This window comes from Halichoerus grypus, chromosome 5, assembly GCF_964656455.1.
Source record: "Halichoerus grypus chromosome 5, mHalGry1.hap1.1, whole genome shotgun sequence".
NCBI lineage: Eukaryota > Metazoa > Chordata > Mammalia > Carnivora > Phocidae > Halichoerus > Halichoerus grypus.
The window spans coordinates 110,068,169-110,182,707 of record NC_135716.1 but is presented as its reverse complement, the minus strand read 5'-3'; the positions used below and the strand labels follow the sequence as shown (position 1 = coordinate 110,182,707).

The following is a 114,539-nucleotide window of genomic DNA, read 5'->3' as shown; positions in this document are numbered from 1 at the left end:
GCACCCAGGCGAGGAGCAGAGCTCGGGCTGAAATCGCGCTTGCTTCTGCCGACTGAACCCGGGGCCCTGCTAGAGGACTGCATCCAAGAAAAAGGAGTGCCTTTTTCTTTTCACAGAGGGGCCTTCTGCTCGCCAAACGCCGAACGATGCAAGTGTGAGGTCGCCTCCACCCAGGGCCGCGCCATAGGGGCTGGCGGAGCCCAGAGGCTGCGAACCCCACCACGGGAGAAATCCGATCTGCAGGAAAAGGGAATGAAGGGAACGCACAGAGAGGCCGAGGCCGAGGGGCGTGAGTCCCAGCGGCGGCCCTGTCCCTGTTTCCGGCCGTCCTTGGGACACAGCTGCCCCCCTCTGTGTGGCAGGTTTAAAACTCATCAGCCATCATGCATTATTAGCTGGGACTAAACCTCTTTCTAATTGATCCAAACGTGGAGAATATCAACTGATTCTCCAAACACTTTGGTGGCCAGTGAGTCAAGAGGGGTATTGATATTTGTTCCTAGTTTTGAACCAACTTTCTGTTTAAAATTTATTTATCATTCCCTGTTATAAGAATTCTCTCTAAAGAGTCTCAAAGTGAAACTATAAACACATTTTCCCCTTTGTTTTTAAAAGTGGAAGCAACACCACATAGTTTATCATCAGAGAGAAATGACGACTATTTCAAAACCATTTGGCACTGAGTAGAGGAATTTCTCCACAAAAATAATCTCGAAAAGTCCCATATTTAAAAATAGCTTTGGAGGAGAAAAAATTGAAAATCATGAGAATTGAGGTAGTGCATGTTTCCCTACCTCCTCAGGATAGCATAAAATTAATATCTATTTTTATGAAGTACTAATTGCTAGATTTAAATTTATATTTTTCCTGAGAATGATTATACTAAAAAAAAGTTTCTGAATTACTAAGCAATAGCAAAATGCACAAAAAATTTCTTTACAGACTTGATGTGAGTGTAACCCCAGACCTGTGCTCTTACCTAAAATATCTACAGTTTGATTTCATGTATTACTCGATCTTGACTCTTATTTGACATGGTGTCATTAGTGAGTCTCGGGGTTTGGAGCTATTGTATGCTGCTTTGACGTGGCCGCTCACGGCAGCAAAAAAGGCATGCCCATCTTCTCCTTTGCCTTGCTAGAAACATTTACACAGTGTCATAAAAGAGGTCCAGGTCCCATCACTACTGTGGAGTAGAAATTAAGACCAAGCTAATAGAACGTAAGCATTCAGTGGTATTATGGAATCGTTGGCTCCATACACTGAGAAATAAATTATATTTTATTAATTTAATCTCTCCTCTGAGAATCTTGCACATAGCTGGCACTAATTTAACCTTTCCTGTAAGAATTTTGGACTTCAGGTTTTTATTATTGTTCGACTGGTGTACAGATACTAAATTTTAGCGTATGAAAATAGTACTATTTGAAAACATGTTCACCTGGAACATTTCCGCAGGCTTTCTTTCTTACTTAGTGAGAGGAGAGAGACACTGCTCTCATGCCTAAGCAATCTTTGCCTCCAAAATATTCCAGAGCCACTCTGAGGGACCACATAGAGAGAAAGGTCTAGAATGGAAATCTAGGGAGCTCACCGTTTAAGAACAGGCACATGAGTATTTTATCACGGCATGCCTTCTAATAGTAAAATGTGGAAACTCCCCAAATGTCCATCACAGCAGAACAGATACATGAATTGTGAGGTATTCTCTCCGTCAAAGCTCCTATAGCAGCAAGCATGAACAAACTATACCTACAAAAATATGGCTGATTCTCCTATCCACAATGCTGAGGAAAAAACAAACAAACAAACACCTGACACAAAGCATTTGTTGTCCACATTTATATGAATTTCAAGCACAGGCAAAACACATCTCTGACGTTCAAAGTCAAGATGGTGGTTACGCTTTGGGAGGGCAGGTGGCTGTAAGCAGGTGCAAGGGGTATTTCTGGGGGTGCTGGAAACTTTTTCTTTTGATCTGAGCGCCAGGTACTTGGGTGTGTTCAGCTGGTGAAAATCAGTCTGTAAACTCAGGATTTGTGTACACTTCTCTGTATGTCTGTCATACTTTAATAATCATCGTTTTTTAAAGAGCAGTTGAAGGACCAGAACTCAGTGAGGGAGCCTGAGCTAGATGAACTAGAGATGACGGGGAAAGGTCTGGAAAGAGGGGTGCCCTGGCAGCCACAGAAAGGAAGAACTGTTCCTCAGTACCAAATGGCTCGAGGAGAGCGGGTAGCATAAAGCCCACTGGCTTCGATGACTGACCCCTGTGAGAATGGCTTGAAGGAGGCAGAACCCAGAAGCAGAGAGCTCAAGAGTGAGACGGGAGCGGGCAGCTGCCGACACGTAGCCTGACTGTGCAGGCAGATGTTGGAAACAGGAGCCGGGGGAGCATCAGGTCGACCAGGTCTCCGTTTCCCTGAAGACAGGAGAGATTGTCTGGCCATGTTAGTGTGTGGGAAAGAGCCAGTTGAAAGAAAGATGCTAAAGTTAGTGGGGGATGATTGATGGGGTCCCCAGGAAGGGGCGGGGGTGGAATTAGCCTTGGGCAGGGGAAGGGGCACTCTGCATTCCATGGACACCGCAGGGAAGGAGGCCAGGGAGGTGCAGGTGCAGAACGACTCAGGAAGCCAAGGCTGGGAGACGGGGGAGCTCACCCTAGTGGCTCCGGTCTTCACTGGGGCATAGGAAGAATAAAGAGAGTGAGTGAGACAATGTGAAAGTATTCTGTGACTAAGAAATTGTCAATTTATAGAGAGGGTATATAATGGGGGAGTAACTTATAGACAATGGGTAGGGCTCTCGGGAGCCAAATTAGTCGTGGATAACCCCCCTCCCACCACAGACAACCCCCTCGCACACCTGCTATTCTATTTATCTAATTAGTTGGCAAATCACAGGTAGAATCTTGTTATTCGGTTCAGCTTAACAGTTTAAACCAACAATCAGCATCAACAGAAATGTTTTCTGGAGCTTCTTTTCCCAGTTAGAGTTAATTCTGCTCCAGGTGAGCTGGTCCCTTTCAAACGTCTGCTGTTTTCAAAGGAAGACAAGGTCCTAGTTTCTGGATGTCACCCTCTACCTCACCTAGGCTGCACCCCATAAGGCCCCCCGGTGGTTTCCCTGTATTTCTCTCTTTCCTGGACACCCGGCCCAGCTCACATCTCTGGAGTTGGTTCCCCTTTTTTCTTACTCTTTAGACTGAATGAAGTGTCTACGGACACCCCCACCCCCAAAGGCAGATGACTTTGGAGAAATGATTCATATGGAAACTAAAGATCTAGCAATGTATTTGTGTAAACTCTCTTGCCTGGTACCTTTGGAAAGGCTTTGCGGCCTTCGGGAGGTAGGGGAGGGGAGCAGTGCGCACACCCCCGTGGGAAGAACACGGCGCTAGCAGCAAAGTCAAGCCGTTAGCGAAAGTGAGGAGGCCAATTGCTATTCCAAGCACATTTTATACACTTGCTTCAAAAGCTGCTTAGAGTTTTGCTGACTTGATGTTCAGAAAACCCACCAGAGCCCAGAGATTTTACATTTTTCTGGGTATTAAGTGCAAAATACTTAGCAGATAACAGAGTTTGGGGGGATGCCGGCGAGGGTTTCCCAGCAGACCATTAGTCTGGGCTGTTCTCACAGGAGCCACAGCTGGGTTTTGAGCCGCGGGCGGTGCGCAGCGTCTGAGGACACCTGAGGAACCTCACTCCCGGGGCCGGGCCTGCCGCTCTCTGCTCTCAGGGCATCGTGAGCTCAGCTGCAAGAACCAGGCATCCCAAAGGACTCTGGCTAGAGGCAAGCGACGCAACCAAATGACAAACTTAAAGAACAGAGGAAAAGAGCCACTTGGGGGCCAAAAATAATTTTTGAACCCAGTTCGCGGACTAATTCAGAACAAGTTCTTTGTGGCGATCCATTTACAAAGCTATGTAACGGCAAGAGTCCGGGTACCTGTGAGGAAGGTGCGTGCGTCCTCACAAGGCTGAGGAGGAGCTGGCGCCCGCCCTGGGGAACTGGCCACCAGGAGGTCGGCAATGGCAATCTCTGCAGACGGGCCACACGCGTCTGCGTAACTTTCAACGACAGGTGCAGAGCCCGCCTCCTGGGCAACGTGGCAAGAGGCGAACGAGCTGCAGGCGCTCCCTTCCATTCACCGGCTAAGTGGCAACGCCAGGCAATGAGCAAAGGCAACGCAGTCCCGCAGTTGCTGTTTGACCTTGAGCCTGGCGGAAATAGAAGGAAAATGGCAATTACGCTGGCAGTATTCTGTGAGGTGGGAGAAGCCGCGTGGGAAAATACTTCACATGGATCTTGTCTGCTCAGCCCGACAAGGAAATCTTGTGGTTTGTTGTCGGATTCCTTCAGCTAAATTTGTCAGAGGGGGGCGAAAAAAACCCCTCTCTTGGGTGAGGAAATCTCTCCCTTCAGACGGTGCCCTGTCGCTCCCCTCCTCAATGACTCATAGCACCCCGGCTCTCTGCTTCCTTCTCTCTCTGCGCCTTCGGGCCGGGTAAGGGGGAGCGGTGGGAAGTGGGCACGGTGGGAACGCTGCTCCGGGGTTCTGGTGCGCACAGAGAGCCGTGGCCGCGCTGGGGACCAAGCAGCCCCCCTTAGCGACCCTCCCCGGGGCCCCGTCCCCACAGCTTCCTCAAAGTCTGCTTCTCTTTACTCCTTAACGAAATGAAATTCTTGAAAAAGCGCTAGGCCTTGATACCACTCCATGAAGAGCTGAGCGTGACTACTGTGATAGGTTGCCATGGCATGGTCTTTGCAACCAGACAGAACTGGGCTCACGTCCCGGATCTGCCCCTTAGCTGTGGACTGCTGGCCAATCACTAGACCGCTCTAGGTTTTAAAAACCCGGATGTTGCTATCAGGAGGGTGAGAGAAAATGTCCGCACTAAGCTTCTCGAGAAAAATGCATGAAGGTTTTTTTCTTAATAAATGATGCTTCTTTATTTTTCTCTCAGCCACTGTTTAAATAATTAGGTTATATCTGGAGAAAGATAGGACGTGGTCCACTGAAGTTCCTTAACAGACAAAACTGTTTTGCCTTTTTAAGAGGCCACATCAGGTCAATCTTGGTTTCTCAAGGCCTGGAGAAGCCATCTTAAGTGAAAGTCCTTTCATCAAAGACAAAGCAAACCTTGCAGTAGAATAGTTACCCCTGGCTTCCAACTTTCAGCAGCTAAATTGCAGCTACAGAATGGTAAACACTCAGGGCCTAAACTGAAGAATTGACCCCAGCAGGGCTGTTAAAACCTTTTCCAGAGCACTTAGGCTTTCTCTCGGAAACATGTTGGATCAGGACTTTGAGGATATCAAAAGCACATTTTTAAACTCGACTCATGCTCTGTGTAGAAGGTGCATCTGGGTTTGGATCCCCTCGGTAATGCAGGGTAAAAAGCCTATTTCTTAGAGAAGGAATAAAGCAGCCCTTGGGCTCGAATTTCCTTCTGTATGGAGTGCATTGGGCCCAGAGCAGGGGAGGTGGGTGCAGGGTGAGCTCTGGGAAGAATGTCCAGGGGCCTTGTTACCGTTAGTATGATGGAAGGTGAACATGTGAAGAGATCAATAGAGATCAAGCAGAGAGAACTCCTCCAAGAGAAGTCTGTTTCCAAATGCAGCAAGCCTTGCCAATGCTTCCTAAAGGCACCTGCCTTCCACCTTGACCATGTGTGCTAGATCCGGGTGACACCTGTGCTTAATAATACTTAGTCAACTTTAAACTGACTCACTTTTCGTGCTTAGCTGAGTCCTCAACAACAATCAGGGAAATCACAGGTTTTGTATATTTTTTTAGAGTACTTGAGAGCATAGAACTATTAAAATACATTTTTCACACTCCTCTGAAAATAATCCTGTGTCCCACCAGTAGGTACACTGTGCTTTGAAAGACACTTCTTTAGATGAGCAAATACATCGTGAGAGAAGCGACTATTACAGGCAGGAGGTTAATGATTATTTTTCTGTACTACTTACCAAACCTCCCAATCTCTTTCTGGTTGAAGAGATTCTTAATAAAGCCTTCCCTTTTCTTTAGTATCTATAAATGCGTTCATGTTTCATCTCACTTGAGCCTTACAACACACGGTGAGGTGGGCTGGATATATGGTAGGACTCTACTCATGGAAGAAATCAAGGCTCAGAGTTTAAGTTCCTTACTCCCAGACACACAGCTAGTCAGTACTAAGGCAGGAGGAAGAGCCTAAGCTTTCTGACTCTTCATTGGAGTGTCCACTACTCCTTAGTTATATCCACTTCTCCTTAGCAAATCATGGTGGACAGGGGCCAGGGGTGTGTGTGTGTGTGTGTGTGTGTGTGTGTGGGCGTGTTTACACTATTCTCACCATCATGCACCAATTTCAAAGACAGGAACTTAAGTCAAGGCCAGCTTGTCACAGAGACAGGACTTCTCTTCTAATTCAGTGGAAAACGGTATGGCTTCCGTTCTCTTCAAGATTTTGGTGGTTAAGGATATGTGCCTCTGAGTCAGACACACTTGGGTTTGAAACTCCATTCCACTGCCTAATAGTGTATGACCCTGGGAAAGTTTGTAAAAGTTTAATTTTGACGAGTTTCATCATCTGTAAAGTGGGAATACTACTACTGAATGCACAGGGCTGTCAGTGATAGTGGCTGTTGAGACCATCTACCTCACAGGGCCATGATTAAATGAGATAATCTGAAAAAAGAGCTTATCACTGTACTGGGTCTAAAGGGAATATTAAGTGGTGGAGTTAAGGATGGAAAGAAATGTCAGGAATGTCTACTGTTGACGCCCTGGCTACCTGACATTTTGAAATCAGTGATGGACATGATTGAACTGTAATAATGGAGGCCATCTTCATACATAGGAAGATAAACCTGTGATAAAGGGGATGTCCATTTAAACATTTACCATTTCCCCTCAAAGCTGTCAAAGTGCACTCTCCTCTCCCTTGCCTCATTTCTGTGACCCAGTGACCACTGCCATCCCTCCAAATACCTTCACGGCTGCAAAGATATTTCACATTTTTATAGGGCTTAAAAATGTGCACTGACTCAGGTATACCAACTCACCCTTCCCAGCTGCCCTGTGATGCAGATACCATTCTCATTTCACGGATGAGAAAATGCACTCAGAAAGGTTGCATGACCTGCCAAGGTCACATAGCGTGTAAATAGAAAAGTTGGGACGGAAACACAGACCTTCTCATTCTTTCCAACCACATGAGTCTCTGACAAAGCAGGAAATAAATACATGGTTGAATCTTCCTTTGACTTGCATCTCCTCTTCCTGGTACAGAATGTCATAAGCTTCTGCAAAAAGTTACCCAGTGCACTGGGGAGTGGGAAGCATCCCCTCTTTGCTTGACATCGATGCAGGAAGCTGTCCTTAGCTCCGACCTGGACTGCCATTGGCAGGTCATGGTCTTATCCCTTTTATTGAAACAGGGAATTCAGGCCACTGGAAGTGAGCATTTTCTAAAAAGGAAAACTGAGTCATTTGTTTTTCGCTGATTTCCATTCTAACCTCCTTCTGCGTTGATAGATGGCAAATAGCTCCCAGACCTTGTGGTGACTCATCCACACATTGGCAGCTTGTCCGAGGTTCCAATTCAGTTTCAGGATACTAATTTCCTATTTCCTCCCCATTTCAGAAGGCATCACGATAGACTTTATCTACCACTGTAAGCATGCAAAAGGAGGAAAAGATGGGTTGGTTTTACAAACTGCTGTGCTCTTTCAGTCGTGAAGATGAGACCTCAGACTGAGATCCTGTGGGTAAATATATCACTGCCATCTTTTTCAAAGGTCAAGTAGCCCTTTCCAAAGGGCCCTGGGTCCTAGACTTCACTACACCTTCAAGAAAGAGTAAGGGAAACCAAGATGGGAGAGCGAGGGAGAGAGGAGGTAAATGAGGAGAAAAGAGCAGTTGGGGGAAGGGTGTTACTTTAGGTCCATGTCCCAATACCTCAGCCCAGAGTAGGGAAGATCTGTGATATGGAAGCCAATGGGAAAGGTCCTTCTCCTCTCTCCTCTCCTCCCACAAAGACCTTACAGCCTGAACCACCATTTGAGTTGAGCATTTTTGCAACACTGTTTACCAACTTGCCACCCTGGACAGAGAACTGTTATGTTGTCAGATGACTTAGCAGTATTCTCTCATGATATGATGAGTTCTATTTGAAGTTGTTTTAGTGGAGTCTATATTTTATTTTCATTCAGATTAAAGGGTAGAACTTGTAAAAACGTTCCCAATAGCTTTTTTAAGACAGTTTAATTCATTGGGTTTGAAAACCTTGGCTCCGAGACTGAATTTCAACCAGGAATAAATGTCTCCAAGGGGCAGATGAGGTTCTTTGGTGTATAAATACACTTGTTAGAAAACGGGTTAGAAAAACAGTTTAATACACACCTAGCATGGGAACGCTCCCATGCTAGCCTAGGTTGTGAAGCCCTTCCATAAGTTTCCTTCAGATACTGGAAGTGAAAAACAAAAGGAAACAAAGCACAACCCACTACAGTCTTCCTGCAGGTGTCACTTCCCCTGTATCAGGATCACTGTGAAGCATGCCGATCCCCAGGCTTTGTTTGTGGTTGAGCCACTTGAACATCTCTGGGCGTGAGGTCTAGGAATCTGTAGGTTTAATGAGCTTTCCAGGCGATTCTGATGCACCTAGCATTTGTGAAGCACCATGGAGATCAGAAAGACAGGCCATTCTTCCACTGGGGGACCAGGGCTGCCTTCAGGCCCGGTTGTCTAAGTCCAGTTAATTCTCACAGGTTTAGGATTGCTACAAATGAACTGCTGATGTAGGAGCCACCAAGGGTGGAACTGATTTATACCAAGAAGATATAACACTGACTTCCATTACATCACTGGTAAATCTTTGGGAATTTTTTTTTTTTTTTTAAGATTTATTTATTTGCGGGGGGGTGGGGGGGGGTGGGGAGGGGCAGAGGGAGAGAGAATCTGAAGAAGACTCCGCACTGGGCTCATGCCCGACAGACAGCTCGAGCTCACGACCCTGAGATCACCACTTGAGCCAAAATCAAGCATCAGACACTTAACCAACTGCACCACCCAGGAGCCCCAGTCTCTGGGAATTTTAGCTTACTGGATCATATAACTCAACTCTGGGATATTATATATGAACCTCTTATTGGAATGGATTGTTATTTATCCATCTTTAAGTCAAGGAAAAGAACTCCATATATATAAAGGTTGTTTTATGACAACAGAGGCCTATTCTTTCTGCTATCTTAGCAACCAGAATCTTTTAATTAAAACTTTTTTTTTAAAGATTTTATTTTTTTTTTAAGTAATCTCTACACCCAACGCAAGGCTCGAACTCACAACCCTTACGTTGAGAATCGCACACTCCACCGACTGAGCCAGCCAGGTGCCCCACAAAAAATTTTTTAATTACAGAAGAGGTTGTTTCTGTCGGGTTAAATCAGTAATCAGGTGACACAAATGAGGCAAGTGCAGCTGTGGCTTTGTCCACATTCTAGTTCCTTCCAGTCGCTGGACTTAAGCAAGGACTGCCAATGCCCCTCAAGTGAGGCTCCCTCTCAAACCAGTTCACCAAATTACAGAACCAGTTTTTGAGGGTTGTCTATGTGCCAGGCCAGTATGCTGGGTACTATGGATAGAATTAGATATAATATTAAAAAGAGGGCCTCTCAACTCTTAGCTGGGCATCAGAATTACCGGTAAAGCTTTTTCAAAATATTGCAGAATGGGTCCACCCCACATCTGTTGAATCGGAACCTTTGGGGGCAACATCCATGTTTGAATGCACAAACCGCCCCAAGTGGGCTTAATGCAAGGCTCAAGGCCTTGGTGCTAAATCAAGGCCAAGGCTCAAGACCATGGTGCTAAAAATCCTACCTTCTGAAAATTTTTAGTCTACAATGGATGATACTGATATAAATACATCTGGCAGGGGACATGTATTAAGAACACATTATAGACAAAACACAGTAATGAAAGATGACATTAAATCCAACATAGAAACAAACGCATAGATGGAAGGATAAATGCAGAATTGGCAGCGGTTAGGGAAAGCACAGATAGGTTTCTGGGCAGAGGCTATCCCCTCTGGTTGATGGGAGGAGCACCAGACTCTGCTATTGGTTTTTTTGGAGTTTCAAATTAAAAACTTAGAGTCAAAAACTGGTTCTAGTTTAAAAGGCAATGCTTTCACTTTTTCATAATTCTGATGTATTGGAAGTTATATAAAAATCACACAAAGGAACTATCCAGAGTGTCTAAAATTTGTATTGAAATTATACGGCCTTTAATTTTTATTGTAGGGTAGAGCTACAAACAGCTGAGTTCTGCATAATATGTTGTCCAGGAAAAAGGAAAGACTAAAACAAATATGCTGTGAACATGTATGAACACATATTACATCTGTATTTAAACGAAATCCAGGCTGTCGTATAGTCGTAAGAAATCAAAGCTTTGTAGTCTCGCTAACGAGAGGTTCTCTGAAGGGCATTCTGTGGAATGCATTTCTCTTGGCGGTTGCTCCAGGGGACCCAATTCAATTCTAAGCAGATTTCTATAATCCTTAGCTCTAACTGGGTCAGCGTCATCTGATTTTAAGTATTATTACAGGAGACATATGCACAATGATTACTGAAATAGCTACAACCACCTTGTCTGGGGAGTTGCTTTTTCTTTGAAAATGCTCAAAAGACCCAAATCACATACGTGGACAAGTCTCTGGTGGGACCACCACTATGATAGGGGCAGGAACCAACTGAGGTTGCCCTCAGAAGATAAACATGCTGAAACTTCCACTGAAGTGTTTTTTTGTTTGCTTGTTTGTTTGTTTGTTTAACGGGCTGCTTAGGAAAAATGCTTAATTAGCTTACCTTATTCTCTGTATTGGTTCAGGAAGATTCTGTTGGGTAATTTGAGGACACGGACTTGACGAGAATTTTCAGAGTTGGGAGGCTAAACATTTTGTTTTTGAATCAGAAAATCTAAACAAGGGTGCCTGGGTGGCTCAGTCAGTTAGGCTTCTGCCTTCGGCTCAGGTCATGATCCCAGGGTCTTGGGATCGAGTTCCGCATCGGGCTCCCTGCTCAGTGGGGAGTCTGCTTCTCCCTCTCTCTCTGCCTCTCTCTCTGTCTCTCATGAATAAATAAATAATCTTAAAAAAAAAAAAGAAAATCTAAACAAAACAGCCAATTGTGTCCCTTACCAGAGACAATTATCAACAGGTGGGTCAGTGATCCCCCTTCAAGATAGCTGTTAGGTTGCTACTCCGTAATTTAGGGTCCTTTTCCTATACCGGATCATCTTACCGGATTCTCTTACTCTTTGTCCTTTGTCGGTGATTCTCTTTGAAGTTTTAATTTACAATCAGATTTCATCCACAAATAGTGATCATTCTATCTTGTCCTTGCTGAATTTTTTACCTCTACATTCTTTCTCTTGCTTAATTGTATCAGCCAATATTTCTAGTACAATGTTCAATGGTAGTAGTGACAGGTATTCTTATTATGTTTCTATGAGGACACCTTTGGTGTTGTTCGTCCATTAAGTATGATGCAGACATTTAGGCTGCCACCCTACCCCAACCTCAAATACAATTACATGAATAGATTCTGTTACAGGACCATCCATACATTCCTGAAATAAACTCCAGAGTTCACAAACGTTAAGAGGCAATCTATTGGCTGGGCCGAAGGAAGCCATAGTACCATTTTTCAAATAAATGAACTACAGAAGAGAGGGTCTTATTCTGTTTGCTTTTGAGGTCTCTAGATTGAAAATTCATCACAGGAAACATGCTTTATCCATCTCCGTATCCCTAAATATGCATTACCCGAATGTGCACCATAAGAAGTATCTTTAAATGCCCTCCCCTCTTTGTAATAGTCTTCAAGTCCTGAAGCCAGATTACCTAGAATTCCCCAACCCCGCAGATACAGGTTTTCACGCACCCACACAGTTCCCTAGCCACAAGGGCTGCTGGTAGTCAGTGGGCTTCTAAGCTCGACACCATTGTTCTTTTCCATCAGGCAGATCGCCCTGCCCATTTGTAATAAGTTGCCTTCCAGCTAGTGATTTCCACAATAGAAAAAGCAGTATCTCTTCTTCTTCAATGGCCTTCAGAAGCTGGCAAGTGTCAACAGGCTGAGGATTCTAAGTAGGATGAGATGCCAGGGACCCCGAAGGCAGGATTTCCCTGCTTGTCTCAGATTATACAGGTTAGGGTGCTGGGAGTGGACAGGAAGACCAGGCAAGAAGGAAGGAATGTCAGCAAGGAATGATTCTCTCATTGCCATTTACCAGTGAGAGGAGACAAAGATGTCCATTTACTAGGTAATTCCATTATATTCTCTGGCTTGCTTGTATTGACATGCTAGAAGACATGTGAAGGTATACTGAAGTACAGAAATACTCACATCTATTATTTAATGGTAAGATTAAGAGCCCTGACTTTGTAATCTCACAGTTCTATGCGTGAGTCCTGGCTCTGTCAATTACTGGTTGTGTGATCTTGGGCAAATGTCTTTTTTTTTTTTTTTAAAGATTTTATTTATTTATTTGAGAGAGAGAGCATGAGCAGGGGGAAGAGACAGAAGGAGAGGGAGAAGCAGACTCCCTGGTGAGCAGGGAGCCCGACGTGGAACTCGATCCCAAGACCCTGAGATCATGACCCGAGCCGAAGGCAGACGCTTAACCGACTGAGCCACCCAGGCGTCCCTTGGGCAAGTGTCTTAACTAAGACTTAGTTTCCTCTTTTGTAACATGGAGATAACACACCAACCTGTTTCTTATGCATATGTGGATAAAATGAGAGAATGTATATAGAGTACCTACCAGTGCCTGGCACGTAATGGAGGTTCAGTAAATGTTAGCTACCATGATTTTTCTATTAGGTTTCCTTAAGTAATCTTAAGTATATTTCACACAGTGAGGACTAAAATCAAAACTCCAGAACAAGGAGGGTGGGCTATTCTTTTCCTCTAGTTCTTAATGCTATTTAGAACTATAATATAACTTCCCATGAAATGTATTTCATCTCACAGCCAAAGGAAGTGTGATTTGAAATACTGAAAACCAAGTGTATGGCTCACAGACTTGAAAAAAAAAACCTAAGAGACCATGATTTCAGAGGAGTCATGCGTCCTTGAAATAGGTTGCAAAAGTGCAATATGCATATATATATTGCATATGCAATATATATGTTATACATATGTATGGCTATAACAAGGTCATAAAAACATTTACTAGAGGTAAATACGATATGAATGGACTAATGTGGACATTTAGGCTATCTTGGCTCTCGTTTAGACACATCAGTTAAAAGCCAGAAGAGAGAACTCCTGTAGGTAAAAACAGTACTTACTGGAATAGCAACTGAAAGATTCAACTCACAGTCTGACCCATTCATCATATTCAGGGGTCAGAAAACTATTTTCTGTAAAGGGGCAGATAGGAAATATTTTAGGCCTTGCAGGCCATGGAGCTCAGTCCTAACTACTCAGCTTTGACATTGCAGCCACAGACACTATGTAAATGAATGGCATGACTGTGTTCTAATAAAATTTTATTTACAAAAACGGGTGGCAGACCAGATGTGGTCTGTGGGTCACAGCTTGCTGCCCTGCTCTAAACCATATATCATACTCCGAGTAAGATGCCTTACTCACCTATTCAAAAACAAGCTTAAATTAATCTGATCTCTGTACTAGTTAACAATTTGTGAGCTGTTCACATATGAAGACATGCAATTATATATATTTGATATATTATATATAATATATATAATTGATATAAATATATAACAAAGCTCTAAATGTTTTCTATAATTGTAAGAAAGCTTAAAACTGTATTGTATTTGTTTTTATGCCCATATTTCAGTTGTTGACAGTTTTGTGTCACTTGACAATTAAAAAAAATACAGTTAATCTGGTCTTTGAATTGTGAGGTTCAAAGAAGCCACACTATTCGGAGTAAGACTTGATGGCTTTAAAACACTAGGAGTTCATCCTCTCCCAAAATTTCAGCTTTGTTGTACATGTAGTTTGATTTTTTAATCTGTAATCTAGTTCTGAACTTTTTCACCATTATATACAATATTTAAGTTGTGAGCACTAAATTTGATTGGAAATTTAAAATTTACATATGTCAAAGACTAAGTGCCAAAAGACAAACTATCAACATATTTTAAAGTCCAACTAATGAGATTTAACGAAACCACATGATTCAGAAACAGGCTTAGGTGTATCTTTATGCAATCCAGATGACTGACATTGGTAAATATTATAATTGGTAAATACTGGTAAATATTATAATTGGTAAATATTATAATTCTGGTATAAAGATACATAAATATAGTTGCTAGCTATTATAGAAAATATTTGAAAATGAAGCTGTCAATTGCCGTTTGGAGGATAGAAGCTTATGTTTAACAGGGGACAACTGTTAAAAAAAATCCTGTCATCTCTTTTTACAAGTACATAATTTATATTGGAGTTTTTTTCTTAACCACTGTAGTCAGAAATATTATTTCTATAAATATGCACTTAGTTCCACTCTAGAAGGTAAAACTGCTTCTTACTGATTATACTTATCAATTTGACATCTGTACCTTATTGAAAATAGATTAAAAGAGCATTTTATGGGAGCAAAATAATCAATGGAATTAAAAAAATTTTCAGTTGGCATGTTGTATTTATAAGTTTCAAAACATAAAATGTAATGATGTCACTCAAGAGGCATATAGAATGTCATTGCATGTTTTGAGGGCAATGTTCTCAGTGCTCTGAAAGCAATTCAAGAATTTGAAGTTGAGCAAGATCTGGATATTTACTGATTTTTTTTTGAAGAGCATCTTGGTCCAAGGCCAGAAACCTGTTGTTTTCTGAAAAAAGGAAAGAATGTCAATTAATTTTTTACAGACCCAACTTGAAGCGCATTTAATTAATAGCCACATTTGACTGAGTTCAGAGATGGATAACCTCATAAATCCATACAGAGCTCACTAAAGTTTGTTGAGAGGTAGAGGCAAAGTAAATGGAACAGTACGTGACCTAATAAATTCTCAATTTATCTTAGCTATGTATTCTGATCAACATTTCTTGTAGTGTACACTCTATTATGGGATAGCAGAACTACCACAGTCTTAGAAGTCAGACTGGCCTGGGTTCACATCATGATAAAACGAAATTACTTAACCTCTGTTGGATGGTTTCACCATTGGCAAATGGTGATATTCCAGATTCTATAGAAGAACACTTGCAAAACTGGTCTTAATTTATATTTCTGGTGTCTGCCATTTCTCTCATTAAAAGGCCTTGCAAGAAGTAGTCTATCTACAGGCAGAATTACAGGTCTAATTAGATTTTAGAAGAAGTCAATCAGGGGTTTTTCAGACATTTTTCATCTTGAGGGAGGAATGATGTTTTGAGTTCTTGGTCTGCAAGCAGGTATATAATGTCACAGAGAAGAGAAGAGAGGGGAGGGGAGGAGAGCGGAAGAGAAGGGAAGAGAAGAGAAGAGAAGGGAAGAGAAGAGAAGACAAGAGAAGAGAAGACAAGAGAAGAGAAGGGAAGAGAAGAGAAGAGAAGAGAAAAGAAAAGAAAAGGGTTGCACTTTAAATATCACAATCAAACTTGGGAGGTCCTTGACAAAAAGCCCGAGTTGACAGATGGACTCACTCTCAGAACAATGGCGAAATTATATAATTTTTTTAAACAAGTATTCTCAGTCTAAAAGATGCATAGGAATTAGTGAATACTCCTTTCTGCTTTAGATAAAAACTGTTACCTATTCAATAGAAATACCTATCCCTAAAATTATATTAAAAGATTAAAGGTACACTTTGAATGAAATGGTAAAGTTATAATATGAGTGTTTATTTAAATTAATGTAATAAACTGCAAAACACACTAGTTTTTGTTTTGGTTCTTTTTAAAAACACATTTAATTTAAAAAAAAAAACTTGTTTCTGTGAAATTACTTTTATGAAAATTTCAGCAAGTATTTCCAGAAGACAAATTCAGGGGAGTGAAATTGTTGGATCAAAGATGTCATGATTTCAAGAGGCAAATATTGATAAATCAACCTCAGAAAAGCTACACCAATTTAAACACCAACCAAATGCAGGCGTGTCCTGAATCCAAAGGCTTTTGCCAACCCAATCTATTTTCAGTTACATTCAACCCACAGTGAGAATATATCCCATTAAATGCCTCAGATGCCTTCTTATCTGATCAACTCATAAATGCGCTACAACATTCATCCTGTCCAATGCAGCTTGAAGAGTTCAGTTTCAAGTCAAAAACACCATTCTCCCCGTTGACTGTTTCTTCCCAGGCTTACTTTCTTCTCTTTCCTATCAAGTCTGGACCCACGGTCCATGCTTTCTCAAACTAGAAGCCTCAGCTCCTTCCAACCTGGTCCCTTTTTGTAGCGTCTCCACTAAAAAATTCCAACTCCTGGAGAACCCCAGCCCTCTGCTCACGCTGTCCTCTCCTGCTGGAAAATATCAGACAAATCTGTGCCTCGGCACCATTCTGGCTTTGAACTTCAGCTGCCCTGAGCACACTGCAATCCTTTTCCCTGCGGCCAGGTCCTTCTCCCACATCTCTGGGGCAGAGGTTTGCCGACGGGAGGCCATCAGAATCACCTGTCAGTCTTCATGTCATCTGACCTTCTTCCTTACCTGACACTGCTGACCTCTCTCCCCTGGGCTTCCAGGGCATTGCGCTCTTGGTCTGCCTTCCCAGGTCCTTCCCCGCATCTATGGACCACTCTAAAGGAACTGACTGCTGGTGGTCGGGCCACAGCCACCAACAAAAGTACATTTTTTTTTCTTTGACATTTTAAAAAAAGATTTTATTTATTTGAGAGAGAGAGAGAGAGAGATTGAGATTGAGAGAATGAGTGGGAGGAGGGGCAGAGGGGGAGGCAGACTCCCTGTGGAGCAGGGAGCCCCACGCAGGACTCGATCTCAGGACCCTGGGATCATGACCTGAGTCGAAGTACATTCTTAAAGTTCTGAGGGACAAACTTAGAGCGTAATGGGTAAGAGTGCAGACTCTGAAGCCCAGCTGCCGGGCTGAGCTCAGTTCTACCACTTTTGCACTGGGCAAGGCAATGTCACCGGCCCTAAGTATCTGCATCTGTCAGAAAAGATCATGACTGTGTATCTATGATGATGTGTGGCCTAAACGACCTAATCATGAAAAGTGCTCACGATGATCTGGTATATAATAAGCACTGAAAAATGACATTTCTCTTTCCACCATGTGAAAGTATGGCAAAAAAATGTCTGATTGAAAACCAGGAAGAGGGTTCTCGCCAGACATGGAATTTGCAGACACCTTGATCTTGGATTTCCTGGTGAAAATGTGAGATATAAATGTCTGTTTTCTAAGAAAAAAGAAAGTACTACTATAAATAATTGGGAGCCCTAAATAATAGGATAGTGAAATAAACACAGATACAGGAAGCAGCCTGGGTTCAAATCCTGACTGAACACTTTTCTAGGGGCATGCCATGGGGCAGAGTGTGACACGGATCTTGGCCTGCTGGACAGTGTGTTTAATGAAGCGAATTCCCTCTTTTTCATATCACAGAGTTGTTCAATGAACTAAAATAAATAGAATTAAATACCTAGCACAATGCCCAGAATAAAACAAGTAGAAATTTGAAATTTTTTCTTTTTTTATGTCCTCCTTTTTAGACCCTGTGATTATTGATACTATCAGTAGATAGTAGGCAGATCAAACTTAATAGGGTTCTACTTTAAATACATATTGGAATTTAACTCTACTAGTGTATAAAAATTCAGTTAACAATAGGGACCTTTCCATCGTATCTATGAACTCCAGTGAATGAAATGGTACATTTTAAAGAAATAAAAAATATACATATATATATATATATATGTGTGTGTGTGCATAATGAGCTAGACAGAGTATGGCCAAAAGCATGTAGGAAAAAAAAACCCTATAAATTTCAGAAGTCTAGTTTGACCCTTTTTGAGCAGTTAGAGCAATATACTTAACTGTGGAACCAGAAGTGCTAAAAAATTTTCACTTTATCCAGCACATACATTAATTGGCATTGATTCATGGCAGAATTTCCAGCCTGTTACTTTAGTGCCCTGCCAGTACATATTAGATAAATTAGTGTTACTGGCCATTCTGATCCTTGTAACATTTGATTAATACATTATCAACCGTATTTGTACAAACCATTGAGCAATAGTTAAGTATTTTTTTTTTAAAGATTTTATTTTATTTTATTCATGAGAGACAGAGAGAGAGAGAGAGAGAGGCAGAGGGAGAAGCAGGCTCCCAAGGAGCAGGAAGCCCGATGCGGGACTCGATCCCAGGACCCTGAGATCATGACCTGAGCCGAAGGCAGACGCTTAACCATCTGAGCCACCCAGGCACCCGAGCAATAATTAAGTATTATGATGCCTTTTGTATACATACAACAAACTGGCTATTTTTCAAATTATCTGCTTTTTGGAAAAATACAAGTCATACTATTTTAGTTTCAATAAGAACATTTGCTTCTATTCTCAGACTTCGTATACAGGAAAATTCCTCTATCATTCCTGGGAAAAAAATGGTATTTAATCAAATCTGACTTTTCCAAATGTAAAAATAGAACTCCCTGAGGGCCAGCCAGCTTCTGATAGCATTAGGTTGTAAGCTCCACACGGACAGGAAGTATTTCTTAACTTCTGTTTTGTCTGTATTATCTGGTAGAGTGGATGTCACAGGTATTGAACTGAGTTACAAAGAAATGCATACAATGAAACCCAAAGCTGTCTAAAATATACAAAAATCAAGCTCCCTCCAGAAGTGTGGACTTTACCACCTGCGCGTGGTTCAGGAACTCAAGCCTGGGAGAATGGTGTATATTTCTTGCATTGTCGTTCCAGTTCTGCTCTGGATCTATGAAATATTCCTGGAGCGATACTTATACCCTCTGATATCCCCCTTTGTTAGTCGTATGTGGCCAGAAAAGCTCTTCGAGAATCCCATGATGAAAACAAAGGCAAAGTAGACTACGCAGGTACAGACATAAGTGGATTACCAACAAAAGGACCAACGGAGATCTCCGGTAAAAAAGATGTGACTGGTCCAAAGGATCTCATTGTTTTAAAAATGGACCTGATAATATGAAGCACCTTGCTTGTAATTGTCTCTGACCTTTTTCTCTGAGACCAGAATTCGGGATAGATAGCTATATACCTGATACTAATCTGGGAATACATGACACTTATATTTAAGATGTATTTAGTTATATTTAATGATCTCATTCCTGAGTTCCTTTTTCATTAAAGTAGCTTTCATTTCTATTATTGCAGTTATGAATAAATAGAAGGTTTGTGCCAGTAGACGCTGCTACTAAATCAGTACCCAAAATCCTCTTTGAATTTGAGCAGAGCACAGTATTACTGTGGAACAAGTGCAGTGAGACTTCAGGGGAAGTAAAGGGGGTCTGGGGGAGATAATAAGCCTTGAAAAGATAAAGATAAAGATAAATTTACCGTCCAATACAATGGAGCAGCTTACTTATGAGAGTAGTAATTACTGCTTCTTGCTCTGAGGAAAATAGAAAAGACAGGGGGGTAGGCAGTAACCTTTTGGAAAAAGGGAATACCTTTTACAGAAATATCTAATGTATATTATAAAATTCTAAAAATAAATAGATTTTTGTATATCTATGAATACAGCACACAACAGTAACATCATATTCAGGAGGATGGGAGAGCAGGAAGCAGGAATAAAGACCCTGGGCAGGGAGCTGAGAGCACAGGACACAAGCTATGTCAGCAAAGGACTTGGCGTGGGTCTCAATTGCAGAGTGGCAGGACTAGGGCATGAGCTTTCTTTGCTCCCTGCAGATCATACAAACAGGGTTCTATCCAAGTGGAAGATCTCACTTACCTCAAGGCCTTCGGGAGCTTAAGGATGAGAGTTAGAAAAGGTTTTACAGATGATTTCAACCAATATCTTTCCCCAAAAAAGATACCTCTTCAAAATATGCTTAAGAGAATCTATAAAGAACTTCTCAAACTCAACACCAAAAAACCAAATAATCCAGTCAATAAATGGGCAGAAGACATGAACAGACACTTCTCCAAAGACATACAAATCGCTAATAGACACATAAAAAAGTGTTCAACATCACTGGCCATCAGGGAAATACAAATCAAAACCACAATGAGATACCACCTTACACCAGTTTCAATGGCAAAAATTAACAAGACAGGAAACAACAAGTGTTGGTGAGGATGCGGAGAAAGAGGAACCCTCCTACACTGTTGGTGGGAATGCAAGCTGGTACAGTCACTCTGGAAAACAGTATGGAGGTTCCTCAAGACATTAAAAATAGAGCTACCCTACGACCCAACAATTGCACTACTGGGTATTTACCCCAAAGATACAGATGTAGTGAAAAGAAGGGGCACATGCACCTCAATGTTCATAGCAACAACGTCCACAATAGGCAAACTGTGGAAGGAACCAAGATGTAATTCAATAGACGAATGGATAAAGAAGATGTGGTTCATATATACAATGGAATATTACTCAGCCATCAGAAAGGATGAATACCCACCATTTGCATCGACATGGATGGAACTGGAGGGGATTATGCTAAGTGAAATAAGTCAAGCAGAGAAAGACAATTATCATATGGTTTCACTCACATGTGGAACATAAGGAATAGCGCGGAGGACCACAAGGAAAGGGAGGGAAAACTGAATGGGAAGAAATCAGAGAGGGAGACAAACCATGAGAGTCTCTGGACTCCGGGAAACAAACTGAGGGTTACAGAAGAGAGGGGGTTGGGGGGATGGGATAGCTGGGTGATGGCTATTAAGGAGGGCATGTGTTGGGATGAGCACTGGGCATTATGCGCAACTAATGAATCATTGAACACTACAGCAAAAACTAATGTTGTACTATATGCTGGCTAATTGAACATAATAATAAAAAAATTAAAAACATATGCTTAAGAGGCAGGCAGTCATCTAGTTTTTGCTTTGAATGTGTTCTCAGTGAGAAATCCCACCTTCCATTTTGAACTATTCTAACTGTAAAATGACTTCCTTATATTTTTGAGCAGCAAGCTGCCTGCCTATGAATCTCAGCCTTTGGTCCCCATTCTCCCTAAAGGAGCAGATAAGCACTGTCACTTTAATCCCTTCCCACTCCAGGATGTGAGGACGGCTGTCAAGTCGCCCAGTTCCCTTGTTCCCAGGCCAGGCCTCCCCAGGCTTTTCAGTGCATCCCGAGTGCTCCATCCCCACCCCCAACAGGTATTATGTCTAAAATGTTTGAAAACCATACATTTATTACATATCATACTTCAAATATTATTTGGGCACTGACGACTTCCATGTGATTTCAACAGAGTTGTCAGCTCTGGGCACATTATTTTATGAGTAGCCTTTTCAGATAATAGCTTAGCCCAAATAAGATTATAGGCTTTAAAAAATTCCCTTTGAAATTAAATTTAGCTCAAACAAAGGGAAGTAGTGAGGAAAGAAAAGCCTTATTCAATGGGTAACCAAAAGAATTTGGAACTAACACAACCCACTCAACTCCCTCATGCTAGGAGATTTTTGTCTTTATCACATGAAGTCTTTACAGGATCCTAAATAATTTAGGGCTTGCTCTAGAATGGGCCCTAATTCCTGGTGATAGCTGGAAGTGCTTTGTTTTTTTACAAAGCTACTTACAAATATTCAGTTAAATGTTTAGGCTCACATTTCCAGAGGGTCCCTCGAACAGCCCTAGGTTTACAGTAGGACTCAAAGTAGTTGCTGACAATCAGCCTATAAGCCCAGTGCTGCATGTTAAGGTTGTTCCAAGTTTAAATTCAAGGGATTGATTGATTGATTGATGAGAGAGAGAGAGAGAGAGAGAGAGAGAGAGAGAGAGAGAGCAGGGAGTGGGGGAGGGGAAAAGGGAGAGGGAGAATCCCCAGCAGGCTGCACGCCCAGGGTGGAGCCCCACTCGGGCTCGATCTCACAACCCTGAGATCATGACCTGAGCTGAAATCAAGAGTCGGACACTCAACCGACTAAGTCACCCAGGTGCCCCAAGGGCTTTATTTAATGAATAAAACCTCTGTCATATATAGTGTGCACACATAGACACACACACAGCTATGGACTTTGAGGTAAGTTAAATCCTAGAATATACCTTCCACAGTGCTGGGGTCTTAAGAGGAAGAATACAGCCAGGAGAACAGGACTGGAGCAGTCTGGTGGAAGAGTGGAGGAGAAAGAAAAATGTCAAAAAAAGCATCTCATTGGTTCAAGTGCTACCTTTTTCTTTTGCTAGCTTGATTACCTATGGGCAGTTACCCTCTTTGAAGCCACTAAAGGAAAAGTTCAAAATGTCTACCCTGCCTCTCTGAGGATCATGAAACTACCTATATCAACGTACCTTAAAGCACATTTGTAAAAAATTAACAAGAATCAGTAAGACTGGGTTGAATGTCTCGATTAGTTTGGAGAGAACTACTATTTTCATATTTTTGAATCTTCCAATCTGCAAAAATGGAATATTCTTCTATTTGTTTAGTTCTTTAACTTATATAAAAAGATTTTGTGTATTTCAGTGTAGAAATAAACATCTCTATGCATCTCTCTTTAGATTTCCTAGCTCTTTGATGTTCTTAATGTTATTTTAAATATCGTTTCATAAATTCCCTTTTCTATTTGGTTTTGATATAAATTAGTGACTTTTGAGTGAAGTTGTAAGCAGTTTGTTAAATTTACCTACTAACTCTAAGTAGTTGGTAAATTCATTTAGATTTTCTATGTACATAATTATATCATCTGCAAACAAATGGCTATTTTCTTTCTTTTCAGTCTTTATGCCTTTCATTTCTTTTTTTGCATTATATATGGCAAGAATCTCTAGTATAATGTTGAATAGAAGTAGTGATTGTAGGGATCCCTGTGTCATTCCTCTTCTCAAGAGCAAAACTTTCAGTATTTTACCACTAGCTAAGTCTGCTGTAGACTATATATCAGTTTACAGAAGTTCTATTCACAGTTTACTAAGAGTTTTTATCATAAATGGCTGTTGAATTTCATCAAATCCTTTTTCCAATTTGCATCTGTTAACATTTTTATCCCTTTATAAAAATTAATGTGGCAAATTAAACTGATTGATTTCTCAAATGTTAAATCTCATTTGCATACATGGAGAATTAACCTCACTTGGTAGTATTATCTTTTGCATATATTGAAAGTCACCTTCCTATATATTGTGATGTCCTTGTCAGGTTTTTGGTATCATGGTTAGGTTGGACTTAGTTTGGAAGTATTCCTTTTTTTTATTTACTGGAAGCATTTGTATAAAATTGAGGTAATTTCTTCCTTAAATGTTTGAAAGAACTCACTGGTTCTATATTTTCTTTGTGTAAGGGCTTTTAATAATTGATTCAATTTCCACTAACAGAAGAAATTCTCTAGATTTTCCATTTGTCAGTTTAATTTTTTGAGGAATTTGTCCTTATTCAAATTTTCAAATTGATGTTGTGTTCATTATATCACTGCATCTTTTCACTGTAGAGTCTCCAATGATATTATACTTTTCATTCTTGATGTTACTTTTTTCTCTTATTGCTGCCTTACTGGGGGTATGTCAGTTTTCTTAAACTTTTCAGAGAACCAGCTTTTAGCTTTGTTTTTCTTTAGCTTCGTTTTCTATTTCACTGATTTCTAATCTTTGTTTCCTTCTCATTCTTTGTTTTACTCTTCTTGCTTCTAGAGATGAAGTGTAAATGATTTTAACTTTTCAACTTTTATAGTAAATGTAGGTAGGTGTAAAAATTTCTAAGCATTGCATTAGGAGCTGCAGTCTACAATTTTTGATATGGCACATCTTCATTATTATTCAGCTTAAAATATTTTCTAATGCCTGTTATTTCTTGTTTGATCCATGGATTATTTAGAAGTGTGTTCTGTTTAATTTGCAGGCATTTGAGGATTTTCTAGTGATCTTTTGTTACTGAATTTTAGCATAATTTCCCTGAAGTCAGAGCATATTTTGAATTGTTTCAATCCTCTGAAATGTTTTGGGGCTTTCTTTTTGGTCTGCTTACAAATTGTCAGTTTTAGTAAATTTTAAATACGGACTTAAGTGAAATATGAATTCTGTCATTGCTGACAGTATTCTCTACATATCAATTAGGTCAAGTTTGTTAACTGTCTTCTCCAGATCTATATTTTTGCTACTTTTTTGTCTGTTTGTTCAGAGTTATGTTAAAGAAGCCCTTACCATTGTGGATTGTCCGTTTCTCTTTTTAGTTGTCTATTTTTGCCTTATACATTTGAAACAATGTTATTATGATTGTGAAATCTTCCTTGTAAATTGACTTACCATTTCAGAATATCCCTCTTCATCTCCAGTAATGCTTCATCTGACATTAGTCTAGCTAGGCCAGTCTCTTCATTAGCGGTTGCATGTTTTAGCTTTTGCCATCCTTGTACTTCCGGTGCACTTGTACTTAAGATGTGCCTCTTGCAAATCAGACATACATGAGTTTTGTTTTCTTCCCCAGTCTGACATTAGCTTATTACTTCAAGTATTTGATCCTTTTTTCATTTAATGTAGTTACTGATTTAGGTGATTTGATATCTACCATCCTACTACTTGTTTTCTATTTGACCCACTCTTTCATTTACCTTTTTTTTTTATTGTCTTGTCTTCTTTTGGATTACTCAAATATTTCATTTTCTTCTTTTAATGTACTCTTTTTGATATTACAACACATATCTGGGTTAAATTTAATACGAATTATTGTATTTACCATCTTCCTTGATAATACTAGAACTTTATACTTGTTTTTAAGCTTTTCCAATATTATCGTGTATTCTAACTCTACATAAATTTTATTTTTTAAAAGATTTTATTTATTTGAGAGAGAGAGAGTGCACATGCGAGCAAAGGAATGGAGGGCGGGGCAAAGGGCAAGGGAAAAGCAGATTCCCCACTAAGCAAAGCAGGGACCCCTGGATCCTGACCTGAGCCAAAGGCAGCTGCTTAACCGACTGAGCCACCCAGGTGCCCCTCTACATACATTTTAAACTTCACATTGCTAGTATTGTTTTGTAACAGCCAATATTCATTTATATTCACTTTTTTGTAAAGGTCTTCATTCTTTGCTACATTTCTGTGTTTGTACTGAAACAAAATCTGCCTCTGTTTTACTCCCAGTCATGGGACCTCATTCTGCCTAAAGGAGCAAGTAAGATGTTTAACTTCAATCCTTTGTTTTCACTTATAATATCTGAAGAGAACTATTATGTGCCCGGCTTCCAAGTTAAGCATCACGTTCTCTACCCTGCCAACTCCACCCTCAACCTTCACGAACTCCACATTCACAATGGGTCACTAATCCCTGTCAATTATGTTCCTAAAAATAAATCGGAATTAGGTCAGTGGCTTAATTTAGGGCCCGTTTCTCACCTGGAATGCTGACTCTTTTCCTGATTACCAAGCTGGGAGATCTCATGAAAACCATATTCTCTGTATGTTTAAATTCCTCAATAGCTCTCCATTATAGCACTCTTTTCCAAACTGTTCTTTTGGAATTGAGTGTGGAAGGGTAGAACTGCTTGTGTATTCTACCATCTGCTCTGTTATTCTCTCATTATTAGCAAAGTTTAAACTACAAAACTCACTGCAACCCAGAAGAACTTCAGCAATTTTAGATGCAATGGTTTAAATGAAATGAATAAATTTTAATGCACCCATACACTAAAAATGACCTTGGAGTTGGGATATAACCCAAAACTTCAGTCTCCTAGCAACCAGGAAGAAAAACTATAGCCTGAAAATATATTACTTATGACAGCATCTGGCTTAAAAAATGAAGATAAAATAATTTATCAATGACAGAATTTATGTTAATTAAGGTTCAAGTCTTAGCTCCCTCTCTTATTAGCTCTATAACGTATAGTAAGTTATTTAATCTCTTTAAAGTCTATTTGCTCATCTGAAAAAGGCAGTTAAGAATATTTGCCTTAGTAAATTTATCACAGGAATCCTTTATAGTTAAAAAAAGGAAAAATATGTTTGCACCTACAAACATTTACATGGATTAATCTTAAAAAGATGATGAATGTAAGAAGCAAGCCACAAAGGAATTAAGGATGCCACTGTAAAAGGTTAGAGACAGTCGAAATTAAATAATACATACATAGCAAATTTTTTTAAGAGCCAGGAAATGATGAATATAGAATTCAAGACAGAAGGGCGCCTGGGTGGCTCAGTCAGGTAAGCAACTGCCTTTGGCTTGGGTTATGATCCCAGGGTCCTGGGATCCAGCCCCACATTGGGCTCCCTGCTCAGCGGGTAGTCGGCTTCTCCCTCTCCCTCTGCTCCTCCCCCTGCTTGTGCTCTAATTAATAAAATCTTAAAAAAAAAAAAATCTTAAAAAAAAATTCAAGACAGAGATTACACCAGGGTGGGTATGTGTGTGGAGAAAGGGGGAGAGGTTTGACTAGAGAGGCATGCTCTGGTGGTTCCCTAACATTCTGTGAAGGGGCTTGGGTGTTAATGGGAGTTCATTTTATAGTTATTCTTTAAGCAATACACATATATTTGCACATTTATGCATTTATGATCCAATTTAAAACAAAAATCACTTAAAACTCCCAGTGAATCTGAGTTAGATATGTATCTGCAGTTGTAGATGGAGAATTCATAGGTTCACTGCTCCTGTGCTTATCACAGCACGGTCTGATTTCACTGGCGACTGACTAGATGAACTGTCACAACTTTGAAGAAGATAGCTGGATGCAGAAAAGTTTTTAATTCATTGGAAATGGACCTCAAAAAGGAAATTTCTGGTGTAAAATGAAATGAGATACAGATAGTTAATTTAGCAGAGAGCAACTATAAATATGCCAGGCTCTGTGCCTACCATCGTAAATAAGATCTTCCCATACTTGATCTATGTCCTGAGCTTTATTCCAGGGCCACATTCACTTACCAATCAGCACTCCTTAGACAATTAAAAAGCTCACTGGTCTATTCACATTCATAACTCAGAACCACGGACAAATAGTCTCTTTCACTCTGCTTTCTGAAACGTATGTTAATTTTGTTTATAGGGTAATTAAACTTGTAAAGACATTAAAAAACAACATAAGTTATATGGCTTAGGTATTACAGGACATATTAATATTTAAAAATTACTTTCAAGTATTAGAGTGGAGATAAGGGATATTAAAATAATTTAAACTTCCTATAAATTTCATAAATACATCCATGTTTAAACATTTCTGATATGTTTATTCATTTGCAAACTTTTCCTAGTGAATTTAATGAGCAAATATTTAATAGTTGCTCATTATCAAAAGATGATGAGTTTGTCCCTTCCCTCCTCTCTGGGTGGGGTGGGGGATTCAGTCAGATGACCAGGGCCTAGGATGGATCGGTGGGGTCAGGAGTGACATCACTAGGGTCAAGATTCAGCTGGCCTGGTCCTTGTGGTTGGGGCTAGGGTTTCAACTGGCATATGAGGGAGGAGTGTGGTCAGGACAGTGCAGTGGTGGCTGACTTACGTGACAGATTTGGAGCCAGGTGGGCCAATGCAGCTGCGGGCATGGTCAGGCGGTTGGAACGTAAAGAAAGAGTAAGCAAATAATATACTTAGGATTATGGGAGCTAGATTTCTCACTATGAGAGAAAGGACTTACAAATATGGAAAGGGAAATACTGGATTAAACCCTGAAGTACTGAATTAGAATTGAAGGTACCAATGTGAACTCAAGGTTTCCATTATATATGTATATATAGAAATATATATAGCTGTATGTCTGTGTGTACACACATGTATTTCTTTTTTTTTCTAAAAAATTTGAGAGAGAGAGAGAGAGAGAGCACAAGCAAGGGCAAGGGGCAGAGGGAGAAGCAGACTCCCCACCGAGCAGGGAGCCTGACGTGGAGCTCGATCCCAGGACCCTGGGATCATGACCTGAGCCAAATGCAGACACTTAGCCGTCTGAGCCACCCAGGTGCCCCCAGACATGTATTTCTTTGATCTGTCCACCAATAAGGCTTTATCCAATGACCTGTTCAAGTCAATCAGTGACCTTCCAGTAGCAATGAGCACTTCTCAGGTGTTGGTTTCCACATACTATTTTCCATTTAAAGGAACCAAGGTTTCTTGGCAAAAGTACAAGATAAGCCTGGGATACCCTGATGTGCCAAAAAAATAAGCAAGAGCTCAAAAAATCAAAAGGACATAGAAACAAGCTGGAATAGACTCCCATAGACCATATGTGGGAAAAGTTCAGTATCAAAATACATGGCAGTCATAAATTGGAACTTACTGAATAAAGTGGGAATCCCCGAGTCCACACTGATATAAATGAATAGACACTGAATGGAGAAGGGACTGCTCTTCCTCACAGAATATCAAAGCATTAGCAATGATGAACTCACCATTCGGCAACCAGAACAGTGATAACTGATTCAGGTAACAAGTGTTAATAGACTCAAACTAACTGGTGACAATTTGATAAGGAACAGGACATTTACATAGTCTCAAAGACTGTCCTCACCAAATTCTCTTTACAAATTTTAAAATAGACAAAACTGATAGATACTATCCTAACCAAGTGATCAAAGCTAACATCACCAAGAATGGGACAATTTGACATTGTGTACCTCTGGGTATGATATAGTGAGAAGAATACATCATTTCTGACAAAAATGTATATCCTGAATCTAATCATGAGGAACCCTAATTGTTTTATCTAATCATTAGATGAACCCTGAGGGACATGCTACAAAGTACCTGGCCTATACTCTTCAAAAAATCAAGGTCATGAAAGAAAAGACTGAAAAACTGTTCCAGATCAAAGGAGACAAGAGACAGGACAACTAAATGCACCATCTGATCTTGCATAGGGAGGGATGCTGGAGCAGAGAACAGTATTGCGGCAATCAGCAAATCTGAATGCTGTCTGCAGATTAGATGTTCTGTATCAGTGTTAATCTCCTGATTTTGATTGTCCTACTGTGGCTATGTAGGAGTGGTTGTTTTAAGGAAACATCATTAAAGTATTTAGGGGTAATGGGGAATCATGTCCGCAACTTACTTTCAAATGGTTCAAAATTGGTTCAATATTGGATGAGACTACACTGAGTCGATAAATAAATGGAAGGTAAATGAACATCTTTACAATATTGAGGCTTCCCATCCATGCACATCATAGAGCACTCCATTTTTTCCAAGATCTCCTTAAATGCTTAATATAGTCTAAAATGTCTCCGTGAAGATCTTGTATATATTTTGTTAGATTTATTCTCAGGTATTTCAAATTTATATTGAGATCTTTCTAAAAACTTTTATTTCTTATTAATTTATGATATATAGGAAGACAACTGACTTTTGCATATTGTGAATGTAGCAACTTTGCTAGACTCCAGATATTACTGAATTGTCTGTGGATATAATCATATCAGCACATCAAAACAATTTCCTGCCCCTAGGAAAGAAAACCCCAGAGAATTACACTGACGATAACCTGCCATGAAAATATACATGGTTGCCATTTAAAGAGATGTTTATAGTTGTACAAATACTGTAAGTAATACAAGGTTAGCTGGGAATGGTGTAGCTATAGTACCATTTTTAAATTAAATCACCCAAGGAAGGGAGGTATGACTTCACTGGCTTCTGAAATCTGGACAAGTCCTTCACAGGGATCATCTCTTCTTCATCTCTGTATCAAAAGAAATACATTGCCTGAAGTGCACTAAAAGTAATTTTAAGTATTCATAGATGCTAATTAAGTTCTCAGCATGTAAAACAAGCCTATCAAAGAAAGTCATGATCAACCCTTCACAGATGACTTCTTGCAAACTTGAACAAGATGCTTTCCACAAATCTTTCTGGTGGTCTGGCAGCTCTAAAAGGGCTCCCACTATTGCTCTTTCCCTTGACTCTCATTCTTTCTGTGTGTCATAAAACAACCTCCTGTGAAGAACTGCTACCACGTTCCTAAGTGGAACAGGGAGCAGTGTACACCCTGGGTACTCTAGAAATAGCAGCATCTGCTCAGGAGACACTTGCTCAATGTCCCAGGAAACGAGAAAGCACCTAGAGACCGATGGATTAAGCTGGATGAGATGCCAGAGAGCCCTAAAGACAGAAAGGACCAAGTGGAATTCTCACTTGTGAGGTTTAGCAGCGAGGCCAGCTGATTATAGGATGGATTCTTCGACTCGGTTGTCTCAATACATTAAAAGAAATCTGAAGGAGTTTAAAAGTACATTTTCAAAGTCTCGGTATGGGATGATGAGAAAGTTCTAGAGATGGGATAGTGGTCATGGCTGCAGAACAATGTGAATGTCCTTAATGCTACTGTACACCTAAAGATGGCTAAAATGGTAAATTTTATGTTATACATATTTTGCCACAATACAAAAATTTTAAAGGTGGATTTTCTATTGTTAAATATTACCTGATATTACTTAGTAATAACACAGTCATCAAGAGCACTAACCATCAAGAATCTGACGGCCCTGTGTTTGAGACTTGACTCCAACTGTTACACCTGTGGAACCAAAGCACAACATAACTAAGCCTTGGTTTCCTTATCTGCAACACAGGAATAGTAAAATACTTACCTACGTACTGTAGGCTGCTGTGAACTTGAAATCATTTCTGTAGGAATTTAGCAGAGTTCATGGCACAAAGAGAGGACTTAATAAATGTTGGCTCTTATTTTCTTTTTAGGTTTTCGTAGCAATACAATTCTTTTATATTTTGTACAGTAAGGACTAAAAACAAGACTCTAGCACAAAGGAGTTACTCATTTCTCCCTAGTCCATAATGTCATACAGAGCTAAAGAGCAACTTCCCACAACATGCATTCCATGTTATAGTCAAGGGGTGTATGAGCCCAAGTGTTGACCACTAAGCCAATGGTTACTAAATCTCAAAGTCTCACACCCTAAGAGGCAACAACTTCAGAGAAGCCATGAGAACTTGAAATAATTTAACAGGTTAATATATATATATATATATATTAACCTGTTAAATTAATATATATATATTAATATATATATGTATATATATATATACACACACACTTAATCTATATATATTTAATATATATAAAATATGTATTTTTTATCAAGGATAACATGTTCCTATAAAAGCATATGCTACAAATAGAATTCACACATAGAAAAAGAGGCTATTTTAATTTTTTGTCCCTTTTATATCCTATTTTAGGCAAAAATGATGAAACCCAGAAAATCACAGAACTGCAATAGTTCTAAAAACTGGGAATTTTATAAATGAAATATATCCATCCAGTCATCTATACCTTTTCTCAAATTCCAAACAATGAGGCTTATCAAACTATACTCTTAGAATCAACTTAAATAAATCTCTGCATGATTTGGATGAAACATACATTGTCAATGGTTAAAAATTCAGGTAGAAAAAGTACATAAAATTGCTTAAAAGTGAAAACATTTCATACCAAAGGAGTGGTTAAAAAAAACAAAACAAAACAACCCAGACAACATGAAGAAAAATGCACTGAATTTTAAAACATTATTGGACCATTATATAAAATACCGAAACATTCAGAACTGTTGAACAACAAAAGTTTATGTAGAATAAAGCCAAGAGGTGAAAAAATATTAAATGTGTTAAAACCATCTAAAGCCAAATAAGACATAACTGAACTATGTAATTTAGAAACAAGTTTAAGTGCACTTTCTTTGTATAATTCAACTGACTACCACATGGAAAATCTGGCCATTAATCAAAATGAAATTAAATAGAGATTTGCAAGCCTTTTGGCCATTGTGTAAATATTAAAAGGTGAATTGCCAATTGAAAAATAAAAGGTTACATACATACCATATAAGTGGTCAAAGACGCACTATAAAATCATGTGAACAAAACAATCATACCAGACAAAGATCTTTCAGGCACTTGCATTCGGAAATAGTCCTTTTATAAATAAGCACTGTAGTTTCGCTTCAAAAAATAAAGCGGATTTTCCCCAATTGCACCTATTAGCTGAGAACTATATCATATATTAGGGATGCATTTAAATGGACCATTTTATGGGAAAAATCAACTAAACTTTAAAAAAAACATGAGTCCACCTATTTATTCACAACTTTAAAAATACAGAGAATTCCAGTGAGGCACAGATGGGCCCTATCAAAACAGGCTACCATTCAGTATGACCAACACAGTATAACATGACATAGGGACAAAAAGCAAAACCCATGATGTGGCAATACTACACAGAAGGGGCCCTGTCGGAAGTTTCTTTCACGAAACAAACACAATACCACAAAACGAAACAACAACAAAGAAAAGCTGAATTCTGACAACCCTACACAAACTGCGGGATTTCATCTTCAAGGTCTTCGAACTGTTGCATTCGTTTTAGCCTTGGTCTCTGACATGCAGGAGGCACTTCGGGCAAGTCCCGCTCCTCAGAGTTCGCTCTGGGCTTGCTGGCGGGCTGCGTGGAGGCAGCGGGCGCCTGGTCCGAGGCGGGAGCTGTTTTTAGCATGGGGCCCTGGGGGGCGGGGGCTGTGCCGGGAGGCAGTGCTGGGGAGGGTGCGGTGGGCTTCTCCTCATCCCCTCGAACGCCGCCGGCGGGAGCACGGGGTTTGTAAAACGTCGTCCAGTGCTGGGGCTGCAGCGTTCTGGGTGCTCTGACTGCAGCGGGAGGGCAGGAGTCGGAGGGCCGTCTCTCCGACACCTGTCTCGCTGACCTGCCTGGTTCTGTGTACGGCTTACTGGGCTGGGGGGCACTGCCTGGCTGGTCCCCGCCCATCCTGACGCTCGCGGTTCCCCCTCTTTCCTGGAGTGCGTTGGGCACAGTCATGACAGTCTTTGTACTGAGGCCATTTTGTTCATACTGTTTCTCCCGAGTTTTTTGTAGAGTTTGCTGGTTAAAGCCATCCAATTTGGAACAGACAATAGTAGGAGTATCTTTCCTATTACCTCCTTCAAAGGTAGGATTCTTGCAGAACTTGTCTGAATTTACATTCCCCGTATTTCTGACATTTCTCTCATTAGGAGGGCTTGCAAGAAGAAGCAGTCTATCTACAGGCAGACTTGCAGGTCTAACCTTGGTCCTTGGAGCATGCCTTTCAACACTGTTTGTTTCCCTATCTGATTGCAGAGTAAGGAGCCTGGAAGTTTTAAACACGTCTTCCATCTTTTGTGATGCTGATTCAAGTTCTTGGTCTACAAGCAAACCCACTTTGTTGTCTAAAAAAGGAAAAGATTTATTTAAAAATCAAACCTCATGACATATGGTTAACAAGAGTCTTAACATTTTTCCAAGTTATTCTCAGTTGTCTATGCAGAGAAGTTAAATACTCATAAAGTATTAAAGGTGCACTTGAAATAAAAATGTTAGAATTTTATATTTATTTAAATCAATATAATAAACAGCTACAAAATCCACTGCAGGTTAGTAAAAAAAAAAAATCTGCTGAAGTAACTTTTTTTTTTAATGTGCTCCATGTAAACAAGTATTTGTGAGGTGAAAGGAGTATCACAATTTCAGTAGGTATTGGTAAATTAACCCAGAAAAGCTACACCAATTTACACACCAACCAAATGCAGGTGTGTCCTGAATCCAAAGGCTTTTGCCAACCCAATCTATTTTCAGTTACATTCAACCCACAGTGAGAATATATCCCATTAAATGCCTCAGATGCCTTCTTATCTGAGCAACTCATAAATGCGCTACAACATTCATCCTGTCCAATGCAGCTTGAAGAGTTCAGTTTCAAGTCAAAAACACCATTCTCCCCGTTGACTGTTTCTTCCCAGGCTTACTTTCTTCTCTTTCCTATCAAGTCTGGACCCATGGTCCATGCTTTCTCAAACTAGAAGCCTCAGCTCCTTCCAACCTGGTCCCTTTTTACAGCGTCTCCACTAAAAAATTCCAACTCCTGGAGAACTCCAGCCCTCTGCTCACGCTGTCCTCTCCTGCTGGAAAATATCAGACAAATCTGTGCCTCGGCACCATTCTGGCTTTGAACTTCAGCTGCCCTGAGCACACTGCAATCCTTTTCCCTGCGGCCAGGTCCTTCTCCCACATCTCTGGGGCAGAGGTTTGCCGACGGGAGGCCATCAGAATCACCTGTCAGTCTTCATGTCATCTGACCTTCTTCCTTACCTGACACTGCTGACCTCTCTCCCCTGGGCTTCCAGGGCATTGCGCTCTTGGTCTGCCTTCCCAGGTCCTTCCCCGCATCTATGGACCACTCTAAAGGAACTGACTGCTGGTGGTTGGGCCACAGCCACCAACAAAAGTACATTTTTTTTTCTTTGACATTTTAAAAAAAGATTTTATTTATTTGAGAGAGAGAGAGAGAGAGATTGAGATTGAGAGAATGAGTGGGAGGGGGGGCAGAGGGGGAGGCAGACTCCCTGTGGAGCAGGGAGCCCCACGCAGGACTCGATCTCAGGACCCTGGGATCATGACCTGAGTCGAAGTACATTCTTAAAGTTCTGAGGGACAAACTTAGAGCGTAATGGGTAAGAGTGCAGACTCTGAAGCCCAGCTGCCGGGTTGAGCTCAGTTCTACCACTTTTGCACTGGGCAAGGCAATGTCACCAGTGCAAAGTGTCTGCATCTGTCAGAAAAGATCATGACTGTGTATCTATGATGATGTGTGGCCTAAATGACCTAATCATGAAAAGTGCTCACAATGATCTGGTCTATAATGGGCTCTCAAAAAATGACTTTTATTGTAATTACTCTTCCTAATTGGGAGCCCTCGATCATGAGATAGTAAAATAAGCACAAATATCAGTTCAAATACTGACTGAACAATTTACCGGCGGCATGACTTCTGGCATTATTTAACTTCTCTCAGAGTATTCAGCTATGAGTCGAATGGGGTTGACACTACAGACTTTACAGCACAGAACTGTTATGAAGATCAAATCGGATAAATGGAATCAAACAATAAGCACAGTGCTTAGCCCAGAGCAGGCAGATGCTTCAATGACTGTTAGCTCCCTTACTTTTTAGACCCTGTCAGGCTATGATCATTGACATAGGATTACACATCAAATTTAACATATATCTCTACAGTTTTAAAAACTGGAATTTAGTTCTAACGACATATAGCATTATGGTAACAAATGGAAGCCTTTTCACCAGCATGACAGCTACTAATCACTGCAACTAAAATTATCATACAGTGAATAAAATATACATATTTGTGCTTAATGCGTGAGAGGTGACAGGTAAAAGCATTTGAAAAAAAATGTTAGGAGTTTTAGGAGTCTAAATTTTTTTTTTTTTTTTTTTAAAGATTTTATTTATTTATTTATTTGAGAGAGAGAGAATGAGAGAGAGCACAGGAGAGGGGGGAGGGTCAGAGGGAGAAGCAGACTCCCTGCCGAGCAGGGAGCCCGATGCAGGACTCGATCCAGGGACTCCAGGATCATGACCTGAGCCGAAGGCAGTCGCTTAACCAACTGAGCCACCCAGGCGCCCAGGAGTCTAAATTTTTTAAATTTTAGGAGTCTAGTTGCCTTGTTATGAGCAGTTAGGTCAATACAATGATTCGTAGTAACAGAGGGTATGATAATTCATGCTGCTCAACACATTTCTGCCTTGACTTTTAATTGATGGCAAAAATGAAAAAGAATTTTTTTCAGAAAGAGAACAAATATACTTATGAACTCCAAGATGTCTTTGTATAAGAAAGATTATTGTAAAGGATGACATTCATTTAAATGTAAGGTATAGTAAACAGCAACTTTTTAATGACCAGTAAAGATGCATTTACTAATGAAGCTTCTTTCACTGATTTCTCGCAACTTCACTCACGGCAGCTGTTAGACAAGGTTTGTCGGCACAGTTTGAGGTCAGCAAACATGTATTTTACATGGCCACTTACCAATGAGACACATATCACATTTTTCTAATGCATTTTGCTTTCGTTCTGATTCCTCAAATGATGTAGCTGGCTCAAAAATTTTGGTTTCACTATCCACAGTATGCATATCCTGTTGACAGAGGAGAATTTTTTAATTTGAAGAAGTAAAACACACCTCAATACAACTCAAAGATTTTTAACTTTAATCTTATTAATAACTAATAAACATTACAAAGTTCCACCACAATTCCATAAAGGTCAAAACTCACTTCCTTTGAAGAGAAAAACAGTGACTTCATAGAATGTTCTGGGTCTCTTTCTTCTGGCGATAACAGAGGCTTTGGAAGGCAGCCTTGATCCCCATGAGGTGCGCCACCACCTGTACTGCACGTGACTACCTCTTGTGGCTGCAGGGATCCATCGAAGATCCTCTGTGAGTAAGTGATGAGGAACTCTACCAACCGCGCTTGGTTTGAGTATTCGGCAAGAGACGAGATGGTGACAGGAGCAGTTGTGGGCCTTGGCCTAATGAGACTTGGTCCAAATATCACCCCCAAGTTTTTGGAGTTCATTTTGTTTTCTTCTGCGTGATTTACGACTCTGTGAAGTAGAACACATAAAGCTGTATTAGATTTGCCTATTAGATTTCCTTGCTGGTAGTTTACTATGGGTCGGGAAGGGTGGAGGAAAAATGGGCTAGCAGAAGTCTAGAAAAAGGATATATTTATTTGATTAGATACTGACCACACACTGAATTGGGTTTCACAGTATTAGGATAAAATTTAAGCAAGTAGAGGAACTACTAAAGTTTTACTGGCAGAAAAGCAAAAACAAAAACGAAGAGCTGCTCCCATCTTAGTATATAGCGCATCCTCCCGGGTCCTTATGCCGGAAACTTAAACATCATCGTCGATTGCTTTCTCATTGCCACAGCTGGTCTTCAAGCCAAGCTGATTCTGTCTCCTAAAGAGCTTTCTGCTCGACTGCCACTCCCAATGCTCTGGCCTTATTTCAAGTTCTCCACACCTTTTATTTCTATGACTACCCAAGAAGCTCTGAATTGCAGTAAACGACCCCCGCTCCAACCCATTCTCCATACTGCTGCCAGAAAGATCTAACAAACAAATCTAAACATGCTAAATTCCTGGCTCAAAATTCTTTAGTGGGTACAGAAGGAAGGCAGTCAGCTCATCTGGCTGGTATGTATGACTTTCTTTATCAGGCCTCTGCCTAGCTCACTTCAAGCTACTGCTTGCTATGGCCCAGCCTAACCAAATTACCTACGCTTCCCCAAAGCAAAATTACCTCGTGTCCCTGTGTCTGTTACCCTCTACCTGCAATGCTCTTTTGCACATTCTGTGTCACCAAACCACCACCCGGTTCCTCAAGTCTGGCTCAGGGCTACCTTCTCTGATTCACGACCCCTGCATGCCCTCATCGTCCTCCGCACGTTGTGCCGGCTCCGTCAGAACGGGAATGGTGCGGCGCTGCACTTGCCTGCAGGTCTGCCCTCAAGCTGACCCGCACAACAGATGACAGAAGCCTGACATATGCAGCCTTATGTCCCCCGCCAGAGCACAGCACATAGGAGGCAGCTCTGAGCTGCAAGATGGTAAATTTATGTGTTTTACCACAATTAAAAACAAAACAAAAAAAAAGCAAAACAAAAAAAATGATCAATTATCCACCCACTACTGAATGCTTGCCTTGTACTAAACTCTTACCGCTTAAGATGAACTATGAGGTAATGAAGACTGTTAAAATTTGACACGGGCAGTTGTCTTAGAAGGTCTTTGCTTTTTATAAGAATTCTGTTTATTTCTATACATGTACTCGGCCATTTTTTGTCCTCGGGGTTATCCTTTTTTGATTCATGTTCTTCATTTACATGTTGGATCTCTTTTGCAAGGTCTATAAATTCCTTGTACAGCCGGAATAAAATGAATGGTTCTGGGAGCTAAAGAAATATAAAATCACATTAGGAATATCCTTCTGTCCATTTTTTCCCTGTTAATAATTTACTGAATATCTACTGATGGATTTAGCATGTCCCTTCTAAGGGACTTAAGGGTTAATCCACATTTAGAAATACACATATGTTTGTTATTGATGTTATCTATAAAGTGAGTCTGACATCATCGCCAAAAATTATATCTATATTAAAAATGAGTTAATTGATAATCAGTAAAACTTTCTAAAACCAAAAGCTGCATGAGGGATTTTAAAACTCTTGCTATATATCCTATACCAATTACATTCATGACTGCCCCAAAGTTAGCATGATCTTCAACTGTTTTATTAAAACAAGCCCAGTCATATTAATTAGAAAAAGCTTATATTCTGAATTTTATTGGTATAGGGTAGACAGAGAACAAAATGCTATTGGTTCCTTTTGTTTTACTTTGGCCAGATTGAAGATTAGCATAAGACGATATGGCTTATAAGAAAGACTCTGTCAACATTTTATTCATCTAATTTTTAAATACAACTTGAATTGCCATAAATAGGTTAAGGAAAAAGTTCCTCTCTCAAACTATCAAGGGGCATGCCAACTTGCTCTCTCTACTGGCATAAGTGATTTCAGTATTTCCACTGCTCAGTGATGGAAACAGCCTATCTCTGGCTAGCTGGTGTCCTATACTATCTATGGTGAGGTAGGCACCCACTTCTCCAGTTTCCCCTGCTGGTCCCAGAGAGGGGAAGCCTTGAGATTAATTTCTACCTCTATTATTCTGAGATCTGAAGGAGCTCACTTAACCTCTTGAGGCTTCAGACTTCCCATATATGAGTAAAATGAAGCCTACTCTCTAATACTATAAGAACTGAGCATGGCTCCCCACAGTATTCTTGAGATGGAATAGTATTGGACCCCATTTATTTCCTCTCCCTGACTGGCTAGAAGAGACAGAATGATTCATTGTGAGATTAACAGTCATTCAGAGGTACTCCGTCTCCATTTCTCAGCTGAGAATTCTGCAAAAGGTGAAAATCCTGTAAAGAAATCAAGTTTCCTGGGCTAACATGGCAGATCCAACATCTGTACCTAGTTTCTTTCCCTCTGGCAACCCCACGGAAACACAGTTAAGCCCACAAGACTAGGAGAATAGGAAAGGAGATAAAAGCTACATTTCACCATTGAAAAGCAGATAAATAAGTAATAGCTTAGCAGTCCTGAGAAAGCTAAAATTCCAAAATGAGAACCAATGCAATTTATATGCGACCCAGAGACTGTCAGCACTAGGTACTCTGATCCTGGCGGAGGGTGGGCTATTTAAGAAGTATAAGATCTCCAGATCCTTGTCTCCACTCCATGCTTCTGAACAACCTCTTTCCCAGGAGTGTGGGGATTTCTTCTCTGGGCAGTATAAAAGAGAGGGCCTCTGGATGGGCAATGTCAAGCACAAGCAACAGGTGGACAACTATCTAAAAATAGGGATTTAGTGACTGTCTGCATGCTATGGCAGAGATCCTGGAGCCTTCTTACCCAGTGTGGCTCACAGAGTTCTGGCACCACACCTAGAGGCAGGGAAAGACCATTCTCTGGGGTATCAGCCAAGCCAAAGAGCAGAGACCTAGAGATACAGACAACAGGTGTTTCCCAAATAGCCCTCCTAGATCACACTAAAATTCAAAATTTTTAAAGCCTGCATGTATTCAAAAGCTTCCAAAGAGATTTCAATTCCCAATTCTTTCATTTTAAGTGATAACCATGAAAGACTGAAATAAAAATAAGCAGAAACAAAACCACTTGAAGCTCTAGAACTGTGTTGACAATATGGTAGTCACTAGCCACATATGGCTACTGAGCACTGGAAACATGGCTATTCCAAATTGACATATGCTCTAAATGAAAAATACACACCAGATTTCAAAGACTCAGTAACCCCTCCTTTCAAACAAAACAAAAACAAAAAACAAAAATATTTCAGCAAAAATTTAAAAGTATTGATTAGATGTTCAGATGATACTTCAGTATGTTAAATACTAAAATTAACTTCACCTGTTTCTTTTTATGTGGCTCCTAGAAAACTCAGTATTATATATAGGGCTCAAATTATAGTCCTATTGAAAAGTACTAGAGACTAAGCAGAGAAAAGAATCCTTTTTAGAAACAAGTTATGAATATCTCAGATACTACAATCATTAAAAAGGATGTTGTAAAAGGAACAGAGAACCAAGTTCTTAGAAATTAAAATATGATCTCAGAAATGAAATAGATTACAGTAGGTGTGGAATATAAAACTGAGGAAATCTCAGGGCGCCTGGGTGGCTCAGTTGAGTAAGCATCCAACTATTGGTTTCAGCTCAGGTCTTGATCTGGGGGTTGTGGGTTTGAGCCCCACGCTGGGTCCCATGCTGGGCGTGGAGCCTACTTAAAAAAACAAAACAAAACACCTGAGGAAACCTCTTATGAAGTGTTAAAAGAAAACAAAAACAAAAAAAGAAATGAATAATAAAGATGAAGGAACCAGTACAAGCTGTCCGGTATGCACATTTCCAGAAAGAAAATACAGAGAAAATAGGAGGAAATGAACAACAAAATAAAAGTCCTAAGAACAAAAGGCCAAGGAGGACAGAGTATGTGGAGTACCTGAAATGACAGATGAGAATATATCCGTATCAAGGTGAAATATATCCATACACTGTGAAATTTTAAAACAATGGGGAGAAAAAAAGAAGATTCTACAAGCTTTCAGAGAGCAAACAATAGGCCTCACACAAAGAATCAGAAATGAGAAAGATTTCACACTTCAAAGAGAACAATAAAAAATGCCTTCAAAATTCGGAAGAACAATAATTTCCAGTCTAGAACACAATAACCTTCCATACTATCCATATCCACTCTTCCATCCCATTCAAGAAGGTAGAATAAAGACATTTACAAATAAATAAATTTACACTTATTCCACCTTGCTCAAGAATGGCATGACCAAAACAGGAGCATAAACCACAAACAGGAAGACATGACACAGAAGACAGGTGCTCCCTCAGAAGACAGAAAGGGGCGGAAAAGGGAGATCCTAGGATGACAGCTATTCACAATATTAAAAAGAATCCAGATGCAGAACAGAACTCCAGAGATGGACATGTAAAGAACCATCATTGCTCTGCTCTCTGTGACTGTCTCTTCATTTTTACCCAAGGACAGAATGCAGTTGGGCTTGATCCAGCTCTTTTCTGTACTTGGCTCATCGTGGCAATGTCGTGATCATTCCTGCAACCCCTTCAGGAGCTGCTGCCTGAAGTCACTAAGGCCAATTACTGCTTCACCCCACAGAAGTGTTCTGTTTTTATTTTTTTCTTTTTTGGATCTACTCCTGTAAGCCCCAGATACAACAGTGAGCACAGAAACAGAAAATACAGAGCAGCCCAGCCCTGATCATATTCCTGCTGAATCTCCAGTACCCAGCTTATACAAAAGCCCTGTGTGATGCCCCAAATCTGTTGAACTGCATGTTCCCAGGATGCCTTCATGATCTTGCCCACTGACCTCACACAATGGCTACTTGAGAATATCAATGAAGGTAAAGCTGGACCATGACTCCGACAGCGTTGAACTTACTGAATCCTTCATTAACAGTGTGAATAATACACAGCTAGATTTATGCTTTCCTCTCAGTTACCTAAAACTTAATGATACACTGTTTAGGAACATACAACAGGTATTAAAACTATTAAGAAAAGAGAAGGAGGTATTAACGTGGTTAGAATAGACCACTGGGGTGGAGTTGAGGGCTACTACTAGAGAAGGGCACATAGGAGCCTTCAATAAGCTAATGTTCTACTTCCTAAAGCTAGGTGATGGGAAATGAATGTTTTAAATATTATGGGCCTTTAAACTGTACATGTATTTTATATACTCTTTGATCTGTAACAATAATTAGAGACACATTAATATGGTCTATGTCAATGAAAATATACGTGTAGCAAATGTCATCAGCAAAATATGAATCATATTTTTGTTCTTTTCTATTTAATGGTATGTGTTAAGGGTAAAAACTTTACCTGTCGAAGGTATAATTTCAAGACGTCACAGATGTCATGTGAACTAAATTCTGAAATGTCTACCAAGTGCATTCCATTTTCCAAGGCTTGACACAGTTTTTCAGTTTTTATTTTGTTTCCACATACACGATAAATTCCCTTGAGAAGAAAACGGAAAAATTTGGCAAAATTCTCCTTTAGAACAAATGGCTAAATGCAGACATCCACATATATCTGATGTGTCTACTTCAATTTTTATTAATAATTTAGGAAAACCTAGGGCCAAATGAGGTAACATTTTCTAACAAAGTCTGAATAAATTCAGTTACTTATTAAAAATTGAGAGCATTGTTTTCCTTTAAAGTCTCATCATTAGAACAAATCACACAGGCATTTATATTTTTAAACTTAATTTTAAGAGTTACAACGTACCTGTAGACACAAGGCTCTATTTTCAATCTCTGAGGCACATATCTTGAGTATAAAAGGGATGCCATCTGGTTCCTTTTTTGCAACTTGTGTGAATTCTGCTCCAAATAAGTGTATTTTCCCTGGAAGTTTCTGATGACCACAGATGATGACTAAATTTTCCAAACACTTACGGTGACAAACAAGGAGACACTACAAGAAAATGACAGTTAAAAAATGGTTCACTCACCTTAAAACTATGGACAACTGAGCAAACTATAGGTAAAGTGGTAACACAACAAAAATAATTTTAAAAGGTATTACTTGTGGTGTCTGAAATACACTTAATAGCTAAATGAAATATAAAACTACACTGTGGTTCAATTTATTAAAAATATACTTGGAAGAGAGCCTAATCAATAAAATTAGTAAAGAGTATAAAGCAAAAAGCATGAAGGAGCTCATGTAATTCCTGAAAGATCTTACCTCTTCACATTCGACACCTTGGAATACTACAATGCCTTCACAATCCCTACATTTTGTGGGGGACCTCAATTTTCGAAACTTGTGAGTGAGAGCTGCCTTTGACATCAATGTTTTCTTAAATGTTCCAAGGGAATTGGGTCCTTGCAACAGAAATAAATTAGTGTAAGAATTGTAAGATGACAAAAATTATAACACATGATGCTAAATTTTGAAAAATCTTTAGACTTTGTAATCATTCATATGTTACATCAAGCTATTATTTTGAGTCTATAACATCAAAATAAGCATCCAATTTATAGATCTCTTACAAAGTACACATTTATCAAACATTTGAGCTATAAGTAAAAATCACCAAAAAACCACTAAGATACTTCTAAAATAGCATGGCATAATGTTTTCAACACCAGTGAATCTACACTGTTATTAATATACTCTTTATAGCACCTGGAAGTCGGTTAGAGGTGGCATTACAGTCTTAGAAAATGCCCCTACAAAAGCTTCAAAGAAAACTAGCTGTATGAGACCACTAGTGTCACTATTATTTGCATTAAAGATAAAACTACTCTTATTCTGAGTTCGTTATAAAATTAAAGGTAATACTAGCTAGTTCTATATCAATATCCTACCAAAGGTCAGATGTTCCATATCATTCTAGTAAATGACGCCCAAAAGGTGTAAGAAGTTCTCAAATGTACAAAACTAATTTATATGAGTCTAATTCAAGTCATTAAGGTAACTGATTTCTCTTTTGTATCTGTCAACATCTGTAACTTTCCTTGTCCTCAAGAACAAATTTATTTACTTTTCCTGCCTAACTTCTTGCACTATTTTTTAAAGAGACTCTCTCAGTTTCTCATGCATTGCAACCCTTTTAACAGTTAAGTCACTGTATTAGGTCTATAAAAGATTAAAATAACTAGCCTATTTTTGCACCATGCTAATACATTTTAGATCTAGTAGTTCTGCTTATAACATTTCACTAGTGCATTATCAACCCCTACTTGTACATAATTTTTTGGGATATACTTAAGTCAATATAATGTCTTTTGTTTAATACACAGCAAAGTAATTCTTTAAATTATACTATTTTCCTAATATCATGCAGTGTTGCTGACTCAAAGGGTTTAGTGGGAACTTGATTCAGGTGAAGGCAATACCAGCTTCTGAAGGGGAAGGTGGTTCTCTTTCATCTAGATCATCTGCCGAAGACATGGTTCCACTGGATGGAGTTCGTGGAAGTTTTCGATGAAAGTCTCCTGAAAGAAAATTGTGAATACAATCACCTGACCATTCACTCTAGAATTTAAGAAATGGGTAATGACATTATTTTTTGAATAACACAAGTCATACTATTTTGTGGGCTACAATACAAAAAGCTGCTTCCATTCTCAGACTTTAGATATAGGGAATTCTGATATTTATTACTAGGAACAAAAGAATTCAACCAAACCTGACTTTTCCAAATAAATTTAAAATTGAGGAATCATACATTCCAATGAGACCTTTCTGCCAACTTCTGATAGTTAGAGATTATATGCTCTACAAGGACAGGGAGTATTTTCTATTCATGTCTTACATCTACTATCTAACAAAGTGACTGGCACAATGGTAAACTGTCATTAAATGCTTGTTGAATTACAGAGAAATGTATACAAAAATAATATACAAAAATCTAATGAATACAGCCACACTACAGTAACATCACATTCAGGTTACGAGGAGGATGGGAGAGCAGGAAGCAGGAATAAAGACCCCCAGGCAGGGCGCTGAGAGCACAGGACACATGCTATGTCAGCTAAGGACACTGCATGGGTCTCAAGAGCGGCCGGACTAGGGCATGAGCTTTCTTTGCTCCCTGCAGATCGTACAAACAGGGCTCTATCTATCCAAGTGGAAGATCTCACTTACCTCAAGGCCTTCATGAGTTTAAGGCTGAGAGTTAGAAAAGGTTTTACAGATGATTTCAACCAACATCTTTCCCCAAAAAAGATTCCTCTTCAAAATATGCCGAAGAGGCAGGCAGTCATCTAGTTTTTGCTTTGAATGTGCTCTCAGTGACTGAGAAATCATGGGGTCCCACGTTCCATTTTGAACTATTTTAACTGTAAAATGGCTTCCTTATATTTTTTGAGCAGCAACCTGCCTGCCTATGAATCCCAGCCTTTGGTCCCTGTTCTCCCTAAAGGAGCAGATGAGCACTGTCACTTTAATCCCTTCCCACTCCAGGATGTGAGGACAGCTGTCATGTCCCCTAGTTCCCTCATTCCCAGGCCAGGCCTCCCCAGGTCTTCACCATTTATCATGTTAACTAGTTTTCAAATTTTTGTCTTTATCACATGAAGTCTTATGAGATTCCAAATAATTGAGGGCTTGCTCTAGAATGGGTCTTAATTTGTGGGGATAGCTACAACCATCTTGTTTTTACAAAGTTACTTACAAATACTCAGTTAAGTATTTAGGCTCACATCTTCAGGGTGCCACTTGCACAGAGCTAGTTTTAAAGGAAGACACAGAGTAAGCTACAAACCCCAATGCTGCATGGAAGTTATTACTAACTTTAAATTTCAAGAGACTTATTTACATGAATAAATAAATAGAACACTATTAAAAAATGCCTTGGACTTTTGAGGTAGGTTCAATCTTATAACATATATCCCACCATGCTAAGGATCCTAGGAGAAGGGCCGGAAGAACAGGACTGGAGCAGTCTTTGGTAGGAGAGTGGAGGAGAAAGAATGTCTAAGTAAGAATCTCATGGGTTCAAATGCTACCTTCTTTTCCTGCTAGCTGTATTACCTATGGCAAGTTAGCCTCTTTGAAGCCACTAAGGGAGAATTCAACACATCTATCCTGCCTCTCTAAGGAGCATGGGACTCTCTTTACCAAAGTACCTTTTAAGGTACATTTATAAAAACTGAATAATCACAGGCACAAAATTGGTGTTAACTATACTGTTCATCACAGCAATTAACTACAAAACAATCTAAAAGGTACAGTTATGTTCACAGAATGGAATACTATATATAGCATAAAATAAAGATATATAAAGAGAGCTATTCACATCGATATGGATCTAAAAAAAAAAGATGAAAGAAGTCACACAAAAAATGGTATAATTCCATCTGTGTAACATTCCGAAGAGGGCAAAGCTCAAGTAGATACAGGCAGTAAAACACTGAAAACAGCTAGAGAATGACTGACAAAACCCAGGATGATGGTCTGTTCTGGTGGGCAGCAGGGCAAGGTTTTCAAGGAGGTGTCCAGAGGGCCCTTCTCATATACTGATAATGTTTTATTTCTTCTAGGCTGGGTGGTAAATATATGTGGGTTTGCCTTTGTACTTTTTTTTTAAGCTGCACGTGTATACGTACATACTCCTCTCTAGGAGACAGTCCATTAAAAAAATAAGGTAGCTAAAATATATCCCCCAAAAGGACTATTTCATTGAATTCTCTCTGCTAGACTTAAATGCTTATGTACCTGGACTTATCGATTCAGAATCCAGAGATCTAGATTCACTGCTTCCTCCAGTGCTCTCAGAGTCACTAAACATCCCAAATGTCCATGACCTTATAAAAGAAGGACCTTTAAGAAAAGAATATTTAAAGTCAAACGTGGCTACAGACGGATTTCATGAGGCGAAATACGGATATTACATAAAATGAGACAAGTCAAATTTAACAGTGATCGACAGTCGACTTTAAGACACAGGCACAGTGCTTACAACTGTGAAGAAGGCCTCATGAAGTTTTCATTCAAGGCCTGATGTTTAGATTCCAGAGTTGCAATCATTGAGTAATCACATTTAAACAACCTGCTCTTCCACAAACCAGCGCTCTCTTGAGTGTGAAGTTTACCTGTGACGTCAGCACTCCCGGAGCATCTGTCCTCGTCAGTCTTACTGGCGCTGTCCGGAAGGCGCACCACGTCCTCTAACGAGTCGCTAGGTCTGTACCCAGAAGTGTGGGGGCTACTTGTTAATGCTTTATTTACATTCCTGAGAAAAACCCAAATAAAACTCATCATTTGCAGAATGACTAACACCCAGCCTATTTTATTCTATTTTTGGAAAAATCTGTTACTTTAATGAACAGAGTAATTAAATAGTAAGAAAAAACCTTATTGTATGGTTCAACTTCTTAGAAGAAATGTGAACAAAATTTATTCATCATTTGAACTTATTACAGCTGAAACATGGAAAAGAGTAGCAAAAGTATGGTCAATGATTCATGTCATGGTTAAGCTTTTCTAGTATCACCTCTATGGAAAATGTAGGCTGTTAAACCTGTGGACATTCAAAATAGATATGACCATGATTTGCCATTCTCAAAGGATTTCTAAATCTCAAAGGACTTAGCTCTGTGTCAAAACAAAAAGCTTTACTCTTAAGTGAGCTACATCGGAATATAAAAAAAAGTTCAGAAAGTTTTAAAGTCAATTCTGCCAGTGTTAGAAAGGATGCCACCTACTACCAGATAGGAACTTAGCAATAAAGGTTTTATCTTTTGAAATAATTTCATCTACACATTCTTACCCATCAACTTTTTCTTCTTCCGTTGCATTTGTGGCCTTGACAAAGTCACTGTACTCTTGGCCTGGGTCATAGAGTTTGGCACTATCACAGAGAGACTGTAAATTGTTTGCAAGGGAGGCTGCCTGTAGGTGTTGCATCTGGAAGAGGTTAACTGTCACCTGTGGTCACAGACAGAGACAAAAGGCATAATAACTTCTGCTATACAGAATGCTGTATAAATATACATTGATTTCAAAAGAAAAAAAGATCATACATTGAAGCATAGAACACTGAATATCATTGTGAGCATACTACGTTGTCTGACTTTGTGCGAAGTCCAGATCAGGAAGAAAAAAAAAAAAAAACAGTTGTAATCCAGTATCTAGGAGTAATCGTTGCCAGCAAAACTAGCTTTAAACTGCAAAGTTCAAAAATACATCCCCATGTCCCTACTGGTTCATAATTTTAGCAGACAGATGTGTTTTTGAGGATTCCCAGCTCCGTACTCTGAGGGTCTGACCATAATGCTCTAAACTCTTAAGTGAAAAACATATGGGAAAACATTCCAATCAGAGCACAATTATTTTGACTTTTACTTTTTCAATTCTATAAAAATAAAAATGTTTTATAATTATAATGTATCCTATAGTACTCAGCTTTAATAATTAGGCATTATCTTGAATCTATCCAAAATATATTATCCCACTGAGTTTCTACAAATGCCTACATATACTATTATTCCTACTACTTGTAGTAACAGTAACAATAGCAGCTAACAAGTGCCTGCAAACATGCCAAATCCATTCTGAGAGCTGCACACGAATGAACTAATTTAGTGTTCCCAAAAACGTAGGCTTTGAGTATACTATGGCAAATAAACAGATGAGATCCCAGTCCTCATAGAGTTTATGTTCTCCTGAAGGTGGTGTGAGAGAGAGGGAGAATAAATTTTGTAGATAAGATAATCTCTGGTATTGAAAACTTCTATAAATACTATATAAAATTGTCAAGTTACGGAATATAACCCGGTATGCATTTGTAGAAGGGCACTTTTGATACGGTAGGTTAATGAAGCCTCTCTGAGGAGGTCACATCTGAACTGAGACCTGATGTAAGAAAAAGCCAATGCAAAGTTTCAGGGAGAAGTCCAATCCAGACAAAAGGAAGAGGTAGCACAGAGACCCTAGAGCAAAAGTGAGTGAGAAAGAGCTTGCCATGCTCAAGAAACACTTGAAAGGTCAATATGGCTGAAGCACATCCAAAGAGGTGAAGCTTCAGTTTGAGATGATGCCAGAAAGAGAAACAGTCCTCTAAACTGCAGTAAGGAGTCTGAATTTAAGTACAATGGGAAGCCAGTGGAGGGTTTTAAAGGGTGTTAAGAGCTATCACATAATCTGATTTATTTTATAAAATGCCACTCTGGCTTCCAGGTGAGCAATGTGAATAAATGCCAAATTTCAATTGGCTTAATATTATTTGAAAGACTGCCATATATCCTCTTCATCTCTCTTGATACACCAGATGATCCACTGAACTTCTGATTAGCCTCTAAGTCCTTTCCAAGGTAGACAGGCATTCCTGAAGGATAACTAAGACTCAGCATAAATAGTATTTGAAAAGTGCACATAAAAGAATAGCTTATTTGTGTTCTAATTCTCTCAAGGAACAAAGGAAATTCAAACCGTGGATGGTAAAGTTTAAGTCCTGCAACTGGCTCTGATGAAAAAATTCACCAGTTAATGGTAAACTGAACTTACTCTCTTGATCCTAAAGGTAACTGTCCATTTTTTATAATTTTTAATAAGCTTTATGAGTCTAGTTAAAAACACCAATAATTTAAAAAGCCAAATGAATATACTGGCATAATCAGTTCATCTGCTGAATGTTTGTTTCTGGGTATTTATTAATAATAAAGACTTAAGCAGTAATATATACGGGTAGCCCAATCTTAAAATCTGTTTCCCCCAAATTATTCAGCCTTCTCACTTACCTAATAGAAACACTAAAGAGTGAACCCCCATGGGGCAGATCCTGCAGGACTTGCTGGGCATCTTAACTGAGGTGGCTCACAGGTACCTCAAAAATCATCCTGCCTCTAGATTTTTTTGTGCCTCAATCTGCTCCCTGAGTCAGGAACTTAGACTTTTCTTCTAGGTCCTCTATCTCGCACAGTGACCTAAGTGCCTCACAAAGGGGAAATGACCAAATGTATAGTAATAAAAAGTGTTATTAGCCAAGATCATACTATAATTCTGTTCGTTTTCTGGGACTGCTCACTCGAGCACACAGGACTTCCAACTCTATGCCCAAGCTTTCATCACCTACAGCAAATTTTTAGTTCCTCCACCGGCACATGGATTCGTGCAAATATTTATGATAGCTGTTCAAATGGAATTTTAATTTCAAATAATGGGGAAAGTTTCTTTCATATAAATCAGCAATAATCTAAAATAAATTTGTTCAGTATAATTCTCTACCCTGTATTAAAGGTAAATTTTTCTTGAATGTACTTTAAAATAAAACGAAAAACTCTTCTTCTAATTCTTTCCATTCTTCAAAGCCCATTGATTTGGTTAGGTCTTTAGTGACCGGCCTGGTCATTTCTTCTTCCTCTCAGTAATGTAATTATGATCTTTATCCCCTACCCTCCAATACTTCATAATTCAAGACAATTTTAGATATTCAGAAGTAATCCTTGATGTCCATGATATAACTTAAAATTTTGCTAGGATATAAATGTGATTTGTGTATCTTCCCTAAGATAGTGAGAGAACCTGAGTGTCTAGAATCTTTGTATCTCAAATAATTTTGTTTTCTCTGCAATCACGTATGTGATATGTCCTAGAGTGAAAATAAAAAAAATCAGATTTGGGGGTGTGTAGTCTGGAAAAAGCATTCAAGAAAGGAAGATAACAATTACCTTTAAATATTTAAAGTGTTATTTTGTAGAAGAGGGATTATAGCAGTATGGTATAACTTGAAAGGTCCACAAGAAAACGGATTTTCTTTTAGCTCAATATAAAAATTATATTAATTTTGGAGTTGTCACACCCAGGCTAAATAATCATTCAGCAAGACAGCATAGTATTTAATAGCACAGGTTCTGAAGTCATTCAACCAAGTTCTATCCTAGCTTTACAATTTACATGCTAGGTGACCTTGATCAAGTTATTTGTAACTTCTCTAAGCAAACGCTTCATAAAAAGTTAATGTGCAAATGAATCATGTGTGGGATTCTTGTTCAAAATGCAGATTCTGATTCCAAAAGTCTGAGTTGAAACCCAAGATTCTGCATTCCTCATAGGCTCCCAATGTAATGAGAATGTGACAGGCCCAAGAACCACATTTTGAGAAGAAAGGTTTTCTAAACTTTAGTTTCTTTACCAGTAAGATGGAGCTAAAAACAGTTATATTTACCTAATGGGATTGTGTGAGATTTACATGAGTTAATGTAGGCAAAGAACTTTATACACTGGCAGGTACATACTCAATCTTAGTTATCATGAGCTACTGTCTGAGGTGAAAAGGACTTGTCAAGTGTAAAGGTTGGCTTACGTAACTCATAATGTAATTTCGAATCCTGGGATTTTTATAATTCTTTTAAATCACTTTGCTAAAATTGGCTCTCTAAATTAATCACACATTAACTGGAATTTGGTAAACGAATGAGATACAATTTTAAATACTCAGGAACATTGTATGGAGAGTTTCTGATTCAAATGGAAATAGTTTCAGTTTCCCACTGAATTCTTAACTTTCTGAGAATTCTGAAAAGTAAATGGTAGCAGGCAGATTGTGGAAAGAAACAACAAATCAAGGTATGAGCAATCTAGAGGTATGCTTCCTGTTATTTCTTTTGCTACTGTTTCCCAGCCAATACTGAACTCCTATTCAAAGACACGTGATTGAAAGAGTGGGGGAAAACCCACTGGTTTCTTTTGTCTGTCTGTTTTCTCTTGTCCCCCAGCCCCCAAGCAAGTCCCAAGCGCTGAGATGTGGTGCTGTGGCACCAAGAGCAGGAGCCACTGAACAGACATCTACAACTTTGAGGGCAATTCTTCTCTAGAACCAGATAAACTGGATCTGAAGAGTGAGGGGTCTCAACTCCCTACTGGTTTTTGTCTTTATCCTTTCCCTACTTGGCCCTCAATAGCAGCAGAGTAGGTTGACTAAGTTTCACAACTAGAAGACTTGGAAGGGATTCCTTAGGAGCTGTAGAGTGAACCTAACTAGATCAAATGCCTGCCCAAAATTTAAAAAATCAACATTCAATATAGGTTAGAAAGATGACCATGAGTCACATAAAGTAATACTGAGAAGTCCAGAATATCATCCAAAATACTTGTTACATGAAGGACCAGGAAATCTCATCAACACGCAAGAGAAAAGACAATAAACACACTAACCCTGAGATGACTCACCTATTTGGATTATCAGATAAAGACTTTAAAGCAGCTATTATGACGGTTTAGTTTTTTATTTATTTTTTTTAAAGATTTTATTTATTTATTTGAGAGAGAGAGTGAGAGAGAGAGCACATGAGAGGGGGGAGGGTCAGAGGGAGAAGCAGACTCCCCACTGAGCAGGGAGCCTGATGCGGGACTCGATCCCGGGACTCCAGGATCATGACCTGAGCTGAAGGCAGTCGCCCAACCAACTGAGCCACCCAGGCGGCGCCCTATTATGATGGTTTAAATACATAAGGGCAAATAATCTTAAAACATGGTAAGACTGAAGTCGCAGCACAGAAATGGAAGATATAAAAAAGAAACAGGAAAATAAAATATCCCAAACAAAAAAATTTACTGTTTTGACTGTATAGGAAAATAGAGATAACAAAGGAAAGAGTCAGTGAACCTGAAGATAGATCAATAGAACAACAACCAAGAGAAAAGATTAGGGAGAAAAAAAAACAACACCCCCCTCAAACCCATAGAATAAAAACAAAGGTCTAAAATTTGAGTCACTGGAGTCTTAGAGGAAGAGGACAGAGTGCTACAAAAAAAATTTTGAAGAAACAATAGCTGAAAACTTCTCAAATATAGTAAGAGTCAAACCTGCAGATTTAAGAAGCTCAGGGAACCCCAAACAGAATAAATTCAAGAAAATTCACACCCAAATAAACTGTAATCAAAATGTTGAAAACCAAAGACAAAGAAAAAAAATCTTGCAAGCAAAAAACAAAAAAAACCTCCAACACATTCCACATTGAGAAAGCAGTAATTCAAATGACTATGGATTTCTCATTAGAAACACAGAGGCCAGAAGGCAGTGGAAGGACATTTTTAAAGTGTTGAAAGAAAAGAACTAAACTCTTTATCAAATGAAAATGTCCTTCAGGAATAAAGATGAAATAAAAACATTCTCAGATGAAATACAGAATTCACCACCAGAAGACCTGCTACAACAGAAATGCTAAAGGAAGTTCTTCAGAAAAGAGAGAAATGATATCAGAGGGAAAGAACCCTAGAAATGGAAGAGTAGAAACAAATGGTAAATATCTAGGTAATTAAAAAAGATGACTTCTTTTCTCTAAAATATGTGACTTTTGAAAGCAAAAATTGTAAGATTGTCTGGTGAGGTTTTCAAAGTATATAGATGTAACATACACATATCAATTACAACCCAAAACAAGTAAAAGGGCCTTATATGGTGGGACTATGTGGTTTCTACGTTCCACTTGAAGGGGTAAAATGTTAGTTTTAAATAGGCCAGTGAAAAGTTTTTATAAATATAGCCCATTAAAAAGAAAAAAAAAAAAAAACTGTAAAAAGAGATATAGTCAAAAGCTCAGTAAATTAAAATGTAGATAATAAAATGCAAATAAGCATTTTAGATAAATTAAAATATAACTCTAATGCGTAAATAAAAATAGATTAAATTAAATCTGTAATATAAATTATATGTAATTCTAAAAAATTATCAATTTATCCAATATAAGGCAGCAAGAGGGAAACAAATGAAGAAAACATAAGGTACAAACAGGAAAAGAGAAAAGTAAGCCTAAATCTGAACATATATTTGCATTAAATATAAACTGTCTAAATATTTCACTTAAAAGATAGAGATTATCAAAACAGTTTTTTTTTTTTTTTTAGAGTGAGAGAGAGCATGAGAGGGGAGAGGGTCAGAGGGAGAAACAGACTCCCCGCTGAGCCAGGAGCCCAACGTGGGACTCAATCCCAGGACTCCAGGATCATGACCTGAGCTGAAGGCAGTTGCCCAACCAGCTGAGCCACCCAGGTGCCCCCAAAACCGATTTTTTAAAAAAATCAAGACTGAACTATATGCTATGTAAGTAATTCACTTTTTTTCTCTTTTTTTAATTATGTTATGTTAATCACCATACATTACGTAAGTTTTTGATGTAGTGTTCCATGATTCATTGTTTGCGTATAACACCCAGTGCTCCATGCAGTACGTGCCCTCTTTAATACCCATCACCAGGCTAACCCATCCTCCCAGCCCCCTCCCCTCTAGAACCCTCAGTTTGTTTCTCAGAGTCCATAGTCTCTCATGGTTCGTCTCCCCCTCCGATTTCACTTTAAATATAATGATAAAACTCAAAGTAGAAGAATGGAAAAAGATATACCATACCATGATAAAAATAATTGAAAAAAAACTGAAACAGCTACATCAGTATTAAATGAAGACTAAAAGCAATAAAAATTACCAGGATAAAAAGAGACATTTCATAAAAATAAAAGGATTAATTCACCAAGAATATGTAACAATTACTAATGCACAAGCAACTGAGTTTCAAAATTCATAAAGCAAAAACTGATAGAACTAAAAATATACAGTATATTGAAGACTTCAAAACTCCTTTCTCTGAATAAACTGGTTACCAGAGGGGAAGTGGGTAGGGGGTGGGTTAAATAGGTGAGTGGGATTAAGGAGCGTGCTTGTTGTGATGAGCACTGGGTGTTGTATGAAAGTGTTGAATCACTATATTGTACACCTGAAACTGATATTACACTGTATGCTGATTAACTGGAATTTAAATAAAAACTTAAAAAAAAAAAACCCTCATTTCTCTGTAACTGATAGAAGTAAAAAGTAAGTCAAGGATGTAGAAGAAATAAATAGCACCGTAAACCAACAATAACCAATTGACATTTACATTTACCAAATACCCCAGCCAACAAGAGCAGAACACACATTTTGAAAGTATATGCATGGAACATTCACCATGACAGACCATATGCTGAATCATAAAACAAACCATAACAAATCTAAGAAAATTGAAATTATATAAAACATTTCTCTCATCATAACAGAATTAAACTAGAAATCAATACCAGGAATTTATCCAGAAAATTCTCAAATACTTGGAAATTAAACAATCAGCTTCTATACTATCCATAAGTCAAAGATGAAGTCTCAAGGGAAATTAGGAAATATTTTATATTGAACAAAAATAGAAATACAAAATTCAAAATTTGTGGGATTTAGATAAGCAGTGCTTAGAGAGAAATCTAAATGATTAAATATTTATATTACAAAAGCAGGGAGGTCTCAATGAACAATCTAAGCTTCCACCACCAAGAAACTAAAAAGAAAAGCAAAATAAACCCAAAGCAAGCAGAAATAAAATTTAAAAAATAACAATAGAGAAACCAATGAAAATTAAAAGCTTTTCTTTGAAAAGGTCAGTAAAATTGATAAATCTCTATCTAGCCAGACTAACCAGAGAGAGAAAGAGAGAAGGTACAAATTACCAACATCAGGAATGAAAGAGAGGATATTATTACAGCCTACTGAGTCACTGAAGGGGTAAAGAAAAACCATACACAACTCTGTGCACATAAATTAGACAACTGGGACAAAAGGGACTGATTCCATGAAAGCCACAAACTACCAAAATTCACCCAAAAAGAAATAATTAACTCGAATAGGTTTATTCTCAAAAGAAACTGAATGCATAGTGAAAAATCTTCCAAAAATGAAAACCCCAAGCCCAGATACTTTCACCAGGGAACGCCATCAAACAACTGAAGAAATAACACCAGTTCTACACAATCTCTTCCAGAATACTGACAGGAAGGAACACCTCCCTACTCATTTTATAAGGCCAGAATAACCCTGATACTAAACTAGATAATGACAGTACAAGAAAAAAAAAAAAAACCAATAACAACATACCAATGTCTTTTATTAACAGAGAAGAAAAAGAAAAAAATACTCAACAAAATATTAGCAAATTGAATCCAGCAATATATAAAAGTAACAATGCATCACAACCAAAAGCAGCTTATCCAGGAATGCAAGACTAGATCAGCACGCAAACATCAATGTAATCCATCATATTAATAGACTACAAAAGAAAAACTGTATTATCACATTAATCAAATGATGTGGAAAAAATCATTTGATAAAATCTAACATCTTTTTTTAAAAAAAGCAAAGACACAATTACAAACGTTTATAATAATTAGCAAAAATTGCATCTTAAGTCCCATTAACTGTACTTATATATTATTTGTTCAAAGATGTTCCTCTATCATATTTAGGTACACATGATATGGTATATAGTATGTAAAGGTACATATAAAGGAATAAAGAATATATGTACATATATATTCAATATATACTGAAGCAGACAGTTTTGCTAGCTTATGCTGCGATAACAAACAACCCCAAAATTCTCAGCAGTGGAAAAAAAAATTCAACATCTTCATCATAAAACTGTCAGCAAACTAGAAAAAGGGGAAATTCCTTACCTGATAAAGGGCATCATCAAAAAACCTATAGTTATCATCATATGTAATAGTGAAAGACTAAGTGCTTTGCCCTTAAATAGTCCAGAATAGGACAAGGATATCTTATCTCACCCAATCCTATTCAATAATGAACTGGAAGCTCTAGCCAGTGCAGAAAAAAAAGAAATAAGAGGAATATAGATTGGAAAGGAAGAAATAAAACTGTCCCTATTTGTAGATAACATAATTTTCTATGTAGAAAACCCCAATGATTCTACAAAAAAAGTTCCAGAACTATTTAGTTTTAGCAAGTTTGCAAGATACAAGATCAACATACAAAAATCACTTGTGTTTCTAAATACTAACAATGAACAACTGAAATGTGAAATTAAAGAAATGTGTGTGCATAGATACATACACATAAATTATATGTGGTATATATTTATCTATTGATTTATTTCTATGTCACATTCACAATAGCTGCCCAAATACATACATACATACAGAGGTTTAAATCTAACAAAACACGTGAAAGACTTCTATGTTGAAAACTACAAAATGCTGATTAAAAAAATATCATGTATCTAAATAAATGGAGAGACATACTGTCTTCATGGATTGAACAACTCTCTCTCTATAGTTAAGATGCTACATATTATAGTCAATTCTTCCCATCTGATCTAAGATTTAACACAATTCCAATTAGAATGTTAGCAGGATTTGTTTGTAGATACTGCAAGCTGATTCCAATGTTTTTATGGGCAAAGGATCTTAAATACTCAAAACAATTATGAAAAAAAAAATAAAATTGAAGATTCACACTACCTGATTTTATTTTTTTTAAAGAATTTATTTATTTATTTGACAGAGAGAGACACAGCGAGAGAGGGAACACAAGCAGGGGGGGTGGAGAGGGAGAAGCAGGCTTCCCGCTGAGCAGAGAGCGTGATGCGGGGCTCGATCCCAGGACCCTGGGATCATGACCTGAGCCGAAGGCAGATGCTTAATGACTGAGCCACCCAGGTGCCCCTACCTGATTTTAAGACTTGCTATAAAACAACAGTTATCAACATAGTAGTAGAGTTTGGGCCAAATGACAGGTATATATATCCATGGAACAGAATAGAGAATCTAGAAATTGACCTTTTATAAAAATATGGTCAATTGATTTTTGACAAAGATGCAAAGACAAATCCATGGAGATGGCACAATGTTTTCAACAAATGGTACTGGAACAAGTGGACACCTGTATTAATAATGTTTTTTATTTTCCGTATTTTATAATGTTTTGACATCTTAAAAAGTTTGCCGGCTGGGGAGAGTCTGCTTCTCCCAGGGCTAACCAATTCTTAGCACAGGGGTGGGAAGTAGTGGGGGGCATGTCTTTCATATGCAACCCAAACAACCTCATTATCTAATTCTCACACACCAAGTTATTATTGTCTCCTGCTCTGAATCATCCTAGGGCCAGGTACCAAGCAACTAGAGACCATCAAACTAGCCAATCCTATACTGCTTATCCTGCCCCACCTTGTCTTTCCCTTGGAAACCCCAATAAAGGCTCTATACTCAGCCTTCCCCTCACTCCTGCCTCTGCTTCACCAAACCTGGTACTTCTGTGGCCCTATGTGGCACAGCACGTCCCCTTCTCTCGGGAAATATAAGTAAGCAATTCACCCTTTCAGTAACATTGACCTCTCCATGTCAGCATGCAGTCACCTCCATAAATTAAAATCCCACAGGCATAATTTTAACACAACATCTATATGCAAAAAACCTCAACCTATATTTCACACCTTATATAAAAATTAAGTCAAAATAGATCATATATCAATGTCAAACTATAAAATTTTTAGTAGAAAACATAGAAGTCTTTGTGACCCTGAAACTCTCTTAGCTATAATATGAAAAGCATGACACATAAAAGAAGAAATTGATAAGTTAGATTCCATCAAAATTATAACCTTTTTTCCCCTGAAACAAACTGCTAAAAGACTAAAGAGAAGTTTCAGACTGGAAGACAAAATACGCAAGCTCAATAATAAGAAAACAAACAAATCAATTTAAAAAAATTGACAAAATAGAGACTGCAAATAAGTCCTTGAAAAGATGCTCAATATCATTAGTCACTCCAGAAACACAAATTAAAACAACTACCACTACACACATATTAGAACAGTTAAAATATAACAACAACCAGCAAGTATTGTCAAGGATGCAGAACAATCGGAACTCATATTACTGGTTAGAATGAAAATGTTACGGCCATTCTGGAAAACAATTTGGCAATTTCTTATAAAGTTAAACAGACATTTACCATAACATCCAGTAATCTCACTCCTAGGTGCTTACCCTAGAAATATGAAAACTTATGTTCATGCAAAAACTTGTATACAAATATTCACAGCAGCTCTATATTCACAATCACCAAAAACTGGAAACAACAGATGTCCAACTGATGAATGGATAAACACTGCGGTACATTCATATAATGGAATACTATTCAGCAATAAAAAGAAATGAACTATTGATACAGGCATAACATTGATGAATCTCAAAGACATTATGCTGAGTAAAAGAAGCCGGTCCCCAAGTCACATACTATAGGATTCCATTTATGTGACACTCTGGAAAAGATCAAGCTATAAAGACGGAGAACATATCAATATTTGCCAGGGGTTTAGGGGTGGGTAGAGAATTTGACTACAAAGGGGCAGCATGAACAAAATTTTTTGGAGTGATGGAATTCTTCTGAATCCTGATTGTGGTTACACAAATTTATACATGTGTTAAAACTTGTGAAATGTACATCAAAAAAAGGTATTTTATATATAAACTTTTTATAAAAGTCATTTTAAAGAGACAAATGAAAACCCTTGAGGGAAGGATGCGTTTTTGTTTTGTTTTTTAAGATTTTATTTATTTATTTGAGAGAGCGTGAGAGAGAGCACGAGAGGGGAGAGAGTCAGAGGGAGAAGCAGACTCCCCACTGAGCGGGGAGCCCGATGTGGGACTCGGTCTTGGGACTCCAGGATCATGACTTGAACTGAAGGCAGTAGCTTAACCAACTAAGCCACCCAGGTGCCTGCGTTGTTTTTTTTTTTTTAATAAGTCACTGGGTTTAATTTTAATATTTAGTTTACTCAAATTTTGAAGAACCGATCTCATAGTGCTGAAAGAAGTTTCAACAGTCAAATCCATTTTGTCAACCAAGCCAAGAAAGACAGTGGCTTAGAGGTGATTTCAAACTCTCAGACTTCAATTTTAATTGGACAAATCATCGATCCACCAGGTGAGGGACCAGATAAAAAATGTAACTCAAAGCATTTACCACTATTAAAAGCTGAAAGTCAATTTCCAAACTCCAAATGTTGCATTAATCTCAGAAATTAAATCCCTTAAGAATCATAACTCATCAAGCATCCCTCTTCCCTTCTGCAGATATTTAGACCCTTTTTTGCCCCGGCCTTCAAAATACTGAACAAAATACTTACAGCTTTAAGGGTAAGATCACACTGAAAAACAAGTTTCTGGAGTTGTGTTAAAATTTCTCTTTTGGTATTTTCTAGATCATTTCGTCTCTCTTCAACATTTGTCACACAAACTTTGTAGAGTTCATTTGCTTCTTCTACCTTTAAGAATATCACAGAAAAAAAAAATAACACTGATCACTAGAATTTATATTTTAAAACAAATACTTATTATAATAAAACTCAATGGAAATAATTAAAAAGACTTTTTGCATAAAAAGTATGAAATAGTCTGTTTTATTTTTATTTTTATTTTTTTTTAAATTTTTTTTATTGTTATGTTAATCCCCATACATTACATCATTAGTTTTAGATATAGTGTTCCATGATTCATTGTTTGTGCATAACACCCAGTGCTCCATGCAGAACGTGCCCTCCTCAATACCCATCACCAGGCTAACCCCTCCTCCCAACCCCCTCCCCTCTAGAACCCTCAGTTTGTTTTTCAGAGTCCATTGTCTCTCATGGTTCTTCTCCCCCTCCGATTTCCCCCCCTTCATTCTTCCCCTCCTGCTACATTCTTCTTCTTCTTTTTTTCTTTCTTAACATATATTGCATTATTTGTTTCAGAGGTACAGATCTGAGATTCAACAGTCTTGCACAATTCACAGCGCTTACCAGAACATATACCCTCCCCAGTGTCCATCACCCAGTCACCCCATCCCTCCCACCCCACCCCCCACTCCAGCAACCCTCAGTTTGTTTCCTGAGATTAAGAATTCCTCATATCAGTGAGGTCATATGATACATGTCTTTCTCTGTTTGACTTATTTCGCTCAGCATAATACCCTCCAGTTCCATCCACGTCGTTGCAAATGGCAAGATCTTATTCCTTTTGATGGCTGCGTAATATTCCATTGTATATATATACCACATCTTCTTTATCCATTCATCTGTTGATGGACATCTTGGCTCTTTCCACAGTTTGGCTATTGTGGACATTGCTGCTATAAACATCGGGGTGCACGTAGCCTTTCGGGTCCCTACTTTTGTATCTTTGGGGTAAATGCCCAGTAGTGCAATTGCTGGATCATATGATAGCTCTATTTTCAACTTTTTGAGGAACCTCCATACTGTTTTCCAGAGTGGCTGCACCAGCTTGCATTCCCACCAACAGTGTAGGAGGGTTCCCCTTTCTCCGCATCCTCGCCAACATCTGTCATTTCCTGACTTGTTAATTTTAGCCATTCTGACTGGTGTGAGGTGGTATCTCATTGAGGTTTTGATTTGGATTTCCCTGATGCCGAGCGATATTGAACACTTTTTCATGTGTCTGTTGGCCATTTGGATGTCTTCTTTGGAAAAATGTCTGTTCATGTCTTCTGCCCATTTCTTCATTGGATTCTTTGTTCTTTTGGTGTTGAGTTTTATGAGTTCTTTATAGATTTTGGATACTAGCCCTTTATCTGATATGTCATTTGCAAATATCTTCTCCCATTCTGTCAGTTGTCTTTTGGTTTTGTTGACTGTTTCCTTTGCTTTGCAAAAGCTTTTTATCTTGATGAAGTCCCAATAGTTCATTTTTGCCCTTGCTTCCCTTGCCTTTGGCAATGTTTCTAGGAAGAAGTTGCTGCGGCTGAGGTCGAAGAGGTTGCTGCCTGTGTTCTCCTTTAGGATTTTGATGGACTCCTGTCTCACATTGAGGTCTTTCAACCATTTGGAGTCTATTTTTGTGTGTGGTGTAAGGAAATGGTCCAGTTTCATTCTTCTGCATGTGGCTGTCCAATTTTCCCAACACCATTTGTTGAAGAGACTGTCTTTTTTCCATTGGACATTCTTTCCTGCTTTGTCAAAGATTAGTTGACCATAGAGTTGAGGGTCCATTTCTGGGCTCTCTATTCTGTTCCATTGATCTATGTGTCTGTTTTTGTGCCAGTACCATACTGTCTTGATGATGACAGCTTTGTAGTAGAGCTGGAAGTCCGGAATTGTGATGCCGCCAGCTTTGCTTTTCTTTTTCAACATTCCTCTGGCTATGCGGGGTCTTTTCTGGTTCCATACAAATTTTAGGATTATTTGTTCCATTTCTTTGAAGAAAGTGGATGGTATTTTGATGGGGATTGCATTGAATGTGTAGATTGCTCTAGGTAGGATTGACATCTTCACAATATTTGTTCTTCCAGTCCATGAGCATGGAACGTTTTTCCATTTCTTTGTGTCTTCCTCAATTTCTTTCATGAGTATTTTATAGTTTTCTGAGTACAGATCCTTTGCCTCTTTGGTTAGATTGATTCCTAGGTATCTTATGGTTTTGGGTGCAATTGTAAATGGGATCGACTCCTTAATTTCTCTTTCTTCTGACTTGTTGTTGGTGTATAGGAATGCCACTGACTTCTTGAAATAGTCTGTTTTAAATAGAATATTTCTAAAGATAACAATTTGTTCTGGTCAGTGACTCAGGCACTTGACTTTAATGGATAGTATACTGTCTACAAGATAAATGACTACTTCTATTTAACAGCCTTTTCTATTTATATTCACCATTTTCTACATAATCTTACAGAATTCATCAAATTATATGTCATAAGCAATATAAAGCTCCAGCCTAGCTTTGCTATCAGGTACTAGAATTAGCACACATATACACCCAGTTGCCTCAAAGGTGAACTTCCTGAACAATGAAGTAAAAAATATTAAACTACTGCCTTCTCTAAGATACTTTTTCAGAAACAAAACCAAAGATTTAAAAGATAAGCAAAAATCTCTTAGTATACTGGTTCTCAAAGTGTGGATCCCCATCACCACCAGCAGCAGCATCACCTGGGAACCTGTCAGAAGTGCAAGTTGTTTGGGGCCAACCCTAGAGCTACTGAATCAGACACTCTGGATGTGGGGCCCAGTAGCCTGTTTTAACAAGCCTTCCAGGCAACCCTGATGCAAGCTAACATTTGAGAACTGAAGCCTTAGCAGATTATTGCTAATTCAACTTGCAAATAACAACAAAGATGGTTACTTTCTGAAGAGCTTCCTCTTCAAGCCTTCGCTTTTTTTCTAGCTGCTTGTTGAGATTTTTTACTAATCCACCACTTGAGCACAGATGCTCCTCTTCTGCACGAAACATGGAAGATTTTGCCTTTTCATACTCATCTTGACGTTGCATGCATAACAATTTTGCCTTTTTAAGAGCAGTCTCTGTTTCCAGCTACACAGGAAAAAAAAAAGACTATTAAATACAGAATAAGAAACAAACCCTAATGTATAAGTTTCATTAGCATATTCAACAAGATAGTTAAAACAAGCATTTTAGAAAAACTATAGAGTAAGGTATGCATCTTCCAGGGTGTATGCTTACATACTGCAGATGATTTCAGATGTTCACAAGTAGGTAGATGAAACTCCATTATAATACTCACCATTTTATTTTGTTCCTGTTTCCAAAGTTCTTTTATTTCTTTCCTTTGTTTTTCCATTTCATTTTTCCTCCCAAGTAGAGGCTGTCAAGGGTATTTCAAAACAAGAAAGAAAAAAAAAGCTGTTTTCTAAAGGTATGCTGTTGTTAACAAAAAAAAAAAAAGTGTATTATACACATAAATTTTTACCTGCACAAATTTGTTGGCTTGGAGTGCTGCAATTGTCTGTTGTAAAAGGTGACTGTTCTTTATATCATTAAGAAGAGCACTGGCAAATAGAGACTGCAGTGGCATAAACTCCTAGAATTTAAAATCGAAAAGTAAATTTTCCAATGGAAATAGCACTAGAGTTCTAGATCCCCCCCAACTATTCTTCTTCAGAGGGAGAAATTTTAAGTTTAGACATTTTCTGCAGACAAATGACTAGTCATAAAGATGACTATATGAGGAGGTACTGAAGAATATTAATTATAAAACTAGGCAGGCAAGACTAGTGGCTAACAAAACAATCAACATTTGTATAAAATTGTGAATTTCCTAGTTTTTTTCCATAATGGGTCTCCACGTTAAGTTTAAAAGGTCTTTATTTTGCCCAGCCAAAAGTTCAGCATTTCACTTCTTTCCTATATTTAGCACACAAGTTTCTGACTTCACAAGGCACTATCATGAGCTCATCTAGGTAACCTCCTTGTCCAATGCCCTAGGAGGTCACTGAACACTTACCTGCATTCCAATGTTACTTCTAGTTGCCTCTGCCAACTTGACAATGTTTCTAGTGGACTCCAATTCTGAAAAGGTCAAAGAAAACATCAGAAGGTAAATTAACTTCTTTTTCCCCTCCATACTCTAAAATTATTTGTGATTCCCAAATTAAAGAGTGAGCACACATACTAGTCTGCATCATATGATACTGTGATTCTTATCCAGAGTGCTCATCGAAACCAACTAGGAAACTTTCAAAATATACATGCTTGGCCTCACTTCTCTTGGAGATGGGACCTAGGCCTGTGTATTGCCCTTTTATAAGGTTATTCAGGTGATTCTGATGGGCAGTCCCTATTTAAAGCAAATAATTTTGTAGAAAGAGCACAGGATTTGGGTAAATCCTATATTCTTCCAGTTAGTGCTATATAATCCTATGCAAATCTGCTATCCGACCTTAGGCAAGTCTTGTTTGCCCGAGCTGTAAAATGGGAATAATTCTTTTCTTGCTTTCTTCCCAGGGTTTTGGTAAGGATTAAATGAGGTACAGGATATGAAAGTATTTTGTCAATACAAGTATTTTGTAAAACACTGGGAAAATACTAGCTATTAAGATATTACCATGGCTGGTGCTCATACACCTATTGTTGCTTTTATTTCTTTTAACCATATTATCTGATTGCATTTCTTTTTGCCCAATGGAGTATGACTTCCTTAAAGGCAAAGACAGTGTACTATTTGTCTTTGTGTCCCCAGATCAAGTGGTTGGCCCACAGTAATGTTCAATAAGTACATTTATTGTAAGAAGAGTCTTTCCTATTTCAAGAAGAGAAAATGGACAATGATTTTATTCACTACAATGAAGCAGCTACTAATTTGGAATCATATTAGTCATCGTCTGTAGAAAATGAATTGCAAACAATTTAGTTCTTACACTCCAAAGTTAATCAGATGCCCCAAAGGGCAACTCACCCAAGTTAAGCTTCTTTTCAACCCATGAAACTATGTTCTTGGTATATTTTGACCATGTTTTAGCATAAGACAAAGCCAATTCTACAGAATCAGTGTTCTTCAATAGCACGCTGTCTAGTTCTATAGGAGAAAAATTTCCTGAAAATAAAAATATCAAGTATATATTAAATATCAGCACATAACTCTAAACAAAGAAGCATTCAAATCCTAAGATGTTCTTCAATGAAAACTGTTTAAAAAAAATACAAGTGACAAATTTAGAATTAAAGGTCACAGTTTAAACTTAAAATGGTTTCAAATTATATTTTTTATCTTAATACGTATTTCTATTATTCATCAAGTTATAAACCCTATATAATTCTTGATCAGTCTCTATATTATCTATTTATGCTAGCAGGTTTTTTTTCTTAAGTTTTTATGCAAAATTTTATACATCATTTTGTGTTAAAAATGAATACTTAGGTTACTGAGCAAGAAGAGATTAAGTAATTCAAAACATGTATTGAAAGTAACTGCAGGGGGTTGGGGAGTGATTAAAAAAAAAGAAGAAAGAAAAGAAAGAAAGAAAGGAAGGAGGGAACTGCAAAAAATTTGACTAAGATTGTAAGTACCTCAAAAGCATTACCTTTCTCGTTGGATGAGTCCACTGATTCCACGGAAACATTTTCAAAAGACTTACAACATGGAAGAAAACAAATTTAAGATTAGAGCAGAAGATAACAGATCTTTGCTTCAGAAATTTTTCACTCTAATTTGTTATTGTGACATAATTCCTGTTAAAGAATTTCAAGTATTTAGAACTCAAAGGGCCTAAGAAATCTGTTTAAATGCTACTACATCTTACAAGAATTACATACCTTTTTACAACTGCAGTTCTCAAAATCCAAGAATAAACAACCTCATTGTTTACTAACAGCATTAGTTAACATTAATAAATCCATTCAAAACTTTAAATAATTCTGCAGATTTCAAAAATATTAGTCAGGAAGTTATAGAAACAATCTAAATAGATTATCACTTAAACTGAAGACAAAGACCTGTTTCTTCCAGCCATCTTTTACCGTTTTATCATATGACAAAAGCATTTCTCTGAAAGTCTAGTGGACAACTTAGTGCAGAACTTTCTATGATGATGGAAATGTTCTGTATCTGCACTGTCCAGTAAGGGAGATACTAGTTACATGTGGCTATCTGAGCATATGAAAAGTGGCTAATGTAAATGTAATGTAACGTATATTTTCCATTTTATTTATTTTAATTAAGTTTAAAGAGCTACATGTGTCAAGTGGCTACCTTACTGGACAGTGCAGGAGAACATATCTACCAAAATTGTGAGATCTTAAACAAATGTGATCTATTTGGTTGGGCAATACAGACTATGCAGGGATTCAATGCAAAAGGGATCAAAGAGACCTGGGTTTGAAGTCCAGCTCTATCACTTAGTAGCTGTCTGACACTGGGCTATATATTTAGGCTGAACTTTGGTTTGCCCTTCTGTAAGATGGGGATAAGAACACTACTTTCATAAGGCTCCTTTAAGGCTTAAGATGATATAGGCTTAGCATAGGGCATGGTACATAATAAACACTATTAAATAAATGGCAATTATTACTTAAAGTATTTTTCAAAACTCTTCACCAAAGTAGTTTTATTAGTAGCATTATATCATCATGGACTTTTAAAGCTCAATCTCTAGGGTTAATTAAAAACTGCAAGAAGGAAAATAAGGTGCAAAAGAAAAAAAGGAAAAAGTATTTTCCTATTAAGAATTAGTGTAATATGTGCACATAATAGAGCCAACAGGAACAGGAAATATGATTCACACCTAAAATTTTAATTCTTCAGAGCCTTGTCACAGATATAATATTATTATATCTTTTAAATTAGTAGTATGTTTGAAAAGATAAAATTGAAGAAAAATTATAAACAATAGCAAAATATTTAAGGATCTTAAAATTCTTCATTACTGATATGGTTTATACACTATCCTTGATTCATCAACGGATGACTTCAGAAATAGTCAATTGTTTTCTCATTATTATAGTACATATAACAAATGTTTCAATTAGTCATTCATATTTTGTATCATTTTAAGAAAGACCTGCAATTTTTATATTACTTTGATATAACACAAATACTTGGCACATTTCCAAATATTTGTTGACCTCCTTCTGGATTTGAACATCCTTAAAAAGAAATTATTAACGTATGTCTCTACTGCAGTTTTTAAAAATAGCTTGCATTTAGTGAAAAAATTTTAGTCAAATAAAAATATTACTACTATAAGTCTTTAAAGCAATATTCTACAAACATTCTTCATGTTCTATTATTTCAGGGCAATTTTTCTTTAAATTGGGAATCGGGGGCTGCCTGGGTGGCTCAGTAGGTTAAGCGACTGCCTTTGGCTCAGGTCATGACCCTGGGGTCCTGGGATCCAGCCCCTCATCAGGCTCCCTGCTCAGCAGGGAGTCTGTTTCTGCTCCTCCCTCTGCCCCTCCCCGGCTCATGTGCTCTCTCTTGCTCTCTCTCTCAAATAATTAAATAAAATCTTTTAAAAAAAATGAACTGGGAATCAGAACTGCAATCCTCTAACATACTGCTCTTAGGGAGAATGAGGACCTACAGCCTATTTATAAGTGATTCATGGTAATAAACTATAGGATGTGTGAAAAGATTAATACCCTCTTTACTTCTTGTGTTATTTTTCTAAGTTTCCACCAGTCTTTAAGAACTGTGACAATGTCAGGAGAGAAAAATGGTTAAGAATTACTTACTAAAATTTTGGACCATATGACACAGATTCATTACATAGGACACCATAAAACTATCAGATATATTCTTTTAAAATGATAGATCCACTTAGAAAGTGTAATTAAATTTTTGCTCCAGAAACTGACCATAAATTATCATATTTAAAATGAAGTGATCTGTTTTTCTTGCTCAACTCGAAAACTATCAAAGACTAATGCTGAGATTAAGATCAGGAAATTATTGAAATATTAAGTTAAAAATATTAAAGTCTCTGCTTTCAGACAAACTTGGCCTACCTTACTTTCCCGAGAAACAGGCAGTCGCAATAATGAATCATTGCCTACATCTCCCATAAGGAAGTTTGTCAGGCTATTCAGGGAAGTTAAAAAAAAAAAAAAGAAATAAAAAGACAAGTCATTACATTGCTCTGTCACAGGCTTCACATTCAACATGTCATCTAGAATAAATTTTTTTAAGAACCTTAGAAATAAACTCCTAGGAATCTATTCACATAAACCACATAGTCACTTGCAAGTGGATGCTGCTTCTGAACAGCTACACAGACACTGCTGAATATAGTAACAAAACAATAATGAAATAATGAATGTATTTTTTTCCAGTGTTGTGATAATATTTTGTATTGGTTAATACTTTACTTTCCATGTATCTACTAAATTATATGACATATTCTGAGACTCCCAGGCCCAAATTTCTTTAAATGACAGTCCTCTACTTACATATTCCCAAAGGTAAAGGCCAAGGTCTCAATGGAAGAAAACACTTCTCTGAAGAGATCGTTTTTGTTTTCTTCATTAACTTCTGTGAAGTTCACAGCTACAGGGAAAGGTTGGTTACAATAAATGAGGAAGAAAATATTTTAAACTACATTTATACGAAGTCATTTAACCTCTTAAAAGTTCACCATTACTTCTAGAAGCATTAAAAGATTAGGAAACTGAAAAATCTAATACACAAAATGAATATGATGTTCAAGTTCTTTAAAGAAATCATACAAAAGAATCAGCTTGCATACAAGTGGCTGGCATTCTAAACCTACTACTCCATGCATTACATAATTTGACACATCTAAAAAGTGACACAATGTGAAATCCATCCGTCTCAGAGTCACAGAATCCATGTTACATCAGACCTCTCATTAAAAGCACTCTGTGCTATTTTCTCTTGCTTACTGCTTTATGGCATTTGTAAAAATAGCTAAATGCACTGCGGCCCACTTTAGTCAAATGAAATATATTTTTCACTAGGAATTACCAATAATTGAAGTCAAATATACATGTGACATAACACAAATCCTATATACAAAGCATATCACATAAACACCCAATGCTTTAGAAAATTTAAATTCCTATTTATTTATAGCCTTATTTCTTACAGGCTCTTAGGCTCTGAGGTCCATGTTAATTGATATATATTGCTGTCTCTTGTTTGCCATAGGGATATTCTAACATTCTGCATTTTGCTAAAGCAAATTGTGAAATATAACTGAAAAAGTTTTCTTATTCTAACTTCTTCTCTATGCGCTTTTGTTAAAAGCCCAGATACAATTTACCAAGACAAAATCTGAAGGTGGAATTGGCAATTTTTTTAAAAGTAACTGCTTCTACTCAGGGTGAGTTTAAGGAGCAACTGGCTCCCTGTATCCCATCCTCCCTAGGATCCTTGCCAATAAAGGGAAGGTAGACAGAGCAAGTGAAGAGGAAGCCATCCTTTGCTTTAAAACAAGCTGTTTTGAAGTTTAGCTGCACAGCAGAATTACCTAGGGAGTTTTAAAAACAAAAATCTGGGTCCTACCACCAGAAATTCAGATTTCACAAGTCTGGTGGAGCATAGCTATTTGTTCAAAAGCTCTCTCAGGTGATTCTAGTGTACAACTAGGGTGGAAAATGCTTGCAGGAAAGCAAGAATTCCTAAGCCAGGATGAAGGAAGCCTCAAGCCTCTAAACCTCATGAAACTACAATCAAGCTTTTACATGGATAAGCCTTTGTAGACATGAGGGGCTAAGGGCCACATCTTTCATCAGATTCTTCTAAATATCGCTGATACAAGCAAAAAGAAAAACTTTAAGAACCACCATAAATAATTTTAAAGCTATTTTTGGACTTCTGCTCTAGCCAAGATGGAAAAACAGGTTTACACTTCTGCCTGAAACAATCAAAAGAAACTCGTACAAAATATATGAAATAAAAATTTTCAAGACACTGGCTATAAGGCAACAAAAGACAAGAATCTTGACAGACAAGAAACGAACATGGTAAGCTCTACAATGGCCCTAGCTTAGTGCCTAACATCACACAGGGTAGACTTCCCAGTTAAAGAAACTACTATAGATAAAAGTCATTTTGTAATAATGAAGGAGTCAATTTATCAAGAGGACATAACAATTCTATACATTTATGCACCTAATAAACAACTTCAAAATGCATGAAGCAAAATCACAATGAGAAATAGACAAATTTACAGTTATAGCCAGAGATTTCAATAGCCTTCTGTCAATAATTGACAGAACATGTATATGGAAAATCAGTAAGAATATGGAAGACTTCAACAATACTATCAGACTCCCCTACCAGATGGACATTTGTAGAACACTCCATCCAGTAACAGCAGAATGCATGTCTTTTCAAGTACACCCTGAATATTTGCCAAGATAGACCATATTATAAAACAAGTCAAAATGGGTTTAAAACGATTTAAACCAGGCAAAGGATGTTCTGTGACTAGATGGAATGAAATTAGAAATAATGGAAAGATCTTTGGAAAATCCCCAGATACCAGGAAACTAAAATAACACACTTCTTAATAACCCATGGGTCAAAGAAGAGAAAGGGAAATTAGAAAGTGTTTTGAACACAATGAAAATGAAAACACCACATATCAAAATTGTTGAAAGGGGGCTGCAGGAAGGCGCCGAAAGGAAGGAGTACCAAGGGGCATCCATTATCTGGATTGGGACAGTTTCACAAGGTTTTTTATGTCAAAATTGATCAAACTGTATCCTTTAAATATATGTACTTTATTGAATATCAATTATACCTCAAGAAAGCTGCTTTAAAAATCTCACTGGAACGTAAACTTTAAATAGTAATTTATAATGTCTATTTACAATAACTTATAACCAGCAAAAATGTATAGCCTACTTATATTTCCTAACCTGTTAGACTTTAAAGAAAAAAGCACCTTATAACACTACTGCAAATTCTGTAATTATTCTTTCTCTTTCTTACCTATTTCTTTCGTAGCCCTAAACATGACTGGGAGATTTAAAAAGTAGTAATTGTGAATCGCAAAAAGACAATTATTTGAACCATCTTCCTTCTTTATCTTCATCCTTACTTGAATGAGGTTACAGCCATCAAATGACAATTACTATTATTGCCCTTGCCTCCAATTCAAAACAGTCCTATATTCCTAATATCTTTTCTCTTTTTTGCTTCTGCTCAGTGTTTCAAAGAAAAGTCTTTGGCTCCTTTCCAGTAATAAATCTTTCCACTCTTTCCTGCATTCTCCAAATCCTATGCCACCTCCCTCCGTAGCTTTATTATCTCCCACTCAATTGACATTATTTTTTCTTATGCTACTAACATACTCAAATCTTTCCTCGGTGAAAAAAACTTTTATTTTACCGTATTTCCTCTTAAAGCTACCATCCAACTTTTTTTTTTTTTAACTGCCAAACCTCTATAAATGGGTCATGACAAAATTCACCAGGATTTGGCTTTTCATCTAGTCTAATGGTTATCAGAGGTTGAAAAACTTTGTGTAAAGGGCTAGATAGCAAGTATTTTAGACTTTTCAGGACATACGGTATGTTGCAACTATTCCTAAAGAAACCATACATAAATGAATGAGATATGGTGATACATTAATGAATAAGAGTGGCTGTGCTCCAGTAAAACTTTATTTATAAAAATAGGCAGCAGGCCAGATCTGGCCCACCAGAAACAGTTTGCTCAGCCTGGTTAAGAGGATGGGTTCTGAAGCCAGTGTGCCTAGGTTAAATTCTTTTTTTTTTTTTTTTTTAAGATTATATTTATTTACTTGGGAGAGAGAGAATGAGAGCACGAGTGAGAGAGAGCACGAGAAGGGGAGCAGAGGCAGAGGGAGAAGCACACTCCCCGCTGAGCAGGGAGCCCGATGCGGGACTCGACCCCAGGAACTCAGGATCATGACCTGAGCTGAAGGCAGACGCTTAAACAACTGAGCCACCCAGGCGCCCTGCCTAGGTTAAATCTTAAACTCTGTCTCCTACTAGGGACTTAACACAACTGCTCTGTGCCTCAGTCTCCTCACTCATAAAGTGGGGACAACAATATGTATTTTGAGAACTGCTATGAAAATGGAATGAACTTAGAACAGAGCCTGTTACAAAGAAAATGCTCAATAAATGTTAGTTATTATTTTCACTCAAAACCACTTAACAACACTGCCAACAAAAACCTATTAGTCAAACTTAGATGCATTTTTTCTTCTGAGTTTTCATCCTACTTGTCCATTCTACAACTCTCAACAGCTTTACCACTTAATACATATGCAACCTTGGACAAATCTCTCTATGTCCCAGCTTCCTTATATGCAAAATGGGAATTGACAGAATAACAGTATTGACCTGAAAAATCTGCTGTGAGGATTAATGGGATAATCCATGCAGAGTTTAACAGTGTCTGGCATAGAGTAAGTACATCCTCAATAATGTCTGCTATTATTACTGCAAATATTAACCACTTTCTTCCACCTTGAAATATTTTGCACTCTTAGAAGCAACGTGTTATAGTAACTAGATAACGTGGGGCTTCAGAGTTTCGGACCTAAGTTCGAATCTAACCTCTGCTACTTCCTGTGTTATTCTGAATACATCACCTCACTGCAATTTCTTCATCTGTAAAATGGCGTATCACTGAAAGAAATGACTGAGAAAACAAATGTAAAGCACCTAGAGTACAGTGCTTGGTAGTTAGTAACATGAGTGCTCTCATGTTCTGTGTATCTATCTATTGACAATTTTACTTTATATAGTCATACCCATCCAGCCTGCAGTTCTCTTCGGCAAAATATAGTCATCCCCACCCAGCCTGCAGTTCTCTTTGGCTTTCCTCTCTACACATTATCCCCACAGAACTGTATCCACTTTTATACCTTTGAAGGAAATGAATCCTTAAAACTACCTGTCTAGTTCTCACCTCTGAGCTCCAGATCCACATTTCCAATGGTATGTTTGATATATTCTTTCTCCTACTTCCCAGGCTTTACCTAAACACCAGCATTACAACCTCAACATGTCCTACCTGAACCCTATCCTCCCTTCTATTCTGCCCTGCAAGCCTACTCTTTTCTATATATTCCTTAGCTCATTATCTTTGCTTTCAAAATACCTCTAAAACATTTCTTCTTCCTTTCCTTGAGAGCTTGTTTGGAGGTTCTAGCAGGGGAGCGCAGCTGCTCGTATACCCTTGACCGAAGAACGGTCCTCCTCTACCGGGGAAGGTCGTCCTCTTCAACCAAGCGCGCAGCTTCGGGAGGGACACACATGGAGCAGCAAGGGAGGAAGGGGACACCCGCCTAGCCAGCCAGATCAGCTGAATCAACGCTGGTGATCAATGGGGTGACAGATGTCGCAGCCAGATCGCCCTCACATCCTTCTTCTTCCTTTCCATTCCCACTGCCATTTAGTTCAAAAGGCCATATTTTACCTGTAGTCTGGATTATTTAACAACCTGCTAATTGGTGTTGCTGTCCCCACTCTCTTCTCTCTATTAGCCATTCTTCAAAATGGCATCAAAATTTTGCTCACGGTTTAAGTAACTATCTCCCTTGGGCTCCCTGTTAATTCACAACAATAAGCACTAAGACACATTTAGTATCTCTTTAAGAAATCACATGAATAGCTTTCATACATAGCATCTATTAGTGACTTTCAAACTTTGACCACAACCTTCAGTAAGAAATACATATTATATCATGACCAAGTATACCATACACATATAATAGCTATTAGTTATATAACACCTATGAAGTTTCAAAACATCCTTAAGTCTTATACAATGAGTGTTGCATTCTGATTTTTCTTTTCTATTCTCTTTCATATTTTAAAACGCTGGTCACAATCCACTAACTTATGTCATAAATCAGGGCCCACAGTTTGCAAACCACTGAATTAAAAGATATAATGTAGGCAAATTTTCATCATATGCATGGGGAAAAAATGTTTAGGGGAAAAACCAAAATGCAGTAAGGCTTACAAATTGAAAATTTTAAGTTGCTTCTGAGAAACACAAAAGACAATTTGAAGAAATGAAATGCATACTATACTCTCAGAAATGCTAAATATGTAACTTCTCCCTAATTTATAAATTTAATTAGAAGTTTATAAATTTATAAATTTTACTCATCGTCCTCAAAATATCAATAGATATTTTTTGGAATTTAGATAAGCCAATTCAAAAGTCCTGATGAGAAAATAAAATCCTGAATAAAAAGAGTAACAGAAAGAGGAGTTACCCCTACCAGCTACTAAAACATACTATACAACTACAATAAAGATAGTGTGGTATTGGCACATGACTAAACAAATCAATGGGACATAAAATAAGGTCCAAAAATAGATATAAATATATATGACAGTTTAATGTATTTATGATAAAAATGGCATCTCAGATCAATGGGGAAAAGATGAATTATTTGAAAAATAAGCTAGACATGTAGACATTCTAGAATGTATCAAGGATGTAAATTTAATAAATGACATCATGAAAACATTAAATGAAAACACATTGGAGAATGCTATTATAATCTCAGAGCAGGGAAGTCCTTCCTAATACCTGAAACCCAAGAACCATAAAAAAGACTGATAGATTTAAATGCAAAAATAAAATACCATAAGCAAATCAAAAGATAAAGAAAATGTGCAACTCACATCAAAGATTAAGGGTAAATTTCACTTACACAGAGCTTCTACAAATCAGTACTAGAAAAAAAAGGTCAACCATCAAAAAAAAAAACATGAGTAAAGGGTCAACTCACATAAAAGGATGTACAAATGGCTCTAAAACATATGAAAACATACTCAATTGCACTCAAAATGAGGGAAATGCAAGTCAATCTATACTGAGATGCCAATTTTTACTATCAGACTGGGTGACAAAGCTTGGTAACCAGCTCTGTTGGCAAAGGTGCAGTAAATCAGCCTTTTCAGCACTGCTATCAGAATGGCAGAACTACTGCAGAGGTTATTTAGCAATATAAAAAAAATAAATACAAATGAACATGGTTATTCATCAAAGCATTATTTGTAATAGAAAAAAAATGGAAATAATCCAAATATCCATTAGTGAATTGGTAAAATAAATTACAGCACATGAGCATAACAGATTACCATGCAGCTTTGAAAAAAAAAAACAAATCACAACAAAAGAATTAGGGAATTCTTTATGTATAGAACATAACTCAGAACAATGAGCAAGGAGCAGAATGCTACCATTTGTGTAAAAAAGAGAGCAAAAAAAAGAACATATTGTATTGTTTATATATGCATAATATGTCTCTAGAAAGATACACAAAAATCCAGCAATAGTTGCTGCTTATCTAGGTAAAGGAAAGGGTAGCTAAGCATCTGAGGTAGGAAAGACACTTCACTGCTAAATACTCTTTTATGCCATTTGCATTATAAACCATTTCAATGTATTGCCTATTAAAAAATTAAGTTTTCAAAACAGAAAGAAGACACAAAGCTTCTACAATTTTAGATGCATAATTAAAGCTTGTGTTTCTTTTTTGTCAATTTTTCAATATAGGGCAAAATACAGATCACGAAAAACCTAAATAAATGGTCGTATTAATTTAAATTACAAATAAGATTGACTAAAATAATTGTAAATAGTGAAAACACAAACACTTACGTACATAATAAATTACTGAGTGCTGAAGATGTCTTTTATCTACTTCAAAAATAAGCTGTATCTCTCTTACCATATTGCAAATATTTTGTCAGACTTAACTTCCTGCTTGGAAACAGGAGACACAGGAAATACAAATCACTACTAGAATGAATGGGGAAGAGCTTTTTAAAAAAAGTTTTTAATTTAATTTAAAGCTTTAAAATTACCTTTAAAAGGTAAATTCCATACTTTAAAAAAAAGAGGAGTCAAAAGATTCCAATTTTATTCCAATGTATTTATTATGCATAGGAAGTGGACAGACTTTATGCATCCACACCTACAGGAGCACAAACAAAATTATACCTCCCTGATTCTAAAGTGTTTTTTTTAATGTCTTGGTATATTTGCCAAATGCATCGACAGTTAAGATGTCCAGAGCAAGTCATGTCATCTTTGTTTTTGAAATGTAATCAGGGGCTTAAGACAAAATGATCTCCACATTCCGGAAGCTTTCTGATCCTAACGTACGATAGCTTTTTTTCTTTGAGCTTCCCCCATTTAAAATAGAAATAAAAATGCACTTTAATAGGTTTTTGAAAATATTAAAATAGATAGCATATGCAAAACATCTAGACTGCCATAGAATAGATATTCAAAAATGGTTTCTACCTCCCCCTTGCCTTTCCAGGGTTTGAAAATTATCATTAAAAGAAAAAATTAAATAAGTTCTAATTTAACCTCGATTTTTCAGGTCACTGAATATTTTTCATTTTTAAACTCCCTTCGCTTAGACAGCCTCAACAATAAGAGTAAGGAGGAAAGGTTTTATTTAAAAACAGGAACTTATACCAACGAAAAGACAATTTTTAAATTTTCTAGTCTCATGGAGTCTTACTGAAACAGAGTAAGTTTAGGAACAACAGAGTAATCTTTTAAATTTCACCCAAACCAAAAGTAAAATGGTAACAATAATCCCAAAGGTAAAGACAGTCATAGTGGGAGATAATATTCAAAAGATAGCTTTACCTCAAAGGAAAAAAGATCTCCAAGGCAGCTGAGAGGCCACTTTCTTCAAGTCTGTTTCTGGAATGTGGACACCAACTATACCCAGGCACACTCCTTCCCCAGGACATCCTGACTGCACACAATAGCTACTGACAACAATTGAATGAACTGTGGTCGCTATTTCCAAGCATGGAAATTTTACTATCTATAGACGCAAATTTCCCTATCTAAGTTAAGTTAAATGGCACTTATAAACAGTCTATTTAAAAACAAATTTGGTTACTAAGCACATTTTTAAAAGTCACAACAAACTATTCATTTTTCCCATTTAAAGCCATCTACATGTGTTTCAATGCTTGAAACACAGAAAAAGAAAGAAACAAAGAAAAAGAACCACTCAGGTACAATAAATCTATGTCAAAAAGCAGGGGAAGTGGTTCTCAGGTATATGGACCATATTTTATTGACAGGTTTTTATTTTCTCCTCCTGCCTCATCCCTTGACACTTGCCCTTTGCCTTCTCTAGATAGGAATGTGTTCACCAACTGCACCAAGTTCTTCACATCCAGATTTCTTACAAAAGTGCTCTATGTCACAGTCCCCAACCTCCACACATTCTAACCCAGGAAATGCCCACCCGACCTTTGAGACTCAGAACAGGTAATTCCCCTCCCCCAAAAATCCTTTCCTTTCCTTATTCAACCCATGGTGAGTCACTTTCTATAGTTACTTTGCTTGAATTCAGATTACTTATCAGGGACATTTAACATTGACAATCACTTCCTAGAACCTCACACTTTTTAAACTCCATGACATCTTTCTCTAGACCATCTCCCTATTTCTTAGGTGTTTTTCAGGCTCCTCTATTTTCTCTTTGTCCCTGGGATCTCATACTCAGCCCACACTTACTCTGCATACTCTTGAGTTGGTGCCATCCTCTTCCATTACCACCTACACACCAACAGCTCTCAAGTCCCCATCTTCAACTACAAACTTCACATTAATCCTCAACATTCCACCTGTCCTGTTTCATCAAACCAACATCCATCCCCTCTTCTGTAACAACCATATTCCACCTCTAGCACACTACAGCTTCTTAGATCAGACTGTCAGCCCACACCCAGCCCCTTATTTCTAATGATCTCCTAACTGAACCCCCGGCCTCATTCTTCTCAAATACTCCCTTCACCCTCAATCCTTTTTATACACTACAGTCCAGAATAATCGATTCTAATAAAATATTTTTGGTGGCAAATCATTTCATTAGAGGATAAATCCCAATTCTTGGATCTTTAGCACATGTAATATACATATATGTGTGTGTGCATCCATATATAATTTTATTTTTCTTTTTCACATTAAAAAAAAATCCCAATTAAGTTTTTTTTTCTCTGTTTGGCTCCCTCCTTTAAGCGGAGTCACTACAAATGGCCATTTTCCAGCAACAATTGTCCTTACAAAACAACTGACATTTAAACTTTTTGAGTTTTTTGAAAGAGTGCATGCTCTTTTGAAGTAGGTTTTAACTGTCAGTTGTTTAGTTTATTTCAGTTATTATTTTTAAACTGCTTCCTGCCAAATGCAGTTTTAATTTTTGAAAGGAAGAGAGTTTTAGGTGTGACTTAGTGGGAGTATCTACATATTGAAGTATACATAATTTTTATTGATATACATACCAATACCATGTGGGGAGGTGGTACTATAGTCATTATGGACCAAAATGTATGACTTAGATGCTTTTTGCCCATACCAACCAACTTTTAATACATCTTTCTTACCTTTTACTTTTGCAGTAAGGATTTCTGCAGCATTTTGAAGATCAACAGAATTGAGGTTCTGATGTTTATTCATTACAGATTTTAAAACACGGAGAAGTTCATCCAGACGTATATGAATGACTTCTTCACAACAGTCTTAAAGAAAAAAGAAATTTATTTGTTTCCCAGACCAAGTTCCAGGAATGCAAACTATGAAAGACCATTTTGAAGCACACTTCAAATAAATAGAAGCAGCGGCCCCACAATGTTTGCCTACTATATGTTCCCTTGTATTTTCACCACCGCAATTAGTATATTCAATTTATACAGCCCTCAAAAAATCTATAATCATTTTAAGTCAGTAAGGATTTCACAGTTATGGTCAATTTAGTCCTACCTTTTTCAGTTTTCCCAGTCTAAATACGCTGTCCAGATTGTGCCTTCCTTCCCGGTCCCTACCTGTCTATCCCCAGCCTGCTCCGCTCATTTACACCAACTCTGGTCAGATGCACGCAGACACGATTTTATAATCCCTGGAAATAAGGTGGTCATATAATTTATCATCCAAACCAAAAAACTCTAAGCAAGTGAAAAGGGAAGTGCTACTCCTCCTGCCAGCACCAAGAGGCATATTCCTGGATCGCCATCCTAGGTATACAAAAAAGTATAATCATCCTAACTTTAAAACCCCTCAAGTAATCTTCAAAAGTCTGAAAAGACAACTACTTTAAATGCAATACCCTGATGCAATTTTCCTTTCTGTAAGCTTACATACAGCACTAGTGTTTAATAATAGTTAAATAATAATAGTTAATAATAGTTAACATTTTTTATATGCTTCCTATGTGGTGGGTACTGTTAAAAGCACTTAAAAGCTATTATCTCATTAACTTTCACATCAATCTTATTAGGTAATTTTAAAATATCCATTGTGCAGATGAGAAAATTGAGGCACACCTAAGTTCACCAAGTTACTAAACCATGGGGCCAGAATTTGAACTCAGGGAGTATAATTCTAGAAGCCATGCTCTTAATGTTAGACTGCCTCCTCCTGAAATAGCTTAAAAAACAAACAAAAACCATTTTTTAAATAGAGTGTCATCTTATACAATTAACTTTTTCAGAAATGTTGAAAAGATAACCATTAGAAATAGAAACTGTCTTTAGAATAAAAAAAACAAAAATGAAAAATTCTACCATCATCCTTCAAATATGCCATTCCTTAACTGTATTATCAAGGGAAAAAAAGGTGTAGGCAAGGTGGGGAGCTGGGTACATCAGGGCAAAGAGTATTCCAGGAAGAGGCAAAGAAGAATAGTTCAAGGAGTAATGGAAGCAGAGAGAATATAAGTGCTTTCAGGAGAAAATGTTACTCATTCATCCAATGAATTTTAATGACAGAAATATAGGAGAATATGTGCTGGCTGAAGTAACCTTGGAAATGAGTAAGTCTATAAAGACTAAAAAAAGCAAAGGAAATGCACATAAGTACTGTACTCTAGTTGATAAAGCATTTTCAATGAGGATTCAGGTTAACAATTTTGATGTTGCCATACATACATACAGGAATTGAAAAACTGTAAATGGATGGTAGATGTTGGGAGCCAGGCATCTCACTGTTGGAGTAGAAATTTACAAATAAATGTAATGATTCATATTGCAGTAGATTAGAGTTGGACACTTCAGTAAGAATTCATGTTTAGCTTAATACAGACACAAGTGGTTACATATAGAAATATTTATAGATATGTGTATTTACACAGGTTCGTATACACACATATATTTCTTTGCTCTGTCCGCTGAAAGGGCCTAAAAGAAATGACACCCAGTAGGAACAAGCACAACTACCACCCTGAGCTTGGTTTCTACTATCATTCGCTAATAAAAGATATCAGGGCTCCTTAGACAAATGGATGATGCTAGGACTGGAACAGAAAACATGCAGGATGAGTTAGGCACATCTAGTAGAGACAGAAAGTAAGAGCTTAGAAAAAACTAACCCTCACACTGACTACGGTATGTCAAGGGTACACAGGAGCCAACTGAAAGAGCTCCTAATGGCCAAAGCTAGAACAATCTGAGCAACAAATAAAGTAGTACTGTATTATAACTCAAAGTATAAAGTAAATATCCATGAGTACATACTGACACAAATAAATGATTGAATAAATTAGTGAGTGGAGGAAAAGAGACAAATCTCCTGGATAGAAGAATGCCAAATAATTTATATAGATATTTTGTCCTCAGGAGGTGGAGCATGCATACAGTGACTTCCTTCCAAAGAGTAGAGTAGAGAAAGTGGGACAGAATGAGTAACTTTAAACTAGAGAAACTTTATCATTAAGACAGGTGATCAAGGTCGACATTAATAGTGATAAATCATGTTTCTAGTAATCATTCTTGATATGACCCGTGATGAAAATGGCACTTTACAGCTGTTCCTCCCAATATCCCAATCTAATCATGACAAAAGCATCAGATAAATTCTAATCAGGATGCATCCTACAAAATACCTAACCAGTATTCCTTAAAACTGTCAGATCATCAAAAATGAGGGAAGTCTGAGAAACTATCACAACCAAGGAGGGCCTAAGGAGACATGAGAATTAAGTATAATATGATAGGATCCTAGAAGAGAAAAGGGACATTAGGAACAATTTATGGAAATAAGAATAAAACTATGGGCTTTAATCAATAATAATGTATCATTATCAAATACTGGTTCACTAACTAACAGATGCACCATACTAATGTTAAGATGTTAATAAAGAAAAACCTGGTAAAAGAACATATAGGAACTCTCTGTCTTATCTTTTCAGTTTTTCTGTAAATCAAAAACTGTTCTAAAAATAAAGTCCATTTAAAAAATAAAATACAGATGGGCAAGAGATATTAGGAATATTATACACTTTTGGAATTTTCCCAGTAAATATATATTACTTTTATAATTAAAAAATTCATTTATAATTTTTCAAATCCTAGGGAATATGTGATATGCAGTTTAAGGAATTATCTTAAATGATCACTATATCGTCTGTTTTAGAATTGTGGATGTTATTTCCCTCAGTAGGTTTACTTAGTTGAGACAATATGGCTTAGTGGTTGGTTAAAAGCATTATCTCTAGAACCAGATTGCCTGAATTTGAATTTCAGCTCCATGGTTTACAAACCTTGGGCAAGTTACTTAACCTCTGTGTGCCTCAGTTTCCTCACCTGTAAAAGGAAGATAATGGTAGCTACTTCATAGGATTGTTGGATTCAATGAGTTAAAACACATAATGCACTTGGAACAGTGGCCAAAACATAGTAAGCCCACCATAAATGTTTACAGCTATTTTTATTAGTTAATGCAATAGTAGAAATAGGTTAATAACATAGGTTAGGTCTGAAATGGAACCTAGTAGCTTTGAAATAAAAGAAACTTCTGGAAAATAATATAGCTTAAATAGTTGTAAAAATAACATAATTACATTTTTTCCCAGTTTTGCATTGCAAAGTCTATTGTTTTATATATACATACGTGTGAGTGTATATATATACATACACACACATATATACATATAAAGCTAGTTAATGGTAATACTTCTGCCTACTTATCAAAACCAAGGCTGAATACCTAATACCATAAAGAGTTGTACTGTACTCTTTTTAAAACCTAACTTATGTTAGTCTTAAAAGAGAAAGGAAAGGCAGTTATCTCTATTCTATACTCTGATATTTCACAATAAAATCTACAGATATAAATACACCTGGGGAATACCATAAGAATACTTTGCCTTATTTTAAGGTCTCAGGTCAAAGAGCTTGATTTTTGAGTGCCAACAACCATCAATATTCAAAATTAGTGTTGGGTAGCAAGAACTACAAAACCCTAATGGCTTAAGTGCCTAAATAAACCAAGGTAATAAATTCTGGTCTTCTCAGAGTCAAGGAAATTAAATATGTGGAATTAAATATATTTCAAAATTGTTAAATGTTTTTCAATTTTCTTAGTTTTAATTTCTAAAACAGTAAATAGTAACAGATACAGCCCACATAAACAAAAACCTTCAGGGTTCTCAATAACTTTTAACAGTGTAAGAGATCTTGAAAACCCCTGCTATGGGATTCTTAAAAATCACTGCAAAACATCCCAGTAACTGTTAACATATTATGGTATAAAACATATAAATGTTTTACCAACTTGAAATTCTTTTTTTCCTACAAGGAAGCCTTTATAAACAGATATTAAAGTCGTTTCGAGTCAAAATACTAAAAAACAGTAACTGAGTTATTTAGTAATAAATTTCAGAACTATGTCAAATTACCCTATAAATAATTCCAATTTCCTTTGATTGAACACATTTCTGAAGCCTACAAATCAACAGAAATGAACATGACAACTACATTTTAAAAATATTAATTACAAAGATTCATAAACTTCCCTGAATAGATGAATCAACTACTTGAACATCAGTATATTCTGATAATACTTCAAATGGAACTTTATGAATTAGCAAACCCTTAATTATATTTTTAAGTGGTAAAGAAATGTTCTGTTTTTACCAAATGTCCTTTTCCACTATAATAGGCTAAAGCTACCTCAAATTATTTTTATGAAGCAAAAAGCCTCTTAAACTGAAAATATAACTTTTTTAAAAAAGGTTTAAGGAGTTTAAGCAGCTCTTTCGCCAACACTAAATACTATTCCCACTCCACCCCGCCAAATAGTAGCAGCAATGAGTGAAGCCAATGAGTTAGTAACTGTTCTTCCCCAATACAGAAGAAAGCTGTAAGTGGCTGATTGGTATCATAGAAAATAATAGATTCAGGGGTGCCTGGCTGGCTCAGTCAGTAGAGCATGGGACTCTTAATATCAGGGTTTTGAGTTCAAGCCCCACATTGGGCATGGAGCCTACTTGAAAAAAAAGAATAGATTTAGATCAAGAAACCTGTGTTCCAATTGGAAGTTCCTTGATCTTCCACTTCCTTGAAATGACGTTGAAATACACAACTCCTAGTTTCTCTGATCTCAGATTAATCATTTGTAGAACAGAATTAGTAAGAACACTGTTCTAGTTACTTTATGTTGTTGTGAATGTCAAATAAATGAACAAAAACAAAACTGCTTTATAGACTTAATATATAAACAGCTATTATTTCTAGTAAATCTGTAAGCCACACTAAATACCTTTGACAACAGATTTGTCTCACACAGAATTACAGTCAACAACAAAGAGACTTATAGCAAAGTCTCACAATATTTTGGCTAATGAAAAAGAGATACTAAAGTTAAGTTTCAGTTTCATCTTATATATAAAATCTAAATTAGTAAATTAATTGGAAATAAATCTATAATTAAGGATATATTTAATATAAAAATATAATAATTTATGCAATTACTATAATGTTCAGCCAAAATCTTAATACTAGTTACCTAGAAGAGTAAAACTCCTGTATCCCAACGTTTGCTTGTTTATCTACCATCCCTATAATATGGTAATCTGAATTTTAATTTATTGTTTCACTCATCTGTGCCGTTTATTTTCTGCTTCATTCAGCTTATCAAGTGAAAACAGATTAGCCAGCTCCACTTTTTGGTTCTCATGCATTAACACAATACCACAGTGTTTATACTGCAAACACTTCATGGAAATGCTTAAGTAAATAAATGAAAAAACCATGGTGTTTTCCTTGATTTTAAAAAACTGACAATAATTTTTAAAACCAGTCTTGTTAATTCAGCTTAACCTCTCTGGGAAAGCAATGAAAACAAGGAGGAAAATAAGTTTCAGAACTTATCACTAGGAAACTCCTTTTTTTTTTTTTTGCCGTAATGCCTTCTGAATTTACAGGATAAAAGCAAAGTCTGAGCAGCAGCTTTCTTTATCCAGCCACTTGGGGACTGTAAAAATAATAATAGCTGACATTTTAAAACACTTACTCTAAGAGCTTTACATATATGAACTCTAATCTTCACAACATCCCAATAATGTAGGTGCTATTCTCTCCTTCCAACAGATGTAGAAACTGAGGCACTTGAGAAGTAACTTGCGCAAGGATACATACAACCATCAAGTGTCAGAATGAGGGTTCCACCTTAGTTGTTCTAGCTCTAGAATTTGTGCTCTTAATCACTATGATATGTTAACATGATTAAAGAAGTTATGGCTTAATGACAGGTACTCTGCAGTCTGTGATTTAACAGGCTTTAACTTCTAATCAAATATGCCAGTTACTATTATAAATGGTGTTAAATGATGTAAACCATTCCAGGAAAGTGCAAAAAAAAAAAAAAAAAGCAGTCACCTAACAGCTGGCACATATGTCATAAAGGAGCTACCTGTATTTCATACTTCATTCCTCAAAGATTCATTTCAAAGTCATAACCTATCAACATTTACCTGAACTTCTCCTAAGTGATAGCCATTAGAAATCACTTCTGGAGAGGTTTACTTCTAAAAGAACATGGCAGAAGGACATATCTGAGACTAGCAACCTAAGCTTTCTAATATTTCACAAAATTTCTGGCACAATATAGAGGATGAAAGTTAATTAATATTCATCAGTGGTAAAATTAACTCTATTGAAATTTGTCTGAAATAAATTTGCACATCCTCCCGTATACTCGCCTGGGGAAAACTGAGTTAATCAACAAGACAGGATTTCAATTGAGACTTTGAAAATTTATGCAGAACTTCCCTCTCACAATAGAACATATTATTTAATGGCATTAAACTTATTTAACTTCTTCTATTCAAAAAAATTTGCTTTACAAAGTTAACCTCTTCTGACTATAGTTCTGCCAAATTTAGGACCTAGACAGAATTCATCAGAAGCTACCACTTATAAGATTCAGTTATGTTTTTACAAAATACAAAATAAAAGTGATAGACTCTTAAATCAGAAAGCTTTTTTTAAAATTAGAGAACTTTATCTGCAACTGATGATAAAGTTTTATCTTCCTTTCTAGCCTATTTAAAGAACAAAACAAAAACAAGGCACCATTGTCACAACAGTAAACTTTTATTAAATTCCAGTTTTAAAATAGTGTATTAGACAAACTACCAATTTTCCTTCAAATGTATTTTACAATGGCAATGGATACTTCCAAGCACTGAGGAGCAGAAAAATTAAGTAATTTGCACTATTCTTTCTAGCCCAGTTAAAAAGACTTGCACCTTTCAAATTCCCAGAAGTTGAGCCTCCTTGAATGGTGTTCTACCTGAAATGAGGAGGTATGTCGCAGAGTTTAACATTTATGAATCTGTTCTTTGGAATTAAGAAGATATTATTCCTCAGGGGGACAACCATAAACTTAAGTGGTATTTACACAGCACATAAGTTAACTGCTAGTGTTGTATTTAAACACAGAAAGTATATGTATAATAGAGCACCTTCAGCATTTTAAAATAAAATGTAAAATCTGGCCCTGTAATTATTCATAATGCATCTTAATGACACTGGATAGAAATCTAAAACCTCAAATTCCACATGTGCTACTTATACAAGACTACAGGGCAACCTCCTCCTGGAAATAAACAGTGGACAGAGAATCAACAAACACTCTCAGTTATTCTATCAAAGCATGAGTTTTCACAGTCCTCTGATGTCCCACATTAAACTCTCCATTTTTATTTGTAAATAAAAAGAGCAGAGACGAATTGCATACCTACCTTACCTGTTACCACAGAACTCTTTGGAAGACACTTATTTCTCTAATCAGTTCCTCAACAACTATGGCAACATGAGCTTCACATTCTCACTTTTCACAAATTTCACAAATACCCACATTTAAGAAAGTTACCATAAAACTCACATTAAAAAAATCCTATAGACTGATGGGAGGCAGGTGTCCTCTAAAATGCATTATATGGAGGGCCCCTGAGTGGGTCAGTTGGTTGAGTGATCAACTCTTGATTTCAGCTCAGGTCAGGATCTCAGGGTCATGAGATTGAGCCCCATATGGGGCTCCACGCTCAACAGGAAGTCTGCTTGAGATTCTCTCTCACTCCCTTTCCATCTGCCCCCCCCGCCCGGCTTGCACATGCATGCTCTCTCTCCCTCTCACTCTAATATAAATAAATAAATCTTTAAAAAAATGCATTATATTTTTGGAAAACAAATACTTAGCTGTCTTCTCCAGTTCTCAACTCTCAATATTCAAAACAACGTACAATCTCCAACTCCAATGACATTCTGAATCACAGAATTATGAAATTGGTAGCATCTGGTATAGCACCTCATTCTTAAATCATTAAATGACTGAGGCCATATGCCAAAACTAGTCAGCAGCAGAACAAGGCCAAGAACTTAGATAGTGTGATTCTCTTTTCAGAGCTTTCTGCCATCCATTACTACCAATTTCATCAATTTGTATAGCCTGGCTGGAAACTGATCTGCTGGTTCAAATCAAAGAATAGCATTAAAGCTCTCACTCCAAAGGCAACTTAAGGGCATTCTAAATAGACCCCAAGAGTTCCTATTTCTAAATAACATTTTCTTAAATTTGCTCCAGTAACAGCTTTTTCTAGGTTTCTTTTAATGCTATAGAAATAAAAAATATTTATAGCTCAAGAATTCATCTCAGTAGTCTTAAGATTGATGTCTACGCCAGTACTGTCCAACAGAAATTTCTGCAATGATGTAAATATTTATTTCTTCACTTTCCAAAATGGTAGCCGCTAGCTACATACGGCTAATAGGCACGTGAAATGTGGGTACTTCAACTGAAGAGCTGAATTTTTTATTTTAATTAAATTTAAATAGCCACATGTCTAGAGGTTACCATATTGGATAGTGCAGGTTTAGATGTTCCCCATTGAAGAACTGGCTGATGAAATAATGAAGACTTAGTAGTATTTTTTTAAAGTACCTGCCATGTGAAGCAGTTGAGATAGCATGGAAAGAGCACACCATTCTGCATTTATGACCTCTGGATTCCAAATGAAACCACTATGTATCAGCAATAAGAGGTTGATGAAATCACACAATCTAAGTTACACCTACAACTCATCCGTGAAATGGGGCTAAAAGTACCTGTCTTTGTTGGGACTCTTTGATTAAATGCTGTCTGGATGTAAAAATACTCTATAAAATGCAAAGCACCATATATAATTACGTATCTTTTTTTTTTTTTTTTTAAGATTTTATTTATTTATTTGACAGAGAGAGACAGAGCTAGAGAGGGAACACAAGCAGGGGGAGAGGAAGAAGCAGGCTTCCCGAGGAGTAGGGAACCCGATGCGGGGCTCGATCCCAGGACTCTGGGATCATGACCTGAGCCGAAGGCAGATGCTTAACAACTGTGCCACCCAGGCGCCCCAATGATGAATCATTTCTATAACAAGTTCAAGGAAAGGAAAATGTGGCTCTTAACCAATCATAAACATATTAATCTAAGCCTAGCCTCAAAAATATGACTGAACACCTGAAGCAACAGTCGACTGATTTTGCACATCATTGCCTCACGAAAGGTAACGTATATAAAGAAAATGTTATTCAGATTATACCAAAAGGTGATTTAACGGTATACCTACATTCTTTATTTTTAAAAGCTAACTTTTTTAGCTTTTTAACAGCCAACAGACATGGTAATGAACAATGCCAAAAATCTGGCATCCTTCCTCTTAAGGAAGCAAAAGACAAAATATTGGCAAGGCCACTGACAAGGTTCCCTCACTCCAAAAGAAAAACAGTGAAACAGCTTTTATTTGTCTAGCCAGTTTATGAGTAGAGTGTTAGTAAAGAACAGCAGAAGTGCAGGGAAAGTTCTCAATACCCAGAAGACAAAAGCATGGCCTATGTCTAGTCTATAGGAACATATATAACAATACCATCTCAAGTAACTACATAATTTTAAACTTTTTACCTGCTTTCCTGAAGATTATATCTCGTGTGATTCTTGTAATAATTTTATTAAGGAATAGTTTGATACTCTAACAAGCTGAAAATCATGATCAAATTTGAACACAAGCGTATTATTATATAGCATAATTATTATTTATAATGAGGTTAATTTATATATTTATACATACTCCCTATATTAAAATTTCCAGATTTTAATAACAATGATCCAAAGACAGAAAACAAATTTTTGTTAAATCCAAGATTTTGAGATAGCATACATAGATCCTTTTAACTCTGATTAAAGAACCAAACATCCAAAGGTAAATAATGAAAATTCTCTGGCCATGGCTTACTAATGAGAGTTGGTTATCCAAAAAATGTTTTTTACATTTTTAAAATTAATTTACCAGCCATAAATGGCAAACTTTTTTATTATTAGCAATAATATCAAGTATTTAAATTTTGAAGTACTGGTTTTCTTATTAAAAGGACAATATCTTGAGGCACCTGGGTGGCTCAGTTAGTTAAGTATCTGACTCTTGATTTTGGCTCAGTTCATGATCTCAGGGTCTTGAGATCGAGCCCTGTGTGATGCTCTGTGCTCAGCGGGGAGTCTGCTTGAGACTCTCTGTCTCCCTCTCCCTCTGTCCTCCCCCACCCTGTGCGCATGCTCTCTCAAATAAATCTTTTTTAAAAAAGGGTAATACCATCTTTATAAATTTTTAATATTAAATTTTCATGAAAACTATATTTCCATATGCCCACTTTTATCTCAAGGGGCAGTCTCTTTTTGCCATCTTACTTAGAAACTTTCTCTTTTCTTACTTAGGATCAGCTTTCAATCCTTTTTAGTCTCTGAATTATCTATTCACAAATTGAAATTCACATTAAAAAACTGAAGATAAAGAGTTGTCCCACATGTTTTAAATTACCATCATTTTAAATTTGTGAGACAAAGGATAAATATGCAAGATCAGGATTTATAAATGATATAAATCTCCTGAGGAAAACAAATAAAACAAATAAAAATCCTAACTAAAAATCTTATTTATATTAATGAACACTTATATCGATAATTAAAGAAAACTGGATTTTACCCTAAATTGAGGTAAATGATTTGTCAGTCAAGGCATCATTTTAAATTTCAATTTCAAAATTAACCCAGTTACGAACTTACACCAAAAAGAATGACTTTTACTACATGTAAATTTAAAACAAATTTAAAACCAAGCCAGTTAAGAACAAGGCTTTATTTAAAACTATGCTTCTTTAAATAAATGGCAGATAGTGTCATTTTGGTAAGAAATTTATTCCCAGTATAATGCTTAATGTATTTAGAATACCTTTCCCCAATAAAAAGAAAACTTTATTACCATTTAATCGACCATAATTGATTTCAAAACCAAGCTATTAAAATGAACAGGTGTATAAGCAACCTTTTTTAGTAATATTATATATAGTCTCAAAAACATGATTTATGTGATTGTTTTAAGAAAAATTCAAATACTAAAATTTTGAGGCTATAATTTAAGACCAGTTATTTGGGGCATTTCATATTGAAAATTAGGTTAGAAATAAACTCTTAAAAGCAGCATTTAGTACAAGATGTGATTTGGTCTCCTTTCTAGAACATATATCAGAAAATGAGTATTTATCTTATATACACAGAAAATATTTATTGAACTCTTATGTCTATGAAGCCCAAAGAGATCTCATATAAATAAAACTAGGAATACTCATTTTCTACATCCAGACCTACCATTATGAATATGGAAATGAACTATTTATCACAAAAGAATAGGGGCTGTATCTTTATTATCATTGCCATCAAATCTGAATATAAAATTATGTATTAAAAGTTAAAAGACTTAGGGATTAAGATCAAGTTGGGGAATGCAGAATGTATGTAGCTCTTTACTTTAGGAGAACCAAGTCTTGTCTCCATTATCCATTTCTAACTAGACAGAGAATAAATTCTGTGATTATCCCTTAGGTGAAGAATAGGTTATAGAACAGCAAAACAGAATTAAGTGTGATTTTAGAGAAAAAAAAAAAAAAATCACTCAAATGCAGTTATTCCAGATTAAGTTTTAGGAACAATATAGAAAACTGAATCAAGGCAGAAGTATCAAAAATGTAAATGATAAACATTAGTCTGCTTATTAAAGACTAATCAAGGCACTGTATTACCATTAAGAAGAAGGTTAAAATTCCAATGATCTAAAATTTTCCCATGTCAAATGGGCCTAAATGCTAAGAACCAAAGACTGAGTTTCGTTTTTTGTATTCTTGTTCCCTCACACTTACCAATGTTTCTATTATGTATTGTACTGTATCTGATAATAAAATAGCTTACACCATAACATCAAATATCAAACATTTGGGGGGAAAAAGTCATAAAATAACTAAAGCAGAATACCCTGTTCCTACCACTGTGTACGTGTTTATCTGTAGCTAGGCTGGCATTTAAAATTTTACAAACTATCCAGTAAGAATGCTAAGAGAAAACAGTTGACAAACCTGAAAGAATAGCCTCTTTCAAATATAGTAACATATGCGAGAACTTCCTGATATCATTCACCAACTCCTTGATGTAATCCGGATCAAAAATGGAATTGGAACTTATGGACTTGAGCCCCATTTCAGGAGTTGTAACATCAGTAGAGAGTTGGCCTGATGACGAAACACGTTTTTTCTTTGTCTTTTTCTGTTTGTGAGCAATCATCCTTCCATAGAACAGTCAGAAAAACTGAAATCCTTAAGTGGAAGGGAGAAAAAACAAAAGAAACACAAATACCACATCAACCAGGGGAAACATTAGGTTTCCATAAACAGCCCATAGCCCACCTCCATATTCCATTTATGACAACAACAAACACTGTACTACTAATTTATTTATTAAGTGCCAGTCATCTTGACAACTCTATGATATGCAAACTACTATTTTCTTCATTTCACAAATAAGCAGCCTGAGCTTTGGAGGTTAAATCATTTGTCCAAGCTCTCAGCTAAAAAATGATGAACTGGTACTTAAAACCCAGATCTGCCTTGTTGCCAAAATCCATTCTCTTAATAATTTCCTCTTAACTCCTAGGGTACAGAATTTTTTTAATTGTAAAAGTTGTTCTGAAAAGTCACTTGGCGGAAGAACATACTCTAACTCCATGACATCAGCTTCAAAAATAAAGATGCAATATGAGCTCTAACAACAGAAAAGACCTGTTTTCAAAATCCCCTCCATCACTTACTGTCTGTCCTGACAAGCTGTTAATCATCTCTTCATTTTGGTATACTCATTTATAAAACAGGAGTAACATTCTGATAATACCTACCTCATGAGATTATTGTAAGCATTCAAAGAGACAATGCTATAGAAGTGTCTGACACATAAAAGAAGCTGGATTACAGTTAGTTCTCAATAATAATGCATACATACATACACACACACACACACACACACATACACACTCTAGGTTATCAAGTTTCAGCAAGAATAATTTTCTGTTGAAAACAAGTTCTAAGGCTGTCCACTAATCTGATACATCCCAATTGGTTGAACAAATAAGTGTATGAATATCAGAGCAATATTTTTGGTAATTTCAAGATGGTATAGTAAAAACACAATCTTTTGAAATGAGAAAGACTTAGACTTGACTTCTGGCGCAATACTTTCTAAATGTGTGACCTGTATAATTTTGCTTACAGGCTGTGTGAAAATTAAAAGGGGACATAAAATTAGAAGACCTCATATGTAAAACACTTAATCCTGGCACACAGTTGACACTCAGAAAATCTTAGTTTGTTTCTGCTTCATCCTCACATTTTACCTTTCCAGAATTGAAAGCCCTAATTTTGTTTGCATTTCTTGAATCAAAAAGGAAATTACTGGAGGAATTAAGTTAGCTCAAGCATAATCATTAAAACATTTTTCAAATATTTTGTCTTCAATATTTTGATACTTTCAAAATGGTAGAATTACTAAGAACTTCTGTGCAATTTACAGTAGGAAGTTTTATGTAATATTCACTTCCAGGTCATGTGAAAGATACACTATTGTATTATTGACTCTTTCCTATACTTCACCGAACTCTATAGACTTTTTCCTTCCTAATCTACAGTATCTTTAATCTATCTACTTCTATCTGTAGTATCATACTAGGTGAAGTACCACCATTTCTTGTTTGAGCTATTGTTACTAATTTCCTAATGATCTCTCCACATCCATTCTTATCCTGTTCCAAATGTAGTGAGTACACTTTTCAAAACATGAATCCCAACATGTCATTTCTCTGCTTAAAACTCTTCCAAAGGACAAGTGAGAATCTATTGAGAACTGTAAGGCACAACATGAGATCTGGCTCCTACCTACCTCTGCACTGTCATCTGGAGTCATAATTCCTACTCGACACTCTCAACACTCCTGCCACACACACTCCCTTCAAATTTTCCAACAGTACTTGCTTACCATGACCCACACAGTAGGAAATAATTTCACATCATGAGCCAGTACACACATTAAGTATGTTTGTATGTGGTATGTGTGTTGGAATGCATAAAACATAAAACAAATTCTGGTTCTGGCTAAGGAACCAGGTGATGTACCCAGATGTTTTCTATACTATCCCATTTCATTTTTTAAAATGCTGATTGCTGCCCATCAAATCGGTTTCAGACTCATAATGGGTCATGGCCCTACAACGAGAAAAACACTGACTATTTGACTCAGGGTCCTGTCTATATACAGTTCCACTTGCCTGGACTACTCCTTCCCCTTTGTTTACTCATTCTGACCTCAACTCAAAGATCACTTCCTCAAAGAAGTCCTCCTGGACCACCCCGCCCCTGTAACAACCACCACCAAACTAGAGCAGAATCTCCTGTTAGATGCATTATAGCATCTTATACTTTTCATCACTGCACTTATCAAAGTTCAAATAGATGATTCATGTTTTCCTATCTAGATTATAATCCCAAGGAAATCAAGACCACGTCATTTTGCTAACCACGTGTTCCCTGCTCACAGCACAGTGCTTGGCATAGTAGTGAAGAACTACTCAAAAAACTATTTGCAGAATAAATGAATTTGCAGAATGAACACTGGACTTATAAAGTTGTAAAGTTGCAATTAATTTTTACAGAAACAAAAAGGTTAACTTTGGATTGTCTGTTTTAAATGGAAAATATATACGGTTTTTCAAAAAATCTGTCTATAAAACACTATCTTTCAAAAAAGAAAAAAAACAAGTATATAAAGCTGATAAAGATAAGATTACATATTCTTGTTTCTCTACTTCTGACTATTAAATGAGATTTCTCTACTTCTCTAATAGCTTTTAGTGCTGCTTTATTCAATATTCTTGTTAATCTCAAATTATTTCTGAGAATGTAATTTCTACATTTAAGCTAGTTCCAAACCTATCTAACATTAATCCTTAAATGTGTAGATAATTTCTAAAATGAGCCCAGGAAGGGGCGCCTGGGTGGCTCAGTTGGTTAAGCAACTGCCTTCGGCTCAGGTCATGATCCTGGAGTCCCTGGATCGAGTCCCGCATCGGGCTCCCTGCTCGGCGAGGAGCCTGCTTCTCCCTCTAACCCTCCCCCCTCTCATGTACTCTCTCTCTCTCTCATTCTCGCTCTCTCAAATAAATAAATAAATCTTTAAAAAAAAATAAAATGAGCCCAGGACAATTTTTTTTACTACAATTATTATACCTAAGTCTCCCCACCAACAATAAAAACAAAACACTCAAGCACCTTGTTTGGGCAGCTCTTTTACAAATCACTCATTGAGAAGACTATTCCTAACTTAACACTTTTGCAACTTACTTATTAAAGTCACTCTGATTAATTTTGACAGCTTTTAGTTTAGTAAATTTGATCATTGTCACTGGCAAAAAGATGGTTATTAAAGCCCTGTATCATAAGTTTCAAATAAAACAATTCACCTATCTAAGCAATTCACCTATTTCACCATCTTCGCGATGTCAAATTAGTAACCCAAAGTTGTAAGAAGTATTTCAAAAATGCCTAAACATTTTTACTCAAGACTAAGAAAATCTATAAGCAAACAAAACAGGGAGGGAGGAGGGAGGAACTAAAAAGGGTTATTCTCTACCCCTAGTAAGCATTATAAGTAATGTAATAATTTTGTTATATATAATTTACTATTTTTCATATTGGAAACTGAAAAAAGGAAATATGACAGGGGAAAAAAATTTTAAATAAAGTTAATCCAAGTTTTCATAAAATTGAACTATGATAGCGGAAAATTTGGAGGATATACACTTTGCAAGATCATCCACACTACCTTCCCATGTACCAAAATGAATATCCTCTAGTTGGTGGTAACATAAAATGTAGTTACTAACATACTGCCACTGGCAATTTAATTAAATGAGGTAATAATATGGAAAGCACTTAACACTGTGCCTGGTTCATCATGAAGACTCAATAACTGTTAGCTATTATTACTAGCAGTGCTTTATTGTGGAAGATTGTTTTTTTTTTTTTTTTTAATATACTTAAGTAATGAACAAGATGTGGCTTCACCACAACATATCTGTAGATTGTGAGCAAGAAATATAGCACTGGAAACAATTCCAGAAACTTAACTGACTTTGTGGAAACCTACTAAATGGCTTTCAAGTGAAGTTTGAACCGTGCAAACAGATTGTTGAGCAAAATATTTGCGAAACTCTCCTAAATCTCATGCATCTCTTCCAACTCCAAACCATCAACATTAAAAACGTGTTTTATCCACTTAGCCAAGAACTTTGTAGCAAACAGAATATTACTACACAAACCTACTTTCTCTATATGTTGTAAATTCTAAGTAATATGTGCATTAGAAATGTGAACACTAACTTCCCAGTACTCTGTAATGTGACTTTCCCAAGACTTGAGTAGCCTGTGTTAATCAAATGTCCCATGCTCCATCCTCCCAAAAACACATCATTATATAAGTACTTTCATTTTAGGCACTAGGCTAAATGAAGTGTAAAACTGCCCCAGATATCTACTTAATAGTTCCCATCTTACTATTCCCACCTTAGGAAAAATTGCCAGATATTTCAGAAATCTGCTATTTCAGCACAATTTCTGATTTGGTACGAATCTATTTAAAGATGCTTTTAAAAAAATCAGAAAAAATTCATCTTGGAGGTCTTTGATTATACTTTCGTAAATCTCCCCACAAAAACAGCAAACGGGCAAGTCAAAAGGTTTTATCAATAATATGCAAATAACTGTAATTTCTAAAGAAAGGCATGCAGTGCACATACACTTCATTCCTGGGCAGTTAGAACCTAGCACGTTTAAAAAAGAGGAAGCTGCCCAACCTCCCCGCCTCCAGAATGTCTAGCATTCCTGGCAGGCAGGGCTCTCTCTTGACCAGCCAAAACTACCCAATGCCAAAGAGCACGCTCCCCATCCCCGTATTTAAATACCGAGTGGGGAAACGGAGCAACCAAAAAGGGCAGCGGACATGGATGGATAGCGACAGAGGAGCGATACTGTCACGGAGACAGCTGGAGAAAGGGGAAGGGGCGCTCAGCTCCCGCCTTTAGCAGCTAACAGTCCTGCCCGCCCAAAGGGTGTGAGGCCAATTCCTTCTTGAGAATGAGAGTAGAAAAATATTATCATGGAGACACGAGGCTCAGTCATTACGGCTCCTGAGCTCACCCGTTAAGAAAAAATAAAACAACAGTCAAGCCCCAAACACATCCACAACGGAATTGGGAAAAACCATTGACACTGAGGCCTCGGAACGAAAGAGCCCCTCCTCAGCCCAAAAGACAGAGACGAGAACAATTCACCACCGAAATTCTAAAACGTCTCGGGAATGGAACCCAGTTGAATTGAGGACTGCTCTCAGGACAGGTGGGAGTGGGGCGGGTCAGAGCTAAGACCAGGCTCGGTAGCGGTCAAGAGCACACATTCTGGAGCAAAACTGCCTGGGTTGAAACCCGCACTCTGACAATTACTAGACTGTGTGCTCCGCCAGGTTAACCTCATTTTCCCCGTGTAAAAAATAAGTTAAATAATCATGGACCTGTCGCGAGGATTAAATAAGTTAAAATGTGGAGCAGTCTTAGAACAGTACGTGGACGGTGGGACGTGTTACCAGTTTGCTTTAATTTCAATCGTCATCTGCTGTGGGCCACCATTCGCGGCTGCCCGGCGCGCCGTTCGCCCCGTCGGACCCCTCCCAGAGGACCAGCAGCACAGAGGACACGAGCCCGACCCTCAGCGCAGCCCGCAGCCGCCTCCGCTCGGGGCCGCCGCATGGGCCACCCACACCCTGGACCGCAACTGGACAGCCGCACCGCCGACGACCCCAGCCCCGAGCCCCAGCCGCCGCGGCCGAAACGACCGCCGCCGCCCCACACTCACCGCGGCGCTCCATCCCGCGTCTCGGACGCGGACGCCCGCCCAACACTCACGGCCGCCGCCGCCTCCGCCGAGGGCTGGAGCTCGCCGCCCCCATCCCCCACGGCCCGCGGACGCCGGGCCAAGCCGCCGCCGCCGCCGCCGCCCCAGCAGCTACGGCCACCACCACGCCGCCCCGCTCGCTCCGCCCCCCGGGCCTCGCACCGCCCGCCCGGCCGCGGCCCGCCTCCTGAGGCCCAGCCCATTGGCCCGCGCGCCCGAGGGGGGCGGGGCTCCGGCGCCCTGCCGCAGGTGGGGGCGGCTGCCGGCTCCAGCACGCGGAGCGCGGGTTGTCCTCGGTGCCCCAGCGGGCAGGCTGTCCTCAACATTGCAGGAGGTGTTAGCCACCGTGTGCGGCTTGCGGCGCGACAGGCGGAGCGAACCTTAGGCACAAGTCACCTGACGACTAGATCTGGCTAACAGGAGTTTCTCAGATGAGCATCTACATTTCTTACAAGGAACTTCTTTTGATCGCCTGTTCCTCATCAACGCCTTTAAGAAAACAAAAACAAAAACAGGACCTCACACCGGTAAAGTGTAACACAGGCCTGGCTCAACTCCCCTCTGTAGAGGGTAATATTTTCCACTTAGACCTATTTTACTTCCTTAAACTGCTCTCTCAAAACTCAATGAGAAAATGTCTGAGAAGGATGGAATAATTAAGGAAAGAATCAGCGGCCCAAAGCACGTCAGCTTCCATATCATACTACACACTGGAACAAGCAATGTCCTTTGTGTCAGTGTTGGAACACTTAGAAAAAACTGATGGAGAAACAGAGGTCACATGGGGCAGGTGACTGTGGGTAATGGTGGAGACAGAAAAATTTTCACCATGGGAGAAAGCAGAGAAACACAGGAGAGTGTGAAGAGGAAAATTAGAAAGAAAATGGGGGTGCAGACATAGGAGGAGGCAAAACCAAAGAAGGTCGGAAAAGGTGATGACAGAGAAAATAGGAATGAGAAATAAGAATGAGAAATAAAAGAGAGAAGGGAGAGACAACCTACTTACAGAAAAAAATAATGAGCCTGATAGAGCCAACAAGTGAAGTAGTGAGAATAGGAGAAAATACTCATTGACAAAGAGAAGAGGAACATCTTTGAACCCTTACAGGAAAAACAATGTTAGTGAAATAAAGCAAATGTGGTCCCTCGGATGCTACTTGGAAAAGATAAATATGAAAATGCTCAGCTCTTTGGTTACTTTAGCTGCACACTGGATTTTTCAGACTCAACCTATACAAATTTATCCCTTCAAACCCCAAACACCACGGTACTAAGGACATGTCACCGATAATCAGGAAATATCAAAACCAAACTGTCCTTCTAAGCATACTTAAAAAAAATGCACCATGGACTCTCATCGCAGAAACTGATGGTGCCTTGCATGGAAACAAACTAGTAAGAGGAGAGGTCAGGAGTCCCTAGGCCAAAAGGGGACTGGAGCAGTGCAACCCTGACTAAATCATAAGACTTAGGGGAAAAAATCTGAGGTACTCATGCAACCTCAAACATCTCCTTACATCTATTTTAAATATTAATTACTTTGTGCTATCTTATCCACCATTACCTTTAATAAGGAGGACTGTGCTCCTTGTTGAAGTGGAGCTCACAATGTCACTGACAATGTCTTGAATAAGGTCCTGTTGGGAAGAAAGGGTATGTGGGGAGGAGGTGGTGGTGTGACAGAAACAGTGAGGAGCACACAGGAGGGAGGGAGAGAAAAAGTGGAGAAAGAGAGACAAAGATGTGAGAAGGTGAGAAGCAACTGTGGAGAGGAGAAAAAGGCAGAGAGGAAAAGAAGACAAAGATGCAGAGACAAGTACGGGCAAAGAAAATAAGATGAGAGAATTAATAAGAGAAGAGAGATAAAAAGAAGTGATAGAGAGAAAGAGATTTAGAGACTACCCACTGACAGAAAAAGGGAAGAGGGACACCTCTCACAGTTCTAAGGAAGTGAAGCCAATCAGGCCCCTATGTTGTTACATGAAAAAGATAAATATAAGAACCCCAGGCTCCCTGATTACTGGGCTCTACTATTATTTTTGCAGACTTAATTTTTTAAAACATATCCATTAAACCTTAAACATAACCATACTAAGTTCAAAAGCACTAGAAATGATGAAGACACCTAAGATCTTCAAACTCCACTGGAGGAGAATGATACACTATGGACACTCACCATGGAAACCACTGATGACTAAACTGAAGGACATTAATGGGGAAAGAGGAAAGAATTCTGAAGGCCAATAAGGGTAGGGGCAGGGCAACCCTCAGGGAGCTCACGGGAGGAAAGTCTGCCCCTCAGATCTGCTCTGGGTTAATCTCAAGACCCTTCCCACCAGATCTACCTCAACACCATCTCAAAACACAACTATTGTGCATAGAACCTGACAGAGAGTGGGTATTCAATGAATGTTAGACAGTTAACTTATAAGTAAGGTTATCTGAGGGAAATTTTGAGAAGTCTCTCAATCCCAATCCTTTTACATCTTTTTAAAAATACATTAATTACCTGTCATCTTTTCCACCCTTGGAAACATTTGCAAAAATGGTAGTTCATCTTAAAATTAAAAGGGTTATTTTATTAATTCTCCCAATTTGCATTTTGTTTTAAGTAATTCTATATCACACAAATAATATCTTTCTGGAAGTTCAAAATTCTTGGTTTATAATTAAATTGTAAAATGCTACCAAAAAAAAAAAAAAAAAAGTAAACCCATCTACCTATGGTAGAAGTCCAACATCTTAAAATGTTCAATGAGTTGCAGAAAAAAAATTTATGAAAGCAACATATAATTGAAAATAAACTACCTGTGTTTTTACCAATTTACATTGTCTCTGTTATTTTTTTCCTTCTGAAACAGAAACTCACATCCTCTATAATGATGCTCTTGAATCAGCTACTCTATAAAGCCTCCAATTGCTTATTGTTAAAATCTTTTTCCTGTGTTCTCGGCAGTGTTAACTAGCCAGTATTGTTATTTTGGCTAGGTAGATGTTTTCATATTCCTGAAGTTGTTTCTGTAGTTTAGGTAGCCTACTTTTCATAACAGAACATGGGTCTAAAAACATTTGTTACAATGTCTGGAGACATTTTTGGTTGTCACAACTGGGGAGGGGGTTGTACTGACATCTAGTGGGTAGAGGACAGGGATGCTGCTAAAACATCCTACGTGGACAGGAGAGCACCCCCCCTAAACCTTTATACCCCCACTCCTAACAGTTATCAGGCCTAAATAGTGTCAAGTTTGAGAAATAATGTCAAGGTTGAGAAACTCTGCTCTAGGCCTAAATACTACTTTATAAGCAATATAGAAAAATAATGCTAAATTATATCATAGGATGTACCCAGCAAAATCTAGACTGTGGGTCATTTTATAGAGCAAATAACATAATTTCTTAAATAAATTGCAAGGAAAAAGAAGGAAAAAAATCTGTAGATTAAAAAAGGCTTAAATTTTTAGATACATCAAGTGCAGGAATAAATGAGACCAGACTTGCCCTTCCACTATTCTTTTCAGAACTAGACTATAGACAGCATAGAACTATGATCCTTGAGATATGGGATCACAAACAAATGATGTAGGCCTTCAACTGCCCCAACTTTCTGCCTGGAGGCACATTCTAGACCATGGCACAGGAAGTAGAAAGACAAGCAGAGCAGATCGGCGCAGCTGGAATCTGTAGGACAGAGTGCCAAAGAGGAAGGAGGTAGGCAAAGGATGAGCTCCAGAAATTTGCCCAGGCAATCCCTTAATTCTCTTGCTGAATACAAAGCCGCACATGTGTGGGTGAAATCCCACCAAGGATAGGCAAAGAATTTCCAGGAAGCTGTAACTGAACAATTTCCAGGGCTCCCACAGGTCTGGAAGACCTCTAAATTTTCATCAGCCAGAGTTGAGAGACCTAATGAACACTGAAGAAGAGGTCCCAAAATGGCATGTGTTAATAGTATAATCTAATTCAGACCTAACAAATACAGTATTCTAGATTCACCCAAAAAAAAAAGGTTTAAAACAAGCCTCATTCTGTAAATTTAAAAAATTCATATTTAAAACAAAAGTAATAATGATGTGCTGTGGCATTCACAACATATACAGAAGTAAAATGTATGACAATAGCACCAAGTAAGGAGGGAAATGAAACTATACAATAAGGTTCTTACATTATATGTGAAGTAGCATAATATTATTTGAAGGTGTGTAATAATAAGAAATAATAATGAGAAAGCTAAAAATGTATATTAAAATCTTTATAGATACTTTTAGGAAGCCAATGGAGGACATAAATGGAATTTTAAGGAATTAATCCAAAAGAAGGCAGGACAAGAATAAAAAGACAGAGGAAAAAACCAAACAGATGAGACAAATTAAAAACAAACAGCAAGATGATAGACCTAAGCCCAATGATAGCAATAATTACATTAAATATAAATACTCTAAACACCCCTATAAAAAGGCAGAGATTATCAGACTGAATAGAAAAATAAAACTCAACCACATACTGCCTATAAGAAACAGACTTGAAATATAAAGACCGAGATAGATTGAAAGCAAAACAACAAAAAAAGATGCATCATGCAAATCAAAAGAAAGCAGAAGTAACTCTAGTATATTAGACAAGGAGTTTTACCAGGACAGGATATCATAATGATAAATGAATCAATTAGTCATAAAGACATAATCCTACAAATGTTTGCACCTAAAAAGAGCTCCAGAATATATGAGGCAAAAACTGACAGAAATGTGAGGAAAAATAGACAATCCCAATGATAGTTAAGATTTCAACAATCCTCTTTCATTAACTGATAGAACAAATAACAGAAAATCTGTAAGGATATAGAAAAGTTGAACAGTACTATCAACCAACTTGACCTGATAGACATTTATAGATAACTCCACCCAACAACAGCAGGGTACACATTCTATTCAAATGCATATAAAATATTCACTAAGTCAGACCATATATGGGACCATACAAAAATAAATTTAAGGGATTTGAAATCATATAGGGTATGTTCTCTGACCCAACCAAAATTAAATTTGGAATTAATAACAGAAAAATAACTGGAAAATCCTCAAATATTTGGAGATTATAAAATATACTTCTAAATAATAATATTTTGAACTGAATGAAAATGAAAACACAGAATTTCAAAATGTGTAAGTTACACAGTAAAAGCAGTGGTTAGGTAAATATGCAGTTTTAGATGTTTTTAAAAATAAAGTTCTAAAATCAATGATCTAAGCTTCCACTTTAAGAAGCTAGAAAATGAAAAGCAAATTAAACAGGGTAAGTAAGAGAAAGGAAATAATGGTAAGAGTAGAAACAGATACAGAAAACAGACAACAGAGAAAAATGAATGTAACTAATAGCCGGTTTTTTGGAAAGAGCAATTAAATAGATAAATATTTAGCCAGACTGATTAAAAAGGGAGAAAATGCAAATTACTAAAATCATGAATGAAACAAGAAATATCAGTACAGACCCTACAGATATTAAAAGGGTAACAGAAATGTTACCAAAACTTTGCCAGTTCAACAACTCAGATGAAATGGGGAAAATTCCTAGAAAGATACAAATGACCAAACCTAACACAAGAAATAGAAAACCTAAATAGCCTTACATGTATTAAAGAAATTGAATTTATAATTTAAAATGTCTACAAAGAAAACTGCAGACCCAGATGGGCTTAATGATGAATGCTATTGAACCAGATAAAATAATCCTACAAAAACTCTCAGAAAATAGAGGAGGCAGGAACACTTCCCAACTCATTCTATGAAATCAACATCACCCTGATAACAAAATCAGACAAAGACATTAAAAGAAAACTTTAGGCAAAATTTCTTAACGCAGTCTTAGTAAGTCAAATCCAATAATATATAAAAAAGGATAATACATTATGACCAAGAAGGGTTTGTCCCAGGAATGCAAGCTTACTTTAATATTCAATAGAGAAAAACCATCTGACAAAATTCCACATCAATTCATGATTAAAGCAGTCAGCACAGAAAATAATTTCAACCTGATAAAAGGCATCTACAAAAAATCTACAGCTAGCATCATGATGAAGGGCCATGTTTTCCTCTTAAGATAAGGATTCATATTGTTACTGAAGGTCTCTGCCAGTACAATAGAACAAGACAAAAAATAAAACACATTTAGATTGAAAAGGAAAAAGTAAAACACTTTATTCCAAGTGGACATGTTTGTATACCTAGAAAATCCTAAGGAACCTATAAATAAGCTACTACAACTAATAAATGAATATTATAAGGTCACAGAATATAAAGTCAGTATACTTCAATTTTATTTCTATATACTAGCAACAAACAATTGGACAATAAAATTTTAGAAACTAATACCATTTACAATAACATCAAAAAACAAGATTTTTTAGGAATAAATTTAATAAAACACATACAAGATCTTAAATTTAAAACTACAAAACACTAATGCAAGAAATTAAAGAAGTGAATAAATCAACAAGTATACCATGTTCATGGACTGGAAGACTCAATACTGTTAGAACTTTTATTTCTCTCAAATTGATCAACAGTTTGAAGTAATCCTAAACAACATTCCTCCTGGCTTTTTTGTAGAAATTGACAGGCTGAGTGTAAAATATATATGATTATGGGAAAGAACTGGAACAGTCAAAACAATTTTGAAAAAGAACAGTTTGAGGACTTACATGCCTGATTTCAAAACTTAACTACAGAGCTACAGTAATCAAAATAGCATGACATTGATTTAGAGACACGCATCAACATAATAGAATAGAGTCCAGAAACAGAACCACATATATACAGTCAACTGATTTTCAAGAGGTGTCAAAGTAATTCAATGGGGGAAAAGATAGTCTCTTCAGTAAATGATGGGGAAATAAGTTGATATCCATATGAAAAACAAATGATCCTGGACTCTTACTTCACAGCATACCTTAAATTAAACTCAACATGTATCATAGACCTAAACATACAATCTAAATCTATCAGCCTTTTAAATTCAGGATTCAGAGGGGGCAGCTGCCTTTTTTTATAAATAAAAGTTTGGGGGGAAACACAGCCATTCCTAAATGTTTATGTATTGTCAATAATTGCTTTTGAACTACAACAGCAGAGTTGAATAGTTGAGGTGCTATAGTCTAGAAGCCTAAAATATTTATAATCTAGTCCTTTAAGAAAAAGTTCGAGAATCCCTCACTTTCAAGAAAACATGGGAGAAAATCTAGGGAACAGTTTCTCAAACAGACACAAGAAGCAAGAACCACAAAAGAAAACATTGGTAAACTGGACATCATCAATATTTAGAATCTCTGCTCTTTGAAAAACAACTTAAGAAATGAAAGACAAGCCACAAATTGGGAGAAAATATCTGACAAAGGAATTGTATCCAAATTATATCAAGAACTGTTACAGCTCAATAAGAAACAAACAACCCAATAAATTAATGAGTAAAATATTTGAACAGAAACTTTGCAAAAGAAGATACACAAATGGGCAATAAGCACATGTAATAGTGTTCAACATCATTAGTATCAGGGAAATGCAAATTTAAACCACAATGAGATACCACTAAATATTTATGAGAATTCCTAATTTTAGCTTGAATTAAATATCAAATTTTGGGTAGGATGTAGAGCAACTAAAACTCTCACACATTGCTGCTACATGAAGTACCCCTTTGGAAAACAGGCTGGCAGCTTCTTATACAATTAAACATACATTTACCATACAACCCAGCAGAAATGAAAACATATGTTCATCCAAAAACTTGTACATAAATGTACACAGCAACTTTTTTTCATGATAGTCAAAAACTGGAGAAAAACCAAAGGTCCATCAACAGATGAATGCATAAACAAATTGTGACATAGCCTTAAAATGGAATACTATTTAACAATAGATATCCACGAGATAGCAAAAACCATGGGTGAATCTCAAAAGCATTATGTTAAATGAAAGAAGCCAGGCACAAATGAATACATACTGTATAATTTCATTTACATTAATTCTAGAAGATGATGAACCTAATCTTTAGTAACAAAAAGCATGAATCGTTGCCTGGGGACAGGGGTTGTGGTATGATGGTGGGGGAGTTCCAAATGAGCACGAGGGAACTTTTTGGAGTGATGGCAATGTTCTAAGATCTTGATTTACAGAGGTGATTACATGGGTGTACACGTTTGTCAAAACTCACTCAAAGTGTATAAAAATCTGATAGCATGCTAGTGCTCAATAAATATTAGATAAATAAATTATAAAATTACAGAATGTTACATTTGAATAGTCCTTCAAACTCAACTGACTCCTTTCCTTAATACTTTTCAAACTATTTTCCATCTTCTTTCTTGGGAAGGAAGACTATGGTATTTGAAAACTTTCCCAATGACAAATATTGAAACATTTTCTAAGAAAAAGAAAAATTCTTATCTAAGGAGGCAGTATAAGCAAAAGGCTATTTTGCTTATCAGAGTAATAATAAAGATAAAGAAGGAAGGGTAAACACTCCACAAAAATCCTCATATACCAAAACGTGTTCCTGACTTTCCTTTTAAACCTCCTTGTTTCTTTACACATCCATGTGTTCTTATGTACTGTGGCTCATCATCATCTGGAGCTGAGGTAGGAAACGAAAAACAAACAAAATAGCCTTCAAAGCAGAATCACGGAAGCTGATCAGTAACATCCTGGTATGCATTACAGATAACCAGCAATTCTGTCCAGAAGGGCCTTTCTGCCTTCTGTGCTTACTGAAATTATTCTCTTAATTTTAATCTCACACAAAACATCATTTCTTCCAAGAAGTCTTTTCATTTCATTCCCTCCACTGAAAATAAATCATCCCTCTACTTTCCTATAGGACATTCAATATGCTTTCCTGGGTAACCCAATATATTATGCCTTGGGCCCTATCAATTTGTAACTACCTATGAAAGTTTCCACAGGACCCTGTCTAACATACAGTGGGATGAAACTAAAGTATCAGGGTGACTGCTGAATGAATCACCAATGGCACAGGAATGCAAATCCTTCCAGGGGGCCTTCTGGGTGTGAGCTTTGTTCAACATAGTGCTGACTCCTGGGACCAACAGCAGTGGTTGTAGAAGCCCACATTCCTAGGTCAAGGGCTTCTACAGCTGGGAAGTGAAGGCACCGATAATTTAGGTGGATGTTCTATTTTAGGCAGATGGGCAGAGTAGGAACGACCAGCCACCACCGATTTGCTGAACAGTGCTTTCTTCATCTCAGCCAAAGTTCTATTTCTTACCAATTTGGGGACTGAAACATTTTCTACCCAGGCCTACCTTACTTTCCTTCAAGTTCACTCTCAAACCCTTCTCAGAATCAGGAGACCAGAGCTATTTGTACCATAAAGCTAATGAATTTTAAGTGTCAGGGCTCCTCACTTGCTCTGTTCCTACAATCAGGAAGCATTTCTAATTATGCATTTCTGGCAAACTGCCTAAAGAAATCTCTGAAGAAAGGAATCTAAATCTCCAAGATTCTCATAATTTGTTCTGACTTCTTTACTCATGAATTCTTTTTTCTGAAGAGAAAACCCCTTTCCCAAACGGAATGAAGATGCAAAGCTAATTCCCACTAAAAGAGGAAAGGAAAAGAGAAATGAGGAACAAAAAGCTTGATGGCAATTTTGGCTCCACCAGTGTCCTGGAACTTTCACCAAACACTTAATACTCCCCAAATATCCAATATTAGAAGACTGAGGACATCAAAAAAATCCCCAAACCCCAATGTACAGAGGGGTAGTGGTAAAAACAAAAACCAAAAACAAATAAACAAAAAACACCTCACCCTTGTCTGTAAAGAGTGGTGGTGGTGAAAAAGCGAGATAGACCCTGGACATTTCAGATGGGCTCAAAGACAAGGAGAGCCCCTGGCTACTCTTCTGGCCAAAGGAAGACCGCCCTCAGCACCAAGTTTCCATGATAGGGTCCTGGGACATCCAGGGAAACAAACAAACTCACAGGGATACGTTGTCTTCCTAGTAGCTCCAAGCCCCCGCCTGTCAATTCCATTTTGCAAAGCACAGGACTTGTCCTAGAGCCAAGGCTTGGGAAAAGGTGGACGGAGGGGGTGGAGGTGAAGGGCCAGTTACTGGGGGAAAAGAGGAGTAGGGAGAGGGGAGTCATGTGGAGAGAGTGACAGAGAAGCTTGAGTGGGGGCACTCAGAAAGGGAGAGTGTTTTTCTACCTTCAGTTCTTCCCCCACCTCTCCAAATAATAAACAGCCTGGGCCTAGATGACGTGAAGTGTGATAAGAAAAGGTAGATATGGAACACGAGATGTCTGTTATTTTATCTCATCCTTGCCAGTTGTCAGACTGAAATTTCAGAAAACACCACCAAACTTCCAAAAAGATCCCAAGCGAGGAAGACGAACGTTAAGTCCCAGTGAAGGAAACCAATAGGGTAAGGGGGTAAAGGAAACCCCGAACTGTGCACGGAGGCGCTGAGGGCGTGTGGCCAGAAAAGGGAGAGGGACTGCAGGACGCTCGGCGGGAGAACCTGGAATGGGATGAAAGTCCGCCGGGCGAGCCTTTCCCCCGCGGCCGCGCGGCGTCGCCTAATTCAGGACACCCATCCGGGGTCCAAAGTGTCCGCGCAGCGAATGCTCGCGCCCTTCCCGGTTCCCCCGCTCCCACCGCACCCGGGGCGCCGTTCGCCCCGTCGGACCCCTCCCAGAGGACCAGCAGCACAGAGGACACGAGCCCGACCCTCAGCGCAGCCCGCAGCCGCCCCCGCTCGGGGCCGCCGCATGGGCCACCCACACCCTGGACCGCACTGGACAGCCGCATCGCCGACGACCCCAGCCCCGAGCCCCAGCCGCCGCGGCCGAAACGACCGCCGCCGCCCCACACTCACCGCGGCGCTCCATCCCGCGTCTCGGACGCGGACGCCCGCCCAACACTCACGGCCGCCGCCGCCTCCGCCGAGGGCTGGAGCTCGCCGCCCCCATCCCCCACGGCCCGCGGACGCCGGGCCAAGCCGCCGCCGCCGCCGCCGCCCCAGCAGCTACGGCCACCACCACGCCGCCCCGCTCGCTCCGCCCCCCAGGCCTCGCACCGCCCGCCCGGCCGCGGCCCGCCCCCTGGGGCCCAGCCCATTGGCCCGCGGGCCCGGGGGGGCGGGGCTCCGGCGCCCTGCCGCAGGTGGGGGCGGCTGCCGGCTCCAGCACGCGGAGCGCGGGTTGTCAGCGGCGCCCCAGCGGGCAGGCTGTCCCCAACATTGCAGGAGGTGTTAGCCACCGTGTGCGGCTTGCGGCGCGACAGGCGGAGCGAACCTTAGGCACAAGTCACCTTTTGTATCGTCCAGCAGGTAGCAGATCCTCTGTTCTTGTTTAAATGGACATTTCTTTGGTGGGCACTGAATTTCTCCCTATGGGCAAACTGATCTTCCACTTGCTTTGTCTGCCTTCTTCCCACACCTTCCTTGTCCCTTTCAGAACAAAAATACATGTTGTGCTCAACTTTAAAACTGACCCCCTTTCTTCTAGCTTCGACTGATTGTCATTTTCAGAAAACTAAACTACTCATAACATTAAATTTTATATATAGTACCTGGCTCAGTAAATACTAGTTGAATGCATGTCCCCCGACTATGCTTCTTGCTTCTTACCATTAAATGCTCCTTGAGTAATGGGACTCATCAATGCTGTTGGGGAAACGAACAACCAAAATTAAAGCCTTTATCTAGATGTTGGATCACACATCATATATGAAAAAAGTACAGCATTTCTATTGAATAGTTAGAGTATAAATTAGTAACACTTAACAACTCTACCAGGAATACTCTTTCTGTCGTCTAGGCTAAGACAAAGCAGGCACTTCATGAATAGTTGCTGAATAAATGAGCAAAATTATAGGAAGGGAATTTGAAAAAAAAAAATCCCTCAATCTCATCCTTCCTTTAAATCTTTCTCAAATATATTAAACACCTGTCATAGTCTCCACTTTTCGTCATTAGTCGGGAGAAATAGGATACTTGAAAGCATTCTCAGAGAAAGATGGTAATTCATTTTTTGCAATAAAATAAATACAATTATTAACTGAGAAAGAATGAACATCAGAAATCTGTCATCTGGGACAGATCTCTCATGTGTGTAGTAAAGAAAAGAAGGAAGAAAGGGCAATACCTCCACCAAATCCTATAATAGTGTCCCAGCACATGACCTTATAAACTGACTTGTTCTTACCTGTAAGGGTTTCTTGGTTAAAGTGGCTCAGAATCACAGTTTTGGAGCACAAGGAATCACAGACAAAAAGTCAGAGACATATTTGGATTAATATGGATTAATAATGAAACTTTCTGACAGATGGTGTAATACTGCTATTTTATAACTATAGTATTTATTAATAACACATAACCACTCTGCCTATTGAAATGTTCTTCATTCCTTCCATGATAAAGAGAATACCACCTCTTCTCTGAAGCTTTCCTGTTCTCCTCACTGAAAACCAATCATCCTATTTGACATTATATGGTATATAGAATCCTATTTTTGTGCCACTTGTGATTCTCATGAAGTATTTTATTTGGTTGTATTTATTTCTACTAATTATACTATACAGGTCTACAGTATTATGTTACTTTGGCCTATGTTCAATACAGAAGGGACTGCTACTAAGTATTTTCTGGAGGAATGTTGAGGGAATGACCAGTGAGCCCAGGAATAAAAATCTTTCCAGGATGCCTCTTTCTTTCTTTCTAATTTCTTTCTTTCTTTCTTTCTTTCTTTCTTTCTTTCTTTCTTTCTTTCTTTCTTTCTTTCTTTCTTTCTTTCTTTCTTTCTTTCTTTCTTTCTTCATAAGCTCTGCTCAACCTCTTGGAACTAGTGAAACCAAGTGCAATGGCCATGAAAAGTAAAACCTGCCCCGGGTACCCTGTGCCTTGAGTTGAAGGGCCTGATGATAATAGGCAGATGCTCCATGCGGCAGGTGGAGATGGGAGTCCAGCCCCACAGGATAGTACAGTAGACAGGTGCTCTACCTCTCCATCATGCTTCAGTGACAGTCTGTTTAGTAGAGTGCAACATGGTCCACCAGACCTATCATATGTTTAATTATTCCACAAATACTTTTTGAGTACCTCCAATATGCCAGGCATTGTTCTAAGCACAGGGGTTACATTAATGAACTTTAAATCCACTTCCAGACTCTCCTCAACAATGATTACATCCCTGGGAGAAGAGAAGAAATCATGGAAGCAGGTAGGGAAGGCCCAAAGGCAGGCAGCTTCCCTGTCTTTGCTGTTGTCCTTAACCTGCACTGCAGGAGCATTTAGAAAGAACCACAGAGAGCCCGACAGGCCACAATGAGTACAAAGGCTCCAGATTCCAAAGTGTACAAAACTCACCAAGCAGGTTATTAATCTTGATTCTATGATGGTTGTAATTGAGAAACAAGGAATCAATTCAGACCACATGCTGGAAATGAATGTGAAAGAGATTGCAAACATCCAAGAATTCTGTGTTGCCATCAGGAGAGGAAACTAAGATTGACTGAAAAAAAATAAAGAAAAACTCAAGTGAGTATATGCATATATCATATTCATTTTATGCCTAAATTAACATATAAATCTCAAACCCCAGTTCTTTTCCATGTTATTGTAAGTTCTCTGTAAGACATTTGATGACATGAACCTCTGAGCTTGAGTCATCACATACCAGGACCTTACCTAATGTCCTAAGAACACGTGTAGGGAAACTCTCTCAATAATTAATGGTTGGCACAAAATAATACTATTGGCTTAAAAAATTGAATTATTGATGTTGTTGTGAATAAAGAGGTGATGATGATAGTAATAAAAACTAGCCCTCCATGGTCTACTCTGTTGTGGATACTGTCTTAATTATTCTTTACATTTAGTAAGTCATTTAGTTCTCACAAGCCTATGAGGTACTATTATTATCCCCAGTTTACAAATGAAAAACTGAGGCACAAAACAAAAGAAGTTCAATGAAGAGTTTCTGCTGGACTTGGGGTGCCTGGGTGGCTCAGTTGGTTAAGTGTCCGACTCTTGATTTCGGCTCAGGTCATGATCTTGGGGTCCTGGGATCGAGCCCTGCCTCGAGCCCCATGTCAGGCTATGCGTTCAGCGGTAAGTCCGCTTGAGATTCTCTCCCTCTGGCGCCCCTGCCCTGCTTGTGAGTGCACTCTCTCTTTTTCTCAAATAAATACATACATACATACATACATACATACATACATACATAAAGTCTTTCTTTAAAAAAAGTTTCTGCTGGACTTAAAGTAGATGTTAAGATAAAGATAAGTTTGATCACTCTTTCCTTGGAAAAAATAATGGGGAATCATTCCTCTCATTCTTACTCTACCACTCTGGCCTTCTTGCTGTTTCCCAGATACCCCAAGGTCTCTATTGCATAGAGCTTTTGCCTTTACTGTTCCCTCTACCTGGACTGTCTCTACATGACTTCCTCTTTGTTCCTTCCCAGTCTCCTGTTATTCTGTATCATTGACGTATTCCCTGGCCAGTCCATAGAAAACAGCATTTCCCCTCTTTGATACTCCCCCATCTTTCTTACTCTGTTTTAAATGTTACTATGGCACTTAGCCCTCTACTGATTTGGGATAGTTATTAGCTTATTTACATGTATTTTTATTTTCCCTCACTAGTGTCAGAAGTTAAGCTCCCTGGTGGAAGGGACTCTGCCTGTTTTTTTCACCATTGTGTCCCCAGATGGTGGAAAAGTACTTGAAATTAATCAACAAATGAAAAAGTTTAAAGAAAATAACATATGCCTAAATATTAGATTTCTCTTCTGAAAAGATTAGTTTGTTAACATTTTGAAAATTTTAATCAGATAAGAACCGTATTGCTTTGTTTGACAAAGATTTTATATTACCTGCTTAGAACCAGCATATTAACACATGACAAATTTAATTATTTCACCCAATCTCTATCTGAAAGAGCCATAAATAACTCTAGAATCTAAAATTATTTCCTTCCTTCTTTAAAGTGGAGGGGCAAACATTTTCTGCTATTGTTTTTCTTTCATTTATTCTGCCAAATGCTGACTTAAGAAAGCAAATACAGCTACCCCTCACCTGTGAATTCTATTCCATGGTCAACACGATGCTTTGGAGTACATCCTGTCATTTGATCTCACCAAAACATTATGAGATAGGAAGATGAGATCCGTTTTTCCCAAGAGCGTATGATAAATTTTCAGAGTTAGAAGGATATTAGAGCTCATCTACTCCATTCTCCTTTATTTTATAAGGAAAGCCTAGCCCAGCTTTCTCAGAGATCATACAGTTAGTCCTTGGCCTAATTCAGCTGGAACTAAGACCAGAGCTCTTTCTATACTAACTGATAGATCAAGCTCTTAGAAAGTCTGTAAGTCTATGAAATGAGATTAGAGCAGCTACCCAAATCATTTTTAGTTTCATGTGTAAATATTTAAGCTATATTAACATGTTTAAATAGGAAATTTGTTCTACAGATTTACTGCTATTATTTTGGAGGTCTGACCTGTTAAGTTACTAAAATTAATGGCCCTAAAAAAATGAATGGCTTAGCATGTACCCAATGAGGAGTTTGGTTTGCTCTTGAAGTAGAAAGTTGTCCTGAGACATTCTGGAACACACACACAGATTACTGTCTTTCTCCTAGGGAGAAGGCTGGTTGGCTTTAGGAAGGAGTAAAGCCCAATGGAAACATTGCTAATCTCTTTCTTTATCTACTTACTGAACAAATATTGCTGAACTCTGAGAAACAATGCTACCACTAGGGACTTTAATGAGTGTTTATCTTTCTAACTGCATATTTATATAGGGGAGGCTGCCTGTGGCTTGCTTGCCAGAGGATTGGGAAGTGGCTGCTTGTAAAAGTTGAAAAAACTTAGTTTTACAAACCTGTTTCAGCAAAGTCTCCTTTCAAGTTTATTCAAGAGGAGGTTGCATTCTATAGCATCAGAAGAACTATTATTATCTCGTCATTTAGGTACCTGGACTTAAACTATTTTATTCTGGGATGCCTGGGAGGTTCAGTCGGCTAAGTGTCTGCCTTCTGCTCAAGTCATGATCCCAGGGTCCTGGGATTGAGTCCTGCATCGGCTCCTTGCTCATTGGGAGCCTGCTTCTCCCTCTGCCTGCCTCTCTCCCTGCTTGTGCTCTCTCTCTCTCTCTGATAAATAAATAAAATCTTAAAAAAAATAAACTATTTTATTTTGAAACTATCTCAATAGCTGGGGCTTAAATTAGAAGGAAGAAAATATAGGGAAAAACTAGTCCTATGTGTTAATAATCCTATTAACTCTTACTGGTGTCTGGAAATGTCTATAAACGCTTCTGTTTCGAAGACCTTAGAAAATATTAATTGATTATCACTGATGGACTGATATCCTTTGCCAGTGATAGATTTGACATTGTTATTATGCTTGATGACATATTCAATTTAGGATGCTCATCAGTGTAATTAAATTTTGTCTGAGAGCTACATGGTCCTAGAGTATATGAGGTCACAAACATAACCATATATGTTACTAGCCAGAAAGCTGATGAAATCCCTGTTATGTAACATCACTGAAACCATCAGCCTAGTATATTCAGGGTGGAGAACAAATGGAGTGGCAAACAAGCCATCCAGACTGTAAGTTGCCTTGCCTAGGAGTTAGCCTGAGTCGCGCTACAAGGTGAAACACGCATCTCTCGTGTGAATAGATGAAGACAAATACGCTTAGTTGGAATGAACAAGATCAAGCCAACTTCTAATGATTTCCTTCTGGGTAATGACTAAGAATCAAGAAAGAAAAAAAGAGAGTTCCATTCTGGAAAAATGACTAAAAGATAAAAGAAGCTTATCAAGAAACCAGAATCTAAGGAAATGAGTAGACCGGTAGACAAGAGGTCTTGATATAGACCTTGGAGTTAACTTAGATACTAAAATGAGTAGAAGCATAGAATGTGGGTCAAGGAACAATGGCTTTTAGAAGGACTCCTTGAAGATGTTTCATGGAGAACTGGTATTTTAATCTACACAAGCTTTTCTGGAACACCAAGTCAGTGAAATGGAGCTGCCAATGTCAATAGCAATGTTATATTCATGAATTAGTGTTTGAAGTGCTATGAAACTGAAGGGGCTAGGTGGTTTTGGTAGTGGGGGTTGGACAAGACTGTGGGGAGAAGGAAAAGATAAAGGGCATAGCACAGGGAAAATTTCTTGAGAACAAAATAGATCACTGATTTATCTTACAACATGTTATGGGCTGAGTTGTGTTCCCTCAAAATTCATATGTTGAAGTTCTAACCCCTCATACCTCAGAAAGTGACTGTATTTGGAGATAGGGTCTTTAAAAAGGTACTAAGTTAAAATGAGGAATTAGTGTGGGCTCTAATACAATATGACTGATGTTCCAATAAGAAGAGAAGATTAGAGGGTGCCTGGGTGGCTAAGTTGGTTAAGTGGTCGACTCTTGATTTTGGCTCAGGCCATGATCTCAGGGTCCTGGGATCAAGCCCCGCATCAGGCTCCACACTCAGAGGGGAGTCTGCCTCAGGATTCTCTCTCTCCCTCTGCCCTTCACCCCGCTCTCAAATGCTCACTCTCTCTCTCTCTCTCAAATAGATAAATAAGTCAAAAAAAAAAAAAAAGAAGAAGAAGAAGAAGAAGAAGGAATAGAAGATTAGGGCATAGACACACAGACCATGTAAAGACACCCAGGGAGACCATGTGAAGACACAGGGAGAAGACAGCTATCTATAAGCTGAAAGAGGCCTCAGAAGAAACCAACCACACCAAGACCTTGATCTTAGACTTTTAGCTTCCAGAATTGTGAAAAAATAAATTTTTGTTAAGCCACCCAGTCTGTGGTACTTTGTTACGGCATCTGTAGCAAACCAACACACAAGGTAACACCATTTAAGTTCTAGGAATCAAATAACAGTACCATTAATGGGTTCTAGTTTGACCCAAGACCATTTCCTTCTCCTGCCCCATAGACATATGAAGTCCAAGTTTGGCTGAATGTTGCCATTTTCTAACTCTTTAAGAAGATATTTCTTCTTCATAATATTCACAAGTTGCAATGAGTCAATATCACTCCTACTCTGGGGTGTAGGCCAGGATGTGGCATCATCTCCATTGTAATATTGTCATTAAAATCAGAAGGCAGGATGTTTACAAGCCTGCTGCTCTGTGAGTATTTTCAGTAGGAGGAGACTGATTGGTTTCTGCTCAGAGTGGAAGGGATGCTCTGGTCTCTTCATTTGCATCTAACAGAGGAAGATGTAGAGTGGCAATTGGAACGATACCACTGCTGCCCCTGCAAT

The 114,539-nt window shown here is 37.9% G+C and overlaps 1 protein-coding gene and 1 long non-coding RNA gene across 4 annotated transcripts; one reads left to right on the top strand and one right to left on the bottom strand.

The window, feature by feature from the left end:
- Positions 1–32,141: 32,141 nt before the first annotated feature.
- Positions 32,142–96,351, bottom strand: ARHGAP29 (Rho GTPase activating protein 29). Of its 3 annotated transcripts, none has more exons than XM_036122701.2 (23): positions 96,187–96,351; positions 90,316–90,552; positions 77,989–78,123; positions 68,050–68,146; positions 67,609–67,681; positions 65,187–65,235; positions 64,562–64,699; positions 63,611–63,675; positions 63,077–63,187; positions 62,891–62,971; positions 62,491–62,679; positions 59,502–59,639; positions 47,327–47,484; positions 46,650–46,789; positions 46,273–46,377; positions 43,950–44,048; positions 42,793–42,932; positions 42,331–42,519; positions 41,920–42,057; positions 37,638–37,870; positions 36,183–36,513; positions 35,935–36,043; positions 32,142–33,277 (listed from the first exon to the last, which is right to left on the bottom strand). In XM_036122701.2, the coding sequence occupies exons 2-23, from the start codon at positions 90,518–90,520 to the stop codon at positions 32,388–32,390; spliced, it is 3,813 nt and encodes a 1,270-aa protein (XP_035978594.2). In that variant the 5' UTR covers positions 90,521–90,552; positions 96,187–96,351; the 3' UTR covers positions 32,142–32,387. The 3 variants fall into 3 exon arrangements, with proteins under 3 accessions (XP_035978594.2, XP_035978595.2, XP_077928860.1); XM_036122702.2 differs by having other exon boundaries at positions 90,316–90,544; XM_078072734.1 differs by lacking the exons at positions 77,989–78,123; positions 90,316–90,552; positions 96,187–96,351 and adding an exon at positions 76,232–76,265.
- A 10,982-nt stretch (positions 96,352–107,333) lies between these two features.
- On the top strand, positions 107,334–114,069 carry LOC118554851 (uncharacterized). Its single transcript, XR_013447550.1, has 2 exons — positions 107,334–107,565; positions 113,836–114,069. It is a non-coding gene; the product is annotated as an uncharacterized LOC118554851 (long non-coding RNA).
- Positions 114,070–114,539: the final 470 nt, after the last annotated feature.

What these genes read in the sequence shown, in the direction of transcription:
- ARHGAP29 (XM_036122701.2), bottom strand. Translation starts at nt 90,520, where the DNA reads ATGATTGCTCACAAACAGAAAAAGACAAAGAAAAAACGTGTTTCGTCA. An exon ending in GCCTTTACCTTTGGGAATAT is followed by an intron (nt 67,682 to 68,049) that starts GTAAGTAGAGGA and finishes TTCCCTGAATAG; the next exon opens with CCTGACAAACTTCCTTATGG. An exon ending in CGGGAGTGCTGACGTCACAG is followed by an intron (nt 46,378 to 46,649) that starts GTAAACTTCACA and finishes CTTTTCTTAAAG; the next exon opens with GTCCTTCTTTTATAAGGTCA.